We start from the raw sequence: 133406 nt of genomic DNA, 5'->3' as shown, positions 1-133406 counted from the left end.
GCCGCAATATGTATCATTTTGCGGTGATTTTCAAGTCGCCGCACACTTTTAACATCGATGCGCGATTTAAAGTCAGTGGTTCCCTAACTTTGTTATTTGCAACGATTTTGGGCATTAAAGCGGCAAATTTGTTCGCCGCAAGAAGAAAAAACATTTTGCAACGGGATATATATCGCTGGTATTGGGTCTAGGGCGCCAACACACCCCCCCCCCCCCAAACCTTACCCAGTTTGTTCCCAAGTACACCCTTCGACGTTCTTCCCCATTTTCCTTAACCTGCAAATCCACCCACCCCCACACGACTGTTTCTCTACTTTCGAATACGCCCCAAAGCCTCTAATCCACCACTTCAGCTTCCCTCCATGGAAGCTAGGGTTCTCGTTTCCTCTCCATACAAAATTTGTGCCTCCATCCTTCGTCTCGGATTGATTTGCTTTCTACGATTCTTGCTTATTGGAGGTCGAGATAGTCCAACTAATTTTCACTTGCATTTACCTTCCCTCACCACAAGTATATATCTCTGCAACTCATTTGTCTATCTCTCCCCCTTCATCCGCATGTAGAAGCTTTACAAAATTTGGGCTTTTTGTTTGTAGACTAATTTCTAAACTAATGAATCTGAAAGCATGTCCTTTTTTGCACGAGATTTTTTTGTATAACCTACATTATCTGTACATGTTGATGTGGGTGTTAGATGTTCATAATTTTTGCATGATATTTTGCATTTGCACAATAATCTTAAGGGTGTCAATGGTGATGAGGACGACGACGACGGCGATATCAGTGATGATACCCAAGAAATTGGCTTTGCTGCAAAAAGTAAGGAAGATGGTTTGTGATTCCATGCATTTTGTTGTTGCATTTGATAATTTTAAGTGGTTTCTATTTTGATAGTATCGCTGAAGCTGTTTGTTTGGATCATTTTTTGCTAAAATCACTTGAAAAAGTGCACTTATAAACAGAGAGAAGCTTGTATTGGGATGATTTAGTTTAATAAAAAGTAAAATATATTAAGTCATCATATAACTCAATAGAAATATATTCTTCTTGTTGGGTTTGACATGGATCAACATGCTTACACAACAAGTGATTGTCATTATGTATGCTAGAAATACTATGAGTTATAGCATCATATGCATCATTTTAAAATTTGGTGAATTATGGAAAATATGTGTCAGCTAATGGCTCATCAAGAATATACTTTAATCAAGTAAAGATATATTCAGGAAACCCTACAAACCATAGGGATGGGGTGGGTGGGATTGGTAAGTAATTGCACTGGTTTTTATCAGGAGTCTTTTTATGCAACGCAAGGATTCATCCCCTCCTCCATTTAATCACTATATGTTTTAATTTTGATTAGTTGGCTGGTTGTAAAATGTGATTTTTAATACTAATGGATAAAAAAACTGTACAAAACAATTCCCATTATTTTCCCAAAAATAATGTTGAATTATTTCACTAATATGATTTGATTATGTGCTAAATGTTCACTTATAAAAAGAAAAGATTATGTGCTAAATGTTTAAAACATGTTATCATCTATATATTCCTTGTGTGCTAGGGTGTTGTCTTTTTTGTAGATGGGTTTATGTGGGATGAGCTACGTGGTATGAAATTTCAATATCTTCATAATCTTGTATATAATTATCAGCTTATGTGATACTTGGATAAAAAAAAAATATGGAGATCAGTTTATCCGATACATTAAAGATTACATTTATAGCTTCATTGTTTGATATCTTTCTTGGGTGAAATAAGAGCATTTGCTTTAAGTAGAATCTTTTTTATCTTTTTCAGAAGGGGGGATGGCGTGGTTGGTGAGGGGATGCTAAATTATCTAGGGGTATGTAGTATACCTATTTGGCTGTTACATTGATAGGATTACAACTTTTATTAATTATGAATACTCTGTAGTTGCTAGGCAACAGAAATTCTTACGGGAAAAGTTTGGTGGTGTTGAGGATGACATGCATGAAGATGAGGGTGAGGATGACATGCTAGGCTACTCTTGCTGTTTATGCTATGCTTTCACAAAAAAATTATGTTTCTTCTTAGGTTTTCTTCAACTCTAGTATGCTTGATTTATGTAGTTGAGATTGTGGTTAAATGAGCGATGTTTAAGAGCATGAATGTACTAAAGCTGCTAGCTGTCCATGGTAGTGCAGAAAATTCTGCTATGCACTCTGTTTTGGGGCTTCAACCAGTCCATTTCATCCCCATTTTTCATTTGCATCTTTTGCTCAACCAAAGTTATTTGTTTGTATGAAAAACTATTGAAAACAAAGGACAAAAACCAGCGATCTTGTGAGCTTTAGCTCTTCATTTAATTTGGTTTTAACAAGTTACTAAAAAGCTGTCAAATGCCATTTTAGATTATTGCACAACGTAAGATTTATTCTTGATTACATGCTCAATTCCATGCTTCCATTGTGTTGAAATTTTCACCTTTTCAAATGACATTATTTTAATTTCTTAAATCTTGCTTGAAGGAAAATCTATATGTTTAAGCCCACTTATTTTAAGAATTGAGCATGACACAAATATTCAATGTACCTCTGAATATATATAACTATAAAACCTCTTCTTCTCAAACTGACTGGAAGCACAGATGTCAAAGTTTAGTTGCAGTTGAAAATGCATGACATGAAATTCATTTTACTTTTAGTTATTAGTGCTTACAAGTCCATATTTTCATTGATTAAAGCTATCTTTTTGTGAACCTTAGGGTTGAAAATATTAATGCCATTGATCCTTTTTCTTGTTCCTCTTTTCTCAGAAAACCAAGGCTTTGACGATAAATGACCACTCCGATGTAAATGGTGCATAGATCTCCCAACCTATCGATGTTATGAGCGATTTTTTTTTTAATTTGTCTCTTATTATGTGAGTTTACCACTGCGATGCAAGAAGTGTTTAACTTCATCCACCACCATCAGCTCAAAGGTTTGGTTTAAAATCAGCAAATAAAGTAAGATTTGTCTTCCATTTATCTTTGAGAAGATGTTATGATTTTTTTATTAATCTATTATTATGTCATCAATATTTTTCAAAAGTCAGATTTTTGTTTTTGTCACAAGTCCCTGTTTAGAAGTATCAGATTTATAACAGGTTGTCCCTCTGTTATGTGTTTTAGTTTGTTATTTTCTGGAAACATGAGAAAAAACAATAAATTGGTGACCTTTTGCTCTTTTCCTAAAGATCAAGTAATCCTCCTCTTTCCTTAGAAACCATATTTTTCCTATCAAAATCTGGTGGATTTTAGTATTCAGTAATTTGCAAACCTATGGGTCAATTTAATAGAATTGACCTAGTGCGTGGCAATAGCATTAGCCTACTTTCTGGCTGGTGATAGCTACTATGGGTGGATTTGATAAGTGAGCACTTATCTAAAGTAAAATCCAGGGAAGTGTGACTATGTGGGCTATCACATCCTAATATGATTTCACTTGTCAGAATTTGATTTCTATTTTGTTGTTGGAAAATTTCATTGGTGGACTCATGGAGCTAAACTTACAGGTATGTAGACCTTAAAATCTCTCATGTAATAAAGGACTACTTTTGTGGAATTTTTTTTTTTTTTTAAATTTGGGAAATATCTTTTCTGGCGATTAAAATTCGCCAGAAATAGTTTTTGTAAATTAAACTTATTTCCAGAGATCATATATCGCAGGAAATACTTTTTACCGGCATTTTAGGATATTTGCAGCGAATATTAGTCGCCATAAAATTTTTCCCAGCAATTTAATTAAGCCATTGGAATAGATCTCAACATTGGCGGCGATTTATTTTATTTTTCGCGATGACTGTAATTCGCTGTAATTGATTACCAACGATATTATGATCGCTGCAACTGGGTTCACAAAACCAATAACTCAATTACAGCGATTTTCAAATACCTGGTATTGATCTACACCGGCCCATTTTTATCGCCGTAATTATTATTTCAAAACCGTTTAGTCAATTGCCGCAATTTTCCCTCTTTTAGCGATAGTATTAAACCGCTGGAATTAATATTTTCCAATGGTTAACAGTTGAATTGTGTCTTGCGGCGATAAAATGAGCTATTTGCGACAAATAAAAATCGCCGGAAAAGAAAGTCTTTCTCGACGATTTTTGGCTTCTTTGGAGTAGATCAAAAGTGAGGCTTTAATACCGGCGAACCTCCAGCGATTTATAATTCGCTGAGAAATGTAATAGGCGGCGATTTTATTAGTTTTCCCAATGAAAATGAATTGTCGGGAAAGGTAATTCTCTTTGTAGTGGAATAACACATCTAATATGGTGTTTACATAATTTAATTTAATTTAGAAGATAAATTTTAAAATTTAAATATTATAAATTAAATATTACCATTTAAGTATTGATGTTGATGGAATACGTCCTCTACGCACCGAATTAAAAATAAAATAACATTTCTACCTTTTAATCTCTGCGGACACTATGCAAAGCACACACGATCTATGTTCATTGTCACTATCCCTAGCTTAATACACAAGTGATAATATATTAAAAAGTAGTTAAGTGTGGTCCATCTTTTTATAAAGATTTATATGAGATTTGTCTATTTAATACTTGTATAAATCATTTCTTTAAAAAGCTAAAGCCTTTCCGATCGAGTATTGTAAATCATTTCTCCACGTAGCATCTCTCTCTCTCTCTTTGAATTGTAAAACTTGATTCATGGGTCAAGAAGTTGTAGAAAATCTGATCATATATTTGAAAGTGAGTAATTTGAATTTGATTTTTTCTAGGCATTTGATTTTTATAAGCTAAAGCCTTTACGGGTATTGTAAGCATTTTACAGTAGTACTGGTTTATATTTGCGAATTATATATTATATATTGAGTTGCTATCGCATCTATTATAATTTCTCTCGTCCAACATTTATTTAAAATCATATATCCAATGCTTTTTTTCAGTGTGTAAGTCCATCCCAACTCATATATAAAGTCCACAGTCAACAACAAATTTCGTGTACAAATTGCATGCGCAGTACTTCATACTCCTGGGACCTAATCAGTTTGCCGGATGCACCGTTAGTCTCTCTGTTTTCTGTGACTGTTCTTTCATGCTGATTTGGATTTCCAGGTGAATATAGTTACCATGGCAAATGATGAAGTAAACGGGCAAAAGAAACTTAAACACAGAGAGAGATCTGAAAGTTTTGCGTCCAAAAATGGAGTAGGATACGATTGCCTGCAGAGCTCATTGTTTAATCTTAGCCTATCCAACTCAAGGACACATTAATATCCTATGGTGGAATTCTCCAAGCGTTTGAGGCACAAAGGAGTGGAAGTTACTCTGGTTACCACCCACTTCATCTCCATGCAGAGAACATACAAAAAGAAGGCAGCTCCATTACGATCGAGATCGGCATCTCCGATGGCTATGACGAAGGCGGAAGAGCGCAAGCAGGGAATGTCCAGTCCTATCTCAGGCAGCCCGGTTCATGACTGTATCGTTTATGATGCTTTCTTGTCTTGGGCTCTAGACGTAGCAAATTAAAAGTTTGGTTATTCGGGGCTGCGTTTTTCTCTCAATCATGTGACGTTGATATTATATACTACCATGCCCCCAAAGGAAAGCTGAAACTCCCTCTTTCAGAACCAGAAGTTGGATCTGCTTCCTTGTTTGCCATCTCTTGAACCTCAGGACATGCATGCCGTCCTTCATTTCTAATTTGGGATCCTACCCAGCTTTCTTTGACATGGCTTTCTTTGACATGGCTGTGGAACAATTCTCCAATGTTCATAAAGCTGATTGGGTCCTTTGCAACACAATTTATGAGCTGAAGCAAGAGGTAAGTATGTTAACTGGAGCTTATAAATTATTAGGTTCCTGAACTTCTGTTTTGTATTTTTCCCTTTCTTTCCGCTATCTTGTTTAATTTGCATTTTAAATGAATTTTAGGCTTGCAACAGTTGATCGGCTGCTAAACTTTGTGGAGGAGACGTCGGAGAAGGGATTATAAGTGATTCAATGGTGCCGTCAGTTGAAGGTCTTAGCACACGAGGCAGTGGGATGCTTTGTGACACAATGTGGGTGGAACTCAACGTTGGAGGCCCTGAGCTTCGGTGTTCCAATGGTGGCAATGCCGCAATGGACAGACCAAAGCACAAATGCAAAGTTTATTATGGATTTTTGGAAGATGGGGCTGAAAGCTCTTAGTTCCAGTTGACAAGAAAGGATTAATAGTCATGAGGCGAGAAGCAGCAGAGCATTGCATAGGAAGACAATGGAAGAGGAGAGAGGAGAAGAGATAAAGAAAAATGCCTTCAAATGGAGGAAATTGGCAAAAGAGGCTGTTGACAAAGGTGGAAGTTCAGACAAAAACATTGAAGAATTTGTACCTAAACTGATTGTTCGCAAGTCCTAGTCAGATCTTCGCTTCCATTAATTGCCAAGTTGCATCTATATATGTGTTTTTGGCGGCAGCTTGAGCTGTAATAATGTGTCATAATTTGGGCTTGTTACAAAGGCCATTATGTAATCATGTCCAATGCCATTTTTGGCTTGACGCAATTGCTGTCTGATAAACTTGCAATAATTTTGAGATCTGGACAGAAGATGAAAATTGCATCGAGCTTTTAGTTCTGACCATCACTAATTAATGACAAGATCTTTGGTAAAGGAATGGTAAGAACATCCCAATATATAACACAAGAAAAAAAATACAAAATACAAAATACAAAAAATCTAGAGCCAAGGACTTGGTCTCCACCCATTTCTCACGAGGGAAAGTCACCTGAAGCGGTTTGTTACAGTCCAAAATTTGGAGATGCAGTGGATTGTTTTGTGTAGTACTTTGTTGGTCCAATTTGTTTGAAGGAGAAGCCCACTTCCTCTTTTTTACAATCTTTGGTTAAAAGAAGCAAAAATATAGGAAAATAGCAAGTGATAGATGGTCCGATACGCCGGCAAACAACCGTCAATGGTTGTATAGGTGCATGAGAAACACACGCGCACCACCGTTGGAGAGAGGAGGATGGTCAGATCTGAAAGATCCAAGGACGTTGATCCTACTATTGTCGCCCGTGATAGTAGAAAACTCAAGCACATGGATCTCACAAACGGTTTAGGCCATATGTGAGACACACACGCCACTCATTTGGATGATATTGTTTCGGAAGCCGAAAGATCGGCATCTTATGAGTCTTGTGTAGTGTTTCAAATACCATACCGTACCAGCCGGTACGAACGAAATATGCTATACTGACCACTGGTCCAGTACAGGTAATGCATACATTTCATACCGGCCCAAATATCGACTAGTATCGGCTTATATTTCGGTCCGTACTGGCCGATATTTTGGCTTTTATTTTTTTTTTTCATTTTTTCAAACTACAAGCTCATTTGTTGTCCCTCAATTCAGACTAGGCTATTTAAAATTTATATATATATGTATTTATATATAATTTATTTATATATAGATTAGTATTTTGGAATATAATTTATGTATATTTATATATATAATTTATTCATATATCGATTATCCTGAAACGGTACCGGTATCGAAATATTTCGTTCCAGTACTTTGACCGGTACGGCTTCTGGTACAGTATTCAATACATTGGTCTTGTGGAGCGATGCGTGGCAGTCGTAAGTGGGCAGAAAACAATAAATCGGCATTTCTTTATACTATGGTTGGAAAACAAGAAAATAGTCGAAAAAATCTACAAGACAACTCCAAGAAAGATCAGAGAGAAAGAGGGAAGGAGGAGGTGAAGCTCCAACCCCCTCCAGATGTAAAGGGGAGGATGTTTAAGATATGTATATGGAGGTTTGGGAGACAGCTTTCGGGAGGACAGAGAGTAAATAAAGCCAAATCCACTTGGGAATGCTTTTGCTTCTCTTGAGTTTGATCTTTTCATTTTCCTTAAATTTTTGTTTTCCAGTTGATTACTAGAAGGAAAATTTAGAAGTAGATATTCTATTGAGATAGATACCTGATCATCGTCTATAAAACGGTCACCAACTATTATATTTTAAAAAAATTATTAACCTACAACTCTGAACTCTCTTGCAATATTTTACAAATTCATATTAGATTAAGAGTAATTTTGTTAAATTAAAATTCTTTTTTAATAAATATGCTAACATTAGTTGATTGCAAGATATTGTAAGAGTTGTAAAATATTTATGATAGCTAGGTATGCAAAAATACTTCCATGTAGCCAAAAAAGAGAAAAAAAAGGCACTTCCCTGTCGGTTGTCGGTATTGATAAGGACAGGCATATTTGTTTTATCATTTTCGACAAGCACTGCCACGCATTGTACGCTAAAGTCACGTATAGACATTTTTAAGAAGGGAAATGCTATATCTCCCGCTGGAGATTAGTGTATTTTTTATGTATTTATTTTTTAAATTGTTTTTTAGATAGATTTTTTTAATAATTTTAAATATTTTTAAAAAATAAAAAAATTTAAAATATTATTAAAAAATATTTTCTTAATCACGAAGTAAAATAAAAAATCATAAACAAATATTTTTTTATTTTACTTCGTGATTAAGAAAGTATATTTTAATAAATTTTTTTTACTTTCTAATTAAGGAAGTATTTTTAATGATGTTCTAAATTTATTTTATTTTTTTAAAAATATTTTTTATAATTTTTTATTTTACTTCAAGATTAAGAAAGTATTTTTTAATATATATTTTTTTACTTTCTGATTAAGAAAATATTTTCTGAATGATGTTTTAAATTTATTTTATTTTTTTAAAACATTTTAAAATAATAAAATATCTATATAAAAAATTACTTAAACAAAACACATATAAAATAACACTACACCCCCAGCGGGAGCCCCCAGCGGGGGCTGTAGCATCACCCTTTTAAGAAATACGAATAAAGAATAAATGAGAAACGTCTGATATACATTACAAGTTTTATAAATTTCTATATAAAATATAATAAATAATTTAATTTTTTTAAATCTTAAAATAAAAATTATATTATAACAATATTTTATTTAACTTTCAATTTTTATCCTATCTCATCTCATCTGTGTAACCAAACGAGACAAGTCGGCTTGATCTCCCTCAAATAATTTTCCTTCAATAGGTGTTTATCATGTAGGTCTCCCATTTCAGATTCCATATGCCTGCGTAACAGCTGATAAACGGTGTGACAAGTAGATCCCACCAACATTATTACAGCACCAACCCCCAATTCATAGATCTACACTTCCCCTCTCTCTCTCTCTCTCTCTCTCACTCACGTACAACTACCCTTTTGCCTCTCTCTGTGCTGGATCATCTCCTATAACAAATCTATACCTATATTTTACATCAAGAACAACTTCAACAATTTGATCCGACACATTTAAGGACCATGACAATAACCTAATCAAATTAAATGGGGAAAAAAGAACAGGATTTTTGAGTCGACAAAAAATAAAAATTCTGGTTTTGAAGATGATTATCATCAATCGGATTCTTTAGAATGCTCATTGCCGATGTCGGTTTCTTTCTTTACCTTCAACTTAATCCCATAATTGATGCACCGTTTGGTGAACTCTCTCAATCTAGTGGCCAAATTCGTGCTGGGCCTATAGTCGAAATCCCTGAAAGACACGGTCACATTGGCATGGGTGTAGGGAACGTCTCCATTCCTCAGCATCTTGATCATGTGATTCTTGGCCTTACTGCTCAGCAACCCCTCCAATATGGACACTAACTTTCGGACCGGCACCGATGACGTGTTCCCAAGGTTGTAGATCCTCAGCTGCGCCAGTCCCCTCTTCTTCCCGCTGCTTCCAGTGCTCTTCTTGGTTGTGTCCAACACCTCTAAATAGCCTTTCACGACTTTGTCGATGTACGTGAAGTCACGTGCCACCTCCTTCTCGCCTTGTGTCTGGTAAATGTCAATGACCTTACCGTGCAAGATGTACTTTGTGAAGAAGTAGTATGCCATGTCTAGTCTACCCCAAGGCTTGTACACAGTGAAGAACCTTAAGCCAGTGAGGGAGAGCTCGTAGATATGGTTGCAGGTGTGAGCGATTTCTTCGCCTACTTTCTTGGTGGTAGCGTAGAGACTTGCTAGCTAACGGGCAACAAAACTTTTTGGGGGAGAAAGAGCTTGGTGGGGCCGACGGCACTTGGTGTGTGCGATGGTGTTGCCCAACTGTGGCGGCGATGGACCTGGTGTTGTGCAGCAGCGGTTGGGTTCTTCCCAAAGTTCATGGTGTTGAAGTTCCAAGGAGGTGTGACTTTCTCAAAAGGAATTTACACTTCCGTTGGTTTTATTAAATGAGATCAGATTCATTCCATGTAGTGTAGAATTTCATATGTGGCTTACTTTTATTGGGAGTTGTTAAACTCTAAGGAACAGCCAGACCGTTCCAAAGAAGAACTAAATCTTTTATTATATTATACTTGTGGATTAACCGTTTAATGCCAAGTAAAAAAATGTTGAGACTATAATTATAAAAATATGATAATAAAAGTTTTCCAGTGAAACATAATTTTTTTTTAGGAAAATGCTAGAAGAACCGAGAGATTCAACCAAAATATGACATATGCCACATGTTATTTTTTTAATGGCCTGTATAAAATATTTAAAAAAGAAAAACTTCATAGATCTAACTTCTTCCCCTTTGCACGCCTCTTGCTCGACTGAAATTACTCTGTATGTTTCTCTCTTTAAGTTTTACTTCTCTATTTTAGGTTTTCTTGCAAGATTGATCTGAAGAGTTTGTGAATCTGTCTGGATTTCTATTTACTCCCTTGAACTTAGGTGAATCTGTGACCACTTGTTTCGTTAGTGAATCTGTCTGGAATTTTTGTTTTTTTTTTCTAATTTTATTTCGATCGTGACCACTTGTTTAGTTCATGAATTTGTTTGGATTTTTTTTCTAATTTTATTTCTTTCGTGGCCACTTGTTTGTTCCCTGAGAAGAACTACAAGGAAAGTAGAATTCTAGAGGAGGCCATAGGGATCAATGAAGGAATGCCTTCTTCAATGAAAGGAAATGATTTGAGAGGAGGCCACCATTTCCACCTCCACCAGTAGCACCATTTCGCTGCTGGGCTCATGATGTTAGAGGGAGGAGCCACTCTCCAATAAAGGGCATCCCGCCACCAAAAGACTATCACTGGGATATGTACATGGATAAACGATGAGGTGATCGGGGTGCCATGGGGCGAGACAAAATTGAAGATGCATATTAGCAGGGTGCCAGGGAATAAAGTTTACACGCATAATTTTGGTTCTAGTAGTCCCACTTTACGTGTTTGTTAATAGAGGAAGGATAGTCACAAATCAAGACTAAACTTGGTGAATTTCACTTATAAAAAAAAAGTATCAACTGATAGAAGTAGGACCTTTTCGAAGCATCAAGTTGCCTTTGACATTTTATTGGTTGTGTTGATTTGTATATTAATGATTCACACAGCTTGGTAAAACGCACAACTTTTCTGTTTCAGACTAGATTTAGCTTATGCATTAACTTTAAAACCCAACTATTTCCTCGTGTAAACATGATAATGTTCATGTTTTGATTTAATACGTTTTAAACCATATAGTTTCTTTTTCCTTGACTTTTCTCATTCAAATTGCTTGGAGATTTTGCTGAAGCATTCAGTACAAGACACAACTTACTTGTCAAAAAGTTATCCTGGAAATGAATAATACAAAATTTTCATTGTGGACAAAATATTGCTTCCATTTTCCTTTTGATGGATTTTGAAACAATTTGTAGTGTACAACCCCAGATTCTCAACATGCCAACTCTTTGAGCTAAGCACATGCTTCATTGGCAAGCAACTATAATTGGTCCAAATGATAGTCCCTATAGTGGCGGTGTTTTTCTTATGACAATCAAGTTCTTTCTGCAAACAGGTGCATGCACTGAAAAAAATCATCCAATACATAAAAGAACCAACTTGCAAAAATACATTCCAATGTTCAACATGTATTTCATTTCCTATACTGTCTTGAGAAGAAAACATTCACAATAAACTCCTTACTTCGTGTTTGGTTCTTTTTGCTCTTTAACAAAATTATGTACAAACACTTTTAACAAAACACAATCAGTTCTGCCTCAATTTCAACTACTAAAACACAATCAGTTGTGCCTATCATCAATTTCAACTACTAAAACTTCCACACCAAAAGGTGTAAATCATCATAGATGCCACCATCTATAAGGGTGTAATTCATCACCCTGGTCCGAGAGATGCATTTGAGAAGGTTTCACCTAAAGGAATAAAACATAGTAATAAGCCAAAATAAATTAAGACCATAAAAAAACCACCACTATTATTTAAAAGATGTTAAACCATAAGTTGGCTGGTTAGAAAATGACAAGTTTAGTGAAATCATAACAAGGCAAGCCACCACATTACCTGTAGTGAAGGAGTAGTCGGTCTTATACCCATATTAACTTAGTTATTTGTCCAAACCTGACCATGTGTATATTGTAGGCATCAATAGACGTAGTAAGACCCAACTTGATTTTTTCAATGGTAAATAAAAAAACCTAGAAAGAACCAAAATATTGTACATATTTATTAAAAAAAAACTAAGTTGAGTGAAATTATAACAAGGCTATCCACTACATTACCTGTGATGGAGGAGCAGTCGAAGGAGTAGAAAAATAATCAGGCGCATGTATCCAAAGTTGAGTTTGTTCATCCAGTCGCCATTTAGATCATACTTGTCATGATTTTCATTTTTTGTCTAGTTATATACATACATTAAACAACAATAAACAAGGGGAAGTATCCTAGGTTTGAGCAGCCTCATGTAGTGTGTCGTTGACATTGCATTCATCTACTCTAACTTCTATTGATAAGTTACTACTATGCTGTGCAGGACAATAAATATAAAAATGTATCATTAAATTGACAAAAGAATCGATGTGTTTAATGGAACTAAATTTTTTTAAATTATTAAGAAAGGAACCTCAGCTTCGCCACAGTGCAATCTCCTTTTCGTACTATGTTTCTTAAGAGCCTTTTTAACTGGGTGCACTTTTCTCTTTGACAGCGCTCTTCCTTTAATCCGAACAAAACTCTACTTGTTGTGCCTCCATGGATGTAGCTGGAACATTGCTTCTGCTAGCACATCTTGAATCCTCTTCAAGATGCTCTTGCTTCCATTGCTCTATTTGACTGATCAATTTCAAACAGTTGCTCTTGGTTTTTGTAGCAATTGAACACAGTTCATAAAATGAATTTTAGATCTTATCGTAACTTTGTCCCTCGGGTTGCTACTTACCTCATAACTACTCTTGACAAATGTGTATTTTTGCTTTATATCCTTCCTCCACCTATCCCAAATGTATTGTGGTGGTATTTCTCTCTTGCCTAACTGAATCAGGATACGAAGAGCATTTTGCATAATATACCCCTAAACTCAAAAAATTTACAATTGCATTTAACCTCCAAAGTATGTTCATCAAAGGAAATAATGTAGTTTTCACGTTTTAATAATTCATCACTCACTTGAATCTCATCGGCAACTACGTACGTATATTTTGCACCCTCACATCCAAGAAAAGAGGTAGTCAAATATAGAAATTCTCGCAATTCGTCTTGTATCTCCTAGAATTTGGCAAGTGTGTATGCTTTTTTAAACTATTTTTCAACAGGATATTAACAAATGCAAGGAATATCTGTGTTAAATGAATTGAAATTAGCAATGGCTTCATTCTTTACCTTCCTCATAAGGGCTGAATCATATTGATCAACAAATTATTTTAGAGTGGTCTTGGAGTTAACATAATCGTCAAAAAATGCATTCATGCCTTCACTCCGTTGTATGGTTAACATTCCAGCCCAAAATATGTCTCTAACATAGACTAGCACCCAAAAACACCTATCCCTATGTAGTGATTCCAACCATGCATTCTCATGAAGGTCATAAGTATCAAGGAAATTGCACCAACGTTCTTCGAACTCTTGCCCGCTTAAAGAGTCACACACACATTTCTATAGAGTACTTTTGATCTCCTCATATTGAGAATGTGATCCAAACTTCTCATGAAGTTTTTTCATGATATGCCACAAGCGGAATCGATGCCTAAATGTTGGAAACACCCTCGCAATTGCAAGTTGCATTGCCTTGTCTTGGTCTGTAATGATTGCATTTGGTGGTTAGTCATTCATACACTTTAACCATGACTCAAACAATCACTCAAACGTATGTGTGTCCTCATTGAATATCAATCCACACCCGAATAAGATTGACTGACCATAATGGTTCACACCTACAAATGGTGCAAAAGGCATCTTATAGGCATTAGTCAGGTATGTTGTGTCGAATGTAATGACATCCCTGAATGATTAATACGCATATCTACTTCGGGCGTCTGCCCAAAACACATTCTTTAAACTCAAGTCATCGTTCAATTTTTTTTTTTTTTTGCATTTGCCAAAAGTATTTACGTAGAGCTTCAGCACCTCCAACCCAGAGTTGAAGTTTTCACGCTTTGTCAATATAGTTTCGACACTCCTTCTCCCCAAATGACACATTCTCGTAACCACCCACTTCAACAAGTAGAGACTTGAATTTTTTTGTCATTCATATTCCTGCCTCGTCATTTATTTTAAGCCTCTTAGCCACACGAGCATAAATCTTCTTAAAGCATTTAAAATGTCTTGCCTTTCCTGGACTATAAATGTGTGTGCGCTCCAAGTTTATGCTAGTCAGGGTATATCCGCCTTCATCATTCAAAGTTGTATTAATCCTAGCCATATACCCTAACTTCTCTATTTGTCTTGGCATGAGAACATTGTCAGCCTTACTATTTGATGTGTCTTGACACGCACATACCAAGGTAAACCATATGACATTCTCATCTTCTCCTTGTTTAAAATTCCTTCTACGCACTCCAAATCCCTTGTGCTTGGCATACTTCATATAGTAAGACCGAACTTCATCTTCAGATGAGAATGTCACTCCGACCTTAGGTTCTTCACTAGTTTCATCGAGGAATTGCTCATTAGCAACTCCTACTTCATCATATTCATTCTCCGAGAGATTTATGTTAGAATCCATTGCAAGTCCAACATTCGAATAAATATAAAAAGATCCAACCGACTTCAAAACAAAGTCAAAGTATAGAAATGCAACATAAGGGAAAACAACATGATTTGTGTTGTATATCGACTTTTTCAATTTAGAAATATGCAACCTAAGCCATGGATAAACAGTATAGATGAGATGGTATGCTCAGTTCAATCTAGAGATGCAACCTAACTCGTGGATGGACAAAATCAACTCAATGCACTATCACCTATAGGCACCCGATGGAGTTTTTCCAAGAATTTTTTGGACATGAAACTTTTCAATAATTTGATTTTTTTTCAACCAACCCTTAGGTTCATTATCACAAATAGGTGGACTGCAATAGGATAACCTTAACATTCAGAAAAGTAGCTACTAAAATATTTCATTATTTTAACATCAAAGACAGACCACAACAATATCAAGTAATGACTGGTCTGAATGTAAGCAAAAAATGGAAGAAAACAAAACATACAGCTCGGATTCGTGTGGGAGCGAGGGAGGCAGAAGGGGAGCAGGTTAGGAACGAAGGTCTTTGCCGGAAAAAGGATCTCTACTGTGCAGATGAAAGGATGGCGTCGGACGAACTCATTGATTCTGTACAAGATGGAGGGAGCGAGATGGAGGGACGCTGGAATGGAGTATTAAAATTTAAAATGAGTTTTCCCTCTTTCTTTCTTTTTCTTTTTCTATTTTTTTTTAATATTTTAAACTATCACATGCTGCTAATTGGTCAATTATCTGTATAAAGCGTGAGATCCATAGCATTATCTTTTTTTTTTTTTTATGAAAAATGATTTATATAATATTTCTTACAATACTTTACACAATTATATTTTAAATTATGCAGGGGCGGCTCGATACAAGTTGAGGCCTAAGGCAAAATTTAAGCGTGTCATTCGTAATTATAATATAATAAAATATAAATTATTATGTGGAATATTTTTAAAATTTTCAATAAAATGAGATTTTATTTAAAATCTTTAAATACAGTTTTTGTGAATTTATATTTATAACAACATCTTAAAATGGGGCCTCAATAAAAATTTTGTGCCTCAATTTAGCAAGATCTTAAAAACATTATTTAAAATATAAATAACTTATTGTATTGCTTATTAAAAAAATCATTGTATTAAATATTAAATTTAGTATTATAGGGTCTTGCACATATTAAAAACTATAAAAATTATTTAAAATTTTATTTAATGAAATAGTTTTTAATTTTTAATTTTTTTCAAAAATTTTTTTTAAAAAAAATCACATTTTTATTTTTAGGGGCCTTATATAAGATTGGGGCCTTAGGCAACGGCCTAAATTGCCTTACCATTGAGCCGGCCCTAAAATTATGAATATTTTTATAAAATATTTTATAAAAATATCTTCATTTTATAATATTATTATATAATATATTATACAATGTATTGTATATAAATCATTAATCTTTTGAGCTATACTTTGTCTCGATCCAAGATTCCTACATATAATTATTGCAAACCCTCAAATTTTGTGTCCAAAAATGGAGGAGGAGTCGAGTGCCTGTAGAGCTCATTGTTTAATCTTAGCCTATCCAACTCAAGGACACATTAATCCTATGGTGGAATTCTCCAAGCGTTTGAAGCACAGAGGAGTAGAAGTTACACTGGTTACCACCTACTTCATCTCCAAGGACATACAAAAAGAAGTAAGCTCCATTGCGCTCGAGACCATCTCCGATGGCTATGACGAAGGAGGGATAGCGCGAGCCGAGAACGTCCAGGTTTATTTGGAGCGCTTTTCGCAAGTCGGTTCGCAAACCCTGACCGAGCTCCTCGAGAAACTTTCTATCTCAGGCTGCCCGGTTGACTGTATCGTTTATGATGCTTTCTTGCCTTGGGCTCTAGACGTAGCCAAAAAATTTGGGTTATTCGGGGCTGCGTTTTTCACTCAATCTTGTGCCGTTGATATTACATACTACCATGTTCACAAAGGAGAGCTGAAACTCCCTCTTTCAGAGCCAGAAATTTTGCAGCTTCCTGGTTTGCCACCTCTTGAACCTCAGGACCTGCCGTCCTTCATTTATAAATTAGGATCGTACCCAGGTTGCTTGGAGATGTTTGTGGGGCAATTTTCAAATGTTGAGAAAGCTGACTCGATCCTTTGCAACACCATTTATGAGCTGGAGCAAGAGGTAATTAAGCATGTTAATTAACTGGGCGGGGCTTATAAATCATCAGTCCGTGAACTGTTGTTTTTGTTTTCCTTCTTTTAATGATCTTGTTTCATTTGGATTTGAGATTATTTTTAGGCTTACAACTGTTGATCGTTTACTTGGGCTATGTGTGGATTTAAAAAATATTTTCAAAATTTGTTTGAATAAAAGTAACTTACATTGTATCAAAGTTTGTGAATAAAAATAAATGTTGTATTGGAGCTTGTGAGAGTTGATTGATAAAATTAAAAAATTATTTAAATATAATTGTTTTATATTATTTTTATTTTAGAATTTGTAAAAATTGTATTGATTTTTATATTTGATTAATAATTAAATAAAAGGTTTAAAATTTGAAACAGAAGAGTTGTTATGATTGAGTGACTGTTTGAGAATGAAGTTGTAAGCAAAGTTAGAAAAATTTTAAGAACACCTGTTGATTGCGAAATATGGCTAATTTCTACGCAGGCTGTGGATTGGATGTCCAAGATATGGCCAATGAGGACTGTGGGACCAACTATTCCATCTATGTTCTTAGACAAGCGGCTTGAAGATGACAAAGACTATGGTTTCAGCATCTTCAAACCAAACACCGATGCTTGCCTGAAATGGCTAAATGATCGTCCAAAAGGGTCGGTTGTTTATGTTTCTTTCGGGAGTTTGGCCGCTCTTGAAGCTGAGCAAATGCAAGAACTAGCTTGGGGTTTGAGGATGAGCAACAGCTATTTCTTGTGGGTGGTCAGGGCCTCAGAAGAGGCAAAGCTCCCCAAAAACTTTGTGGAGGAGACGTCGGAGAAGGGATTTGTGGTTCACTGGTGTCCTCAGTTAGAGGTCTTAGAACACGAGGCAGTGGGATGCTTTGTGACACACTGTGGGTGGAACTCTACGTTGGAGGCCCTGAGCTTAGGTGTTCCAATGGTGGCAATGCCACAATGGACAGACCAAAGCACGAATGCAAAGTTTATTATGGATTTTTGGAAGATGGGACTTAAAGCTCCGGTTGATGAGAAAGGTTTAGTTAGGCGAGAAGCAGCAGAGCATTGCATAAGGGAAATAATGGAGGGGGAGAGAGGGAAAGAGATAAAGAAAAATGCCTTCAAATGGAGGAAATTAGCAAAAGAGGCTGTTGACATAGGTGGAAGTTCTGACAAAAACATTGAAGAATTTGTAGCTATATTGGTTCGGTCCTAAGTTGCGGTCTGTTCGGACCAGTCTAAACAGGAATGTAATGTTTTTGTTGATTACATAATTGCTCAAAACCTGTCTTTAGCTGTTGTCGTGTTCAAATTATATATTCCACTTTGATGCACGCCTGTTTGTTGGTTGACAAGCTTCCATCAGCTGATATTTGGACAAATTAAAGAAGAAAATTGCATCGAGCTTTTAGTTTGTCCTTTGGAGACTGAAAGTAGACCTGTATATTCATTGGTCTTAAGAAATATCCTGAATACAGAGGCCTATTTAAAGAACAAATGAGCGCTGCACCAGGTTGGGCACACCAACAAGCAGGTGGTGTGCTTTAGTGCTTCTAGACCCAGCTAGGGATCGTTACAACAGAAAAGACTCCTTTATACAATTCACAAAAAAGGTGAAAACAGAATTACAGAGAAGCTACTCTAGAGCCTTGCGTGGAGCTGACTTGGAGGCAGTAGCAATCATCCTAAAAGTGGCTCCCCGAAGTCCCATCACTGTGAGTGAGTGAGTGAGTCACAAAAGGAATCAATGGTAAGTGGATTTGGAGGTCCATCCCAACCACTTTTGATAGCAACGCATCACTTTTGGCGTTATGCATCAAACAGGACCATTATTTTTGTGATTCCATTATGTACATCTCCTTTCTCAATGTGGAATCGCATTCACTATCCTTGTACAAGAATGAGAGTGATAAAAATCACCTTTGAATTTCTATCTTGTACCTATTCATTTATGGGTGGATTGAATTCCAACGTCCAGAATCCACGACATAAATAATTGCGTGCAGAAACATTAGGCAACGTTTGGTTTGGTCCAGACCTGTAGATTTCTCTTTCAAAAAAATAAAAATCCTTTGGATGGACTTGGGCCACCTCTCGCACAATTTCACGGCTTCTTCTCTTCCACTCATCCCGCCAAGGGACAGCAACTCATCCTGACAACTCCGTAAACGAATCTCCAGCATTGGTCATAAGGCGCATCATGAAAAAGAGATGCCCTTTTTTTCATAGAAAATACTACTATACCCATTTTATTTGACACCTCTATTTGACCGCTGGTCAATTTTCTTTTCTTTTTTTTTTTTTTTTAACTTAGTGATTAAGGAAGTGATTTTGAATGTATTGGTGTATTTTTTTTATTTTTTAAATGTATTTAAATATATTAAAAAAATGTGAGAAGAAATTGAAAAAAAAAAAAAAAAAAGTTTTTACGCTGGGCGGTATGCCCAGCGGTCAAATTGAGGCGGCAGAGTAGCCGCACCCTTTTTTCATAGGGATTATCTTCTGCAGGTACGTAGGGATTTTCGACAATATCCTTAACAGTTAATTCACAAGAGAGATGCCCTTTTTTTGTGCCCGATTGGATTTTTTTTTTTTTTTTTTACTTAGTGAAAATATTTTTTAAAAAAGAAAAAAATTCACAATATTATTAAACAATATTTTCTTAATCACTAAATCAAAAAATAAAAATAAAAAATCCAATCGAGCAAAATAAAAAGAAGCCCAAAACGGACTCCCTAGCATTTTTCAATTCACAATGGGATAACTCACACAACCATGATGCATGACAGAAGAGAGCAAGCGTAAGACCGGGCACTCGATAAGCAAGAGAAAGCGACGGAACTCTATGAATAGGAGAATCTTTTTGTCATTGTTGTCTAGTCCTATCGTCGTCGAGATTAAAGGAGGGACCTTCATCGGTAGTATTGGAATTGGACATTTAGCTCGTCAACCCGACCCAAAAATCCCAACTTGATTTAACCAATTCATAGTGGGAAAAATGGAATAATACTGCTACAGATAAGCACAAGTTTGTGCCTACCCACGAACCCCGTTGTCGTGGCATTTTGCCACATCAGCAATTAAATTAAAAAAAAAAAAGAAGAAAAGAAAGAGGAAAAAGCAACCGAGCAAAAATAAGCTTTGTTCATTCAAACTTGGAAGAAGGAGAAAATGCAGATGCAAAAGACACCATTTCATTCCGTTCATTCGAGCTTCATCCAAAGAAGAAGAAAACGCAGCGTCAGATCTCTTCCTCTCTATCAGATCTCTTAAATACTTCTCAGTTTTCTTCCTCGCCATCGTAGAGTTCTCCGTCTAGAGTCTGTCGTTGTTGATTAGTTGTAGCAACCCACGCCATCCTTGGCTGCTACCCACATTTCGGTGTCGAACCTAGTAAGAGGCTTAGAAGCTTCTTCTTTTGTTTATCTTTTCGATGACTTTGGGACTGTAGAATAATTGAATGTGCTATCATAATATTTGTGAAATTTTCTGGAAGGCAAAATGAAATTTTGGTTCCATTTGTTCTGAGTTGGGTGGCATAATATTATACATATATAATTTGTCCAATTTTGTGAAATGGGATGAGAATATAGCTTTTCAAGTGTCCTGTTTTGGTTATAAATTTTGGCATAAAATCTTAAGGTCGAGATAGTTAGTACAACGAGTATCATGACCCATATGGGTGGGGATTTTCACGGAGGAAGATGAAAAGGAAAGTCAAGAAGATGGAAAGATTCATGATACAATCTTCGGTTTCTGCTCTGTTACAATCTTCAGCTCATCCATCTGAGAAAGGTCTTGGTAAATTTGCTTTAGGTTCCCTTGGCATAAAATCTTAAAGTCGAGGTAGAATTTGCTGCCAAATTGTCTCTAAGCATGAAATTGGATACTAAGCATGGAGCTTGATTGAAAATCTTGCTAAACCTCAAACTTTAGTTTCCAATCCCAATCATTTTCTTAGTGCGTCGAATTCCGGCTGTTGGAATCAATCTTGCCTTAGATTTTCCTTTGGAAACATCTTAAGGACGATATGATCTTCTCAATATTATAAACAACTTTTTAGGTGATTCATAAAGAAATAATGACTTTTGAAAATGGATCTCATTTGGTTTGAGGAAATTAATTTAAGAAACTGAAAGCACTCTAACAAATTGTAGTTAATTTGAGAAACTGAACTTGTTAATGAGTTCCACCGAATCATTAGTTCATTTTTTTGAAGCACAGATGTTGTTTTGGTAGGCTTGATACAAAAAGTATTGGTAGGCTTGATGCATGCAATTAATTACATTGAGCAGTTCTTTATTCTAAAATTCATGCATGAATCTTTACTCATGTGTGCATGCATCTTATTTTCATTCTTGATAACCTACCCACTTGATTTCATTGTTCAGGTAGTTCTATTTGGAATTGTGTAAATGGGGAAAGAGAAAGAAGACGCATCCCGCATAACACCTCATATCACTAATCCATCAACCCAGGTATTATACATCTCTTTCAATAGTTGGTGTGTGTTTATTTTATTTATAGTCATTGCCCACTTGGGTTGATTAACATTATGTTTCTATATGTTAGGACATATCAAGACCACTTTATCCAAACTTTTCAAACTACATGTCGTATTACTACGGTCCAATGTCTCATGTGTAATTACCACTTTTTGTGCCTCCTCCAAGTGCCAACCCATATCCATGGAGCAACCAAATGATCGTTGGATGATAAAGTAGTTCATGTGCTTTAATTTTATGAACTTGAATATTTGGTCTAATTATTTATTTTTGAATTTTTTGAAAAACTGTAGCAACACCCATCGAGCTCTACTTCCGCTGCCACATGAAGTACTACTGCCCTAAGTAGTTCCGCCATACCAATGATGGGATATCCTTCAACTTCCACTGTCAGCTCTTGTGTAGCTACTAGTTCTAGTGTACAAACCAACATTAGTGTCGCTGCTAGGTCTTGTTCGGCTTTACCAGCATTTGTTCATCCGACTTCTGTCAACCCATATGCATGTGACAACGAGGTGATGTGTTGGATTTTTCACATTATGTGTCTTTTACATTATCTAGAACATATATTGTCATATAATACTTTTTTCTCTTAATTTGCAGGAAAATAAAGTGCAGCAAAGTAATTCTGTTGAATAAATTAGTGAGACCACATTAGACTCAATAGAAGTTGAAGCACAGTCTACTACCTCTTTGGGTAATATGCTTGATACCAAAGAGGCTGGCAGTTTCAGGTCAGTTCATATGGAGCGTACTGATGGGGGTGATACCACTAAGGAACCAAAACCAGGGATGCACTTTGAATCGGAGAATGAGCTAATGACTTACCATAAACATTAAGAAAAATGATGTGGTTTTGAGGTAATGACACAAAGGAGTAAAAGAGAGAAAGATAGGACTGCCAAATATGTCACTCAGGGATGTGTTCGTGGTGGCAAGGCACAGAATAGGATGTCACACTTCTCCAAGCCTCGGCCAATAAACAAGACAGGCTGCAAGGCAAGGATAAATGTGATGTTAAAGGATGAGAAGTTGTGTGTCACATCGGTCTTTAACACACACAATCATGTGCTCAATCCTAAAAAAATTCAGGTTCTTTAGATGCAATAAACAAGTTAATGAGTCTGTTAGGAGGGTGTTGGATACAAATGATCAGGTTGTCATACAGATGAATAACAGTTTTCATGTTCTTGTGACTGAGGTGAGTGGGTTTGAGAACATAACATTTGGAGAAAAAAATTGTCATAACTATATTGATAAGGCATGACACCTGCGCCTTGGTAAAGGTGGTACTCAAGTGTTGTTTGAATATTTTAGAAAAATGCAATACAATAATGATTATTTTTCAACCTCATGAAATTATATGATGATGATAGGATGAAAAATATGTTTTGGGCAGACGTCCGTAGTAAAGGGGCCTACAACTACTTTGGAGATGTGGTAACATTCAATGCCACATACCTAACAAATATGTATGAAATGCCATTTGCACTTTTCGTGGGTGTAAACCACCATGAACAGTCAATCCTTTTGGGTGCAGATTTTATTTCAAGTGAGGATACAAAATCATTTGTATGGTTATTTAAAACTTTGTTTGATTACATGGATGGAAAAGTGTCGAATACTATTATTACATATCAAGATCGCGCAATGAAAAATGCGATCTCCATTGTCTTTCCCAACATGCGACATAGATATTACTTGTGGCACATATTACGAAAGGTCCCTGAAAAGCTTAGTTCTCATAGTCAATACAAATGTGGCCTGAAAAGTAAGTTGTTATATTGTGTCTATGACTCCTTTACAATCAAGGAGTTTGAAAATTCTCGGAACACCCTCAAGGATATGTTCAACTTGCATGAAAATGCATGGTTGTAAAGCTTATATGCGGAGAGAGAGTTTTGGGTATCAGTATATTTAAATAACTCGTTTTGAGCTGGAATGAGTACAACTCAACGTAGTGAGAGTGTGAATGCTTTCTTTGACGACTATATGCATGCCAAGAAAAGCCTTAAAGAGTTAGTTGATCGGTTCGATAATGCATTGAAGAAAAAAATTGAGAACGAAAACCAAGCAAACTTTCATTAATTTAACTTCATCATTCCTTGCATATCACACTTGGTACTTGAAAAGAAGTTTCAAGAGGTGTACACAAATGTAAAATTTAGGGAGGTTCAACAAGAGATAATGGGAATGATATATTGTCATGGTCGTTTCGAGAAAATAGATGGAGTAATCGCAACTTACTCGGTCGATGATATGAAGTTAAGGCTAAAGATTTCATCAAGGAGGTTACTCATATTATTTACTTTAATGAGGTAAAGTGTGAGGCGAAGTGTATTTGTAGGTTGTTTAAGATGCAAGGGATAATATATAGACATATTATTGCCATCTTTTCAGCTAGGAAAGTTCGTGGGTTGCCATAAAATTACATATTGGACTGGTGGAGAAATGACATAAAATGCAAGTATACTATTATTTCGAGCAGTTATGACGTTGCTGATTAGAGGCTCGAAACTGTTAGGTATAAACATCTATTGAAAATTTGTTACAAGATAATAACAAATGCAGGGTCATATGATGGGCATACTGAGGAAATGGTATCAAAGTTGTATGCAATAAATGAAGTATACCGCACCTCGAAGCCCTACATCATAGATTCCAATGTTGGAGTAAGTACTATAAATGCAACCAAGGAAAGAAGTTATAAAAAGGTGCTAAATCTCCATGTTGTCAGAGATAAGGGAAGACCCATGTGTTAGATGAGGATGTCAACGATGGAGAAACAATTGAAGAAAATAAAAACTAAGGCTAGGAAAAAAAAATTAAAGGAAAAAACAGACTAGTGAGAGCATGGAATGCAAGTTATTGTCATTATTACCTGATGTTCATATTTGAGTATTTGATAATATATTATATTTCTACTTACTTGTGAACTCTAATTATTTTTTATGTTACCAGAGGCATGGATTTGACACTGAACTATTGAAAAGTAGTGAAAATCGACTCGGTCCATCGAGAATGAAGATGCAAGAAAATGTACAAACTCTCGTGATGGAGACACCATAAATGTTACAATTACCACTTTCATTCATTTATTGTATTTGTATATTTTTTATGTGGATCTTACTTTGTCAGTTATTATATTCACAGATGCAACTAGAGATGATGGAATGCAGCTAGAGACGACAGACGAAATACAGCCAAATAGCTTCTTGTAGCAAAACTTTGAGATCCATTATTTGATAACATTTATGGTATCTCCATCACGAGAGTTTGTATATTTTTTTGCATTCTCATTCCCGATGAAGAAGATTATTCCCTTATGCGAGCTAAGGCGAATGATCTCCACCCCTCCAATTTGCTGTGGGGGAAGATATTGCAATGCCTGTAATGGATTTTTTTTTTTTAAATATCTGTTGAGGGTCTATTTTCCATTTTTATTGTTTTGGGATTTGTGTGTGAAATTAATTGTGTGACAAAATGATGGATTATATATAATCTCTAAATCTAGTGCCAAAATGCTTTATCAGTCCAAAACCGAACATGAATTGGGTTGATTCGGCTTTCATTAATTAATTTTATGTACTGACCATAAGTAATTATTTCATTTGGAAATGTATTGATTCTTCAGAATTTAACATTACAGGCATATTGTGAAAGCATTTGGGGGTCCACACGTCATTACATTTACATCCCTCGTAATCATCTAAAGCTTTACAGTTTTGATGCATTGTCAGCTGATGGAAAAGTGGAATGTTATAACTTGAACACGAAAGCTAAAGACAGGTTTTGAGCCATTTAATTATGAATAATGCTACTCTCACCACTCTTGAAAGCTATATTTTTTTTAATTTTTTTAATATATATTTTTTTTTACTTAATGATTAAGTAAGTATTTTTTAATGATATTATAATTTTTTTAATTTTTTAAAAAATATTTTATAGTATTAAAAAAATATATATATAAAAAAATAAAATAAAAGAACACTACATTTTGCATTAGCGGGACCGGGAGCGGGACAGCCAGCGGGGGCTGTAGAGGCGTCCTTTAATTATCAACAAGATAAATCATTACACATCTGATTCGACAGGTCCGAACTGACAACAACTTAGGAGCAAACCAATTTAGATACAAATTCTTCAATGTTTTTGTCAGAACTTCCATCTTTGTCAGCTGCCTCTTTTGCTAATTTCCTCCATTTTAAGGCATTTTCCTTCATCTCTTTCCCTCTCTGCCCCTCCATTATTTCCCTTATGCAATGCTCTGCTGCTTCTCGCCTAACTATCCCTTTCTCATCAACTGGCGCTTTAAGTCCCATCTTCCAAAAATCCGAAATATACTTTGCATTCGTGCTTTGGTCTGTCCGTTGTGGCATTGCCACCATGGGAACACCCAAGCTCAGGGCCTCCAACGTTGAGTTCCACCCACAGTGTGTCACAAAGCATCCCACTGCCTCGTGTGCTAAGACCTCCAACTGACGACACCATTCAACCACTAATGCCTTCTCCGACGTCTCCTCCACAAAGTTTTTGGGGAGCTTTGCCTCTTCTGAGGCCTTGACCACCCACAAGAAATAGTTGTTGCTCATTCTCAAACCACAAGCTAGTTCGTGCAATTGCTCAGCTTCTAGAACGATCAAACTCCCGAAAGAAACATAAACAACAGACCCTTTTGGACGATCATTTAGCCATTTCAGGCAAGAATCGGTGTTTGGTTTGAAAATTCTGAAACCATAGTCTTCGTTACCTTCAAGCCGCTTGTCTAAGAACATTGATGGAATAGTTGGCCCCACTGTCCTCAATGACATTATCTTTGACATCCAATAATCCACCGCCTACAAAGATATTTAGAAACCGATCAAATATTGCAAGCCTAAAAATCTGTCAGATCCAAATAATAAACAATATATTTTAACTTCTATATTCCTTTCCTCTCCCAAGAAAAGAGAAAAGAAGAAATAAGAAAAAAAGAGATCATCATTGAAAGGCAAGAAAAACATAACAAATTAGAGTTCAGGAAAAATAGTGCACAAGCTCCAGTTAACATGCTTACCCCTTCCTCCAGCTCATAAAACGTGTTGCAGAGGACCCAATCAGCTTTGTGAACACTGGAGAATTGTTCCAAAACCATGTCAAAGAAAGCTGGGTAGGATCCCAAGTTATAAATGAAGGACGGCATGTCCTGAGGTTCAAGAGGTGGCAAACCAGGAAGCAAAACTTCCGGCTCAGAGAGAGGGAGTTTCAGCACTCCATTGTGGACATGGTGGTATATAATATCAACAGCACAGGATTGAGTGAAAAACGCAGCCCCAAGTAACCCGTACTTTTTGGCTATGTCTAGAGCCCAAGGCAAGAAAGCATCGTAAACAATACAGTTAACAGGGCAGCCTGAGCTAGAAAGTTTCTCGAGGAGCTGCGTCAGAGTCTGCGACCCCACTCGACGAAAGCGCTCAAAATAGGACTGGATGTTCTCTGCCAGCGCTATCCCTCCTTCGTCATAGCCGTCAGAGATGGTCTCGAGTGCAATGGGGCTGGCTTCTTTATGCATGTTCTTGGAGATGAAGTGGGTGGTAACAAGTGTAACTTTTACCGATCCTTTGTGCTCCAAACGCTTGGAGAATTCGAGCAAGGGATTAATGTGTCCTTGAGCTGGATAGGCTAAGACTAAACAATGAGCTCTGCACACACTCGTTTCCATTTTCGCAGCCACGACCGGCTTTGGAATCTCTATCTCACATGCACTCTCTCTCTCTCTCTCTCGCTGGGTGTGTTGGTGTTTATTTGCTAGTGATAAATATGCGCGTGATGTGCACAATTTTTATAGGAAATTTTGCGGTGGTTGCGAGCTCTATATCAACAATTTTTTGGAAAATGCTTACTGAATCGATGGTTTATTGATGTTTGATCGATGATTTTTTTTTTTTATTTAGTAATTGAGAAAAAAAATATTTTTTAATTTACATATTTTTTTATAAAAAAAAAAAAGTATTTAAAAATATAAAAAAAATACTTAAAAAAAATGAAAAAAAAAAAATCTCTAAAAATACACTGCATCGGTTAACTATCGGTTGGGACTATCGGTCCCAGTAGCACTATCCCCACCTCAAACAAATTAACCGTGTCCAGAGACATACTAGAATTCTTCTCTCTTTTCTCTCTCGAGAAAAAGAGGTGAAGGGGGGGTCCACAACAGATTCTAACAGAATTTGGTGAGTGGGAAAGGAGGGAGGCTGCGTCTTGCGGCGGGTACAGTAGGCAACAAACACGTTCTGAGTGGGAGGAAAAGAATTGTAAGGTGGTAGTTACTGAAAGCTACGGTGGCTAGTGGAGGAGAAAGATGAACGAACTTGAAAAAAGATGGGATAAGCTGCGTTTAACAGAGGAAGAGTCTCTTAACATAGAGGTTGATGATGACATATCGGAGGAATTGAGAATAAAAGGGGACTGTAGTGTCGTGGGAAAGGTTTGGATGGAGAGGAAACTGAGCTCAGGGGTGCTGGAAGACACCATGGGTAAAGTGTGGCGTATCAGTAAGAAAGCCAAGTTTAAAGAGGTAGGACTGAATATTTTTGTCATTGAATTTGCGAATCAAGCTGACAAACTGAAGGTAATGGGAGGTAGGCCATGGCTTTTTGACAACTACATGTTTGTCTTATTGCCATTTAATGGTTTTATACCTGCACATAAGATGGATTTTACTAGGGAAAGGATATGGGTTCAAATGTCTGAGTTACCTCTTGTCTGTATGAACAAAGAAAGGGGGGTTATGATAGGAGAAACTGCAGGGGAGGTTCTGGAGGTAGATACTCAGAACGATGGGAATGGATGGGGGGAGTTTTTAAGGGTACTGATTATTGTAGATCTCTTTAGACCTCTAGCTAGGGGTAGGTCCATCTCAGTAAAAGGGGTGCAATACTGGATCCCTTTCAAGTATGAAAAACTGCCTCATCTTTGTTTTAAATGTGGATGCATTATGCATAAAAAGAGCTCATGCGAGAATGAAGATGATACAGAAGGGGACCAATATGGTGCATGGCTTAGGGTGGGAATAAGAGGTAGGTTGAGGGAGAGGGGTGGTAAAACCTTAGAAGGGGCAGCTGGGGAAAATGAGGGTGAAGGTGAGAAAGAAGGGGTATTAAGGAAAAACATGGTTTTTAAAAGAGATGGGAATGAGAGGAATGATGGGCTTGTTAATAATGGGAAGACTACTGTGACTCAAGGTGAGAAGGAGAGGAATGTTGAGCCACCTATTGTGGGGAATGCTGAGGAGAGAGTAGAGGCAGAAAGAGTAAAAGCTGCAGGAGAGATTTCTGTGACTCCTGCTACTGAAGTCTCTGGTCCGAGGAGGGAGTCATGGAAAAGGAGAGCTAGGGGAGTGGGTCAACAGGAATCACAGAGAGAGGATTTCATCCAAATGAAAAAAAGAAAAGGGAGTCAAGGGGAGAAAGGAGAGAGGAAAAAAGCAAGAAAAAAGATGAGTGTTCTGGAAGATGAAGAAAGTGAAGCAGATTCAAATGTATGGGTGGTGGCTGTTGAACAGCCCCACCTATCACAATGAAAATGCTAAGCTGGAATTGCCAAGGGCTTGGGAACCCTTGGACAATTCAAGACCTTTACCATTTGGTGAAGGAGAAGAGGCCCAACATAGTTTTCTTAATGGAAACTAAGATGAATAAAAATAAAAGTGAAAAAATAAAAAAAAGACTGAAATGTGAGGGGTTCTTTGTAGTGGAACCAGTTGGTAGGAAGGGTGGCTTAATTATGTTCTGGGATTACACGGTGACAGCTGAGGTAGCTAATTACTCTCATAGACACATTAGCTTATGGATTACCAATGAAGGAGATTTGAACAAGTGGTTATTGACAGGGTATTATGGAGAACCTGAAGCTAGTAAGAGAGCTGCCTCTTGGAGATTTTTCTCCTCCCTCAAACCTGATATGAATATTGGGTGGGGGGTTATTGGAGATTTCAATGAAATAATTGCTCAGGATGAAAAAAAGGGTGGAAGGCAGCGACAAGAAAGTCAAATGGCAGCATTCAGAAGTGCTTTGGAGGAAGGGGGTCTTTATGATATGGGATGGAGAGGGGACAAATATATTTGGAGCAACAAACATGAAGATGAGACATTCACCAAAGAAAGGTTAGACAGGACTGTTGTGAATGAAAAATGGAAAAATATGTTTCAAGAGGGATGGGTGGATGTAATGGTAGCTAGGTGTTCTGATCATAGGCCATTATTATGGGTTATGAACCAGATGGTTGATAGGGAAAGGAGAAAGAAGAGAATATTTAGATATGAAGCTAGCTGGGGTCTCGAGGAGGAGTGTTCTGAGATATTGAGGAGGATATGGGGTAATGGAGAAATAAGGAATGAGGAGAATCCAATGAGGCTTGCCAAACTAGAAATCAGCAAACAAGCTCTATCTAGATGGAGTAAACAGAAGGGATCAGGTGTGGGAAGGGAGTTAGAAGAAAAAACAAAAGTTTTGAGGAGGTTACAAATAAGAGAAGGCAGTAGCAATGTAGAAGTTATAAAAACAATTCAAAAAGAGGTGGAGAGACTATTGGAGAAGGAAGATTTAAGGTGGAGGCAGAGAGCAAAACAAAACTAGTATCAACTAGGGGACAAAAACACAAAATTTTTCCATAGTTGTGCAAACCAGAGAAGAGCCAAGAATAAGATCAGTGAAATTAGTGATGAAAATGGTAGAATCTGGTCAAGAAAAGAAGATGTAGAAGCAGCTTTTAACGATTATTTTGGGAAATTGTTTACTTCTTCTAATCCTAGTCAAGCAGAAATTAGTAATTGTCTGCTAAAGATGGAACCTCGAGTTAGTGCTCAAATGAATGAAGGGCTGGAAAAGGTGTTTACTAGAGTAGAGATTGAAGAAGCTTTACACCAAATGGCTCCTTTAAAGTCACCTGGACCTGATGGATTCGGAGCTTGTTTTTTTCAGAAACACTGGCACATAATTGGAGAAGAAGTCAGCAAGTCTGTGCTCTCTTGGCTGAATGGTAATCCTTTCGACCCTTCTTTAAATCACACTTTAATAGCTCTAATTCCCAAAGTTAAGAGCCCCAGTAAAGTTAGTGAGTATAGGCCTATTAGTTTATGCAATGTGGCTTATAAAATCATGTCTAAGGTGCTGGCAAATAGGATGAAGAAACTCCTAGACCTCATTATATCTCCAAACCAAAGTGCTTTTATTCCAGGGAGATTAATAACCGATAACATTATGGTTGCCTATGAATTTTTGCACTCTATGAAGGCCAGAAAGAAGGGCAAGATTGGTTCCATGGCTATTAAATTAGACATGTCAAAGGCTTATGATAGAATAGAGTGGAAGTTTCTTGAATCTGTCATGGGTAGAATGGGGTTCTGTGATAAGTGGATTCACTTGATAATGAGGTGTGTTCAGACTGTTTCTTACTCAGTTTTGGTGAATGGACAGCCTGGTTCCACTTTTCACCCTTCTAGAGGATTGAGACAAGGAGATCCTCTATCTCCTTATCTTTTTATTCTCTGTGCAGAGGGCTTATCTACTCTACTCAATTTTTCTGACTCACTTGGGGATACAAGAGGGGTTAATGTGGCAAGAGGGGGTTGTAGAGTGAACCATTTATTGTTTGCAGATGACTGTGTATTATTTGGAAGGGCTAAAGTTGAGGAATGGCAGAAAATTCAAGCCATGTTGCAGGTGTACGAGATTGCCTCTGGCCAGGTGCTTAACAAAGAGAAATCTGCAATCTATTTTAGTTCAAACACAAACATTATTGATAAGAGGTTGATAAGAGAAGCTGGTGGGGCTGTGATGGTAGGGACTTATGAGAAGTACTTGGGGTTGCCACCTGTTATTGGAAGGTCCAAATACCATACCTTCAGAGGCATAAAGGAAAGGGTTTGGAGAAAAATCACAAATTGGAAAAATAATTTTCTGTCAACTGCAGGAAAGGAGGTGTTGATTAAGGCTGTCCTTCAAGCAGTCCCAACCTACACTATGAGTGTCTTCCTGCTCCCAAAAAGACTCTGTCATGAGCTTAATAGCATGTTTGCCAAATTCTGGTGGTGTAATCAGAAAACCAGTAAAGGGATTCATTGGAGTAGCTGGGAAAATTTGGGAAAACAAAAACAAAAAGGAGGGCTCGGATTTAGAAATGTGGAGTGTTTCAACTTAGCATTACTAGCCAAGCAATGATGGAGATTTTTGAATAATCCTTCGAGTTTAGTGGCTCAGATTTACAAGCAGAAATACTTTAAAGACTCATCTTTCCTAAGTGCAAAGCTGGGCAGCAGACCCTCACAAATTTGGAAAAGTGTTTGGCAGGCTTCTGATCTGATCAAGGAAGGTTTGAGGTAGAGGGTGGGAAATGGAAGAAGAATTAAAATTTGGGGGGATAAATGGCTAACATCTCCATCATCCTTTAGAGTTCAATCCCCAGTTTCAAGGTTGAATGAGGAGGCAAAGGTTGAGGAACTGATCTTGCAGGAGGAGAAGGTATGGAATGAAGCTTTGATCCGAGATATTTTTGCTGAGAATGAGGTGAACCAGATTCTTAGCTTACCTTTGAGTAGGATGGATGGTGATGACAAACTGGTATGGGGCCCTTCTAATAAAGGTCAATTCTCAGTTAGAAGTGCCTATTATCTTGAATTAGAAAGGAAGAGAAGACTTAAAGGTGAACCTTCAAAGGAGAGGGAAGATGACCAAAGATGGGTTAAGATATGGCAACTGGATGTACCAAGGAAAATCAAACAGTTTTTGTGGAGAGCTGGGAACAACTTTTTGGCAACTAGAGCTAATTTGCTGAGCAAGAAACTGGTGAAGAATTATGTATGTCAAATATGCAAGGAACAAAAGGAATCTGTCATACACGTGTTGTGGCAATGTGTTGCTACTAATGATGTCTGGTGTGAGTCTTGTTCTAAAATCCAAAAGTGGAAAACCAGTGAGGGTAACCTGCTGGAACTGCTAGAGAAACTGATGCAGAAATTAGCAAAAGAGGAAATGGAGGAAGTGGCTTGGATAATGTGGAACATATGGACAAGAAGAAACCAGTTTGTTTTTGAAAACAAATTCATATCCCCTGGCCAGATTATCAATGCAGCAAGAGAACAGATGAGAGATTTTAAAATGGCTCAATCAGAGATAGAGAATAATCTTCACAGTAGCAATATGGGGAGACCAACGAGATGGCAGAAACCTAACAGAGGACAGGTGAAAGTCAATTGGGATGCATCTATTGAAAAAAAGAAGGAAAAAATGGGAATTGGCATAGTTATAAGGGATGAAATGGGGGAAGCACTAACAGCCTGCTGTGATAAAAAAAAATACGTGCAACACCCTGCAACAGCAGAGTGTATGGCACTTTGGAAATCTATGGAGATCAGTAGAGACCTTGGTTTTCATAGAGTAATTTTCGAGGGTGATGCACAGAATAATGTGAGAGCTATCAATGAAGATAATACTGATTATCCAAGCTATGGGAGTATAATTCACGATACCAAGAAGATGCTACAACAGCAGCAAGGATGGAAGGTGCAGTATGTTCATAGGACATCAAATGAAGTGGCTCATAAATCAGCTAAGCAAGCCTTATGTCTGGAATCAGAACTTATTTGGATGGAAGTTATGCCAACTTTTATTTCTGATAGAATAGATACGGAAAAGCAATGTATTGATGACATTACACAAAGTTAATACAAAGGTTTATGATTCTTGATTCAAAAAAAAAAAGTAGCACTATCCCAATTTTTTTTACAATTATTTCGCAATTCATTTTATAATCAAATCACGGTTCTCTGTAGAGAAGTGTCTCTCTCTCTCATTTCCGCCCTTTCTCCTGGTCAAGTCAGTTCTCTCTCCTTCTGTTGCTTCTTTTTCCCGCGATAGTTGGTCTTTCTCTTCTGTCACGATAAGATAAAATAAGATAATTTTAAATAAATTAAATAAAATATTATGAAAAATAATGATAATTATATAACATATTTTATAATATATTTTATAATATATTATAAAATAATATTATTTTTATAGATAAATAATAATAATAATAATAAAGTTGTGGCCTGTGGGAGCGGGGCAGAACGAGAAACAAGAAGCAAATTAGGATGACGATAAAAACCAGTCACGCGTATTTTGGCACAGAACAATGATAGGATGCACATCAAACGTGTACTTCAAATAGAGTCATATAGGCTGCCGCCAGCAATCACAGCTGGGCGCCGCTAGCACATATATATATATATATATATATATTATTTTTTTAATAATACTGTGCATATATTTTTTTATCCAAAAAAATGCACACTAATATAGATATTTTTTTTCTAATTTTTTTTAAACGTACTTAATTATTGATTAAGAAAAAATACTTATATTAATAATTACTTTTTTAATTATTAACAAAAATATATATATATAAATGAACACATTTGATTATATTTTCGTATTATCATTTTCCTTTAACGTAAGTCCCTCTCTTATGGGCAGCAGCTTTGTATCTCATAGGAACAAGACCACCCATAAAGGAGATGAGGCTTTTTGATATATATAAGTATTGTTATACATCATACTTTTATTTTATTTTAATTATACTAAATAATATGTGACATAATCATCGTCATTAAATGATAAAAGAGTATACAATAAATGATTATTTAATGATGATAAATGTAACACATCATACTTAGTGGGATGAAAATAAAATAGTAATATGGTGTATAGAATTTTTCTATATAGATAGTTTTGTTATTCATCATTCTACACATTATACACTATTTATCGCAATTATTTTTATTTTTATTAGTTTTTGTTTTATTCTTCTTAAATTAATTGAGTTTATTTACTTATTATCTATACACTATATATTTAGTAAGAAAAAAAAAAGTTATGTGGTGCGAGAATAATGAAATCCATCGATTTATTATTATTACTTATTTAATAATTAAATAAATATTTTTTAATAAATTTATATTTTATTTTTAAAAAATAGTTAAAAGAGTTAAAAAAATATTTAAAAACAAAAACAACAAAATTATAAATTATGTTGGTGAAATTCATAATAATATAATAAAAATTACAATTAAATTAAAATTAAAACGAAATCAGTTTAGACTGAGGTACGGAAATCTTGTTCTCTTTAATGAGATTCAAGTCTTCTACAGTGTATAAAATCTCAAATTAATCGATGCAGCATAACTACTATTGACTTAATTCCTTTAAGATACAACAGCCCAACTGATCGTCGTATAACTCGAAATAATTCTTTACAAATAGATTGAGTCTAAATCTACACTCAAATAACACATTTCTATTATCTAAAAAATCTCTCAAAAAATATATACACGCTTTGTCTTTCCCTTTTTCAAAAGAAAAATACCACCCTTGTACGTACCGAAAAGAAAAAATACCACCATTGAATAACCACCACACACTGGATGCCAACTCCCTAAAAAAGGGCACAAAAACATTCATTACCAACTTAAAAAGTAAAAATAAACCGACTTGCATAAATTATTGGACCATTAATAAAGATCCGGTAAGATAAAATTTAAGAGAAAAAGTTTAAAGTTGCGTATAAATATTGAGATAAGTTAAGATAAATTGAGTTTTTTATAAATAGTAATGAGTTGAAATTGTTGAATGAATTTAGTAGGATCTATTTAAGATGAGTTTAAAATATATTTAAATATTAAGATAAATTTAAATATATTTATGAGAAGTTATAAAAAAAATAGATCTCATCATTATTTGGTTACTGTTCACATGACAGTAAAAACAGTTATCTTCCAACGTCAAACACAGCACTTGAGAGAGAGAGACAATGGGTCAATGAGTCCCACAAATTAAAGAGAAGAGTCCGTCTAGGTACAGTCCCGAATGGGTACTCCCCTTGCAAACCTGCATGATTGTCCCATGTATGAATGACCAAAATACCCCTAACTCCATCTTCGGTCAAAATAGTTGCGTCGAGCAATATTTGAAGAGTAATGTTACACATCATCTTAACTTTTATCATTCTTCTATCATCTTATAATTTGGCATTAAGTGATTAAAAATTATTGATTACATTTTATTTATAAACTTATCATTTAATACCATATTATGAGATGATGAAAAGATGATGATAATTAAAATGATGAATAGTTTCATATTTGAAATCTCGAAAGTGTAAAATAAACTTATCCCTATTTTCCAAAAGTTTTGTATAAATAAAAAAATCGTAATAGAACAAACCAAACATTTTTTTTTTTTTTCCAAAAAAAGTTTGAAAAAAAGGGATCAGTTTTCATCAATACTAGTCTTGTACAGGAAGCAAACTGAAAAGGAATGAAAACAAGGAAGGCTATAGAAAATAGAGATCTCTCAGAAAATTAGAAAATCGAAAAAAAAATAACAACAAACATAAGTTAATACTGGAGTTTGAAGATGACCTAAGAAAAAACAAATAACAAGCTATATTTGGTATGTTTTACTTTATTGGGTATAGTCTACAAAAAAATTATGGCTTGGTTTGAGGACGGCGGACCCCAGCTGAGGCAAGGGATGACGACACCAGCTCAAGAAGGGGACTTGGTCTGGACTCAAGCGGCAGAGGAAGAGGCACTCCAAGTCTCCAACTGAGGAAGGGTTTATTGATTTGGGATTGGGTAGGATGCACCGTTTTGGGATTATGAAACTCACTGTTTCATTTTCTACGTGGCTTAGGACACATCAGGCGTGCGCAAGGAGTCCTTTCACAAGGGATTGCAATTAGAATTATTCTAAAGATAAATAGAGAGAGTGTCGGGCAAATAAAGAAAAAAGAAAAAAGAGAGAGAATTAAAGAGAGAGAGAGAAATAGAGAAAAGATGCCAGTAAATCTCGTTACTTTTTTAAAGAAAAGAGTAATGAAAAAAAGAATATGGATCTCACGAAGTATAAATTAAAAATAGCTTAAAATAAAGATTAAAATATGTTTAAATATCAAAAGTACTCTAAAGATGAGATGAGTTCATCATCTAAATGAAGCAGGACGTAAAAAAGTTAACGGAATCAGAATTAGGTTGCGTTTGGATGTTGAAGTGAGTTGAGTTGAGTTGAGATAATAAAATATTGTTAGAATATTATTTATTATTATTATTATTATTTTGAGATTTGAAAAAGTTGAATTGTTTATTATATTTTATGTTAGAATTTAAAAAAGTTGTTGAAATAAGTTGAGATGAGTTGAAAAGAATTGTAGTTCCAAACAAGCCTTTTAAAGGGCCAACGTTAAGAACGAATAAAGTCTTTCAAGCCAAATTAATACCTAAAGTAACGACAACTTTATTACCAACCCCCGTTAAACACAACATAAAAGACCAAGAAGTAAAGGCGAGCAACAGTAAGAAATAAATATTATTAAAAAATACTAACATTCCCTCACTAATTTTAATAATAATAAAATATACATATGAGATAGATTCTTTCAGATAAAAAATAATTATTATGCATCACAAAAACATGCTCTGTATTAAATTTTTACTTAGTGAAATAATAACATTTACTCTAAAGTCAATAGTGATCTCAAACTTAAACTATAAATGCTTAAAGAAAATAAAGAATTATTACCTACACATAATAATCTAAGTGTTGACATAAACTTTATTAGCCAGCACATTACGACATTGTGCTAATCTCGGTTTCATAAGTGTATTTAAGAATAAATCCAAATCTCATAGAGAGCGGCAACATTCTCACACTCACATAAGTGAAATCTGTCAATGATGCTGCTATAATTTTTACACCCTACTCATAAAAGCTAATTGATTTCATTAATAGTTTCTCAAAAAACTCATCCTCCACAACATTACAGGATAAATGCATTCATATCATAAGAATGATAAATAAAAATAAATAGTGCATTTCTTACGACTATCATATAATTCGTTTTTCTCATTGAACTCAATTCTCAAGATCTCTGATTCCCAAGTTGGATATCCTTATACATGGCTCATGAATTTATGGATAATCTCATTCCACTCGATTTTTTTCAGATTATTTTTCTTGTCAAAGTTTGGTTTAATAGATTTATATTAATAATATCATTAGTAAATAAAAATCTCACAGTATTATATTTTTTTTCTAAATGATTTGGATTTATCACTATAATAATGGTATTTCTACTCTATTAATTATAATAGTACTATCACAATAAATAAACAATTCTGCTAGGGACAATCAGCCCTTACAAACGAGGGGCAGTCGGCTGATGTGGCCGTTATATTTTGTTATATAAAAAAAAAGTAAAAAATGGGGAAAAGATGAAAATCATGTTGGCTTGTTCTTCAAGTTTTTGAATGAACTATGCAGAAAACTGGAAAAACAGGAATGGGCTGATCTTCTTACTTCACATTATGCTTTGATCGTTGAAAGAAAGTGAAAAAAATGAAAAAAACGATGGTCTTCTACATTTAGTCTTCTTCTGTGTTTAGTTTTCAAGATCATCATCTGGGTTGGCTTGATAAGAAATCTCATTTGGTAAGGAGGCGTGTGCAGTCTTGTTCGGTATAAGAAAGTTGAGAAAATAAATAATAATGTGTACACTTCAGTAGTTGAAACTTAAAAAAAAAAAAAAAAAAAATTCAAATCTATGTTTTCTCATAAAACAGAGGGAAATGGCTTGTTTTTTTTTTTTTTTAATGCAAAATTTGGTTGGCTGATGCGCTTCATTTTGGAGTGTTTACCTTTCACTTTGTTGAGTTGGTTTGCACGGGTTGTTATCTGAGTTTTCTTTGCTTATGGGACGTTGTTTTTGTGTTAATTGCTCCATTTGCAAAGGTGAGGAGATTTGCAATTTTAAAATTATGTTGGGTGTGCTGGTGTTGTTATTTTGTTGTTGGATGCCTTAACTATTTTCAATCTATCGACTTTTTTCTGTAATTCATTTTATGGGTTTCTTTGTTATTTGGGTTTCTTTGTTATTTGAGATTGGTCGTCCAGAATTGAATTCGAAATATGGGTTTCTTTAGAAGTTGTCGTTGATGATCCGAGGGAGAGAAAAAAAGATATGGAGCGAACTGGTCTTCGAGGAAGAGAAATGTTGAGAAGCAAGCATCGTCTTCAACAAAATAGTGTGTTTTTATTTACGCCACGTAGGACCCGTTTGCTTTGCGTCTGCACGAGGCGACTACGGCCAGAGTTTTTCATAAATAAATACGAATGAAACTGATTTTTTCCCACTAATACGGCAGCCAACCAAATGTTAAAGCAATGAGCAATAAAATCTTAAAACGGCTTAAAGCAATAATAAAAAGTTTTCGATTATGCCACTAAGTCCAAATTAATTAATACCACATACGTTTAAAAGAAAGCTAACGGCAACGAATGATAGAGGCAGCCGACGTAAATATAAAATGATTAAAATCACTTGGAAAAATTTCCGCGCAACTTAAATGCACTGAACAAACACGAACGCACATTTAATATAAAAAAGTTAAAATATTCGGGTTTACTCCCATAAGCTCCAAAAAAAAATTAAAAAAAAAAACTTGAAGAAAACGTTAGGAGCTGAATCTGCTGGAAAAAAATATATTATCTTCTAAAAACTTAACCCCCACTAATTTTGGATTTAAAAAAAATATTATTTTCATAAAAAAAATACACCTTACTCAAAAATCACTTTATCACAATATGAAAAAAAAAAATGAACTGCTACCTTTTTATTCCATATCTAAAAAATACATAAGCATGCGTGCCAAAATATTTAAAGAATAATACGCATAAAAAGAAACATTATATGTTTTATTCTTAATATTCAATTTAAACATTCCATCACAAGCTGCTCACACAAACTCTATTTTTTATAATTACATATTGATCAGATTCTATAGTATATTTGAAGTCCGTTTTGTTGAGTAAAAAACTCGATATCAAATTATTCCTCATAGACGGTGTATGTAATACATATTTGAGTATCAATATATGTCTAGATGTGAATGTTAGCTCAACCTCACCACTCTCAATAATATTGGTTTTATTTGAATTACCAAGTATAATAGTCTTATCTTCTTCGAATGGAGTAAAATTTTTGAACCAATCTTTATCATAGCAGACATGTCTATTGGCACCAAAATCTACCCACCACCCTTTAACAAATTGAATCACATATTAATGTCTGTAATCATTTCTACAAACAACTCTTCAATTATGTTAACTTGAGGATTATTTTCTAGCTTCCGGAACTTACAAATTCGAGCAAAGTACCCAATTTTGCTATAGACAAAATAAGCTTGATTTTGTCATTGAATAAATCTTTACAACCTTCCAACACTTCACACTCCAAATTTTTTTTATTTTTTTCATTTATCAAATATTTATTATATGAATAATGTAAATTTAAATTTTTTTCACACTCCAAATGTAAATTTAATTTATGAAAATGGTAGCTTACCCAAAAGTGAAAAATGAGTTTTGCTACACAACCTCCACCACACTCCACACTCCACATTATTTTTAATTTTTTTAATTTTTAATTTTTTAATTTTTTGAATTTATTATTTTTAAATTATTTCAAATTTTCTATTCATTATTCATATAATAAATATTTGATAAATGAAAAAAATAAAAAAAAATTGGAGTGTGGAGTGTGGTGGAGGTTGTGTAGCAAAACTCATTTTTCACTTTTGGGTAAGCTACCATTTTCATAAATTAAATTTACATTTGTCATGGAATCCTCATTACCATTTTGAAACACCAAATCATCTTGGCTTCTATCTTCCTCCTCTACACAAATACGTGTAATTAAGGTCTTCAAGAATGTCTCATTTTGTTTATGGCGTATCGACTTTTGAAACTCCATCCGCGATAGATTTTCTATCAATCATTTGATATCGAAAGAAGCAATTTGACGCATATTTCTTTGCTCCGGCTTCTTCCGTATCATATTTATTTTGTAAAGTTTTCTAAATTTTCTTTGCAGATGTGTAAGTAGTATTTTAATAATTATAAAATTGATCCGCAAGATAATTTAAAAGATAACATCGATAGTTATACTCATTTTTTGTATATTTTTTAATATTTTATTCGTGAACTTTCACTTGTACTTCAGTCATGTTCTCGGTAGTCATCTTACTAAAATTCTTTGAAGTGAGAACATAAGAGACATTGAGAAGGCTTAGATAGAAGAGCACATTGCAATTTTATCTCTTGAAATGAGCTCTTTTGAAATGGAAGAGCTTGTTGAGATCTCCAATATTTTTCGTAGATTTTTCAGTTGTAGGCTCCACGATAAATCTTCTTAAAATTGTTGGTAAAATTCACAATAATATAATAAAAATTATAATTAAATTAAAATTTAAATGAAACCAGTTTGAATTGAGACAATGAAATCTCGCTCTCTTTAAGGAGAATCGAGCTCTCTACAGTGTACAGAATCTCAAATTAATCGGTATAGTATAACTCCTCTTGACTTGACTCATCCAGAATATAATAGTCTAACTGATCGTCGTATAGTCTGAACCAACTCTACACAAGTAATTGAGTCTAAAATTCCACTCAAAAAACATATTTCTATTATCTAAAGATCTCTAAAAAAATATATACACATTTCGTCTTTCTCTTTTCAAAAGAAAAATACTACTTTCGTACGTACCGAAAAGAAAAAAATACCACCATTGAATAATCACCACACACTGAATGCCAACCCCCATCCAATTTAAAAAGGAAGATAGACGTTAATAATAAGAAACGGCACAAAAATATTCATTACCAACTTAAAAAGTAAAAATAAACCGACCTGCATAAATTATTGGACCATTAATAAATATCCGGTAAGATAAAATTTAAAAGGAAAAGTTTAAACGTAAAAACGTTAACGGATTCCGAATTAAAGGGCCAACGACCAACGTTAACGATTAATAAGGTTATGTTTGGATATCAAGGTATTTTTAATATTTTTTAAATATTTTCATATTTTTAAAAATATTTTATGTACTAAATAATTTAAAATATTTTTAATAGGATTTATAAATCCAATTCAATTTCAATAGGACCCATAAACATTCTATAATACTTATTACTATTATATATAAATAAAAAATAAAATTACTATAATATTTATCACTATTAAATATAAATAAAAAAATCACTATAATATATAAATAAAAAATAAAATCGCTATAATATTTATCACTATTAAATATAAATAAAAAATAAAATAATTATAATATATAAATAAAAAATAAAATCACTATAATATTTATCACTATTAAATATAAATAAAAAATAAAATCATTATAATATATAAATAGAAAATAAAATCAGTATAATATATAAATAAAAAATATTTATCACTATTATATATAAATAAAAAATAAAATCACTATAATATATAAATAAAAAATAAAATTAATATAATATTTATCATTATTATATATAAATTAAAAATAAAATTATTATAATATTTATCATTATTATATATAAATAAAAAATAAAATCACTACATTATTTATTAATATTAAAAAATTACAATAATAAAATTATTATAATATTTATTATTAAAAATAAAATCACTATAATATTTATACGATCGATATCTTTTTTAACTATTTATCTAAAAGTCAACCACTCAACATATTTTACGCATTTAAATAATTCAAAATATTTTTAATAGAACCTATAAATTCACTCCAATCTTTACTCATAATTATTTACAAATATTTTCACTACCTAAAACGCACCCAGCCAAATTAATAATCTAAAGTAATGTCAACTTTATTACCAGCCCCCATTAAAACACAACGTAAAGTCGAGCAACAGTAAGAAATAAATATTATTAAAAAATACTAACACGTTCGACAGTCAAGATTGGTAGGCAGAATCTCTGACATGTAATAAGTGGAAGGGGAGCCCCATTTCGTAAAGTGAAACAAGTTGGTTCTCAAGCACCCAGATTGGCACAGCCTGGTAGCCGACTGTAATAAGACAAATTTTCATCCTCATCTCTATATATCATATATTATATTATTTTTTTTCTTATTAAATATATACTATATAAATATTAAATAAAAAAATCAATAAATTTAAGAAAAATAAAATTTAAAAATTTAAAAAAATAAAAAACTAAAAAAATGTAATATGTAATGTGATGAATAACAAAATTTGACTAATTAAAGATAAAATAATTCTATTTATCATCTTCATACATCACATATTTTATTTTATTTTTTTATAATAAATATGTGATGTATAGATGATAAGTAAAATAATTTAATTAATTTAATAAAAATAAAATAAATAATAAATAATTTAAAATATATAAAATATGTTATATAAGATGACGAGTTACTGCATCTCTATAAAGAACGCGCGTTTAGTTTACAAAAGCATTGGAAACAATATACAGCGGTGTAGGATAAGGGAAGAAGTCCGAATAGAATTCTCTAACCTAGAAGGATCGTGCTAGCACGAGAGATTCTCCCCCATAAAGTTATTTATTTTATATTTTTTCATATATATATTTTATATTCTTAATCATTTAAAAAAATTCACATTATTATTACAAAATATTTTTTTAATCACTAAATAAAAATCAAATCAAATCAAAAAAAATATATCGAAACCACCCCACAATCATTTTTCAACCTAAAATGTTTGAACTGGGAAATGCTACCAGTCAATTCCCATGAGGAGCAGTCATTACTCGTGAGCCAGCGACTGGACTAATGAATAAGAACAATGCTTTTTAAAATTTTAAAATTTTTTAAATTTTTTGTTAAGTTTATTGTTTTTAAATTAATTCAATTATTTTATTTATTATTTATCTATTAAATATTTGATAAAAGAAAAAAATAATAAAAATTAAAAAAAAATATAATATGTGGAGATTGTGTGAATAATAAGAAGTTGTACAGATTTTTCCAATGAGTAATATACTTTCCCGGGCTGAATTTGAAATTTCCTCAAAGATTAGCTCAGTTTATTTTTAGAATTATTCTCATCTCATCTTATTCTATTTAATTATTATAATTTTTTTAAATTTTCACACAAAATAAAATAAATAATTCAACTTTTTCAAATTTTAAAATAAAAATAAGATTAAAAAGTATATTCTAACAATATTTTTAACTTTTATTTCATTTTATCTTATTTTATCTCATCTTATATACAAAAACAAATGAGATTAAATAGATTTTATTATAAAAAAAATACTTTTATGTATTTTTAGTAAAACTCACTTTTTTATAAAAGAAATTTACACTAAACTTGTATATTTGAGACATCTTCGTCACGATACTCAAGTCTCATAGTATCATTTCCCTTATGTGGAACAGTAAATCGTGTTTTGTGGAAAATTTACATTCTTGTCCTTGAGGTTTGTGTTTGATGAGCAAGATAAACTACTTTTCTCCATGAAATTTGTGTTTAATGAGCAAAACTACCTCTTTATCCTTGAGGTTTGCGTTTGATGGGCTACTTTTTTGTCCATTCCAAAGTATTTTTTATTTGGTAGGAAAAATTATCAAGATTTTCAATTAGACCATTAGTGCCTCTTTTTCTTATTATTAATTTTGCCTTAAATTGAATTGTATTGTCTTTTAAATAAAAATACATTTTCACCCACGATATTTCTTTTGAAAAATTTTAGGCAAAATTTGCTCATCCCCTATGCTATGACATGCTTAGGATTAGGTTCATGTGCGATTGGTTTTAGAAACTATAGTATGAGTTATTTAGAAGTAAAATCATCTAATAATTTTTCCACTTATTAATATTTTTGAAAACATAGTCCAATGATCATAAGGGCTAGCGTACTAACTACTAAAGAAAGTCAAATTGACATTTTGGAAGTGGTTTGGATTCAGAGATGAGTTGAGATGTATTGAGATAGTTTGTGAAAAGTAGAATAAAAGTAGAATTATTTATTATATTTTGTGTGGAAATTTAGGAATTTTGTTTTGAAATTTGAAAAAGTTGAATTGCTTATTATATTTTGTATGAGAATTTGAGAAAGTTGTAATGATGAGATGAGATGAATTGAGGTGGGTTGAGATGAGTTACGAATACAAACGAGGCCTATTCTTGTGTCTTTCTATTTTACATTTTCATTAATTTAGTTCAAAACATTTAACTTTAAGATCATCTATATATATACAAACAATGTCGACCTAGGCATCAGCATTGCAGTAAAAGAAAACTATATGAGTTGGAAAGATCAATTTTATAAACAAAATAAATCTCATCTCTATAAAACAAATTAACTATCTTCTTGATAGCCTAATCATATGTGAAACAAATACATATCCGCAACTAACAAATATTAAACTTTACAATGGACGTATATATGCCTCTTGACTTAACTTGTTCAGAAATCATGTTTTGATTCATATATCTATCTTTGGTTTGCTACCTTTGCTACGACCGATTTAATAATTATTTTTTATACTTAACAAAACCCTAAAACACTTTTGCATTATTTAATTCATTATCGTATTAACAATTATTATTTTTTCTTAATGATTTTCAGCCTTAATGGTTAGTTTTAATTGATAAGCATTTTAAAATTTACATTGTTCTTATAAAAAAACGTAGCAACACTTTCACCCAGACATACATGCATTGCACAGTCTGACCAACACATTACGCAAGTATTTAGCTCTTGCTGATCACTGAGTAAGGCCAATCCGACCGACATATTGCTCAAAAATTTCAAGCATCGCAAGAAAATAAACTTTGTTCAAGATCACCAAGCAAGTCCTATCAGACGAGCACATTACTTTGTAATTCTGAGCATTGCAAGAAAAATAAACCTTGTTTAGGATAACCAAGCAAAACCATTCCTACTTATACATTGCTAGGTAATCCTGAATATAGCAAGAAAATAAACTTTGTTCGGATCATCGAGCAAGTCCAATCCGACGGATATACTGGTTAGTAATATCGATGCAAATACGTGTGGAGAGGTGTACGTTTGTACATACTATGTATGTATATTCTTTAGGCGGTACCACTAAGGGCCTTTCCTAGGTTTTTTGATGGATTTAGATGTCTAAATCAATACAACTTTAAAGTAACATATTCATTTATTTTGGATAGAACTTATATATATATATATACACACACATATACCATGACACCATGTAGTTAGTTTAGAATTTAGCCTTCAGACATACAGTAATTTGGTAACAAAATCATCAATCACAAACAGCAATCCTCAAAATGTCCCAGTCGCTGCCGCCGCAGCCACCATAAAAAGCACATATAAATCAAAGCCACTAGTTGCGCGCTACAACATAGACCATACATTGATAAGGCAAAAATACCAAGAAAATTCGTGAATTTAATAAATCTCCAAAGAGCATGTCCAACTAATGTAATCTCTCAATATGGAAGAACCTGTAAATCAAAATAAAGTTACAGTTAATAAGTTAAATACCATGCAAGACTAAAAAAAAATGATACAAAACACAAATTGGAAGCGTACACAAATGTATTATAGTTATTTTTTTCTATATATATATATATCTGTGTGTGTGTGTGTGTGTGTGTGTGTGTGTGTGAGAGAGAGAGAGAGAGCTGTAAATAATACATTTCAACGATATGTAGTACAAATTTTCTTTTAAACATGACCTGAAAACAGAAAATAAAATAATGATTGAGGGACATTCATCCCTATACCTCTTCCATACCTTATCATTTGTTGTCCTTAATTTACTTCGCTCGCAACAATAAGTTCATCCATGCCATCAGCATCACCAGTGTCGGAAGGCATTAGCATATCATCTTCAATTGTGAAATCGTATCGCTCGCCAATAGCTCTTAGAAGCTGGTACACTTCAAACATAGAAGGCCTCTCCTTGGGATTTGATGCTACACAATTACATGCAACCTTAAGAAACTGAAAAGTCTCACCATCCACGCCTGTCCCAACCAAGGATTTATCGATGGCATCATGAAGTTGAGAGTTGCTCGACAGCTGTGTAATCCATTCTACCAAATTTCCTTTAAAGTCCTCAGGTGCTTTCGCAACATGTGTTGGTCTCTCACCAGTTACCAACTCAAGAAGTACAGTTCCAAAGCTGTAAACATCACCCTTTGGTGTGGCCACCAGTGTTCGTGCATACTCAGGAGCGACATAACCAATATCTCCAAATTCCCCATTCACAAAAGTACTCAAATGTGTATCAATCGGATTCATGAGCCTAGCCAGGCCAAAATCAGATATTTTTGGCTCAAAATCCACATCGAGTAAGATGCATTTGGAACTTATGTTTCGGTGGAGAATACGGGGAATGCAGTTATGATGGAGCCATGCTAGTCCTCTGGCTGCCCCTATCCCAATTTTTAGCCTCAAAGGCCATGGCATAAGCTTGTCACCATCATCCACAAGATGCAGCTGATCATGAAGGGTACCGTTAGGCATGTGCTTATAAACTAAAAGCCTTTCTTTCTTAGCCAGGCAGAACCCTAGAAGAGGAAGCAAGTTTTGGTGCTTTACTCTCCCAAGAGTAGCCATTTCGGACATAAATTCTTTCTCAGAGTGTTGAGATTCCTGCAACCTCTTGACCATAAGTGAAGTGCCATCATCAAGGACTGCTTTGTACATGGTTCCTGTTCTTCCCAACCCAATGATATTATCTTTGGTAAAGTTGCTAGTAGCCTTCATGAGATCATTGAATTTCATTTTTGAAACTGACTTTTCAAACATGGATACCTGAATAAAAGCAAATTGGTTTTCATTACAAATACAATAGTGCTTGAAAGAGTAATACAGAAACACAGTGACAAATGTGAATATATCTATATACACATGCATCTTTTTATCCACAGAGAGAGAGGCGAGAAAAGAAAATAAAGATGAATAAAACTCTTTTCACCATTAAGCAATATGCATCAATAAAAGGTCCATTAAGTTAGCTTGCCTTGATGCCTTTTGCTCCCTTTAAAACCTTTGCCCATTTGTTTCCTTCGGGGTCATCTTCCTTCTTCACAGACACCCTGCGCATAAAGAAGAACATACCGATACTCACACCCAAGGCTGAAACAGTCACCCCACCAACTGCTGCTGCCACAATAAGTGCAGAGTGAGACTTCTTCGAAGCTGCTTGGCAAGGATCCAAAGGAACCCCACATAGTCCTAGATTATTTGCATAATCGGATGCTGGAAATGTAACATTATTAAATCGGGGGATTGGCCCTGTCAAGAGATTGTTCGCCACACTAAATTGTTTAATCCGAGAAAGCAGACTAAATTCTGCAGGAATCTGACCAGTGAACCTGTTATGGTCAAGTTTAAGGACATTCAAATAAGTACAGTTTGCGAGGCTCGCTGGGATATCCCCTGAGAGATTGTTAGACGAGAGATCAAGAGATGTCACAAACTCTAGAATTTTGGGCATATCTTGTGGAATATTTCCAAATAGTTTGTTGCTAGAAAGATCTAAGCCTGTTAAGCTCGAGCAATTCATAATGCCCCTAGGAAACGGTCCCTTGAGCCCCATATCTGAAAGCCGAATATTCAAAACCCTGTTCTCATCAGGGTGCCAACAATCGACCCCCGTAAATTTACAGATGGAGCCTTCAGTATTGTTGCCAAAAATCCATGAAGAGTTCAAGTAACTATAAGGATCTTCAAGTGAAGCCTTTATACTTTTTAAACAATAAATATCAGTCGCGGTGCCGTAGCTCAAACTACAACTAAGCAGCAGCCCGAGAGAAACACCGATAAGGACAGTAAGAGGTCGGCAATTCAGAACCATTTTCATCAAGATTCCCGACAAAGCAAAGAGGAGGTACAGATTGAAAAAAAAAAATGACTCGGAGATTACTTTCTAACAACCAAGTGCTCAAAATACTGAACCCGCAACACCATAGCCATCATAACATCATATCCTGAGACAAAATTCAAGACAAACAGAAGAACTAAAAACCCAATTCAGCTTTACATATTCACATAATTGTAATAAATCCAAAAACTTACTTTATCCAATTGCGTTGACTTCGCAAAGACCGCGTTCAAGAGGGAAAAAAACACAACTGAAAAATCTAAGTTAAAAGGAAAATTATTGAGATGATTCGAAACCAACCTGAGATTGGAATTTCAGAAGCCGTAACTCGGAAAGGTGGAGGAAACCCACAAAAGGGTTCTTGAAACAACAACGAAACATCATTCTCTCCTCAAGGATAAGGTTTGAATATTCAAAACCTGTATTAGAGCGTAAAATTTAAAAGAACAAAGGAAAAAAAAAAGGGATCATCCCTGAATTCGTTGAAGCTAATGTGAACTGGGCTAGTTTTGGTAAAGAAGATTGGAAGCTGAGTTTGCAGGAATAGAGGGGGTGAGGAGGGGTATAGAGGTTCGTCGGGTCAATGAAGGAAGTCCTTGGGCCACTTTGTCAAATCTCCGAGAAGACTTCTCAGTGCTTGACTCGTCGTTTGCTGACAATAAAGAAAGCACTCCAACGGCAACGAATGAGACGAAACGAAACGAAATAATTATATACAGAAAAACCCCAAAAAATAAAAAATCAAATATCTGAAAGGGCAGGGTTATTATTATTATTATTATTATTATTATTATTATTATTATTATTATTTATGGCAAAAAACTTCAAACTCTCCTTTGAATATTTTTTGTTTTAGCAGGAAAAATATTTGTTAATTTGTTCGTTGTCTTTAACTGTCTGTTCTCTTCTCGCAACCATGGATACTAGGAAACAACAAGAGTCCAAAATAACGTTTCTGCTGTGAATGGATTCAACAATTGTGTCATGTTTTGGCAATAAGAAATTTTGGGAACTTTTAAAAATACATATTATTGAGTTCCTTCAAAGTGAAAGGGAAAAAATGAGATTTTCTTTAGGTAAAATTATTATTTTTCTATGTTTTGTTTGGAAGCTGAGAAAATTAATAGTATATTTTGAAAATTAACATGCTAAATTCAACGATTCATGAGACTTGAGAGGAATCAAATGAATTAAGTACACATACAAAAAATCATAAAGGCCTCTTTTGATTACGCGATTTAGATAAATTATTTTGTTAAAAGTTAAATAAAATATTATTTTAATATAATTTTTATTTTAATATTTAAAAAGATTAAATTTTTTATTATATTTATATGTAAGTTTGAAAAAATTATAATAATTATATGAAATAAGATAATTTAATTTTATGTAATCAAATCAATCCTTATCTTTAGTGACCAAACTTTATTATTTATAAATCGACTTAGGATAAATCAATACAATTTAAAAGGACTCAATACATCAATTCAAATCTTAAAAATATGTTAAGAGAGATCAATAACTCTCACTATTTTTTAGATTCATGGATCTAAAAATATTATTTTATTAATTTATATGAAAAGATTATACATTAATAATATATAAAGTGTATCGATAAGAATGCCTGCAAATATATTTTTCTTAGACTCGATGACTGGACACATAATCTGACAGGAAAACGAGAAAGGTTCTTAATCTGATCATCGTTAAATTAGTGTATTTGGACGATGCTTATTTTTTTATCAATAAATTTATTCATTAATAATAATAAAAAAAAAAGAAATTAGTCAAAGAAAATGGCACTGTTTAAGGACTTTGCCTTTTTCTCTTTTTATATCAATTCATGATACATCATTATTTAATGAAATACTTATCATAGAGGGCCGAGACGAGGCTTCACGTGGAAGATAGTGTTAATGCTTAAAATCAGCACATTAAATTGGAATGAGAGAAAAAGTCATTCCCGACCTGCTATAACAATCTAAGCTTTAATCGGTGCGGTGCGGTACCCCCAACAGTGATCCGGTACGGCTGTACGATGTCGATGCATATATTTATGACAGTGAAAGGAAAATAAGTATAGGAAAAATAAATAGAGAAAGAAACATTTATTTACGTGGTTCGGTATTAGATCTACGTCTACGAGAGTTTGGGAAGGAAATAATCTACTATAATATGTTTGTTTTACAATCTCCTATAGTCTCTCATCCTCGCTATAAAATAGATATCAGAGCTCTATCTTTTAGTAGAGACATTGTCCCTAGAGCTCCTATCGCTAGATTGAAGAAACCTCTGTGAAAGTTGAAGTCTCCCTAGGAGAAACTTAGCCCAAAAGTCCTCCCGTAGTTGTCTAGTCGTCTTCTTTTATCTGATATCTCTTTTCGCGTGTTCCTAAGAAGTGATGAAGATTGACAACTTTTCTTTTGTGTGTCTCTTACCTTCTCTCTTCTCTCCACTTTCTTTTTTCCTTTCCCTTACTTCTCTTGACAACTTCATTTCCTTTGTTCTCTTTCCTCTCTTTTCCTCTATCTTCTAGTGATGAAACCTCCTACATTGAGCTGAGCCTAAAAAATACTATGGATTTGATATATTTTATCTCTTTCAAACAGAGTGGGACCAAGTGCGGTATAAAATTTACACTAATAAAATTGTGAAATGTGTAATTTCTGAGAATAGAAGAATGGAACCGACTTGATAATCAAATCCGAGTAATTAATATGAATGAATTTACACTAAGAGTAATCAATCCTCTTTTGTGTAGGGATGAAAGAAAAAGAAGAACATAATATGAATGTCAGACTATACACATCTCATGATGGATTGAACTGAACCCATTGCTGCCATTCTCTTAAGAAAATCATGACTCAAAACATTTAAGAAGTTTTGCATAATGCAAATTCTGGAGAGTATAAAACGATAAAGCAGGACGATGAAGCGGTGGATTGTATTCTCTCATTTGATTGGAAACACTCCTTTGTTGGTTCATTTCTTTAGTCTCACTTTTCAACAAAAAAAGAATCTAAATTTTTGTGCTTAAAAAAAGCAGTCAACTTGAGTCAACTTGTGTTTATAATTTAACTTAATATTAATGAAATTAAAGAAAAATATCTAATAATTTTGTATATACCTAAAACGACGCCGTTGCAGATCTGCGGGTCCTCCGCAAACGAATTATAAATTGCCCAATCAGATCGTGCTCTAACCCTTTTGTTTCGGCTGCTGCCGTCTCTCTCTCTCTCTCTCTCTCTCACACACACACACACAAGCGAGCTCAGTAGCTGTTTAATCTCCATGATCTGAGGCAAGTATCCCTTCATGTTGTATTTCCTTCTTTTAGTCTCTTTTTAAAATTTTTTTCTAATTGGTGCTTGGATTTACTTCGGTTTTCAGATCTTGCTTCATTTTGCCACTTAGGGTTTCTTGCCAATGAACTTGTTTGGGGCTTGTCGTCTTTAATTCTAGGGGTTTTTTAATTGGTACGTTCTTCTGCTGCATTTCGCCCTAAATTTCTCTGTTTGGTTGCTTAGAGAATTTGGGCCGAAGTCGACTCTTGTATCAATCTGTTTGGGACAGATCTGGTCTGTGGTCTCTCACGTGGTTTATTCAGACGGTTTCGGAACGCTTGGGGTTTGTGGTTTGAGTAGTCTTCACATCTAAATGAGACCGAGTTTGGGCAATTTCTCAAGAAATTTGCATGTTCCCTGTATTTCTTGAGAAATTGCCCATATTCAGTTTTATCATTAAAACTTTTCTTGCCGCTTATTTCCTTTATTTTGTATGCATATGTGCGTTTGAGTGCTTCTGTCTATATAGGACAGAGTATATATAGACCAAGTATGTTGCTATATTTTGCACCAGTAGATGTGGTCCAGATATCTTAGTGAAGCCGGCAAGCTTTTGATCCCTGGTTTTATTGGGGGTTGAAGTATTTGAAAAAATAGGTGTACTCTCCTTGAGGTTTTGGACTCAACCCATTACAGTTAAGTTTAAAATAAGTGATTTAATTGGTTTTTCATATGAAAATTTGGTAGGATCACGTGTGGAGATCTTTATATTTCTTCAAGTTAGTTAAAATAACTATTCCAAACTTGTCCATGCTCCCCCCCCCATTTCAGGTCCCATCTTCAAGTGCTTCTAACTTGAAAAATTTATAGAGGATATCTTAATGCTGTATAGACTATTGTTCATCAAGTTCGAAATATATTGTCTTTTTGATCAGGAAGTTTTGTCCTTTATGCATAATAAAATCTTATGTTCCCTTAACCCCAAGGGGTTGGCCCAAGTGGTGAAGGCCTTGGTCTTGGGGTATCACTCCCTTCAAGATCTAAGGTTCAACACATCATGGGTGCAAAAAATCAATTTAATCAGTTCTGTGTAGGGAAACTTCCGAGGGTGGGACCAGGGTTTACTCTGCAGGGGTGGGTCTGAAGGGCCCTGCCTTGGAGAGGTTCCCTGACATTAAAAAAAAAAAAAAAAAAATCTTATGTTCCCTTGTATATGTCCTGTGTACTTGGGCTATGCCTAGTTTTTATCAATAAAAACTCTTATTTACATAAAAAAAAGATAAAATCTTATGTTCCAATGATTCAGCTGTTGTATATTCAAATATTTTCCAATAACCAGCTTATAACATTTGACCCCTCGAAGACTCCTGAACATCTTTTTCTTCCAAAGGTTGGGGCAGTTTTGATACAAACAAGCAACCATTAAGACTCTTAGTGGTTGCAATCTTCCTTTATGTCAAGTTATATTTATAGCCTTATACGTTCATTTATGTGGCTTTTTGGTCAGTTTCACCTGGACACTAGTAGGTTTTTTAATAGTTCAGACTATATAAAACAGGAGATTTTACCCCTGCTGAGGGCCTATTATCGTGGAATGTAGTTTGACATTCCCCTCCACCCTTCCTTCCGTCTTGCTTTTTTATTACCTACAGATCCTCTGCCATGGAAGATACCTCGTCAGTTGCTACGTTAATTGACTCTACGACCTCAAAGATACAACAGCTCCAGAAAGCATTTGCAGAACTTGAAAGTCACCGGGCCATAACCCTTAACTTGAAATGGAAAGAACTCGAAGAACATCTTCATGGGCTTGAGAAATCCTTGAAGAGACGTTTTCATGAGTTGGAAGACCAAGAAAAGGAGTATGAGAACAAAACAATTGAAGCCCAAAAAACTTTGGAGAAGCGAGTAGCTGCAGTTGTGGCCAAGGAACAAGCTTCACTGGAGAGGCTTCAAGAGAAGAGAGATGCTGCTATAGTTGACATTGCCAATGCTCGAGAGAAGCCTGCTATTGTCCCTGGTGAGGCCCAATGTGGGGCACCAAGCATGGAAGAGAAACCATCAGATGCCATGTCTGCTGAAAGTAACTTAGAGGATATCAAAGTTTCTTCTGAAAGTGAAGGTGTAGAGGTGAAGTCCTATCCCCAGCTAATAACACTATGTGAAGAGATGGATTCAAAAGGGCTCCATAAGTTTATATCAGACAACCGTAAGAATCTTGCTGCCATAAGGGAGGAAATTCCACTAGCACTAAAGACTGCAGCTAACCCTGCACGTTTGGTTTTGGATTCTTTGGAAGGGTTTTATCGTATGGAAATGCCCAATCTGGATGGAAAGAAGGACTCAAACTTATTGGGTCTCCGTCGAACCTGTATCATGTTGATGGAGTGTCTAAGTATTTTGCTAACAAGCCAGGATCTAGTCTCTATTCAGGAAGTCATTTCAGAAGATGTCAAGAAGCAGGCAAAGGCAATTGCTGAAGAATGGAAACCTAAATTAGATGCTCTTGACATGGATGCTAGCAATGGGAACTCATTAGAGGCTCATGCATTTCTGCAACTTCTGGCAACTTTTGGTATTGCTTCTGATTTCAATGAGGAGGAATTTTCTAGGCTAATACCAATGGTTTCTCGCCGTCGCCAAACAGCTGACCTATGTCGTTCCCTTGGGTTATCTGAGAAAATGCCAGGTTTGTCTCGTTTGTACCTACAACCATGGATGAAAACCTGTTCTATGATATCTAGCAAAATGTTGACTTTATGAACTACACTGAAACATAATATCTCAAGTACGGTAAAAAAAACTGCTTTGTTTTGTTGTGCCAGGTCTGTCTTTCATATGTGCATTTTTCTTTGGATAAATTCCTGATGTAATGCTTGGCAGATATGACTGTTGTATGTATGAACATGATTCCTGTTAATGTCAAATGATTCCTCTTGGCATAAAAGGATCCATGTAGCTGAACCCAATTAGTTGAGATAAGGCTTGATTGAGTTGAGTATCATAACATGCTGGGACATGACAGGACAGTGGGAGGATCGTGCAACAGGCTAACTATGATAACCGTTAGAAGATGTAAAAACTTGCTTTGACCACACCAAATTTACTTAAATTAGACAAAGTTTAAGGTTGCTTATAAGAGCCCTGTTAAGGAGAACAAATGGCCTTGATCTCTTGGCACAGGCTTTTGTTGCATCATGTAAAAAGGTGATGCAACAGAAGTGGAATTTCCTGGTTTCTGCCGGATGATTATAGTGAGGTTCCTATGCCTTGGTTGGACCAACGGAGATAATATATGAGTTGATTAGATCAGTTATGCCCTCTTATGCCTGTCAATTATTCAGTGAGTTTTCATGTGTTTTTCCTGGATTCTACAGGTGTAATTGAAGTCTTGGTCAATAGTGGAAGGCAAATTGATGCTGTTAACTTGGCTTTTGCATTCGAACTTACTGAGCAGTTCTCTCCTGTGCCTTTACTGAAATCCTACTTGGAGGAGGCAAGAAAAGCTTCTTTACCTGTTAAAACTGGAAACTCATCTCCCACTGCACAGGTGTGTTCCTCACTTCAAAGTATATTGAACAATCTATTTTGATCATTTTCTTTTTCATAATTTGAAATGGTGGGCTAACAAGTTGATTTAAATACTTAGTTCTAGGTCCAGAACGAGTATACTTTTTATTTGTGAGCTTGTTAGTTGCATGCCAATAAGATATGTATTTTCTACAGCACTGAATGATATTGTAATCTTGGTAGAAATAGTTCTGTGGTAAGTAACACCAAGGGACAGATGCATTCCCGTGTAAGTACATTGAAGTGCTGCTATCTGAACCACAGTGGACTAGCATCTGTGGCTCTGAGCTCTGGCCACTGAGCACTTGGACATTCTTACTTTTAATTAGACCATCTGAGACAGATCTGGATAATTTTGTTGTCCCTTGCTTGGACAGTACGAGGCTTGTAATAATCTAATGTGACTCGTGAGGTTGGACGACTTGGTTCACTATAGAAAGACAAGCCTCCACAGTGTTTCGGATACCCATTACCACCTACTTCTTGCAATTGCACACCACTTTTTAATTCCTGTAGCATTCTTGGTTTCTCGCGCAGACGACACACATACATATCTTGATTGTTTATTATCAGGCAGGCAGTCTGGAGGTTTTGGTTGTGAAATTTGTGACAAACTCACTGGGGTTTTAAGATTTATTCGAGGTAGAGTAACTGTGTTTGTATGTATTTACAACTTGCATTCACATTCTGTTGCTTTAGCATCCCTCCTATAATGCTGAGTTAATTGAGGTGCTTCCATTTTTCGGCATAGGAGTAGATCCTGGAAATGGCTGTGCAGGTCACTGCATCTTTGTCGTCAGTATTTTTATGAGTAAGATCAACTCTTATTGACTAATAGGCGTAGCTCTAGTACAGACAAAGTATACAAAAGTGAACACCTACTTACAATTTAGGAGCTAGAAAATGATATAATTTTCCTCAGTTTTGACGGGGGTATTAGGTTTCTGCCAAAAATTGTGGCTAAACTACCATCTTTCTTTTTGTTGTCAGCAGATGCTTTGGTGGTTAGGCATTCCTTTCATTTTGGTTTTTAAACCGTTGACATGAAACTTTCTCCCGAGCTCCCAATCTCATCTCAAACTAGTGTACTGTTTGCCTTTTTTGCAATGTTTGGCTGTTTAATTAGATATCCGAGCAATGCTCTCTCGTTAGTGTATGCTCTTATCCAAAAAAGGAAAGGGTTGGTGTGCATTTGTGTGTGAGTTTTGTTGGGGGTCTACATATTCATTCTTTGATGGACAATCTTGGTAAAAGAGGTTTGCCTTTGAAATCCCAGCAGTATACCATGGTGTTGGGCTGTTGCTGATGGTCGATGGGGTTTGCAAGCACTAGGTTTTTATGTTGGTTGAATGTGAAGATGCCTAACAAATTTGCTCTTGTTTCAGAATGAGGTTAGCGAACGAGAGCTGGCTGCGCTTAAGGCTGTGATCAAGTCCATTGAAGAGCATAAACTTGAGCAGCAGTTTCCTGTGGATCCACTCCAAAAGCGCATCGTCCTGCTAGAAAAGGCCAAGGCAGATAAGAAACGGGCAACTGAAGCTGCAAAGCCTCAACCTAAAAGACCTCGTGCTAACGGTATCGGATATGGGCCTCGGGTCACTAATGTTGCTACTGACAAGAGTTACTACCCCCGAGTTGCCGATCGGTATCCTCAGTATGTGTATGATAGGCCTTATATTTACCAGGGACCTGCTGACAACCACTGCCCCCAGCTTCTTGGTTCTGCTACTTACAATCTGTCCCCCAGTCACGGCAACTACTTTGGAAATGGCTTCCAGTACCAAGCCCCGTATCTCCACTAAGTTAGCAAAGATGGCAACAAAAGGTGACCTATGATCCGTTCGTTTTAACTGTTAGTTTTAACCCTGGAGCTCTTTGTACGTTGTACTGTATGAATGAATTAGTACTTTCTAAAAAAAATGGCAAAAAAAGAAAAAAAAATGTCTTGTAATTTCTAGTTGTTGTACAAGAAGATATTTCGGTTCTCTAATATATGCACAACGTTTTAATTTTGTAAATAAGGATTATTGTCTCTATTTATTTTTTGTATTGTTTATATTGTTGTTCGCATCGCTATTTTTTTGGTCTTTTTTGTCTTTTAGCATGGCATATTTGTTCTGAAATGCACTGAATTAGGCATCATTTCCGTCCTTGCTAAGGGGCCAAGGGCATACGCATTCGGCTGGCAGCTCCATCATGCAGACGTTAATTCCTTTACCTCCAGAATTTAAGGGCTTTTAACTGAATATTTAAACCCATTCAAATTAAAAACCTCCGGCTCCTTCTGTATTGCCGCCCCCGCCAAGAAAAAAAAAACAAACAAACAAACAAACAAAACAAAATGAGAATCTCAGAGATGTCGTCTCCTTCTCCTCCACCTCCTGCAACTAGCAAAGACTCCCAATCCCATTCATACTCTCTTCTTCTCTCCCAAATCGAATCCTCGATCAGACAACTGGAGCATCTCTCCCCCGACGCTGAGACTGAGATTGACAAGTCATTGCTTCCCTCCATCTCCTCCGATCTCCGCCAATCCCTCGTTCAGCTCTCTCAATTTCACAGCATAAACAACGGCCTCAAACTCCACATCTGGAAGCTCAGCTTCCGCCTCTGGAATGCCTGCGTCGACCTCTCCAATGCCTCCTCCTTCCTCCTCCTCCGATCCTCTCATTCCGCCCATCACCTCGCCCACCTCCGCCATGTTTCTGCCGACCTTCTCTCCCTCGCCGGAGACGTCTCTGGCGTCCCCTCTCCCTCCATCAAGTCCGCCTCCTTCTACTACAAGACCGGCCTCATCTGGCACGATCTCCGGAATTTCGACCTCGCCTCTACCTGCTTCGTCAGAGCCACTGATCTCGTTTCCAATCTCGTTCCCGACGCGATCTCCGGTGCCGCCGAGAGAAAACTGCTCCTGGATCTCAATCTCGCGAGATCTCGCACCGCCTGGGACGTCTCTGACCGGAATCTCGCCCTGGCATTGCTGAACCGCTCCAAGAGCTTGCTTTTCGGCTCCTCTGAGCACTACCAGGCACTCGCGAGCCAGTATTTGACGTTCGGAAAGAGTTTGCTATCGAAGAATGAGACTAGTAGCCAGGCTTCGAGCGAAGCTCTGAAGTTCATGAATGAAGCGTTGGATCTGTGCGAGAAAGGATTGGGACTGGGATTCGGTGCCGTCGATCTCAGCGAATTGAGGTCGAAGACGCTGCGGTTCATCTCCGCTATCCATTTACAGAAGGGAGATTACGAGAGCGTGATCAAGTGCGTGAGGGTTCTGAGAGAGAGTGATAAGAGAGGGGACAATAACCATCCGAGTCTCCCGGTGTTGGCAGTGAAGGCCTGGTTGGGAATGGGGAGATACGGTGAGGCGGAGAAGGAGTTGAAGGGCATGGTGGTGAATCAGGACGTTCCCGAGGGCGTTTGGGTGTCGGCGGTGGAAGCATACTTTCAGGCGGTAGGGACGGCGGGGGCAGAGACGACCAAGCAGGTGTTCTTGGGGTTGTTGGGGCGGTGCCATGTCAGCGCAGGAGCGGCCGTGAGGATGGCCCACAGGGTGGTCGGGGATGGCTGTGGTGGCCCTGACCGCGAGGTTGGGACTAGTTCCAATGTGAGGGCTAAAGTGGTGGCAGAGCTGGTCTCGGATGAGAGAGTGGTTGCGCTATTTGCTGGCGACACGGCGGCTAAGGAGAGGATGGCAATGCACGCTGTTCTTTGGAATTGGTAAGTCTAGAAATGTACGTACTCAATATATTTTATTGTTTAACCAAATTGCATGGTGCGTCGGTCCAGCGGTTGAGCCAAACACTGTTTCAACTTTTCGCGGATTTGCATTGTTTTCGACGTATTTTGTTAACAAAAATGATATAAAAAAATTTATTATACAATGTTATGCAATTATTTAATAAAATCTCATTTTTTATATTTATCTGATTTTTTGGTTTTATTTTGATGTTTTAAATAAAAAAATATTTTATAAGAGTTGTACGAAAATTGTGCAATAATTGTGTTTATATCATTTTTAGCTAGAAAAAGATACACAACATTTTTCACAATCCTTAATTCTGTTTTAAATTAAGAGTATTTTTATAAAATAATTAATCAAATAATATCGTTTTATAGAAATATATTCAATTTAAAATATGATTATATAAAAAAAAGATTATACATGTACGGTTATTTTTATTAAGCTTTTTCAAGTACCAATTACCAAGTACCAAGGCCTACAATGTCCCTTCGTATCAGTTGGCAACTTTCACCGGCAATATTGACTATTGATACTTTAGCCAGGCTACGAAAAGATATTATAAAAGTAAATTTATAAATTGACGATACGATGAATTACGTTAGATTGTAATATTATTTTATTATAAAATAGTTAGCATACATCTCGTTTTACCGTGCAGATCTTCTTGACTTCTGATTTCTCGTCTCCTTCACCATATAAAACAATGTTTACTCCTGATCCAAAGTTCAAACTCACTGCTAAGACAGCCTTAATGATTTATTGTCATCGTCATTGCTTGAAGTGCATTTTCATTGGATAGTTTCACTCGTCTTCTATCTATGTGTACGTATGTGTGTGTGTATGTGTGTGAAGGCCTTCAGTTCAAGCCACGTTGTTTCTCCATCTGAGCATTTTAGTAAAAAAAAAAAAAAGGATAATGTCGCGATGAGACTTTTGACACACGACTTGGACATGCAAGGTTTATCCATTGCTCCTACCTCATAATAATTGAAAAGGAACTTGCCTGATCGAGGCACTACTTCAATTCAATTCTATTTTATTTCAACCATTTTCTTTCTTTTGCAGTGCTGCTGACTTCTTTCGATCAAAAGATTATGGGACAAGTGCAGAGATGTTTGAAAAATCAATGCTTTATATTACATACGACACAGAGAGTAAAATTCTTCGAGCCAAGGGCTTTAGAGTTTTGTGTCTCTGCCACCTTGGTCTTTGTCAGCTTGATCAAGCTGAAGAGTATATTAATGAGGCTGAAAAGGTATACTAATTAAAAGTTAAAACTGCGAGTTGCGATTCTGGTCCCCAAGATGATAAAAACTTCCAATACTTAGAACTATTTGAATGAGTAATATTTCAACCTTCCAATACCTTTCCTATTTACGCAGCTGGAGCCCAACATAGCCTGCGCGTTCCTTAAGGTGTTTACTCCCTCCCTCTCTTTCTCGCTCTTGCTCTCTCACTGGCTCAAACACACGCATACTGGCACACACGCACACGTGCTTGCATGCATCTGTGAGCAGAGATGCACATGCAACTTTGATTGGACCTGAAAAGTATTGCCCCTGTTAGGCAGAGATATAAGGTTGGTGACAAGTACACCTTTTTCATATCTCCCTTAGATTATCCAATTGATTATTTTGCCACCTCGACGTTTCTCTTTAATGCAGTTCAAGATTTACCTGCAAAAGAAAGACCAAGATGGCGCTATTACTCAAATCCAAGCCATGACAACCTGCGTTGATTTTACTACCGACTTTCTCTCCCTATCAGCTCATGAAGCTGTTGCTTGCCGTGTGCTTCCTGTTGCTGTGGCAGCGCTATTGAGTCTCCTAGACTTCTATGCCCATGGAAAATCCATGCCAACAGCAGAGGTTGTAGTTCTGCGGACTATTGTCACAATCCTCTCTCAAGAGCCAGGCAACGAGATGGAAGTTCTGAAATTTGTAAAATGTGCTCATAACCGGGCAACTGAACTTGGCCCTGATCTCTTCTTTGGAGTAGGGGAGGTTGGAAGACGGGAACGGAATTGGTTTGCTGTGACTTCATGGAATTTTGGGACTAGAACTGGGAAGGAGAACAACTATGAATTATGTGCTGAATTTTTGAGATTGGCTTCAGTGTTTTACGGTCTCCTTGTTGATGTGCAAGTGGAAGAAAATAATGTTATGGTTTGCAAATCATTAGTACTGACCATATCTGCCATGATCGCTTCAGAGAGTCAAAGAAAGGCTACATTATCAGACAGTGAAGTGAAGCAAGCGGTGGAACTGCTAGATAGAGCTGGGAAGGTATGGATTTGTTTGATTCATAAAGCACTTGATGCCTCAAATTTTCACACTCAATGGTTGATATACCTTCCTAGTTCCTTGTAATAGTTTGATACGTATATTCCCACTAAGAATGATAAAAGGCCAACTCTTTATGCTTCAATGTCCCCTTCTTATTGGTATCTCCCAACTCCCTTATAATGGCATTCTTTCATGGATGCAGATACTGAAGTCAATCTCAACTGGCCCTCGATTAAATGATGATCAAATTATTACCCTTGAGCCTGATCTGTTCTTCATATACACCTTCAGTGCCTATGATATACAAGGCAGGCTGAATGATTTAGCAGCACAGCAACTCCTTGTGAAGAGTTATGCCAGCTCAAAAGCTTGCAATCCGAAGCACCTTCTTCAGATAGGCCTTAGTGCCTCGCAGGGTCCCCGATCCAATCCCGAAGTAGCTACCTTTGCTCTAAATGAGTGCCTCTCAGCCTTCCTTTCCTCCCTCTCACCAGATTACCAGAACATTGCTGTTGTATTGAGGAAGCTTATTGCAGTAGCATGTATTCAGAAGGGTGGCGCAGATGATGATGCTGTATATGGCGTCTACAAGCAAGCTTACCAAATAATGGTGGGGTTGAAGGAAGGAGAATATCCAACTGAAGAGGGAAAATGGCTTGCCATGACTGCATGGAATCGGGCAGCAATACCAGTGCGGTTGGGGCAGAATGAAACGGCAAAGAAATGGATGAAAGTTGGTCTAGAATTTGCTAAGCGCATTCCAGGAATGGAGACTTACAGGGCATTCATGGATGATTTTGTCGATGGTTTCCAAAAGAAATTTCCATGTGCAGAATGATATAGAAAGCAGGACTCGGCTAGTAGCATGATGTGTACATCTTTGTTGTACAGGTAATTAGTGGTCATTCATTCTTTTACGGATAAACCTTTATAGGTGCATACAAAGCTTACCCCTCACTAGAATTGAAACTAGCTCCTTTTTGGTCTATAGGGTCGTCCTTCATCGGCGACCTTTTGCGTCAATAGATGATGCATCATGCATCTAGAGTTAATTTCGGACCTCTAAGATCATTATCTATCCTTAGTGATCACTTTCCCCGACGAGCCAACGTTGTATTTGAATTTTTTGCATTTGACGAAGATCCCTACAGCATGGGAGCTACCTCATTTCCAGAAATGCAGTTCTTTATCAAATATTTTACATTTTTAGTTATATTAATCATGTCACATTCTTTTTTTGATTTTTTTAAGCGATTAATTTGTAAATTTGTTTAAGATGCAACATATATGATTAAATATAAAAAGAAAATACCAAATTTAAAAAAATAAATTAATTAATTAATTGGCTCAACCCGAACTGAAACAAGCAAAGTACATAACTGCCAGCATTCCCTTCGTGTCCTTTATCCGCTCTCTCTCTCTCAAAGGTTATCATGGAGTCTCTTTCCTTGGTCCTCTCTTCTTGTCCGCCCGTCCTCCAAAGCCACCTCAAAACCCAGAAACCGTCCATCTCTTCTCTCCCAAACTCCATTCCCACCCTTTCTCATCAAAATCAAACCCAATTCCCCTCCGCCTCTCAATTCCTATTCCAGGGCCACCCTTTGCTTCTCCAAACCTCTCCCTTGTTTCAAAATATAACGAAAACCCAACTCTCCTTCACTCTATTCAACCTCCTCACTTCTCTTCCTTGCTTTGCTTCTGAAGCCGTTGTCTCCTCTGCAGACAAAGTCTCGGACAAAATTAACCTGGAGTCGGTCTTAGTTGCAATTGACGACTTTTTCAACAGGAACCCATTTTTCGTTGCTGGCTGTACGTTCATTTGGCTGGTTGTTATACCCCTTACCGAAGAGTACTTGAGAAAATTCAAGTTCATCTCTGCCATTGATGCGTTTAAGAAACTCCGGGACGACCCCAGTGCGCAGCTGTTGGATATCAGGGGCAGGAAGAGTTTGAAGTACTTGAAGTCTCCAAATTTGAAGATTCTGAATAAGGATGTTGTGAAGGTTCCTTTTTCTGAGGGAGATGAAGATGGGTTCATGAAGTTGGTCTTGGAAAGCTTTGGGGACGTGGCAAATACTGTGGTCTGCGTTCTAGACAAGTAAGTGTGAAAATTGTTTAATTTACGAGTATTAGTTCTTCATATGAGAAGATTCAAAACACTGGCTTTCTGAATTTATTCTTCACTGAAAAAGAAAAACCTAGTCCATGCAAGAATGATTAGAGATGGAATGAAAACTATTACTTTAAGATACTTCGAACCTTTATGCTAAATAGAACTTTTAAAAGTGTGTTGATGAGTACTTTAATCTCTAAAATTTGGTTAGTGACTTTGATCTTCTTTCCTCTTATCCTCTTCTATTTTTCGTTTAGTTATGAGAAATCTCGCAAATTTTAGTTGAGTAGAGATAGATCTACAAGTCATGTAAACCCAAAAGGAGAAAAGACCAGTGACCGAAAGTTCCTCAGTTGTCCAACCAAAGAACTTACAGAACCTTTGTTCAGTACACTTGTTGGTCGTATTGCAAATTTTAATTTTTAATTAACTAGGGTCTGCTACTTCCTACTGAAGTTTATACAGTTATCATAATCAGTTGATGGGGTGTAATCGGTCCAGACCGATCACCCCTAGCAGATCGGACCGGAGCGTTAGCTATTGGTCCAGACTAATTTTAAATGGGGGCCAATCATGCAAAAAAGTTTGTAATGTGTATTTTTGGCCCACTAATAAACAAATCCACAATGTTTATAATTTTGAATAATATAACTATTTAACTTTATTTTAATTTTTTTTCCCATAAAAATAGCCTTAAAAAGTTGTTCAAATTATCAAAATTGATAATTATATATTAGTTAATTAATAATTATATATTTAACATTTTATATTGTCAATGGTCATAAATTAGATAAAAATGACATAATTTACCTATATAACTACTATATAAAATAAGATATATAATTTATAAAAAAAATATTTAAAAATATATATTTGTAATTCGGTCGGTCTGGTCCGGGGTGAAAAAACCCAATCCCAAGATTGGACCGATTCCTGAAATATCCCAAACCCTAGGACCGAAATTGATTGTTGTGAATTTCAGTCTAGTCCAGCTTGGTCGGGTTTTTCGGTCCGGACCGAAATTTTTACACCACTTGACCACCTAATTAGCTGCAAAGTATGTTGTTTTACTGTTTAACTTTTATTTCTTCTAATAAATTCTTGGCAATGCATATATCCTTGCTGGGAAGAATGCGTACGGCTCCCAGACTTTCTCATTTTAGCTTCCCTTCTTTTGTATCAAACATGCCCTTAATTTCATCACTAGTTTCTCTTTTTGTAAGGTAGTTTCGATGGTAATTCCATGAAAGTGGCTGAGTTATTATTCAAGAATGGTTTCAAAGAGGCCTATGCAATCAGGGGCGGGGTCAGAGGTGAAAAAGGGTGGTTGGTATGATTCTTCATTCTTTTTCACAGTACCATTTTTCCACCTTTGAGAAATCTATATTAGTTTCGGTTCATATACCTCTCTTTTATTCTATATTTGTGGCAATAATGGTTAAATGAGGCCCGGTTAAAGGAATGCAGCACACCCGATGCCAGAAAAAAGTGCTGCAAAAATAATGTGCGTCATGGCATATCTTAGATGACATCTCTGGGCTCGATTCCTTCAGTTCAGATACAAATACAAACACATGTCTATCTAATAAATTTACCACGTTCCAATTAATGATGCTTTCCATCACCTCACCTTCAAAATTGGTAGATTTTGTTTAATCTTAGGAAAGGTATCTTTCAAACTTCCTTTGGTAGCACTGCTCAACTTTTGGCCAATCCACTTTGATTTTCTTTAAGAACCTACTTCTGACATTTGGTTAAGCTGTTTAATTTTTTTGGGTTTGTGTCTTTGTAGGCAATACAGGATTATCTTTTACCGCCATCTGTGCATATGTATCCCAAGAAGAAAGTTAAAACTTCTCAACAACCTGGGATAAATGGAGGAGTTCTTCAGAAAACTGATGATAGAAATGATGCTACCTCTCCTGATAATACTGCTATAGAAGAAAAATGGAAAACTGATGGGCATCTAAACAAGTCAACAGAATCCATACCAGACATCAAAAGTGGTTCTTGATTATCCTCTTCTACCTACGGTAATGTACGTCCGTCCATCTTCCCTTTATCTCTCCATTGCGTGTCTGAGTGTGTGATATGCTTAAAATAAACATGAAAAGTTTGAAATGTAAATCTATTAATAACTGCAAATGCAAACTTGAGGCATTTTCTTGTCTAAATGCAACCGTAATGCATCATGTGCAACTTAATCTATATTTGAACTGGCAATTTTCGAGTTTAGATCGATTGTTAACCTTTTATGAGCTTCAATATGAGCCTTTCTTTACATGTTAGAATATTACTTTGCGTGGGAAAGAGCATTTTAAGAAGCCGTAGCAGTTCTCTATGTTTTGAAGTAATGCATATTGCGACCCTCATGAGGGGAATACATTCTTGACACACTTTTTTCTTCTCTGTGGATGCAGTACCCAGACCTGAAACAACCATCTTGCCCTAATCCATCAGGTCCTCAAAATTGATGCTGTAATATCTCAAGCAGCAACTTCTGTTTGGTCGAAACTCAGTTTTCTTTCGTTTTTTGGAGGCAACTCCTGTTTGAGTCTAACCTCTCAAGCGGAATACATTCTTGGCACCCCAAGCATGTTTGTAGCAAAGAGAACCTAATATAGAGCCAAGGCCAATCGATTGTTTCTCGGGAAATCATTGCTTCAATGAATCAAGGGAACACAGAATTTTGGCTAGCAGCCTACCAAGCTCTTGGTTTATTCAGATTTGAATCTCTAAGCTCTTGCTTGAATTCTAAGGTATAGAATATAAGAGAGATAAATGCATAAAAAATATCTTATAGCATTCATCAAAACTGTTTAAAAATCTCACACAAACAACAATAAATATCGTGGAGTCTATACTTTATATGTTTCTCTTTCTTTCTTTAGGTTCTAAAAATTGGACACAACCTTAACGGAAATTTTGAGTGTTGTTAAATTTTCTTCTTATTTTTTGTGACTTGCCCTATTATAACTTCCTTACATGTCTTTGTTAATTTCCATATTCTTTTTTATTAAAAGATACAACCTTTTAAATACCATCCAAAGCAATAGGAACAGCCAAAATGCTGCCTTCCCAACAATTTTATATGACTAAACGTGCAAGTTAAGCATCTCTTTGAACCGAAAGGAGGCAAATATAAATAATTAAAACATTACATGTCCCATCACTTGAAAAATGCAATTGAAACATGCCACCCTGATCCTATCTATGATCATGAAATTTCAAGGAACACGAGGCTAGAAGAGGCAATGGACAATGTTTTCTTCTGAAGTGGTTTGGAGGAATTTCTTAAGGTTGCAATTAAGAAGATTATCAACATGTAGCCTTTTAATGACATGGCTCATTTAATAATGGCATGACCATTAAAAGTACACGTGCATAATCTTTATAATTGCCACCTCATAGTTAAGAGAATTTTCTTTAGATGGATTTGGAGGAAAATTCTGTACAAGAGAGTATTTGTCCACCAAAATCTCCAGCTTTCAGCAGCCTTACCCACTTTTTAAAACCGAGTAGATAAAATATCAATTTGCATTTCTCTCAGCTGTGCGGCTAAAGTGAACGAGAAATTCAGTATTGCCCTCGGCACCCTTCAAAGGAGACTCAATCCACCCTTTGCTGCAGAATCCAAAATTCTCTACACCCGTAATGATCTTTTCAAGAACCTGCACAACAAACACCAATCACATTTTCACTTTCAGACATAGGGCTAGGCTGCATTTCAAACCCTGAAGGCCAACTAAACAACCAAAGAGGGACTCGTGCTGCTCGTGCATACCTCTTGATGGACTGTAGGATCTCTCACTATTCCACCACTTCCTACCTGCAAAGAAGGTGAATTTTTTTAACTCAGAAATGAAGAGGTTATATATATTGTTGAACAATGATGATCATTTTCTTGGCACTAGAATACATCTGCATAAGTATCAAAGCCCTTACCATTAAACATCACTTCAATTCTTCAATCAACCAAGATGCATTAAATGCTACAGATGCAAAATCTTTTTTGATAAGTGTAAGTATATTAATAAAAGAATAGGCAAAAGCCATGTTCAGTACAAATCATGTATAATTATGGGACAACATATTGCAATCAGTTTGGTCTTTTTAAAATTATGAGTTTTTGGTGCCCTTGGGCCATGCCCTAGGCAGTAGTAGAGTGGGAAGCCATTTTATGAAGGTGAAGCACTTAAAAATAAAATGAAGGGTGTTTGCGCAAGATTCTTCACTTGAGCGTGTCAAGGATTTGCAAAGTCTCGAGCTGAAGCACTAGAAAGAGCTATTTTATCTTTGTTAAAGAGCTTGTATGCACAAATGCAAGACAGAAAAAGGGTAAATCTGTATGCTATTGCTGCAACTTTAGAGTAGAAAGATAAAGATGGCTTCCATTTCTCTGTTAATGAAGTAATGAAAAATAGCCTAAATTGGCTTCATATGACTGCAGGGAATAGAAAACTCTGTAGACGCAGTGCTATAAAGACAAATATGTAGTTCTTTTTTAACAATTAATATTCATATACTTCATAAGATAGAAGGATGAGAATAAGAGTTTCTCACTTGCGATCTTCGAGCTTCAAATTGGGGCTTAACCAGGGTAACTAAGCTAGCATCTTCCTTCATCACAGAGACTACAGCAGGCATGACCTGTGAAAAGTACATAAATAAACAAAGATCTTAATTATTCAAGGGTAAAAAGAAATGAATAAGGACCCAAAAGTAATGCACAATGGTCAATGAACAAACACAGTAACAAGAACAGTAACCATTATGTCAAGGCATAAAGGACAAGAACACTAGCAAGAACAGTCATGTGTATGCATAAAGCAAAAGAAGAATGGCTTGATCATTTGTATAACCATCAGAATATATTTTCCAAATCAGAATATCTCCTTAAGATATTACTTTCTTTTTGTAGGGCGTATAAGTAAATAGCACATATTTATTGCTCCAAGATAGACACAAGAGAACATTAGCATAGAATTGTAGCTGCTCAGTTGGCTAAAGAACGCTTCTGAAGTTTCAATCTCTGAACTGAAAAAGTCAAGGGAAAGAGGAAAAATCTTAATCACACCACTACTTGATGCTTCAAATCTTACTTATCGACAAAAGAAAAAAAAAAAAAAAAAAACTTGATCCTTCAAACCTCTCCAGCCTGGTAGATGAAGGAAAGGTTGAAAGCAACCAGCCAAAAAAATCTTTAAACAAAGCAACACCACATTTAAACAAAATAATAATACCACTCTTTGAAAACTTACCAGGAGAATTGAGATGAATGAAAGGTCCAGAGTCACCAGATCAACTTTTTGGGGGAGTCCAGAAAGGTATCTTAAATTCGTCCTTTCGATCACACAAACACGTTCATGTCGACGTATTTTTTCAGCCACCTATAGAAGTTGGCAGAGATACCAATCAAGAATAAAATATATCCAACAGCATTTGAATAAAAAAAGAAAGTGGACATGGGAGGATCACATGTAAGCTTTTTGTTGTTAAGAATGTACATAAAATCAAAATGCATCTACATTGATAAAAACATCCGGCTTAAAAATGAAGATAAATCAGAAGCTGTAGACCAACATATAGATATAATATGTTGGTCAAACTAGGAATGTCTCTTCTTTGTAAGTTTTCCCAGGTTGATTTGCTTTTTAAACTATTTATCAACCTTCTCAAAATTAGTACGCAAATATCTCAAAAAATTCAAAGGACCGAGTCTCATTTCCTTTTGCTTTGTTTATACTTTCACTCTTGAGCACCAGAACATTGAAAATTGAACATTTGGCACTGTATTTAAACTTGCTGATATTTTGAATTACTTTTTTTTTTTGATGGATAATCAAAGATATTATATTCATAGAAATAGGCAAAGCCCAGGTACACAAGAAGTATACATGAAGAACGCCTAGCTAGAGGTTACAATAGAGAAGAAGATCATGGACACTAAGTCCGTTACAAACTATGGCCCTTGCCCATAAGAACAATGACTTGAAAAAGAAAAGTTTTAGCTCATCCATTGTTCTCTCTTGATCTTCGAAACTTCTAGCATTTCTCTCCCTCCAAAAACTTTTCTTTTTGGATATTTTGAATTACAATCAACTAACTTTCGGAAAACATAAATTAAAGCTTGATAGTTGAAAGGTCTTACAAGTCATTTTTCCCATAAACAGGAATAAAGATTCGTCAGATAAGTATAAGAGTGCTATCAAATATTTCCCATAACCTCTTTAATTAGAAATAACCATTTACATTTTCTAACACTGTATTTTTTTATAAGTAAAAAGGAGGGGTGCAACAAGAGGGCTTCCCAGGAGGGCACCGTTTTCTTGTATTATATAACCATCCAAAAGAACAAAAAGAATCGGGACTCTACATCCAGATGATGTCTAGGACATATTCACCAAGCAAAAGAGATAAAAAGCTTTAGAACTTTTTAGTACCTGGCCATAACCTACATCAACTCCATAAACAAATGATGCACCATACTGAAGTAAGCAGTCAGCAAAACCACCAGTGGACAACCCTGAATCAAGTGCTACTTTACCAGAAACATCAATGCCTAGCTGTTCAATAGCAGCTTCTAACTTATATCCTGCTCTGGTATAAACAATGGAACTTCTAAATTAATATAACATTCTCAACAAAGACACTGCATCAATGATATTTTCTAAGAGTGCATGATGGGTTGCTTCAGGGGAGTAAATCACCTACATACATATTTTGGAACTTCAGCCATTATCTGCACAACAGCTTTTTCAGAGACTGGTGTTCCAGCTTTGTTCACCACCTTTCCATCAACAAACACTTTGCCTACACCTCAAATGTGTTAGAGAGAGAGAGAGAGAGAGAGGTCCAAAATTGATCATAAGACTGTAAGCTAACTTCTCATATCAAGTATGCTTATTCCCACAATGATTGAGAATGGTAGCCTCTGCATTGCATGCCACAATCTGGAATTTTTCTGCCTCAATGCCCGCACATTATAGAAGTTGTGCAAGACAGATAACCTAGTACAATGGCTAAGCAATACTGAATTGTGAGGCAAACGCACATCAGTTTAAAACAGACTTTCAAAATTTTTTCAATCACTTAAGCAATTGATAATGGTATCTTCATAACAAATCAGGGGCTACGGATATTTTGGAGACATCATATCAGTTATAATTCAAATTTTTCTCTTCTTTTTTTTTCTTGGGAACTTCCATTAGAGGATGGGCAGGGGGAGTTGAACATAAGGGGGTTGCTCTCAGTTAGGAACAGCATTTCCAAAAACACGGACTATATTGACCAGTTTGATTGGTTGGGCTTATTAGAATATAAACTAAATGATTAAATCCACCTCTTCACTCAAATTTAAGTTTTAAAAACAATGGTTTTTTTTTATAGGTAAAACAATGGATGATTTAACATGATACTATAGCAGAGGTCCTTGTACCTACCTCCACATTTCACCCTCATTTCAATTAAATGTTCCATGCGTTGGGCTCAATCATTAAAGGGGAGTTTAGTCCACATGTGAGAGGAAGTATTAGAATATAAACTTAAAAAAATTCATGTTAAAATAAGCTTTTAGAACAAGTGAAGATCTAACATAGTATTATAGACACATTCTAAGTTCGAAGCAGGACTTCACACTTTGCCTCAGTTCAATTACATATTTCACGTGTTGGGCTCACTTATTAAGAGGGGTGTGATTCACACATGAGGGAGGGTGTTAGAATATAAATTAAATGATTAAATTCACCTATTCTCATTAGCTTAAGCTTTCAAGACAATTTTCAATTCAAGTAGACCCTTTAAATTGTTTGTTTAAAACCCATCTCGGGTCATTTTGACAGTCCACAAGACTTTTGGCATGGTCTAGTTACTTTTTGAATTTAAGCTTGCAGAATCACAGGTAGTAACCCATCAACAATTTGCGGCACCCACGTTTGTCACTTTCATTGCCACACTAAGATGTTAACAACACTCAAAGCCATTTTTATCGATACAAAAGTCACTTGAATTTGAGTATATTGTTTGCCATGAAGCACTCCATATTTTAGATCGATGAACATCCAGGTCTTAAACCATCAGTTTCAAATCTTCTCCGTCCAAAAAGCAAATGAAAAAGAAACATTATAAGCCTTGATCACAAAGGAGAAGGGGTTTATCCCAAGGTGAGAGAGACCAACGAGGTATGCTCAGGACAGAATTGGAAATGCTTTCTAAGCTGGAGTGAATCTCTTGGCTCAGAAACCAAGGGATTTATGTTTGAAGAAAGGGGACAATAATTCATGTTTTTCATCGTACCATAAATACTCATCAAAGGGAAAATTTAGCTAGTGGTTTATGACTCATGACTCTTCATGTAGCAAGGAGAGTGGAGCAAAAGATAAAAACTATTGAGTTTTATAGTAACTGCCGCAGCAACTCAACTCTTTGACCAGACATTTTTAAAAGTGTAAACTTTAACGAGAAACTACCCATTGGTGCTTAAACTGTTGAGATGGTAAAATGCTCAGGATGCATTAAAAATTAAAATACGTTATATGCTATGAAAGAATATATCTTACCTTGTAAGATCCATGATTGAATAAATGTTCGGCTGTATTGCTGAAACCTTTCAAGACATATCTCATCCAGCCTCCTTTTTCTGAAAATTTTAAGAGTATAAACATAATAAAATCTAAAAGCAATTTGAGAAAAGATGAAACAATACTAGATTGCAGGTAATGTAAAGTTTTTAGCTTCCATTCAGAATCGGGCTAGACCTACAACTAATAATAAATGGTTATTCCAAATGGTCAATCACCTAATAGACAAAATCTTTCACGGAAATTTCATTGAATCCAATCCTCATAACATTAAAATGAGAAACTAGCGGTGAATAAGTGAGGTACCTAAAAACAGTAGTAACAAGAAAACATTATGATATTGGAGATAGAGATGCTTACTTCTTTGGTAGTTGAATCTTTCCTGACTTTATAACAGCATAGCTTCTCAAGGGACTTCGAATTTGGGCTTTAATCCATCTCACTGAAAAAGGACGGCGAGTCAAAATTAACAAGATTCAAGCAACAACCACCCCAACAAAGAACAAAAAGGCGAATGCATATAGACAAGAGAGTGGAGAGGATACCGGAAATCTTTCGAGAGCTGCAGTGAGATAGGAAAGACAAGCTCGGATTGCTACTAAGACAGAGTGATATGAAGTTAACAGGAAGCTTCAAAAGTTGCAGTGCCATTTTACCTATCAAAAAAATTTTCCCCCGAATTTTCTCTCTCTGTGTCTCTTCTCGGCAAAGCAGGGCGCAAAGCAGGGCAGCCAACGATGCTATCAAGGATAAAGGAGGCAGAGCAAAGCCCATGAGCCCATAGAGTCCACTTCGCAAGCCCAGGTCTCGTTTTCTACGTCGGATACATTTTATACGAATAATCAAATACAATAGGTACTATAAAATTATAAATGTCGTCTATGTCGGATTTCGATTCATCTCATCCATTTATTTTTTCGTAAGATGTATTTAATGGGAAAAAAAAAAACATTGGGTATAAGAGAAATAATCGGTCTTTAGAACCATTATCTTTATCTAATATTATTTATGATTTGTAAGGAAAAAGTTACAGAATGAACATGGTTACATATACATACATATATATATATATATGTGTTGGAAACAGTACTTATGATTAGATTTTTTTCAAAAATAATGATAGATGTAATCTTAGAATGTGCAAATCTCGAGTGCTCTATTTAAAAAAGAATGAAATTCACTATTAATAAAAAAATATTTTTTTCACGTGAATTTCAAATTTATCTATTTTTTTTAAAAGAGAATGTGTGAAACTTACACACTCTAAGACCGTAAATATCATTTATTTTTTCTTAAAATCTATGATATTTTGTAAAATTAAAGAAGAGAGACAAATTAAAAAAAAAAAAAAAGGACAGAGATATTAGAGGTGAGGGAAATGCCGATCAACATATAAGGACTATCATAAATAGCATCAAATTTGTCTAGTACAAGCTGGGAATTTAGTCATGATGGATTGAAGTATATGCGAATTAATAAAGTTTTCTCACAGTTAGCTTGAGAGATCAGGAGAATATATACCTCAATATATACAGTACTAGTAAGTAATTATGCTGGTAGTGGGAATTATTAATTAACCACGTGAAACGATTCTGAGACTCTTATAAAAGGGACATGATTAATACATTAGTTATACTTTAGTTATAAAAAGATTATATAAAAATAAATTTATAAATTAACGTGATTTGATATAGTGCACTTATTAAATTGTAAAGTTCATTTTAATGTAAAGTAAATATAATAAATCATATGAAATTATGTCAATTTTTAAATTTACTTTTATATAATCTATCTGTAGTCATAACAACTCTCTTAAGATATATATATATATATCATGTACGGATAAGTACGGCATTGATCCAAGGATCCTGATGGAATAATATTGCTCATCTTGCGAATTAAGCTCTAAAAAAATATAAATTTAAGTGGGTTAATTCTTCATATTTAATTATGATATATATTTTCTATATCATAAAATTAAGTAAGCTAGCTTATTAATATCTATTTTCTCAATATTATTAAAAAAAAACTATTTTCATTAATCTCCATTTAGGTACTTCTTTTGAACCAATTCCATATATTTTCTGTTAATTCAACCGCGCACGTACATTCACAATCTACATAAATGAAAATTAATAATTTTATCTTTTCTTACCAACAAGATGATAATTAAGCGTACAGTTAATTACAGACGGTAAGAGAAAAAAAAAATAATCACACTTAATATAAGTTAGAGAAATGCTGTGGTCCTGAATTCGGATCCAAATTTGTGTCTCGAATGATATTCTTTTTTAATTAGTAATTAAAATAGTATTTTTTAATGATATTGTAAAATTTTTATCTTTTTAAAAAATATTTATGATGATTAAAAAAATACATAAAAAAAAAAAAAAAACACTTTCCGAGACCCTTTTCGATAAATGTTGCGCTACTCTATAAGTTAAACGTTTTTGGATAATGTGCTGATGTTTATATTGAGTTGCAGATAATTAATTTATTTCAGATTATAAAAACATAAGATTAATAATATTTAATTTTATTCTCAAGTCGATACGTAAAATATACCATCATGCTCCACTAAAAGACTCAAATTACATGATTTGTATTTTAAAAGAATTAGCTAAATATATAATTAAAGTCTCATTTAAATATTATAAAGAGTAATTTTTTTATTTTATTTTAATCAATGTGAGATGAGAGATCTCATTCAAACTTGTTATTAGAATATCATAATATTTTACAATACGATCTCACAATATTATTTAAGAATGGGAGAGAAGTTATTATTTTTTATAATGTTTCAACAAAACTCTAATTACTTTTTAGAATATAAATTATATCATTTAGGGAAGAAAATTGTATTCTCGTGAGGGAATACTATTGTATTGGTGAGTCAAAAGGCAAATGAGTGGTCCTAGCTAGCTAGCTAATTACAGTAGTTAGGAGAAAGCTATATAGGAAGCTTATCTAAAACATTAATCATCATTACGAATAAGTTAAAGTGTCTAAATCTAAAGCTGGATTATGTCAACCTATAGCTAATTAGACTGGACCCACCCATGTTCTTCGTTTCCTATTTGATGGCCACCTTCAAAAAGGAATACTCCAGTACTTCAGCTAGCATGCATTTTTTTCATCACAAGTGCATTATTATACATACATTTATTCTTTGCACACCTCCCATCTGCATTCAAATAATTATCTTTATTTACTTCGACTTGAATATAATTGGAAATTAATTAATATAATTTCCATCAATTTTCAATTAATATATATATAATAAAAAAATTATTCTCATCAGTCATTATTTATTATTTTTTATTTAAATATTTTATATAAAAAATTATAATTATGAAATATGAGAGGGAATAATAGATAGTGTATAAGATTGATGGTATAATAATGTAGGTCCGTTCTTTAATATTTGATTTTCTTCAGTATTACCCAAAGGCTAGCTGGTAGGTAGCTTGCTAGGTTTTCACCCACCTTTGACCAACCCCTCCACAGCTCTTTAAAAGAAAGTGACAGTCGCGTAGTACTAACATTATAACGCGCGTGACTGGTCCCTTTCCTTCACCTCTTTCCTTTCTCTTTTCGCTAGCTAGCTTGTCCGTCATGTGCAACAACCGACGATCAAAACCCTAACTCAATTACTAGCTACCCTTGGCACCAGTATTCAGCTTTTCCTTCAACGTACGTATGAGTTTTGAGAGCCAGGACATATACATATATATATATATATATACACACATATATGATCTCAGAAAGAAGAAGAGGAGAGAAAGCGGATGCAAGTTGCTGGCTAGCTAGCTAGTTTCATTTGCGCAGCATCATGCATTTGAGAACATGCAGGAGTTCCTGGCTAACCTTGGCTCTGTCATCAAAGCAATATTGATCTATCATGAAAGTCTATATATAGGATTCAATAGGAATGCTGAGAAGATCTATTTTTAAAGCTGGGCAGAATATTTAAGCAATATATATGCCTTGTTAATTGTGGTGTTATGTCGAAGTCGATGACGGTCGAAAAAAACTAACTACCAACACAAGCAACAGTAGTATATACTATATAGTACGTACTTGACTGTTGATTTCTGTCGATGATCTTTTCAACCTGATGAACTAAAATTAAGACATAAAACGAGAAATCGTATCTAATATATGCATGAATGCTTCACCATATTATGCCTTAATATCTTTCTCTTGGCGCAGATCGATATTGTTGTTTTAATTTGCATTCATAGACCCATGCATGTGCACTCATTGTGCAGTTTGATATATATATATAAAAATATATATATATAGTCTTTAGGGAACAGGCAATAAGTACTAATGCATACTTTTTATTGAAGTGTCTCGTAGTGTACCAATCATGTCTTTACAAAGTAATTAAGCAGCAACACATGATAATTTTGATGTCAACGGATATATATATATATATATATCTATATATAATATGTGATACAACAGAAAGGTTCTTCTCCTCCCCTTACCCTAACTAGTATGTGCAGGATTCTAGGAAAAAAGAGTAAGAAAATCCCATATTTTAGGACACCACTTTAATTAAAATTGATCTTTCGTTTCATCAGTGAGTTGAGATAAAAGTTGAATAAAATATTATTAAAATATTATTTTTTTAATATTATTATTTTGATATTTGAAAAAGTTGAATTATTTGTTATATTGTATGAAAATTTAGAAAAGTTATAATAGTTAGATGAGATGAGATAAAATGAAATATTTTTACTATCTAAATGAGGCTTAACATTGCGTTTGAGTAGTGAGATACGTGATCTCATATATTCTGTGAATAGTAGTAAAAAATTAATAATAGAATATTGAATAGTAATGAATATAAGTAATGAAAAGTATATGAAAAATAATAATAAAATAATAAATAGTAGAATACTCTAATACCCAAATTACTAGCCCTAAATCTAATTGAAAAACCGATTAGTCGATTATATATATTAGTGTTACTAAATGATCAGGAGACAGCAAACATTCCCACGATCGAACATCTACTCATCACAAAAAGGTCACAATTTAATGTGGAAGTTATAAATAGATCCGTATATAGTACTCCTGTCATGCATGTCTCTTTTAAGCCTCTGATCATGATCTCAAACCTCTCACGACTTCCTCTCACTAAAACCATTCATCTTTTCCCTCCAATATGCCCACCATGCAGCTTGCTCATCATTTTGGAGATAGGGATTTCAAACTGATCCAGACCTCTATTTTGGAGGATACTATTAATTTTTAACTTTTATTTTCATGCGTTGTGATAATTATAGTAATTAGGTTTTTGTTTGAGATTTTTCACCCCGATCTCTAATATTCCATTATTTATGTTGACGTTACAAAATCAAAGAAATAAATCCCCAGTCATTTGTTAGGCCTTTCAATAAAGCTGAATTATATTAAACATTGTTGTACTACTGCGTGCACGGGGCACAGTACACGTTTGGAATAAAAGAAAGACAGCTGTTGAGTGGTTAGCATGCAATATCTGCCAAGACGCTTGCTGGGAGATCCTCCTAACAAAATGTGCCAAAAGATAGACAGCTGTTCAGCACCATGCACTACCTTGTTCTCTTCTTCTTTCTTCTTCCATCTTCTTTTTCCCCGGCCCCTAGAGTCGAGGAATTGCTCTAGCGAGCGTTTCGAGCGAAGCACAGTTTTTATGTTTGAGATTTATCTACCTTGATTACCATCATTGACAGAACCATCTTAAGAACTTAATCGTCTGTAAATATGGTGCTGCACCATTTTTTTTTAAGCTAGCCACATTCATTATCAACAAGTTCTCGCGTGCACTTCCCGGCACATTATACCATTGCCACCATGATCACCATGCCATCGACATCACAGACCAACATGAGAGCGAATCTGAAAATAATTCAAGCATAAAGAAATAAAAGCTATGGAGTTCCTAGGAAAGAGCCCTAACTAGCTAACACAACAAAGAAATGAAGAGAGAAAAAAAAAAGGGGTCCCACAGTCCAAGTTGTTAATGGAACCATGTGCGATCATATGGTGGTTGGCCCTTTGCAGACCCACAAGACTCACTTTTCACCCCTTCCAAAAGACCAAGCCGAAAACGAAAGGAGAAGAATTTCATAATAATTGAATTATTCGTAATAATTTTTATTATTTTTTAAAGCACTGGATTCCCCCAACTCTTCTACCATTTTCAATCTCTGATCTTTATCCCCCACACGTTTTTTCACTCCCATATTCCCCTACAACCACATGTCTCTCCTCTCTCACATGTAGATTTTTTGTCAGAGCTACATTCCCCTTATAGTTTTGTCTTTCTGGGTTCTGGGCAGGCGGACCCTTTTGTGTCAGAAGAAAATCTCCATCACCAACGCTGGTTTGTCCTTGGATCGGTCTCTAAAAAGGCAATCCCACAGCCCCATTAATATTGCTTGCAAGTTTTAACATATCTGCATCCATACTCAAAAATCCAAAAACCCTAATCTTCGAAGAAACATCTTCTTCCCTTGGCAACCATGAATCCAAAGCGCTTCTCTTCGAGTACCCGGCCTAGTACTACAGTAAAATCTAGGTTCGCCTGTGGTTTCCTTCGAGCCTTGTGGAGAATCAACAGGCAAAGAAGAACTAGTACTTCTGCATCTTCTAGGGAGATCTGTCGTCGATATCTCCGAGTTAAGGTTGCTGCCGATGTATCCATGGCTTCTGCCGTGGGGTCACGGAGAGCTTGGAGTCGTGCTATATTGCTTCGAAAGCTTCGAAACCAAGGACAAAACGGCACTGTTCGGGTTAGAAGAATGAGCAATATTCCCCGCATGAGGAAAAGAAATATATGTGGTAACAAGTGTACGGAGGAGGTGGCCGGAACTTGCCAAGCCGAGCAGCTACGAAAACTGGTGCCTGGTGGTGAAGAAATGGATATGTGCAACTTGTTAGGGGAGACTGCTCATTATATAGAGTGCCTCACCACCCAGGTAAACGTGATGAGAAGAATTGCTGAAATTCTCTCTACTTAAATCGAGTCTAGAACTGAAATCGAACCAAACAATATATATATTTACATGATCTGGAAAATAAATTTCCTTCCCAGGGAAGTGCATGCTGATGATGATGATCATGACCCGGAGGAATTAAGGAAAAAGAAAAGATAGCTAGTACTACAGTAGTACTCAACGATAAATATATATATATATATAGCATTTGTATGCAGGTTCCTTTAATTGCTCATGTTCTTGATTTGTTAATTAAAGGTTTTGTTTTTTTATTGCTCTTTTTCTTCTTTCTTTCTTTCTAGATGCTTCAGAAATTCGTATGCAATGAACAATAATTAATGCAGCAGGATGAGGTTCGAAGCTAGCAAGCTGACGGATTTTGTCACTTGCAGTACTACCTGGATATAATATAGCTAATTAAAATGGGATATTGATTCTCTCAATATATATAACAATATGCCTTTTTATTGCCACTTTTTATTTATGATTAATAATAATCATTTCAAATAATGAGTGAAAAACAATTTATATCCTGCCAGTATGAAACGAATTAAGTACTAATTGGGATCAAAAGAGGACCAAATTGAAGCGTATAACTAATTAATTACTTCGTCTTCCCTAAAAGCTGGTTGAAATATGTCACTACTATTTAATATTTTATAATTATTTTTTTACTATTATATATTTATAGAATACCTAAAAATATTTCACTGCTCAAACGCAAACTAAGTACGTTGGATTGATCTTATTCTTACATTAACGGCGAGTCTTCTATTCTTAAGCCTAGAAAAGGGTGAAACAGTACTGCTGCATATAATCGACGTATTTATTGAGTTCGAGAAGAATTGAAATCTAGTTGCAAATTAAGCTTTTTTATTAGTTTAGGTCTCGTTTGTATTCACAGTCCATCTCAATTCATCTCATTATTATTCAGTAATTTTAATTTACAAATCTCACTATTATTTGCAATTCATCTCACTACTATTTACAACACATCTCAACTTATCTTTAAATCTAAACGACACTTAAATTTCAACGTACGGCTTTTTTTCAAGTCTCTAGACTGATTCTGTTGCATTAACATGATCTTTTCTGGGTAATTGACAAGAGGGGCGCGCAGGCAATAACTACCTTGAACCCAATTAACCAAGGAATGGCAATGAATTTAGATTGTTGCAAAGAAAACAAGCTGTATTTGTAACGAGTTTTGCGATCGACGAGAATATTGGATGTAGTCATTTTTATAGTATATAACTAATTATATATAAATAAGCAATTCTTATATAAAATTATTGAATAATAACCTTGCATATATATATATATATATAAATTCTACTTAATAGCCTGCATAAACTACGTACGTACACATCTGTTGATGAAAAAAAAAATTCTTCTACTCAACAACCCAACAACCGTAGTGGTACTGTCCGTGGTGTAGGACTGCTAGCTGAGTTTATATACGGTATGAGATGAATAAAAGTCACAAATTATCAAATAGTCTTCCTAAATTCCGTTCGCATTTAATTCAATCTTCAAGATCAACAAGTCTCCATGTAAGCTGTGGACTTCTTCATTTTCTCCCACCGATATTCAAATTTCTGACTTTTCGAGCTCTCACGAGCTTCTGCTCAGTACTAGTTATCGCGTCATAATTACTGGTATATTTCTACAAAAGTACTAGTATAATATAGTACTGCAATAACAGTACTCCAGTTCTCCAAACATTGGACCCAGCTTTAACATTTGAAAAATGGGAAATAGCCAACCGGCCTCTTGTTTTTTCCTTTTTCTCTCTCTCTCTCTCTCTCTTTTTTTTTTTTAATCCATATTATTTTTACAATTATCCTTTACTTTTCACAAGGATATTATCAAAGCTTCAAATAAACCGTGTTCGAGAATCGAAGGGGCATGTCAAAATTAGAAACAATATTGGGAGGGAGGGAAGGGAGTAATTTGTGATGCAAAACTCAAGCCGGTTGAGTCTAGAAATTTCAACAGGCCCCCACCCCATGAAAAAGAAAAACAGAAGAAAAAATCAACGGCATGGCCACATGCATGATATGTACTAGCTAGCTAGCTAGTCGTGTGTATATATATATATTTATATATATATATATATATATAGAGAGAGAGAGAGAGAGAGAGAGTACCCGATGCTAGCTTTAACTAAAACCAAGAGTACTCTAGCTCATGACTACTCATTCCTAAAGTTGATGAGATCATAACTTAAACTTTAATTAACTTGGATGATGAAGATCACCTTTTCAAAGTCTACAGATCATCATCAAGATAACATATACGTATAGACTGATCTGATACGTACCATTACTGCCATGTGCGCATCCATTATTAATTATATATACGTACGTACGTACGCCCGGCCATTGAAACATATCTGAAGTTTTTTCCAAACAAAATTAATTTATTACTAATTCAGAGAATAATTAAACCATGCACTATATATATATTAATTCGGCTTCCAAATATTACTCAGATCGACATTCTTTTGATCAATAAATTAATTCGAATAAACTCTAATGATGAAAAGCATATACACGGGCTCCATTTCAAGAGTACTACGTACTACTAATCCATGACGTGGAACACAAGTATAATATTGAGCACTGCTAGGATTAATAGAAGATGATTGATCTAACATATATAATACTCTAAATTTTTAATTTGTCCAACACAATACTAATTTCAATGCAGGTAGAAGCAAGATCAGGATAATTAAGAAACAATATTTAATAGAAACATGCAAGAGATAAAAAAGAGGGAGTGGTATTCAGGTCGAGTGATCAAAGAGAATTTGTATAATCTGTTAATCTAGTATTTGGATTGAATGTACAAATTAGGTACTGGCGGATCGGATCATCCCATGCATGCATACTATCCAAGATGAAAATTAAATTATCCTTAATTAATTCTTTATAACAATTCTTGTTAATATATAAAATAAAAAATAAAAAAATATATCTCTTCCTATCAACTTAAGTTTTTGGGATAAGTGCTGATTTTACATGGTATCAGAGCAGATGCCTTGAGTTCGAACCCGCCTAACTCTACACTCTACCCTATTTAATTAAATATTTCACCTGTTGAGCCACCTATTGAGGGAGAATTTGGCTCACACGTGAGGATGAGTGTTAATATATAAAATAAATAATAATAAAAATCTACCACTTCCTATCAACTTGAACTTTTAGGATAAGTGATGATTTCACAATTCTAATGGACTTCGACCATAACTTTCATGCCACTAGCCTAGACTTGTTATAAGGAAGACATCAAATGAATCAGGATCACGTAGCTAGCTAGCTATATCAAATTAAGAAGTTGAGATATATATAGAAATTAAGTGAAATATATTATTATATAAATATTCGATCTGATCAGTTCTGGTACGTACTTTTGTTGCGCAGGATTTGCATGTAATACATGATCATGTTCAAAGTGGGCATACTGACCCAAACAATGTGGTCCTCCTTGCACATTAATTGGAATATGAGGTTTGAAACTTGGTCACAAAGATGCATGCACTGCGCATATATTTTTAATTTGAGTTGATCTACATGAGATCACGTTTGTTTACATATATATATATATATATATATATATATATATATATCCGAGTTCGTGTTATACGTATTCAATGCCTGCATGATCATTTCAATACATGGAGAAAGGCAATCTATACGATCGATGTATATATCATGTGTCATGATTAGTTGAGGGATCGAGGACGACGTTGTTGGATGAGAACTATTTGTTTTTTTTTTTTTTTGAGAAAAGATAAGAACTAATTAATTAAGTTGGTCTTTGAGTTTGAACTCATGTAGCTCAAGTGGATTCACATGCATGCTTAATTAACATTTATATATAACAAATGTGCGAACAGTAGTACATGATGATCAACAGCCAAGCTAGCTATATTATGTTTATGGCCGCTGGTCAATTTATAGCCGATCGACCGGAACATACAACCATTTAAAACATGCCCTACGCGGGACTAGCCATCAGCTGCATGCCCATCCATTAGACCATTAATTAATTAATGTACTTACAATTTCAGGTCTTTATATATATATATATATATATATATATAAGTGATAATTGGCATTAATTATATATAATTACATGGTGTAATTTCGAGTCAAATTTTTTAGATCTTCAAATATTTAAAGTATGTACTCCTATAACTTTTATTGAAGGGCAGCATTAAAATACTATAAGTCATATTTTTATATGTTTTTCTATTTCTCTCTGGCTCTCAAATTTATTCAAACTCGGAAGAACTCTTGAATATGATCATTTTTTTTTTGGTGCCTCCATTTTATATATACCAATCAACTGGGCGGAACTACCCTCCAAATTTTTAAAATTTGATGAAAATTAGGTTTTAGAAGGTATTTTTATAAAGTAGATTATATAAAAATTAATATTTAGCTCCCCAAAATTATTTTTTCTTAACTTATTAACCCCCCATACTAGATTTTCTGGTTCCGCCCCCGCCAATCAAAGTGTTTTACAAGTCTGACCGGCCACATTGTTTTTGTGCTTGGTATATATAAATAAGATTAAGACTAGCAATTATGAATCTTCTTTCGGTAAAGATCAATTAGCTAGAAATTCTTCTATATATTCAAGAATTCCGGCCTTTTCCTATTTTCCCCTTTTTTTCTTTAAAGAGATATAACTTAGAAGAGAGAGAAAGGGACAAAAGCCTAGAGGAAGCAATTGAAATGCATGTTGTGGACCATATATCTCGTATAGTTATTAATCTACTTAGCAGGCCTACACCACACACCTGCTGAGTAGAATAACTCTTTGATTTTTTTTTTGTTTCTCTCAACATATGTATGGTGCAGACCAGTTATTAAGTATAATTTTTCTATCTCATAATTTACTTGGTATATATAATTCTTGACAGTATATTAATTGGAGTGCTTTAATTTACAAGCCATCTTCGAATCAACTTATAATTATCAAAAATTGACTCATGACGTACATTTCAATTCAGCTAACGTGGAACTCAATTGTCACATGTTAGCTCTTTATTATTTCACACGTGTAGTAGTATTGACCACGTCACATATTGTGCGGTGTCAATTAAAGGGATTTAATTATTTAATTGCGAGTTTCTGAAGATCTAGAAACGTATTGTTTTCGCAATCATGGTCTCTAGCTATATAGGACCAAAGCCTATTTGTGTACATATAGTTATTTTCGGGTGCATCCTCTTCACTAATTTGGATGTTATTTTTAGTATTACCCGTGTAGTTGTTTTTCATTTTTGCTTGGTCTGACTTGATGGACCGTACCAAACAAACCCACAACATCATGACAACAGTACCACTCCGATCGATAAAAAAGGCTACGAATCATTTGAACCTTCAATTGATCATAGAAGCTGTAAACAGCTTCCCTCGATCTGTCTCACATCAGGATGATCATGAGCCTATAAATATATGCCTAAACCTTTCAAAAGTTTCAGTACCCTCAATTGAAATATATACAAATTCCTGCAACATTAACTCATTAGAGAGGCCGATATATATCAATCATGAAGAACTCCGGAAGATTTATCGTGTTGTTTTTGGTCCTGTTTTCATGTCTGCTATCCCTTTCTGAAGGTGCATTTATATATATGTAGTGTCGATATTGCTTGTTTTTAGGTTTTTTTCTGTCATTGATGTACATGATATATATAATATATTTGGTAAATGCAGGAAATATAAAATATTGCCCAGCAGAGATGAAGGCTCAAGGCCAATGTAGCGGCATGTTTGGAGCTGCCGATTGCTTCCATCAGATGAGGGCCATATACGGAGAAGCCCCATCTCCGCCTACAAATTGCAAATGCAATCCCATTCCCAACGATCAGCAGAATTACAAGTGCAAATGCGATGTTGCTTGTTAATGCGCGCGCACTGCAATAGCTAGCTAGGTGTGTGCATGCCGCCGTCTCATGCATGCTTACCATTAATCTGATCAATATTAATGATCGATGCATGAATTCATGCATGTATCATCGTCGATCTTAATTTGTAACTTCTTGAATATTGTCTAAACTTATTGATATGTATAACAATAATGATTGACGTCTCTTCTCACACAAATTAACATAATTGGATATTAATTGTCATCCTTTACTATATATATACACACACACACACTAATGATACACTTACAACTATTTATACAACTATATATATTTTAAATTAAGGGTAATTCTGTAAAAAATACGTTGCTTTTTCAGGTTATTTTTTAAAAATAACCCTTATTTAAAACTGAGTTGTATAAAGAATTATGAAAAAGCTTCTAATTTATCTATCATTATATATATATGTGTGTGCGCTCTTATGATTATGATATATATCATGTTCGAAGTATTATTTGTGATTGTTATTAGTTTATGGAAAGATAATATACATTCCCTATAATTTTTTAAAAAAAAATACAAAATACGCCTATTGAATTCTAGAAAATAAAAGGAAAATAATTATGTTAAAAAAATGAGTTCAAACAATACCATAACTTATGCCCGAGTGAATCCATGGAAAGTTAAAACGTTGTTAACATCCAAATTCTAAGAATGCACATAACGGTATACCTTTTCATTTGGTTTATTTTACTCAAATTACCACAAATTCTAATTAATAATTCTTCATTAATAACCGCAAAACATGATTTATATTTGTTCGGGAAAAAAATAACATCAATTATGATTTCCAACTTTAATTTAGTACTTGAAATCTCTTATCGGACATTACAACAAATTTGCCCATTTCCCACAAGTTCTTTTTCTAAGAAATAAGCAGGTGGAAAATACTTACCTGATGTTACAAACACCGTATGTGGAAAAAAAAAAATCAACATTTCACCACGAAATCACGTTCGCGCGACGACCAAAAAGTCGTCAGTAAAACTAACTTTTTGCGACTACTTCATGTCGCCGAAAATAAGTTTGTTGTATAAGACAATTAAATCACAGTATTAGCGAGAATATACTAACTTTAAGTCTACCGTATAAGACAATTAAATCACAGTATTAGCGAGAATATACTAACATTTTACGGCGACTTCAAATAAGCATTCCATATATGGCACTATATTCTGAGCATTTGCTCTCTATTGGGAGGACTTATCAACAATTGCTTATCTGAAGTTTTATTTTAATGAGCATGGATGGATTACAAATTTTTGCAGGGATATGATACTGATAAGTTAAATTTTGAATTCTTTGTTAAAAAAGGAAACAAAGTTCGAACTCTTGCTTGAATAATGATCCTACAAGTTAGTATTTCTTTGTACACTTGCAACTGATCATTATAGTTTCTTGATAATGGTATACTCACAGTTTGTTTTGAATCTCCAATATTTGTATATATATTTTTAGCTTATATTGATTATTTTTTACTCAGTCTCATCTTTTTTTGCTTTTACATTTTTTTTTTTTGAATTCTTCTAGCATTTTCTGTGAATACATCTTGCGACAAATACTATTTTTTGCTGAAAAACATTTTTTTTCCACCAAACTAATACCCACCAATACCTAGCGATGTAATTGGTCATATTCTCACAAGCAATGATGAATGTAAACGTGCTTTTGCGGCGAGCTTAGTAGGCTATTGCCGCGGGATTTTTCATGAGAATAGCCTGGTATTTTCCACGACTTTGATATTTTATATAAAATACTTTTTGCGGCGACTTATATCCCACGACTCCTCTACGAATGAAATTGGTGGGAATAGAGTTTTTCCCAAAAAAATGATGCTTTTTGCCACCAAAAGCATTCATGGAAAAACATGGTATTTCTTGTAGTGGGAAAAGTATGTGTGGTTTTTGTTTTTTCCTGTTTTCTTTTTTGTAAGTAAAATTATAAGAGTAACTGCATCCAGATGCCTATACTATTAAATTTTCTAAATTTTAGAAAAAAAATTGAACTTTTTTACAAAAATTCCTCTCCATCCAGTTGCCTATTTCAGAAAAAGGGTTTAAGATTTAAACAATGGCTCCCTAAATATGAGAGCTGCTATTCATCTTTAAATAATTTTTTATAAATATTTTATTCTAACTCATAAAACAAATTATTCTTCCAATCATCTATATTTTCTCTTATCTTCATATTTGTTATAGTTGAAATTTGAAAAAAAATGTCACCATTGAGATCATTTTTTAAAAAAGAAAACTGACCATTTATGAAAATATGATTTTTTTTTTAATATTATTGTTATGAAAGTACTGATTTTAAAAATATTATTGTTTAGAGGGATAAGAAGTTTTAAAAAAATTTGTTACAGATGAAAGATACAAAATATGGGTACAAAAAATAATTAAATAATTACGAAATTTTGAAAACAATAAGTTAAAATTTTTTTCTTCCACTCTTTCACCGAAAGAAAAAAAAAGTAGTCATAGATGTACAAATAAATGAGTAGAAAAAATAATTAAGAAAGAATAAAAAATATTGTTTTAATATAATAGAGAAAGAATAGGGAGTAGGAATGTATAAGGTTTTGGAAAGATAAGTAATATCTAGGGAAATTTTTGTTTGGACTAAAATTTGAGAAAAATTTTGTTCATTGGGATGTGAATGCTCTAAAAGGCTAAAATTGAAACAAACACAGCAACACATTAAGGCCCGTTTGGAATTTGGACTCAATTCAGTTCAGTCTAATTTTAAGCTAAATCTAAAGTTAAAATACTCAACTCTCAAATCATTAAATTCATCTCAACTCAAAACCTCTTTACACGTGAGACTCACAATTTTTTTGAATTCAACACCTTTCTACACGCAGGACTCACAACATTTTTTAACTTCTCATAAATATATATATATATATATATATAAACTCATTTTGATATCTAAATACATTTAAACTCATCTTAAATAGGTCTCATCTAAATACAGAACTGATAGGTTTTCTTCATGGGCTTCGGTACATTGGTTTGTTGGGTTTTTGTTCTGTGGAGATTGAACTCGATTCCATGCTTGTGCTTAACTGGTTGAGGAATCAGAGATGTGGCCTTTCGTACATGAAAGATTATTGGGATGAAATTCAGAGTCGTATAGTTGGTCTTAATGTTTCTATTATTCACTGCTATAGAGAATGTAACTCGGTTGCTGATGGATTTGCTAAAATGGGTGCTAAGGGTCACACTGGCACTTGGTTTTCTTTATCTGAGCTGCCTGCTCCTATTAGAGGTAATATCCGGTTGGATAGAGGGGGTCTTCCTTATCTCCGGAAAACTCGAAGACGTTGATAGTTGATTTAGAGCGTTGGTTTCTCCAGGTATGTTTCTTCCTCTGCTATCAGTTTAATTTTTTCTTACTCTATGCTTGTGCAGGTTTCCCTCGCAGGGTTTTGATCTTGTGTTATTTGCTTTAATTTTTGTTTCTTGGTGTCTTTTGTATTGTGGTTACGTTTATTTGATTTTTTTGGAGACCTGGTTTTGGTTTTTCTCTTGTAGCCTTAGGTCTCGGGTTGTAACCACGGTATTCCTCTGCCACAAGAGAGGATTTATTAATAAAATTGAGACGGGGCTGCTACGTGGGTAGTTTCCGGCTCTTCTTAAAAAAAAAAAAAAAAAGATCTCACAAAACTCATTTTATCATCTCAATTTACTATATTTATATAGGATTCAATACATCTCATTTCAGCTTAACATTCAAACGGGATAAAACAAAACCGAAAACAGATCAAGTCGGCAAGGAGAGTAAATAGAGAGTTCCTCGGCCACCAGCTTAAACATCAAAATAAAACTAAGGCCTTAAATAAATTCTCTGAAAGCCCATGTCTTATTCAAGGGCCTGGGAACTATAATTAATTCGGCCTGAATCATTATAGTTCTTTGACCCAATTGAAAGGAGTAGAAGTATTCTAGAGTTCTTTGACCCAAATCTAAAATTTAAAGTTGCGAGAGATAGATAGAGACATGACATGAATAATATAATACTTATTAAGCATTTAAGGGATGTTTGGATACATAGATTAGACATGAAGTTCTTGAGATTTCATTCATAAACATCACTCAAATTTGAAACTTTTATTTAGAGTCAAATTTTTAAGATCTTCAAATATTTTTTATAATCGGCCTACAACTTTTATTGATGGGCAGCATTAAAATACTATAAGACATATTTTTATATGTAATTTCTCTTTGGCACTCAAATTCCGATTCAAACTCGGAAGAACTCTTAGAATATGATCATTTCTTTGATCTGGCGCCTCCATTTTATATATACCAATCAAAGCGTTTTACAAGTCTGACCCGCCACATTGTTTTCGTATGTGCTTGGTATATATATATAGAGAAATTTTATTTACAGTCTTCAAGTGGAGACTGCATGTACAAGCACATCATTAAATGAGAGAAAACATAATTTTAGGAAAGATAATTTTATAATTTTAAAAAAATTTAAAGTCAAAATAACCTAAACTTACATTGCAGTCCTCAAATGAAGACTGTACCTAGCATTGCTCATATATATAGCTAGAATTTTGAGTCTTCTTTCGGTAAAAATAAATTAGCTAGAAATTCTTATATTCAATTAAAGGGATTTATTTAATTGCGAGTTTCCGCAGATCTAGAAACGTATTGCTCTTGCAATCATGGTCTCTACCTAGCTAGGACCAAAACCTAGCTATTGGAGTATTGCCCGTGCAGTTGTTTTTCATTTTTGCTTAGTCTGATTTGATGGAGCAAACAAACCCACAACGTCATGACAGCACCACTCCGATAAAAAAGGCTACGAATCATTTGAACCTCCAATTGATCATGAGCAGCTTCCTTCTGCCTTCTAGACTCTCCTCGATCTGCTCACATTAGGATCATGAGCCTATTAATATATGCCTAAACCTTTCAAAAGTTTCAGTACCCTCAATTTAAAAATATACAAATTCCTGCAACATTAATTCATTAGAGAGAATATATATCAACGTCCATGAAGAACTCCGGAAGATTTATCGTGCTGTTTTTGGTCCTGTTTTCATGTCTGCTATCCCTTTCTGAAGGTGCATATATATATGTAGTGTCGATATTGCTTTGTTTTTAGGTTTTTTTCTGTCATTGATGTACATATACATAATATGTTTGGTAAATGCAGGTATAAAATATTGCCCAGCAGAGATGAAGGCTCAAGGCCAATGTAGCGGCATGTTTGGAGTTTCCGATTGCTTCCATCAGATGAGAGCCATATACGGAGAAGCCCCATCTCCGCCTACAAATTGTAAATGCAGTCCCATTCCCAACGATCAGCAGAATTATAAGTGCAAATGCGATGTTGCTTGTTAATGCGCGCGCGCTGCAATAGCTAGCTAGGTGTGTGCATGCCGCACGCCATCTCATGCATGCCCAACATTAATATATCTGATCAATATATATTAATGATCGATGCAATAATTCATGTATCATTGTCCATCTTAATTTGTAACTTCTTGAATATTGTCTAAAATTATTGATATATAATATATATATATATATATATATAACAATAATGATTGACGTCTCTTCTCGGGCAAATTAACATAATTGGATATTAATTGTCATCCTTTACTATATATATATATATATACACACTAATGATACACTTAAAACTATTTATACAACTATATTTTAAATTAAGGATATTTTCGTAAAAAATATGTTACTTTTACAAGTTATTTTATAAAAATATCATTTATTTAAAACTAAGTTGTATGAAGCTAGGGTTGTGAAAAAGCTTATAATATATGTATAATTATATATATATGTGTGCGCGCGCGATTATATGTATGATTATGATATATAGCTTTGAAGTATTGTTTGTGATTGTTATTATTTTATGGAAAGATAATATACATTCCCTATAATTTTAAAAAAATATACAAAATACGCCGATTGAATTATAGAAAATAAAAGGAAAATAATTATGTTAAAAAAATGAGTTCAAACAATACCATAACTTTTGCCCCAATGAATCCATGGAAAGTTAAAATGTCGTAAACATCCAAATTCTAAGAATGCACATGATAACGGTATACCTTTACATTTGGTTTATTTTACTAAAATTACGGCAAAATCTAATTAATAATTAATCATTAATAAGGGCAAAACATGATTTATATTTTGTTCAGAAAAAAAAAACGTGAATTATGATATCCAACTTTAATTTAGTACTTGAAATCTCTTATTGAAAAAGTATGTGTGGTTCTTTGTTTTTTCTTGTTTTCTTTTTTTGTAAGTAAAATTATAAGAGCATCCGCATACCATCAAATTTCTTAAATTTTAGTAAAAGAAATTAACATTTTTACAAAAACAACTATCCTTCGGCCGGTTGCCTATTTTATGGAAATGGTTTACTATTTGAACAATGGCTCTCTAAATATGAAAAAAATGTCACCATTGATATCATTTTTTTTTTTAAAAAGCTGACCATTTGTGAAAATATGATTTTTTTAAAATATTATTTTTATAAAAGTAATGATTTTAAAAATATTATCGTTCAGAGATATAAACAGTTTTTTTTTTTTTAAAAAAAAAGTCATTATAGATGCAAAATAAAAAAATCTGGGTACAACAAATAACTAAATAATTACGAAAATGTGAAAAAAAAAGTTAATAAATTTTCTTTCGCTCTTTTTCCGAAAGAAAAAAAAGTAATTAAAGATGTACAAATAAATGAGTAGAAAAAATAAAAAAAAATACAAAAATATTATTTTGATAGAATAAAGAAAAAATAGGGAATGAGATGTAGAAGCTTTTGGAAAAATAAGTAAAGTCTAGGAAAAGATTTAGGAAAAGATTATTTTTAACTAAAATTTGAGAAAAATGTTGTTGATTCATATGTGAATGCTCTAAGTAAAAATTCAAACAAACATAGCAACGCATTAAAACAAAGAAAGCTTCCAGCCGGTCGGGTGAATTCTTCATTTTTACACCAGACATTAGACAATAAGGATTTGTCATGTAAGCATTGCAACAAACACAAGTTTATACTCACATGCAGTAGATTATACTTTGGGTATTTGCTTTTCAGAGTCGCTTCTAAACGGTCCGTCCGTTTTTAAAGGAATAATAGCCATCCAATAGTTAACCGTGCTAAAACTCATGCGCACAATATAAAATTGCAAAACACTGATTGAGATAGAAACCATTCATTTGTTGCCCCTGAGGAATCAAATCTTGGGTGAACTGAACGTTGAGCTTTCGTTTATTTTCAGTAAAGATCCCATCTCATTATTATAATCTTTTTAAATTTTTATATAAAATAAAATAAATAATTTAATTTTTTTAAATTTAAAAAAAAAATAATATTAAAAAATATATTTTAACAATATTTTATTCAACTTTTTCACTTTAATCTCAACTAACTCATTTCTAAAAATAAACAAGCCCTGATTTTTCTCCTCCGATCTCGTTCCTTTGGTCTCCAACAATGCCTCTCATTTTCCTTCCACCCTCCTCCCCTAATGTTCGCTCTCTGCAAGTGGGGCGCCAATCTCTCCAGTGAAGTTTGATCGAGAAATTTTGTGCCCATGTCACTCTACAAATTTGCTTAGAATTTGAGGGAAAAGAAAAATAATAAAGAAGCCTTCGAGGTTGAATGTAATTTTGGTTCCCAAAAACTTTCTCACACTTAAGGCTCATTTCGATTTGGCTACACAGCATTTTATAAATGATTCTCCGTTCAGGAACACGATTTGGGTTATGGGTTCTGTATGGTTTTTTGTTTGCAACTACGTGCTCTCTACTTTTGATTTACTTCTCAGATTTATATTCAGGTACGTTTTTGTTTCCATTCTTGTGTGTTGGATAGTTTCTCAGGCAAATTATTCGAAAAACTTTCAATAGGATGATCCAAATGGTTCAAGTGATTCTCATATTGATGGATTTAGAGAAGAAGAGATAGGTTTTAGCTTACAGATAAGTAAAAGTGGCGACAAAAGTAATGGTCTGGGTTAAGCTCCGTCGGGGGTGTCAAGTTGCCGACGGGACGAGTGTGGGGGTCGAGATCCTTTGGGAATGGGATGGACTGGAAGACGAAGAAGTAAGGCACGAGAGGCCTGTATGGGGGTTTCGTCGGGTGTAGGCAAATGCAGATTAAGTAAAATAAAATGCATACGTGTCATCCAATTATTGAAGATGGACCGGTCTGCAGGTATTCTCTTTACTTTTCTATCTCTTCCCTCTCTCTCTCCCTCCCTCCCCCACCCTGTTGCCTGCAAGCCCTCCTCTCTCTAAAATATTCTCTCTCCAAGCAAATACGCTATCCTCTGCAAAAAACAGAGACTCCGATTGTCTCCAAGCAAATACTTGCTTGGAGAGAGAGATTACCCTTTACAAAACCAAAGACCTTGACTCTAGAATAAAAACCAAATGGAAAAACAAAAATAAATCAATAACTCAATCGATCTCTTTATGTCAGACCCAACAAAATCCTCCAACATTTTTAGCACCCCGGTCCTCCCTAAACCATCGAAAGTAAACCAAGTAGACAAAAAGGGTATACATAGAGGTTTAATGGGCTTCTTTTTTTACGGGGTTGGTATACAAAAGTAAAAGAACTCAAATTATGCAGCTGTTGGATCTTTGGAGCTCGAGGGAGCGTATAAAAATGGCTGAAGAAGGTCAGGGAGGAGGGCCATATCCATTATCCTGGCAGATCATGAGGCCACTGACCTGGTTTTCGGTAGGTGTAAACCAAAATCAGAGTATTTGCTTGGAGAGAGAGAGAGAGAAAAGGGGGGAGGGAAGAGATCGAAAAGCATATACCAAAAGTCTAATCTACTGCATGTGGGTGTAAACTTGTGGTTGCTTCAATGCTTACATGGGTAGATCCTCATTAGCTGGTGTAAAAAAAAGGAGAATTCACTCGAGCGGCTGGGAGCTTAAACATCCTAATAAACAGATGCAAGTCGGTAAAGGAGAGTATTCTTCGGCCGCAAGTTTGGAAGATAGATAAAAATCTTATCTTTTGTTTTATATTTAAAATATTATATTTTAATATTATTATTATTTTAAAATTTAAAAAAAATATATTAAAATTTAAAAAAATTAAATTATTTATTATATTTTATATAAAAGAATATGAGATGAAAATTTTATATTTTATCTTGTGTCTTAATTTCCAAACACTAAAATTAAGGTCTTAAATAAATGAGTAATGCTAGATATAAATTTTAAATAGGCAAGTTTTATATAAGTTTTTTATAAAAAAAATGAGTTTCATTAATAAAAAATAATTTTTTTATATTTTTTTAAGATAAGTTTTACTTTTTTACGAGAATTTATACGAAATTTATTTATTTAAAATTTTTACAAATAATTTCTTTAAATAAATTCTCTGAAAGCCCATGATGTCTTATTCAAGGTCCTAGGAACTACAATTAATTCGGCCCGAATTATAATGAACAACTTATAGCCCAAGCACGACATGAAACCAGCACGTGGGCTATTTTTCCTAATTAACCTACTCTCATTGCAATCAGTTGCAAATGTCTAAAAATTTCATAAAAAAAAGTTTACAAATGTTTAAGTGAAGAAGCGCAAGTTGATACGCTTACAATTGAAAGGAGTACAAGTATTCTAGAGTTCTTTGACCCAAATTTAAAATTTAATGCAGTGAAAGAAATAGATAGACATATAAAATGAATCATATAATATTTCTTAAACATTGAAGGAATGTTTGGATATATAAATCAAATATGAAGTTCTTGAAATTTCATTCATAAACATCACTTAAATTTCAGAAACAATTTTAATTTTTAAATTTTAAATTTTTAAATTTTTTATCTAATTATTATCTAAATATAAAAACCAATACAATTTTTATGAACTTAAAAGAAAAAACATAAAAATCAATACAATTTTTTTAAATTTAAAAACAAGAATTATATTAAAATAATTTTTTAAATTTATAATATTTTTATTCAGTATTTTATCTCTTATTTCTCAAAATTTAATTAAATATTTTAACTTAAATTATTTCACTATTATTTATAGAATATTGAATATTGAATATGTAAGTCAAACAATCTACTTTGGGAAGCTAATTGGCATCACAAGGACCGTCTCTTACAACAAGCTTCATTACTAATCTCATTATTAATATTTTTCTTAACCATGATTTAATTTGTATGTTATTTTCTAAGCAAGGTTGTACTGAAATTAAAACGAAAGATATAAGAAGAAGTGGGGTCCACAACAAAAATTCCACCTGAATTAACAAAGAGCCAAAGAGAAAAATCTTACTTATGAACTTAGGTTTCTTGAAGAAATCAAAGAGAAATCTAAAAATATTCACTACCTTATCCTTTAGATAATTAGAAAAATACAAGAAGATATGATTGATCGGATCTTTGACGCCCGGAACTGTACCCACATTATTCCGTATACACTATACCATATTTTAAATTTTAAATACCTCTAGTAGTCTTTGTGAGTCGGTCCAAAAGAAATTTCGATTTTCTACGGCGAGACCAGGGGCATCGCTCGTAAACACGAGGAAAACAAAGGGCAAATGTTATGCCCAACAAAGTCTTATTACCCTTCCTGTCCTAATAAACGCTACAGACACAGAAGGTTCGGCTTTCCAGTTTCTATAAATTCCATACCCCACCGGCTTTCCCAACCCCACGCCATTCTCATTTTATCCAGTTCTCGTTTCTTTCTCTCTCCTAGGGCTAGGGTTTCATTCTCTCTCTCTCTATCTCTGTGAGGCTTTGGTTCTTATTTTCTGTCCCTCGGAGATTCAATGGCGCAGCAGGAGGTCCATAACGGAGTAGCCGCTAAGGGAGCTGTCACCGACGCCTTGGTTTTCACGGCGGTAAAGCCGCAGCTGCTTGTGGAGGCTCCCAAGGCGAGCGACGCCATTCAGTTCTACAAGGCTGCGTTCGGCGCTGAGGAGCTCGGCCGTACCATGCACCCCAAGCGCAAAGCCGATCAAGAGCTCCCTCTCATTCTCTCTGCTCAGATGAAGCTCGGTGGCTCCACCTTTCTGGTCTCTGACTTCAGTGATGACTCTGCTGCTCCGTAAGCCTCTTTCTCTCTCTCTCTCTCTCTCGTTCTCGCTGCGTATATACTTTTTCCGAACATTCTTGTTTGTGCGTGTAGAGTGTCACTTTCCTTTGGATCTGTAGGCCTCATAGGCAGTTTTTTGCATTTTAATGGATCTCATTCAATTTTGTGTAAGTTTTTTACGATTTTTACTACAGAATATACTTGATTTCTCTGGTTTTAGATAGTCGTTCATATGCATGGCTCCTTATTCCATACTTTTTCTCGTCTTGATCTCTACGTTTATAGTACTATAGATCTCCACCTCTGGCTGGTTGTTCTGCGTCGCTTCCTTCTTAGCTTTCTTGCCGTTATGTTTATCCAGTTTTTTTCCATTTTCGTTGCCATCAGATGCCTGTGTCCTTTCTGCTGACTTGGTCAAATATGGAATTTACTGGAGTTTTTTTTTTTTTCCGGACTCTCGCCTCTGATCTAGTTTTGGTCTCCGTTATCTTTTAAATGTTTTTGTCCCTTAGTCATGTGTGTTGTCCGTTTTCGGTCCTCAATGTATGTTTAAGTCCGTTTGCTTTCTTTCAGAATCTTTTAGACATTTTATTTTGAAGTTTTTGCTCCAGTATGGTCCATCTATGGTCTAGCTTTTGCGTGGTTTCTTCTAGTTTGTGTTTTTTTTTTAATAATCTGTTGTTTATGGCTTTTGATTTTGTTCTTGTCGCTTCTTCTTTATGTTGGAATAAGCAAAAGATATCAACCTCAGCGATCTTATTATTTTGACCTAGAGATGAAATGAAAAATGTACTTATGCAAAGTTTTGACCAGTATAAATGGGCCACCGGAGCATGAAAGAGTTGAAGAAAGTAACATTTTCCTCGTATTTGCCCTTCGATATATGGTCACAAATATGATGGAAGTGGGTTTTTGAACAGGGCCAATGCAGAGGGGGCTGGAATTGTGCTCTGCCTGGAGACCGAGGACGTCAATGCTGCCATCGTGAAGGCCGTGAGCACGGGAGCCGTAGCTGTGGGTGAGATCGAAGAGGGCGACGGCGTGTGCGGAGGTGGGCGTGTTGGAAAGGTCAAGGACCCGTATGGCATCGTTTGGCTCATCAGCTCCCCAGCCCAGAAGAGCGCCGACGTGGTTGCCTGATTCCCCGTTCGATCAAATCGTCTCACTGCTCACCACCTGTCTCTGTTTTGTTGGCTTCTCCTTAATGCAGTCGGTGTGGGACCCCCCTTTTATCAGCAAAAAGTTTCTACGATTAGATGATATTTAGCGTTTCAGGCCTAGTAGTGAATATTTCGGTCATTTTGAAAAACGGAAACTCACTGGGAACGACTTTAACCGACTGTTGTCGACTAATTTGACTATTATTGCTTCTATTTACTCTGCTGCCTTTATTTAAATACTCGGCTACTTTTATTAGTTTATCTAGCATTTTTCCATTTATCATATAGCATCCTTTCTTTTTCCTACCCTTCTACTACAGAATAATCCACATTGCCCTTCTATTTGGTGAACAACATGATGAAAGGGTAATGGCGTCGTTTTACCCATGTGGATAAGTGGATATTTTGGATGGGGGATGGACGCGGTTGGCAATATTGTCTACCGGTAGTTTATTGTTACGCCTCGTTCCCCGGTACAATCTTTCCGTTTTTTATTTCTTAAATGTGTATTATTTGTCGACAAATAAATGGAATCGATATACCGGACCTATAGACAAGGGTCGTTGGGCAGCGTTACTTGGGAGGAAGTTGGAGGGACTGGACATTGTCGCTGGTTGTGTGGTAGCCACTTGTTCGTCGACACGTGTCCATTCTGGTTCGGAGGATTCGAAAATGGGTATTGGGGAGCAGTTGTCGCTTTTACTAGGGTGGTCCCAGAACTAGTAGGTTTCGGGAGTTGCGAACGAGAGGATCGAGTGGTAAATGGATCTCGTGACTCGTGTGTGCGATTGAGTTATTGGCAGGGGATTTAATTTATATAATTTAATACCTCGAGCTTTTTCTAGAAGAGTAATAATATAATTACACATTATACAATATATTGCTTTTCAATATTATAAAATAGGATATTTTTATAAGATATTTTATAAAAATATTTTTTATTCAAAATATAGTTGCTTAAATTATTGTAAAAAATATTAGTTAATTATTTTTTTTTGCTAGAATGTTTTTATGATTTGAGATTGAGTAAAGTTAGGAGCCGGACGTCTGAGAAGGCAGATTTACACCGATGATTTTGTAGTGAATGAAATATATATATTTGTTTGCAAGTAATGAAATCCTGTACCATCAGAGGAATTAGACGCTCCCCGCATTTTTTTCTTCTTCCCCCCCTCCATCCCTTCTCTCTCTCTCGAAACTCTTTCTCATCCCTCACACGCTCTCCCTGTGTCTCCCCTCAATCGATCTCTTTTAATTTGATTTTGAATTTTAGTAATCAACTTTTGCTCAAAATATCAGCTCTTTCACTCGTAAGTTTTGGACAGAGAGATGGGTTCAAGATGAACTGTGTGCATGTTAAATTCAATAATAAAAAAATAGTTCAGGTTTCGTAGTTAATGAAATTACTAAGTAGTTGTTTATATATTCTTGATGAAATGGAAATGGCTTAAAAGCCTCAACTATTGGAAGTTTCAAAATATTTCGAAATTGGTGTTCTCCCATTGGGACTTCAATATGTTACTATTCTATGAGAACTTGTAATCATAAACTGTTCAAGTTTGATGGCAATATTAGAGTGGATCCGCTATTGGGGCATCGCTTGAGCGGTTCACAATTTTTGGATACTCTAGCTTGAAATTAGTGTCAGGAGCAATTTGTAAGCTAACCTCTATGAAAATGTTGAGGATTTATAATTGCCCCATCTTATTACGAAGATGTGGACAAGAGATGTGAGTATTGGCCTAAGATTGCTCACATTCTAGAGCGGCACTTTTATTATCTTTATCCTCAATTGGAAAACATCATCCTTGACTTATCTAGGTATTTTTCTATCAATTTTATCTTTATTCCTACATCCACATTCTTCACATTCTACTTACAAATTCTATTTGCAGACACAATTTTTTGTAAAGGAGAAACAGAGGAGAGGCTGACGGACTGAGAGTTTGTTAAACAATCTAATTCATTGCGACTTCTACAAGTAAATAACTTGGTTATGTTTACCTCGCTTTCTTTATTGTTTTATTCTTTCCTATTCAAATAAATATTACCATATGCATGATTATTCATATCTAGGAGAAACAGTAAAAAAGCAAAAGAAGAGCAAAGAGAAGAAATATAGAAGGGGTAGCAAAGTAGATCGAGGATTGAACTTCAGAGGCCACAACATTGAGGTTGTGTAATTTCTTGACAACAATTTCAATAGGGCCTGCAAGGAAATAGGTGCGGGGAGAGAGGGAGAGGAAATCGGCGCTGCACAAGAGAGGGGTGAGAGGAATTGTTGCACGAGGGAGAGGGGAGAGGGGAGAGGGGAGAGGAATTGCTGCTAATGAGTGTGAAAATGAGTTTCCTACATGCAGGTGTGGAAAGGAGTTTCCTGCAACTCCTATGTGTCAAATTGTCATTGATGGGTGTAAAAATATGAAAGCACCCGACTTGTTTTTAGCTTTTCTCTTTTAAATTTGGATGGTTTTTTTTTTTTTTTCAAAACTTGAAAAGTTATAAGGTATTATTTTCCATAAATTTAGGCTGTGTGGATGGATGGATGGGGACACCTTTAGGGAAAATGCTCGTACGACTTATTGTGTTCAGCTCTTTGAGAATTGTTATAGACATAAAATAAATTTATAAATTGATATTACATAAAAAAAATTTACAAACTGATGTGATTTCATGAAATCCGTTAGCTCTACATTATAATAAAATTAATTTTATAATTTGACGTACCATATCAAGTTATATCAATTTGTGAATTTACTTTTGTGTAATTTTTTACGACTAAAATATTTTCCATAGATAAAAGCTCATGGTGCGAGTTATTGTTAAAATTTAGACCAATATCTTAATATCACGCATAAATCCAATATCTTACGATTTTCCTTCTTCCATCGTAAGATATTTTTTGCACATAAAGCTAGTTTTTGCTCCAAAAGTTTGATTTGTTTTGTTTTTCCAATTAAACGAACGGTCACGGTCCTACAGTGTAACTAGTATATGATTAGGATCTTAAAAGTACTTGTTTGGGCTTATCTCCCGTGAGAAGATCTGTTGGGCGTCTAATTATATATTAAGGATGCCCAACCAACTTATTTATACAGTCAATTATCTCTCTCTCTCTCTCTCTATATATATATATATATATCTACTTTTATTTTAGCCATTAAATTATTAATGTAATAATAATAATATAGTAATAATACCAATGCTAACTGAAATTCTAGTATTTCTATATTAATACCATTCTTTCAATCATTTGATGACACATTAGAGGATGATGGTAAAAATAATTAGGAATAACACTTCTAATTATTATAAGGTTTATTTGAAAGTGTTTTATAATTGAGCTTTAATAATTCAAGTGTTTTTGTATTAATAAAGTACGTTATGTAATCACACTTCTCTCTAAAGAGAAATGCTAAATGATTCTTTCATTTTGCCCTCTCATTTTGACTATTTTTTTATTTTTCTCTTAATGGTTTAGAAAGTGATTACTAATGAATTTATATTTTTTAATTGTTTAAAGATGTTTAAAAAATATTTATTGAATATTTAATGTTCTTAAAAACTTTAAATAACTCTTGACTTCATATGACTATTCCTCCTCAAAATACTCTTTAATTTCGGGTAAAAAATTTAAAAAGATCTTAATCACTACGGTAACTGCGTGTTGCAATAGAAAACGAATCTCACAAATCAAGATATATAACTGAGTTATGATCAGCAAGATTCCCATATAATTGGATCCAATCAAACATTAAGGTAATTTAGCATTAATCCCCTAATTCTCAAGTAGTACCTCTAGTTTAGCTTAGGAATTAAGCTGCCAAAAAGGCGGCGGAAGCATTTATACATGAACTAGTCAATATAATTTATCTCATGTCTTTGTTAATTAATTACAAGCAGCTTCTTCTTGCCCATATATGTCATTGCAGAGCAGACAAACAATCTAAAATTAATCCATCCCTTGGCAACCTCTGATTAATTAGCCCCTTTTAATGCCATTAACCTTGCAGCAAAAGAAACATGCATGCATGATCAGACAACATGCTAGCTCCAGTCAGTACCCATTAATGATGGTATCTAAGAACTTGAATAAAGCAGCAAAAGCTGAAGCAATATTCCCAAGGGGGAAAATGCATCTTATGATCAAGGGAACAAACCGCTTTAAGCATTAGAACCTTAATAATAAATGCATATGTTTCCCATCAAAACTCCCACTACCTCTTCACTTTGCATATTTTCAGCTTATTAGGACCCACGAAATTCTTCAACCATTGATGATGTTCGATCGATCTAGCATATCTGAAAGCAATTAGCATTTGGTTCCTTAAGTGATATATTAAAGCAATAATTTATAATGGAATATGGATCAGAGTTGCATGGATCGGACATGGCAACGATGATTGCCTTTGCTTTTTAATTCCACCCTCCTACCTCCTTTATTCTTTCTTTTTCATGCATATATCACACTCTCGTTTCATTTACCAAAGAATGTATCTTCATGTATTAATATTGCTTAATTTTCTTTCAACTTTAATATCAGTTTATACAATTATATATATTTTAAATTCATATATTTAGTTTTTTTTTTTTTGTTCTAAGATCTTAATTTTAATGGCCGTTCTGTCAGTCACTTGATAAAAAGGAGATTCCTATCAATGCGTTGTACTAAATAATTAAGCTTTTTTATGCACTATAAATATAGAGGCCGTATCACCCTTCTATATTTCAGTTCATTTAGCTATATACCTCCAACTTGCCTCTCCTTCTATCCCTTTCTTTTGCTATCTTTCTTGCTTTTTGAGTGCTCTCTCCATGGCTTCTCTCCAGGTGCTGACCTTTATCTCTAGATCTCTCCCTCTCTCTCGATCGTAATCGAAATTGATAGGCGTAGGGAGGCTAGCATTAAGTTTTGCCTAGCCTAGTACATACTTGTTATTTTGTCATAACAATATCGGTCTATGTTACGCAGTGAATGCATACGTACCCTGCCTTACATATATGCTACGTACAAAGAGGAGTTTAACGTCGGCCATAATATATTTGTAGAGTTCTCATGTTAAAGCTATCTTTTCTGCATGTTTTTCTATATAGGAAGTTATAAATTTACTCATCAGTGATTGTAGTCATCACTACAATCATATATATATATATATATATTATACTGTTCTCAAATCCTCGATCTTTACTTTGGAGGAATAGCCCCCAGATCGAGAATCGAGATGGGGTTGAGCAAACAAGACAACCACGATCATCTTGCTATATATATGAGCTCAGAAAGATGTTACGTACCGATCACGCATATTCATTAATGTGGAAAGACAAAACTTGTTTAATTAAATTAACTCATTCATGTTTAGCTGTGCAGTTTATGTAAAAGTTCTTGATAAATAAGATTTCAGCTAGCGCCTCTGATTGATTATAATCTGAGCTTTGAGTATCATTAATTATTCCTAATAGACTGTGTGATCTGGTGGAGTTTTAGGCTGATATTCCTACACCAGTGAAAGAGGTGGTGACTAAGGAAACAGAAGAAACAACACATGATGATGATCAGGAGTCTGCTGCCGTCGATCAAGATCAGGATTTGGCCACTAAAGATATAGAATTCATAGCTACTGCAGAGGAGACAGATCATAAACCTAAGGAAGTGGTTTTGCCCGATGATATAGAAGAAGATAGTGAAGTAGTAGCTGATGATCATGATGAAGTGGATAAAGCACCAGTGTCACCAATTCATGAGGAGGATTCAAAATGGACAGAGAAAATAGAACATGAAGCTGAAGATCAAGATGACGAGGATGATGAAGAGTATTGGTAATGGACTAGTCAAATGTCAATGCAAGTCCAAACTTTAGCTAAATGTGAGAAAAGGCCTCTACATTGGACTAGCTAATGATCAAAAGCTTAAGACTTGATGAATAGTAAATCTTAAGTCCTCTCCAAATATGGCTAGCTACTATTCACAATGGAAAGTAATATTTAATTATTTAATCACTTCCATCTCTCTTTGAATGGTAAAACATGCATGGTAAGCACATTATTTATATTAATTGATAGAGTAGACACATTATTTCTACAAACCATAAAGATCTAAAAAATATATAAATTGTATTTGCAAAAAAAAAAAAAAAAAAAAACATAATATAATATTATTATTTTAACTTTATAATGGCTAGTCTAATGTGGACTCACCTAGTCAAAAATTGATATTATAGTTAAAAATTAAGATTCTAGCCAAATTTTAGACTTGGCAATGGCTAGACCATTACCAATGCTCTTAGAGTAGTAAAATGAAGGAAATTACTACTTTTAGGTGCAAAAAGAAATAAAAGGTTCGTTAAGTATTTCTGTTGCTAAAATAGTGGCACGTACGTACTTTAGCATCTGTGATGATGGATGCTGTGATTTGGGTTAGAGCTTTTCATTAATTTCCTGTTTGAAAGTGTCTATAAGCACTGGTAATTTGGATCTTCCAAATATCAGATCAGAGTGATTTATTTGTATTTTCAGCCGATGATCGATATATAGACACTTTCCATGTTGTTGTCTTTTGTAATGTGTGTTGTTTGATGGTGTTTTAATTAATATTTATGATAATCATTGAATTTCGTCCCTAATCCCAGCGTGCATATATCGGATTTGATCATAAGCCATTTACAAGAATAAGTTATTTCATCAAGCGTTTCGGAGATTTCTTTTTATTATTATTATTTTTATTATTTCATATATATCTAAGAAAAAAGGTCATTTATTTATTTACTGGATGTTTATCATTTACGGCTCTTTGCATAATTAAATATATAGAACTAGAGAAGGTGGCTATTTGGAGGCAATTAAACAGGCCGCGTAGATCATATATAGTGTATATTTTTGTTTTCGCTCGCCAATTTAAAGTAAAAAATAAAATGATATTTCTTATTTGAGATTTTATGATTTTTAGTGAAATAGTTTGATGACATGTTTTTAAAGTTTTTTTTCATAGTATGCATGTCATGATATATAAGCGCCCAAATTATTTGAAAAAAACACAAAATTCTCATCTCATCATTACACCTTTTTCAAATCCCCATACAAAATATAATAAACAATTCAACTTTTTAAAATTCCAATACACCTTTTTCAAATCTCAAAACAATAATAATATTAAAACTTAATATTTTAAACTTCAAAACAAAACACAAAGTTCTCATCTCACCCCCCAAACCTACCCTAATTGTTTATGGTAATTCGTTTTTTGTTTTTGAAATAATCTGTACATGGACTTGTATATATAATTTTGAAAAATACTATTTATATTTTTACAGTGTACAAGTTCTGCACACATTTTTTTTTAATGTAAATCTAAATTTATATAAAAAAATTATTTTTTTAATAATATACCTAGCTACTTGAAAAGTGGCACAGAGAAAATAGTTCTATAATAATTGTTTATGATAATTCGTTTGGAACTTGGACTGAATTGAGATCAACTCAGTTTAATTTAATTTTAAGTTGAATTTAATATTCAAACACCCAAATCTCAAATTACTAAAATCATCTCAATTTTAAATATCTTTACACGTGAGATTTATAACTTTTTTCAACTCAACACCTCTTTACAAGCGGGACCGCAATCTTTTTCAATTTCTTATAAATATATTTAAACTCACATTAATATCTAAACTCATGTTAGGTGAGCTCTATAAAACTCACTCTATTATCTGAACTTACTATTATTCATAAAGAATTTAATTCAGTTAAACATCTAAATAGAGCTTAAATATGATAGAATCTGAAGATCGATCGAGTGATCCACTAGTTGTGGAGCTTATAGCCCAACAGGAAAGTGCTTGAACTCATTCGAGCAGCTCGAAGAGCTTACAAAGTTTTGGGTTTAGACCCATATAGTCTGTGGAGCCCAAATTGATTTCTCTACGAGCCCCAATATCCACTTGCTGGTTCATGAGGGACGGCCCAGTTTCTATTCAACAGAAGAGGGCCATGTGTGATGTGTCCATAGAGATTCATCCCCAGTTTGAAAACTGTTTGTGAGACTCATCAGATGATATCTGGATCAAAACATATATTTGGTGGGCCTTTTTTTTTGGGAAGGTACACTAAATTTTGTTAATTTGTTTGGGAAGTGCTACAATCTTAAAAACAACATTACCTAATTGTTAAGTTTATCTTAGATAAGTTTATCATTATCTAATTTATACAACGAAAGCTCAACTGCAAGGAACTAAGATTATTATTATTACTTTAGAGCGAGAAAGAGATCGTATATATGGCTGCAAGGTATAATAAATAAGATCGATAATGGTCTACCAACTTTTTTATTATTATTTTATTTACTCATTCACGTCTTCTATGAGATTTAGAGTGCGTTTAGATGTTAAAATGAGTTGAGTTGAGATAATAAAATATTGTTAAAATATGATTTATTATTATTATTATTATTTTAGAATTTAAAAAAATTAAATTATTTATTATATTTTGTGTTAAAATTTGAAAAAATTATAATAATAAATTGAGATAATTAAGAAGAATTTTAGATCCAAACAAAGCCTTAAAGAATATGTACCATGAATGATAAGTATTTAAATTACAGAGCATGGGCAGCTTCCCTTTATGAAGGGTGGGAGCCAATTAGTGATCATTCCATCCATATCCTCCTTTTTTTTTTTTTTATATATTATAATTATTATATATATATATAATATGTTTGTTTAAATTAAAAAATTGAAGTCGTACATCAATAGTACTCTATATTGTTTTTATAATATGGACAGTAAAATATTTCGAGTCCGATCCTTGCTTTCGCCTGTGTTTTCGCCTGTGCAAGCGCAGCTAGCAGCCCACCGCTCTTTCTAAAATGCAAACCAAATGAAATGAAGTATTATTATAAGAAAAATGATAAAAATACAATATTTTATATAATATTTTTTTTAAAAGAATATCTTATAAAATTAACATTATTTTATAAAAATATTCTTATTTAATAATATATATTGTGAAAAATATTAAGTATTTATGACTACTCTTACTGTAATATCATACTCTTTATGCACTGCTTCCGAGGCTGCAAGTCTGTCACAAAATGGTTCGAATCTCCATGACAAGGGAGCGAATCCATTGACTTCTGCCTTGGGCTAACCCCACCCTTGCTGCTCAAAACTAGCTCAAAACGCCAAACGAGGCCAGCTCCTTAACCTACCTTCATACTTCATTCTCTTCTCCATTACATTTTCTTTCTGTATTATTAATCTTTCTTTTATTATTTAGGCTGAAAAATAGGAATTCATCGGCACGGAATTGTCAAACTGTACATCCCGAAGGCCATACCCTCTCTGCAAACCCTAGTAGCTAGCTACTTATTCATATAGTATAATCCGTACGGCACGTCGTTTTTTAACTAAAATAATTCGTTTTTCTGGGTTTTGTCCACTGCAAGTTTGAACTTGGGGCTCTCGTAGATATTACATTCACCTACTGTTGACGTTGACCTAGCAAAGCTCTACTGTGTACCGACTTGTCAATGCCGATTAAATTACTCGACTTAACTTCGGTTTTGATCGAGGAATACTGTGGCAGTACACTACTGGCTTCTGCACAGAGCACAAGGTTCAGTGAGTGTACGCGTGTAGGGCTTTTGAAAAAGCTCCGTTACGATCTAGCAAGCGATGATGCATTGAGATTGGAGAAGCAACCACTTTTTGTGGCTTTTATCATGCGTTTTGAATATACACAACTAACTGTTGAGCGACAATCAGGGCAAAGCAGTAACCCTTCGTAAAGCAAAGGATAGAATTACCCAAAGTTTGTTTTTATAATTCTTTTCTTCTTTAATTATTATAATCTTTTAAAATTTTTATATAAAATAAAATAAATATTTTAATTTTTAATTTTTAATTTTTTAAAACATATATTCAACTTCTTATCTTCTTAATTTTAAAATAATAAAAATTTAAAAATTTAAAAAAATATTTTTTTTAATTTTTAATTTTTATCTCAATTTAACTCGTTATCTCATCTATCTCCTTGCTAAACAAACGAACAAACGAGGCATTAAAGCATCCTCTCCCTCTCTCACATCTCTTTGTCCTACTCTCTACTACTATATAAGAACACTCTTATTAGATTAGTTAAAATTAAAAGACAATTTTGATAAATGTAAGAAAAATTTAACTTTTGACTAATCTATTTACATAAATCTTTACATTAAAATATTTATTTTTTTATTATATAATAATAAAATAATATAAGATGAATTTGATTTTGAATATTCACATCAAATTTCTACATTAGATTATACATTTATTCATTATATGATAATGAATAATTAATAATTTCAAAAATATTTAATTTTTTTTATTTTTAATTTATTTAATTTTATCATATTTTACTATTCTATTATATGTTAATTAATAATCATATTCTTATCAAATTAATATATCATTAAATCAAATTAATATATTAATTGTGATAAAAACATGTGATAAAAAAAATAAAGGAGAAATAATTAATAAAATATGTATTTATTATATAGACAATAACCTTTAAATTTAAAAAAAAAATTTAAAAATTATTATAGCTAAATTTTTAATATTTAAAATTTAATTAATCAAATATAAATATATTTTATTTTTAATAACTAAATACTCGTTAAATTTATCTTTCAGCTAACCAATGAAAGTGTTAAAAGTGTCAAACATCGTTTTCTGGGGGTTGCTTTCTTTTTTACCAACGAGGTCGTGTTGCTTTGGATCCCATACCCCTACCTTACCTCCTTCTCTCTCTCTCCTATCTTTCTCCTTAAATTGGTGGTAAGCCCACGCTCAACCTTGCACCAAGAACGAAAGAAAGAAATATTGCACGTCTCTCTCTTCTCTATCTTTCTTCTTAAATTGGTGGTAAGCCCACGCTCAACCTTGCACCAAGAACGAAACAAAGAAATATTGCACGTTTTAAAGAGAGGCTGATCAGGTCAATCGATCCATCTATTTTTCAAACTCTCCACGGTTTCATATATCCTGATGGAAGTGAGCCTTTTGCCAATTTTCTTGTTCTCCCTAGTTATCCAAAATTCATGGTCTTCTTTTCGTCTATATTAACAATTAACATGGTGTTTGTGGTTAATTTGTGAGTAGGAATACTACAAGAGAAGTCATGTTCCGGCTTTTGGGAGCTGGGATTGGAACGATGACCTTCCATTCACTCAGTGCTTTGAGTCAGCGAGGCAGGCCGGGTTGCTTCGTTATAGCTACTCTGAAGAGCGTGATTTGTATGTGGCTGGTGACTTGTACGAGAATAATGTCGTCACCCCTGCCATGATCGTTGTTCCTCGCCGAAGGGTAAGCTTTAAATCTGCATGCCTTTATCTTTCTCTTTGAAAGTAGTACCATATTCCTTATTTTCCTAGCTAGGAGTTCAATGTTTTGACTAGATATGCAAAACTTGCTCTCTAAAAATGAAAAGTAGTACTGCTCCTACAATTCTAGTAATTAAAAGCTGCGAATTCGCTTTGTATTTCAAGATGGATGATGAAAATCTAGTCTTGTATTGTATAAGAGCATGGGGCTACAAATGTACCATGTACGTACGTACTGGATGTGGAGTTTTACTTTTTGAAATGTTATAGTTTTTGCTTTTCTCTTTTGATCATCTTATCTTTGAGCGTGGAGGTGAATCGTACATGGTTGACCAATACGCCGGGAAAGCTATCAAATCATGAACATTGGTCTGCTTTACAAAACATGTAGAAGGCTAGTTAGGGGTGTGGAAATATTGATACGTGCAAAAACTAGCTACAATCACCCTTGTAGCTAATGGCTTGATCCTCTTTTCATGCATGCCTATTATAAAATAAGTTACCCCTCGATCGTCTCCCCAAAATAGAAGAAATAGTTCAAAAAATTAGAAATGGGACATGTGAAAGAACAGTATCGAGAGAAAAGCTTTCAAATTTTCCCATGCGACATTATGAGGGTAGGAAGGGGACATGTGAAAGAACAGTACCGATCGAGAGAGTGAGAAAAAGAAAACACCCTCTGAAATTAAAAGTGTTTTTAACTTGATTAGTGCATGATCTTGATTAGAAAAAAGGGTGCAATTATATAGCTACATTCTTTTTCCTGAGCTAGGGTAGTTACAAGGATACTGAGTATCATGATTATTGTTGGGTGTGATAATTGCAGACAAAAGTTCGTGAGCCCAAAGAAGACAAAAAGAAAAGCTGGGTCAGTGCTGACGTGGTGGAACCACCTGCAAGTCCCACTCCTTTGCCGAGGCCAACCCCGAAACCTGTGGACGAAGACTTGTACAAAATCTCACCCGAGCTCCTTTATGCAAAACCCAGAAAGGTAGATATTCCTGAACCTGAACTCATCTCAATTTATTTCAATTCATCTCAATTTATCATTATAATTTTTTTAAATTTTAATATAAAATATAATAAATAATTTAATTTTTTTAAATTCTAAAATAATAATAATATTAAAAAATAATATTTTAATAATATTTTATCATCTCAATTTAACTTACTTCAACATCCTAACACAACCGAAATCTTTCCTCCGAAAAAAATAACTAGAAAATTTGCAAGCTTTATGTCCACAAAACTCTGTAACTCGTTTGTATTCTAATATTCACACTTGTTTATGGATATTCTTTTTTGAATGCTATTTTAATCCACCTTTTGTCTTCTTTCAGCAGAAGAGAGGGTTGAGGTTGTTCTTTACAAGCTGCTGCTTGCTGCCTACTTGTGTTGCGTGAAAAGATGCCAGAAGTCAGTCTTAAAGGACTGCCTGCCTGTGTACATATCAGAGACAGAGGATTAATAGAAGATATAGTATTTTAATACTTATGGTGGTGTCTATGTATTTGAGGAATTATTATTTTGATGGATCTTGTCGGAGCTGGTGAATAGTAATTATTATTACTATGATCATTTTATAATTATGGGAAAAAGTCTTATTCCGAAATTAAGGGTCGTTTATATTTTTCTTTACGTCTACCCATCCATTGCTTGGTTTCGATTTTCAACCTTTGGTCTCGTGGGCATAGCCCCTTAGGCTTAAAGGTCGAGAATTAATTAGGGTTGGAAAAGGAGCCATTAAAGGTTAAAAAAGAAACTATATATATCTTGGATATGATCTCATCCAAATAACTTATCTGAATTTGAGAATTGCATTATATATAAACATAAACACAGAAAACAGACTTTATGCTATTTATAAATTTTTGACTGTTAAAATTTCTGAAGCATCTTAATCCGATTGATTGGTAAGAACTGATCAGAAACAAAAAAAAACAAAAAGAGAAAATAAATATTAATGGGTGGCAACAGCAAGTCAGCGACAACTTCTGAAAAGACTGAAAGGCTTATATCATCATGTTGGAACTTGAAATATGCATATATTAGAAAAAAATAAATATAAATTGAAGCTATTATTAAGAAGATAATATGATATTATTTAGAGAGAAATGCTATCCATCAGCCCCACCGGCACACACTTCACATCACTTTTTTTTTTTTTTTTACATTCAATAGGTTGACTGTGTGTTGGTGTGGGGCTGATGCAAATATTTTTCCTTATTTAGATTATATATCTTTTTAAGTGAGTGATAAAAATAATTAATTAAAAATAATCATATAGTAAGTATAAAATGTATACTTTTATAATGACTTTTTTTTTAACATTACTCATTAGGAAAACAGTAATTTTTATTTTTTGAGAGAAAGTAATAATTAGACATTATGTTAATGTCGAGAGAGAGAGAGAGAGATAACCACTCCGACTTTCGGGAAAGATTGGAGGATCTGGGTATGCGACAATATGAAAAGGTTGTTATGTGTAAGGCAAGTCTCGTAAGAAAAAAGATTTGTGTTTTTGTTTCTTTCTTGGCTGCCACTGGGACTGCGAGTACTGAAGATCGGCAAGAATATTAGGGCCAGATATATATATATATATATATATATATATATATATACACCAGTTGATATATTGGAAAAGTGGGAAGAAAAAAAGAAAAGAAAACTAATGTCATATATACATGAATTATCATTTGGTGGCATGCTTGTCTTGACAAGAAGCGTGTTCCCTAGTGTAATTATATGGCAAGCTTGTAGTAATATTTACGACGTCGTTCAAAAAGTCCATCTCCAGTTGGACAAGTAGTACTTGGTTTAAGAATCCATAATCCTCACGAGTTTTATTTCTTTCTTGAGAGCACTTTCATTGAATTAATCAAAATTAAAATATAATTTTGATAAATATAAGAAAATTTTAATTTTTGACTATTCGATTTACATAAATTTTTACATTAGAATAGTTATTTTTTTATTATATAATAATAAAATAATATAAGATGAATTTTATTTTTAATTATTCATATTAAATATCCACATCAGATTATACATTTATTCATTATATGGTAATGAATAACTAATAATTTTAAAAATATTTAATTTTTTTAATTATTAATTTATTTAATTTTATCATATTTTACTATTTTACTTATTATATATTAATTAATAATCATGTTCTTATTAACTTAATATATCATTAAGTTAAATTAATATATTAATTATAATAAAATATGTAATAAAAAGAAAGTGAGAAATAATTAATAAAATATGTATTTGATGTATGTATAATAACTTTTAAATTTAAAAATTTTTTTAAAAATTATTATAGTTAAATTATAAATATTTAAAATTTAATTAATTTAATGTGGGTATATTTTATTTTTTAATAATTAAATATTTATTAAATTTAATTTTTAATTAATCTAACGAGAACGAGAAGTACTACGTACTGGATCAGTCAGATCAAGGGTTTATTGCTATCCAGAAAATATCGGTAGGCAAACGTGTTAGCTAGGTCTCTAATTCCTTCTCCATACACGTCGACACGATAACCAGTCTCAGAAATTACCGCAAAGTATTCTTTTAGCTCCTTTTATATATATATATATTTCAGAATTTCAATTGCAATGCCATCATGATCTATTTCCCCATCAATTTCTTGACGATATTTGCCAGTACGTCCAATTCTCTGAAGTAATAACAACGCCTGCAGAGACAAAGAACCTGCACAATTCTGATCGGTACTCCAAACCCATTACTCTGATCTGTTGGTACGTACGTACGACGTTACTTTTCAAATTTTTTTTTTTTGGAGTGAACAGATGTAAATCTCAGAGAACTTATAAAGTTGATTTGAAAAACAAATCAATTACAATCGTTAATAACTTCTCAGTATACTTTCGTGACTGACATGGTCTAGTTCAGACAGTAAATCTCTAAAGATCTAAATTTTCAGAGAAAATACTCTCTTTATCCACGATAGAGATTACAAAGCCCCATACCCTGACTAAGCAGGGTAGGGTATCCCAAACCCCAACAACCCCGTCAACATGGAGGGGGAGACTAGGTTATGTTTGGCAAGTGAGAGTATTTGAGGTACTCTCACTACTATTCTTTATTTTATTATTACTTTTTACCTACTTTTCTATTATTCATTACTTTTTACTTACTTTGTACTATTATTTAATATTTTATTATTACTTTTTCATTACTTTTTCATTACTATTCACAAACATTCTCAACACTTCTCAACACCCAAACGTACTATAATATTCCATTCGGATCAACGTCCGAAGGTATTAATTTTTTTAGATTTTTATTTAACCTAGAGACTATATTACACAAAGGGTGACTCGTGAAGTATTTGTACGAGGATATCATGTGAATGCTTATGGGTCAAGCTCGCAATGAATTTGCCACTTGCTCAATCGCCTAATTAATTGTCCTTGTTTCAGGCCTCGTATATTTGAAGAGCTCAGAGATTCAGGAAGAGGAATCAGTAGTCATGGCAGCGCATGCAAAAGAAGATTGCAAAGGTTTACATTACACAAAGCAAACCGAGTGCTGGTTATAAGAAGATTTGAGCGCATTTGTGCTCCGACCACTCATGCAGGCTCATTCAAGTGCCACCTACACAGAAGTACTACTAGTGCACCACACAAATCTTCACAGCCTAATAAAGACAGCACAAACAGCAGTTGTTGGAACTTCGACTCCAAGAAGATCAATGCATGGGAAGCCCTGGCTGTTGAGGTTCGGTAGTGCCGCCTTTACTGAACGACAGACACAAACAGTGGCTTCTGTCAAGCCTTAGATGTACATGAAAACTAGTTCTCTGGAGATTTTCTTTTGATATATATTATGGGAAAAGCTCAAAATCGGTCGGGTGTAATCCTTATTTTCACACCGGCCAATAGGATTGCAACATGTATGAAATATATTTTTCTTCTAATGGATCTTACCTCACGGACTCAACTCTATCCCTCTCCTCTCTCTTCCCGATTCTCTGTTCTTCCTCTCCCCTCCCCTCCCGATTCTCCTCTCCCACAGAACAATTCTCTGTTAGTTGCATACAAAGGCAATAATATGGTTCTTGATAAGTGGAGAACCCGAAAGCTGGTGGCCCAAAATCGTGAAATTATCAAATGGGTTAGTTATATTCGTGGGGATTCGGCGTGGGTTTTGGTATATTTGTAGAGAATAGAGACAAAACGAGGTTGTGTTGCATGGCTGATTGATCTGAATCATCGAGGAGAGGAGAGGAGAGGCATGTTCTTTCTTTCCTTTTTTTCCTGCATACGGCTGTATTTTTTTTCCTAAATTACTTCAGGTTCTCCACCGATCAAAAACCATGAAGGGCAGATGCTAGTAATCAACTGGTGAGTAATTTTTTAATTAACCAGTGGGGAGATAAGTTGGAACTCCGGTTTTTGTTTTACGAAGTAGTCTATTCATTTGTTGAACAAATTGTTAGTTTGTGACTTTGAAAGTTCTCTGCAGCTCAACAATGTGAGATCAACTAATTCAAGTGCTTCAAGTTCCAACATAGCTCGACCAGAGAACATAGCTGCCATATGATTCTAAGTTCCAACACACCAGAGAACTTGTATTTGTTGCAGACTGCATTCAAGTTGTATTTGTTGCAGACTGAGTTGTATTATCAGATCTTGAACTTTCATACAAATCATGTACAACCATCCACATACAGATCGTGTGCATTTTTCAACAAAGCCTCATGATTTCTCACATTTTCTCAGCAACCAAACAAAATTTAATAGGTAATCAAATCAGAATTTAGTTTATCTTATTATCAATCACCGACTGAGTTTCTAACCTCAGATATTCTTCAATCGATGGAGGCCGATGGGGGGTGGGGGTAGGAGCTAGAAGACAATGGATGGTGGGAGCAGGCCGACGAGGGTTGAGGGGATAGTGGATAGTGAGAGCAACACTGATTGGTTTTTTCACACAGAACACAGAGAGACGAGAGGAGGCCGACGATGGGGCAAGGAGGAGAGGGGCCCAATCTTCTGGCATCACGTTTTGGGAGATGCTGTGAATATTTGATCTGATACATGTTGTTCTATTCTCAATGTAGCTGATATCTACACGTGGCAACTGTTTAATAGCTGGTGTAAATCAACATTACACACCCGACCGGCTCCAAGTGCCACTCATATATTATCTAGTTGTTGGATTTTTTTTTCTTTTCAAGAGGCCAATACCCAAATTTTATTTAAGAAGCTTGGGGAATTCTCTAGTTCTTGTTATATTCTGAATTCTTCATTAGTAACATGCCCATGTTATGCATGTACGCTTGTTTAGACGAGAACCAGAGTAACATGCATGCATTGATGGTTTTGTGGCTCTGTATAAACAAAATAAGAAGTGCAATCCTATTTGTAGAAAGAGCATATGCATAAATAACAGAACTGATTCCGAGTCTGGTTATACAATAACTGAATCTTTATATGACACTACTACACACAATAATCAAAATGTATACGTACAATGAGGATGAACTAGGAAACTTGCAAAGCTCTGACTCGGGCAGTCAGTTCCCTAACTTGGCTCCTCAAACGCTCAGGATTGCAAAAGAAATCAACGAACACCCGCCTTTGAAGTGCAACTTCCTGAGAATGGTGTTTTACAATCTGTGTGCCACAGGATGGAGACGAAAAATTCATACATTCAGTAAAAGTATTCACCTTCAGAACCTGGGAAACATACAACAAATATGCCTAGGGATATTGAATAATCGTGATTCCTAATCCTTTTTTTTTTTTTGTGATTCTTAATTATTTAAAAAGTATTAATGTATTGTTTGACTTTAGATCCAAGAATGCCAAGGAAAGAAAAGACTTTTGGTCCAAGAACGGTTATAATTTGCACATGTATGACTTCTAGCACAAGAAGGCAGCATGCTTTCTCGTAGCTAGAGGATCCTATAAGAAAAAAGACTCCAGCTAGAGGAAAGGCCAACTGTCATGAGAGAAGATACATAGTTGTAACTAAAAATTCCAATTTTCATAGGCATTGGGTTTCCTGGACGCACCTACACTATTCATATAACAGATATTTAAAGAATTTTACGAAGGAAAACTTTTTTCATAATGTTTTAAAACTACAGATTACCACAATTAAAGCATCAGACTTACTAAAACGGCTTATTGATTGAAAAGATCATTGAAATGCAGTGCTAGGAGGAGATGAATTGCCTGAACCACTTGGGGCCAAGATATTTATCTCAAGACATACATTTATAGTTATTGACAGGAACCTATCACTTTAGGAATTCACAATCCAAGAAGGAACTCATCAATAGTCAAAGAATCAAAAGATTACCTCATTTTTCTTCAAGTGCTCAAGTGTCACCTCCTCAACGGCAGCAGAGAGTTTTGCATTTATCTTTTCCATTTCATCGAGCTCTTTCATTAATGGCTGGAAAAGGCACCATATGTCACAAGACCAGATAGATAAAGAAAACTGTAGAAACACCAAAATCCAGAGACCATGGCTATAAAAGGCACAGTTAGAAGTTGAAGGAAAAAAACTATCACTCCTGCTAAATATGACTTTGACTCAGTGAGAAAATAAAAATCCATATCCATAAGCTGCCGGAAAACATAGTGCAATCACTACAGTCACCTTTTGAAGATTCTCAATTCTTAATCACTGTTAGTTTGAAGAAATTCCAAATCAAAGTGCTGGTTTCATTTTCAAGTCAGAAGTTAGTTAATATTAGATGAGATGGCATGCGAAACCATTTTTGAAAATGTGGGAAATCATTGTCACAAGTCAAAATAAATGGGATTGGTTCTGTGTTCTGCAAGCTTATAAGCTTCCACCATATTGTTTCCAAAACCAATAATTAAATAACAAAGGAAAACAAAAACAAACAGAAGGGAATAGCAAAATATAAGGTGGAACATAGACAAGAACCCATTGTAACAGATAAACAAAAATGTACCCGAGGAGTCAGTATTGGTTGTGCCGTTGTTGAAGATGCAAATAGTAATTGCTGCAGATTTTGGATCAGAATGCACCTGAAAAAAATCAACACAACAACTTGTTGCACTTAAGAATTGAAAATTTTGCTCAACATTACTTTTTTTTGTCTCAAAAAGGACGTTGCTGAAGCCAGCTGTTTATTGGAAAAAGTGGCCAAATCACTGAAAATAAACGGCTATGGAAATATGCGTCCACGATGCCAGATGCAAATAGAGAGTGGTAAAATCGATTAAGAGAATTACTAGTTGCCCCAATATTTTTTATTAATTGGGAAATTACACACGCACCCCAAGTCTTTCTTGAGCTCAAAACCACTCACCACCCTGTTCTTATTGGAGGGAGGAGGTGCCGTTTGAACTAGAGCTCATTTGAACTAACCCTAGTTCAAGCATTTGACAACTGTGACTACTATAATAATCATATTGCATCTATTACAAATGTCAAGTACATCACCTAACACAGTCGCAACAAATATCAAACTAGTTTAGAAGTGCTTGGCAGAGAAAGATTCTCTTCTATCTCGTTATGTTTACTACTACTGTGCATATAAATGAGAATTGCATTTTAAATTCAAGCACATTAGGTCGTGTAAAAGAGACGCAAGAATTTATTACATAATGCTCCTCTAATTTTCATTATCAATTAGAAGTATTTCGGAGAAACAGTAGGCCTGTAATCCAAATTTTTATCATTCAGCATGATAGAGCATTTGAGAGCATCATTGTATCCATGTATGCAATAATGTTGTAGATGCGAATGAAAATGTCCAAAGTTGATGAGCTCGATAGTAAAGAGTACACAAAATATGACTGCATCTTTTGCGATTAGGGCTATAGCATGGGCCTAGATTACTTATATACATACATGGATCCATTAATTAATATGCACACAACGATATATAGAAAAAGCATAAGGCTTATGTCGATTAAGATGATAACAACAATCATAAACATGATGTCATTAATGTGGCAGAATTACTTCGTGGAGGAGTACGATCGTCACTTCTAGTTTTTTTCTCTGATAAGCTTACAGTACTTAGTGGGAACCTAAAAAATTTGTTGTTTTAGAAGTAAATTTTTTTATTAATATCAATAGCAGACTAGGCGAAGCCCAAGTACACTGGGCGTATACAAAGAGTAAACACCTAGTTAGGTGGGAACCGAAAGAATTCATGAACATTATATTTTTGCATGGAGCTGAAAGCTAAATAGAGTGTCAGCCTGCATAATCAACCACAATTATATAGAGCAAATATTCAGTTAGAGTATCAACTTAGTATGGAAGGCTGCTTTAGTAAATATATTATAAATCTTAAACAAAATGGTATAACTCACAGCTCATTGATACATCTATTTCTGTCTTCTGGAAGAGAACTCTCTAGGTCAGATTGAAGGGTCATCAAATCTGAATGAAGACTAGATATCTGCTGAACAATGCCTGGAGCTGATACATACGTTGAAAAGCCAGCCTGAGCATCTAAGAAAATGGTAAAAGCAAGAATACAATTAATATACAGGCTGAAAAATTAAAAATCAGTCATCACTTGAATGGATAATCTGGTAATTGAAAACAGAACATTGCGGTCATTACTTGAATGGATACTTAAAAGATCTCTAACACCATGCAGAAAATTATCCTTATCATCCACTGCTCCTTGTTCTTGTACATCGGATGCAGCTTGAATCAGAGCCAGACAACGACCCTGTCATGGTCATACAACAACCTTGAATTTAAACAATCTTGAAAATCAAAAAAGGAAAGAGAAGCCTCTAAAGTGATATCATTAAGAAGGAAAGAAGAGAGGAAGGAAAATAGATAAGACATATTAGAAAGAAGTCCAGGGGAATCCGAAGCACAATCTTTCCCAGTTTTGACAAAAATCATATGCACATGTAGAATATAACAAATATTTACTTCGCAAAAAACTTGTGAGATATTTAAACAGCGACTACAGGAAGAAGAGTCGAGGGCTACCAAGAAAACCAGTCTCCATTCCTCATCTTAGGTACAGCTTCACAATTGGACATGCATGCATGGTTAGATGCCAAACATCAAAATGTCCAATTTTAGAACTACTGACTGACAGGAAGCAAACTAAAAAACACTAATCCACAACTTCTCTTGTCACATTGGTAAACTTTTTGGTAAAACATGCAGTTATCTAACAAACATGGAGGCATAAACAATTTTCAAGTGCAATCAACTAGCTATAGCATCCGTGGTTAACTGGAATAGGGTAACATTACTTGCATGCAAAAAGTTTTGCTTGTACATCAAACCCCAAGGTTTAAAGTACATTTTCAGTTAGATCTAGAGTCACACTATAGCATGGCATCCAGCACCACAAAATGAAAACTGGTATATTCCAATAGAGCGTGTTCGTGTGTGCACACGTGCATGAGTGTCTGCATGCCTGCTCATATGCCTTGCTGAAGCAATGGATGGAAGTAACATTAGAGAGAGAGAAAGAACAACAAAAAGACAAGACTAAACAAAACAAGAACTACAAACATATGTACCACTCGGCCTTTGGTTGCTGACACGTATGCCTGAAGCTCTGACTCAATAACCTTAAGCAATGAATATGCTCCAAGCATGTTTTTCTTTTCTAGTTGACAAGCTATTTTTAAGAACTGATGCCGTGCAAGCTGATTGATCAGATGATTTATGAACTGCAAAAAGAAATTAAGAATGTTATATGCCTAGGAAGAGATACATCAATATAAATAGCACGCATACTTCTGCAAAAAGAATGTAATATAAAAAATACAAAAAGAACCCCAAACTTGGCATAGTGCACACTATTCATTTGCATGTTTCATCAACATTTCTTGAAAGAGAGAAAACTGAATAATCAGAAATTTAAAAAAGAAGCTGAACATACAGCTTTCTGCCGGTTAATATAGTACTCTTGGCGCATGACCTTTAAATCATAATCACCTAAACAAAAATAACTACATTAACTTAACAGCAAGGTTTATTTGAAGCATAATACTTTTAAAAAATTTAAGCCGGAAACAAAGACTTTCTTTCTTCTAACAAATCTGAAAAAGGAAATACCCTGCAAAATGTATGTGTCCTGGAGTTGAGCAAGCTCCCAACAAAGATCCGGAATAGTCTGAAAAATAAGAACTTAGTAGAAAATAAACAACAGTAAATACAACCAAACAAAGCATATCTGGAGATTAAGAAATCATTTAAAGCACATGGGAATGCATCCAAATAAATAGGAAGTGTACAAGAGAAAACCCTGGAAAAGAGAGGGCGAGGGAGGAGAGAAAACAATGAGAATATTAGTTCCATATTTAAAGATTTGATGAACTCCAAACAGAGTACAAGAGACATGACTTGATGTGATGGACGTTCAGTTATAACAGGATGTCATAAAGGCGACCCTGAACTCAAGGAAATCAATATGTGCATGTAGGTATTGGCATATGTATTTGTAAGAATGAAAAACCAGCACATAATTAGAAAGCCCAAACTAATAAAGATCACATGGACACACATATCCAGAAGAATATGTTTAGTCGTTGCACTTGAAAACAATGCATTATTTGCAAATAGGAAATGCTACACCCAACTCAAGAAGATCAAACAGTGCATGGAGTCTAATATGTGTTTCGCTCTCCTTAAATGCATTTTCCAACATCAGAGCAGTATTATGTCAACTTGAAAGGTAGCAGATAAGTAATAACACAACCAACATTCATGGCTTCACCACAAATTATAAAAACCAAAAGAAACAATTATCTGTTTGAAATTCATACATATCTAATTGAGAGCAAAGTGCCTTGGATGTAATTGATTCCAATGTAGCAAAGCTCAAACAGGTCATACTACACTCATTTAGGTATACATGTTTGGCATTGAAGACTAATTTGCAAAATGTAGGGCATGATGCACAGATGTGGAAAATTTGGAAATACAGATAACAACCTCGGATAGCAACCTCTCTTCTTTGTGAAAAAGATTAGATAGTTCTCCCACCAACTCAGAATGCTTTCTCCTGCATGTTATGGAACATACTCAATAAAAGAATATAACATGTGCTTCGAGTAAAAATACATTTCTAGAGGAACTCATTCACTTACCATATTGATATCTTTTATTGATACCAATGTTTCATCAATAAGGAGTATACAAGTTTAAATGGGAGTCAGCGATAGTTTTATATTGAAACAAACATTGAGCAAGCACGCTTGATTCTATTCTGTGGATGTGCCTATGCTATATTTAGAAACGGGAAGGCAGACATTTTTTTATTTAGAAAGAATTTTCCGAAAATGGAACAACTGCAGCAGTGAAAGAATATGTATCGAATAACTCGTAAGATTGACTTTAAAACTTAGAATACCATGCTTGCTAATATTTTAAAAAAAAAAATCCACATTGTTTATACTTCCAATGCTTGGAATGTAATATCATTTTCATTCAAATATTTTGCTCCATTATTTTGGGTGAAAGAAGCAAGCTTAAAGTTTTCCCATACATATCACCTATGCTCTAGACATCAATCTTACAAAGGTGATACAGAACCTAAAAGTTAAAAATCCAAACATCTAAAATAGCATGATGACTTGACAAGTCAAATATGAAACATGTACCTAAGGGAATGAAGATCAACATGAATGTGAGCTTCATCTGATGATACTTGAGATTTAAGTGCAACTAGAATGGCTTGCTGCTTAGCATTCTCAACTTGGGCCTCTACCCATTGTCTTTCACTTGTTCCAAATCTGTCACAACACTCAACACCCAATGGTACTTCCAGAAGTTAGACAATCATCACAAAATCCACAGAATAGGAAAGAAACCAAACCAAGAGAGATGCAAAATTGTAAGCATGTCACATTCAAGATAGTGTTTGCGTTTCATCATCAATATGTGCAACCACCAGCCACACCCATCACACATAAAAGAGAGATGGGAGAGGTATACAAGGGAAAAGAAAGACCAGAAAACAAGAACTTTTAAAACTCCAGTCTCATATAACAGAAACATTGTAGCTTGTTTCATTCTACAAGATTAAAACACGTGATATTTCTCTTGTCCTGACAAAAAATTTGGAAACCTATTTCCATGAAATTAGAAACTCCTCCAGTATACCATTAACATTAGTCCCAATAGAAGATGATAAAATTTAACAGTGTGTGGATAAAAGGACAAAAGTAATCTAGAAAGTTATTTAGATATAAATCACATACATAGAACGAAGCCGCTGCAATTCAGATACACGTTGGTGTTGGGATTTTTCTAAATCTGCTGCATTGTTGAAACAAAGGAAGCAAGTTGCTTTAATCTACAATATATAGCAGCTTAACATATATGATGCAATGCAACTCCAGATTAAAAACTTGTATTTATGCATAGCTGTCTAGAAAAATGCGTCAAATTTAGGGAAATTGAGGTATAAGATTATGATAGTTGCTATAAAAGGCAAAGAAAATAGAAATAAAACCCAACGAATAATTAACAATAACACATTTTCAATTACAAACACATTGCCTTTGTTAAAACTATTTACACATTTTCAATTACAAACACATTGCCTTTGTTAAAACTATTTAACAAAGGGGCAAAATAGTTTTATGTTTTAGCTTCTTCTTTTCTTTTCTTTTTTCCTTGGGTTTTATTTCTATTTTCTTTGCCTTTTATAGCAACTATCATAATTGAAAATGTTAATTTTCAATCACATGTTACATGTTAAAACCCAACATGTCAATTGAAAAACCAACAAATATTACATGTAACATGTCAATTGGAAATTAACACGAGAAACACATAAGTTCGTTCAGAATCAATGGCAATGCGTTTCATATCTTCCATCACCATCTAAGCAAAGTTAGAACTTAAAATCACAATTTTATGGATGGCAAAGAGACCACATCCAATTGCAATGTGTTTCATATCTTCGATCACCATATGAGCAAAGTTAGAACTTAGAATCATTTTATGGATAGCGCACAGACCAAGTTGCAGTGTATGAACCATGTGCTTTGATCCTCAGTAATTTTAACACGTCATTGAAGACTTACAAAAAAATCAAGTGCCAATAACTTATTGTTCCATCCCAGGTGATCAATAGAATACAATGGTAGGTGATTAATACAATGCAATGCTCCCTCCCTCCTTCCCTCTCTCTACACAGAGGTGACCACCCAATGAGTCAATGACGATGATACATTTGGGCAACCAACAATATGTAGAAGAAATGCAAACAAATCCAGATGTATTGAAATCTAGGCGGGAAAAATGAAGGAAAAAAATAGCCATAGAAGCAACAGGAAAGGATACCTTGTACAAAGATATTTGAGATGTCATCAAGACTCACCCAAGAACATTTGGATTTTCCCTCAGCAACTAATCGGAAAGGACCCTAATTATAATGATACAAGAAGATCATCAATATTTACAACAGTAATCCTACAAGATGAACAAGTATGTGACATCCAAAACACTGTACTGTGCATATAAACAGGGACCATTACAACACAGGATCTAAATTTGAAATCTCACATTAAATACTTAAAACCACCCACATGTTACAACAAATAATTTGTAATTGAAAATTAACAATAACACATTGTCACAATCAAGATTAAGTTACATATATTATTTGATTTGCAAATTTTTAAACCAAAAAAAAAAAAAAGATAGGAGTTTCATGTACATACTGTGTCCAATTGCTTAGCAAACCACTGATTTAGCTCCTTTATACAAGATGTATCTCCAACCAAGTATGGATGAAAGTCAGAGTATGCTAAATACAGCCCATCCTCTGCAAGTCAAATAGTGCAATAAGCTCATAAAAAAATTATATTTTTATAAGTTCCATGAAATAAATCAGAGCCTATATTGTCACGTGAAAAAGTGCTTTTAATTCTTTTTTCCAGCTGAGAATGAATCAGCCCCATTATCTCCGATTCTACATATCGTTGACCAACCAACATCCATGAAGCTAAATATCAATCAAGTTTCATAGCAGAGAATGCATTGTTCAAGATCAAGATGTGCAGTTAAAACAACTAGGCTATGAACTGTGATAAGTTTGAAATTTCAACATCAAATTAAGATTTTCTATGAAAAAGAAGAAAAAAATCGAAAGTAATAATTGAAATGGATTTAGGTTGGTCAGGCGCAAACCAAACACAATACCAAATGCGATCAAGTGATCATATCAAAAAAGAGTCTAACAACAAATTATTTTAAAAATGAAGAATTTGATTTAAAAATACATGTTTGATGGAGAGTTAGGGAACACAACATTGAAGGTGCATTTAAAATTAGCCGATGAAAGTAAGAGTACAATAATGGAAATGAAATTAATACCATCACCAGAGTGATAATGAGCCAACTCCTGTGCAGTAGCAGCAATCCTTCCAAGAACCGCGTTCATCTAAGTAACAATTAAAGAATGCAAGAAATTTCTGAGATGTACAAGCATCAACCACATTTTCACAAGTAATTATTTCTTTAAATGAAATGAAAAAAACCCCTGATCAACCAGATAAAGCAAAAAGATTAAATCCAACTTGACATTCTTGAAAATAAGTATTTCTGTGTCATGCTACACAACAAGAGCATTGACAGTAGCATGAGAAGCTCATAATCAGGAGCAGTTAGAGGTGATACAAACCAGAACTAGAAAAAGTAAAGGAATATTACAGGAAATTGTTGTATGGGAAAAAAAAAGGTAAATAATATTTTTTTTATAGCAATAGTGAAGAGAAAGGAATATCCTTATATACACAAATCACAACAGTGACGTTAGGATTAAAAGAGGAACAATTCTACTTTGTTATAAAATCTAGCAACAAGGGCCAACCATTCCGTAATGAAGAATACTTTCCATTGGGGTTTAACAAGTTATGGCTTTTCTCTCAAGTTTCATTCTTAGGTACTACAGGACATTGTATCTGGGAAAACGCCCCGAAATTGTTAATGAACCGCATTAGCTAGCAAACAATGCTTGCAGTCATTATATACATAAGTCCACAAGATCCAATATGAAGTTTCATTAACAGTACTGGTACAAATTCATTATATCAGCTTATGTTTTAAGAGCAGAGTCATCCTATAATGCATATCATGTTAGCTTCAAGATTACAGCCGATACATATGGAAATGTATGCCATATTAAAGTGATCACTGCAAATAAATAGGAAAATTCATTTGTTCAACAATCACTGCCTGCAATATGTACAGACACCATTTTTAAATAGTATGCTTTCCAGCCATGTCAAGAAACCGACCAATCAATTTTTATTCAGGATTTATTCACTGTACATTACAAATTATCATAAGAACGGATGAGTTAAATATTTGTATTCAAATAGTTGTAGCATATATACCTGTAAATTTCTTGCCGATAGACTATCATCTAGTACAGTAAGGTGTCCATTGACAATGGATGTTGCAGAAACTCGTGCCCGTCTACCTTGGATCAAAGCCGAAGCTTGGCCACTGAGCATATCAAATTGAGACTGCAGATGCCTAAGCTCTCTCTGCAACTCTAAAGCTTCAGCTTTATATGCCAAAGTTGCATCCCTAAAGGTCAAGTTTAAAAATAATCCATCAGAATTGGAAGTTGAATTCCAAAATTCACCACCACTAACCAAAAACAAGCCTATTTTCAAAAGATACCAGGGAGTGTAGCAAACAAATTAACCTTCCTGAGCCAAAAGATAGAACATTAGTCATAAGTCACTAGAAAATGCTTATTGCCATGTGCCAATTCCACTTAAGTGGGATCCTGGGAAGGGTGGCCTCAATAAGGATTTACTCTTCATTATGTTTTTCCATAAAAAGTGGCCACATCAAAAGAATGACCTCGAAAAAATGTAAAATAAACCAAATGCAACCGAAAAGCTAATTATTGAATTCAGCATCAAATTGTAATGAAGATACCCCATTATACATCCTGATTCTAGACAAATGTCCATGGGGGGGAAAATTGCAATATGCTGCCCCTGGCATAGCATTTCAAGTGACAAGCCTCTATGCACAAAAATAAATGAAACGCTATATGACTTCGTGATGCTAAGAAATTTAAAGGTTAAAAAAATAGAATTTACATGACTTAAAGTACCCAGTTCAGGAATGAAAACGTAATGAAGGAGAAGTCATTTGGCTCAAAGAACATTGGCATATAAAAAGGGTAACATTAGAAGAAACTTGGTTACTTTAATGTTCTTAATAATGTCTCTTTGATTTCTTTTGTAGATTTTATTCACTATATTCAATAGTATACTGCCTATATACTTAGGCTTTTCTCCTTTATTGAGACGATCATATTACATATCCAAAAAAAAAAGGAAAAAATTATTAGGCGTTTTAGCAACCGTCAGCAAATTAGAAATGTCAAATTATTCCTCAAGTCATAAGCAATTAATCAAGCTTTAAGGTAAAAAAACTTGTCCATAGCCATACACAACCACAAGCCTCATGGTGGTTGGATTAGGAGGAATATCATTTGTCAGATATTTTCCCAAAGTGAGAGGTCTAACAGTTTAAAAGCCCACCTCAAATGAATTAGATACATGAAAAAGAGAAAAAATATATATATGCAGGATGCACTGCAAGGGAAACTGAGGAAAGGAAAATGATATTTTGACCCCGAGAGATGCATGAGTTCAAATATTTTATAGACTTGTCTACAAAAAAAATAATATGGGGGGGAAATAAAATTCATACATAAATTCTGCATATACAGTTATTCCTCCTGTGTAACCTCCCTCTTTACCCACGTACAACATGATAACATACAAACTAGAAGTAATCACCAACGATTTCCTATGGCACACCTTATCATCTATCTTAAGGAAACAAGAAGGATTAAACATCAATGAGCAACAAATTGAATTACCGTATATCTTTCAGTCCTTCTTCAGCACCAAAAAGTGCCTCCTGGTTGTCTCGCCTGGCAGAAAAGGCTGAAATGCTATCATAAGCAAAGTCCAAGTCCTCCCCCTATAAAGCAGTCAATGAGTAATCAATATGTGCATTGTGTAAAGAGGTACTTGACTTGTTTTAGTGCATACTTCAGATTACAACAAATGGATAAACTCTCAAAGCCTCATATTAGCAAAGTTGTTTAGCCTGTAGCCAAAACATCCCCCCTTGAACTTCAAAAAGCGTGGCCAAACTTCTGTCAACCTTTTTCTTCTCAAACTTCTTTCAACATAATTCAATCACCCTCAACACAATTTCTGAGGAGAAAAAATACCAAAAAATTAATTGAAAAGAAGACCCCTCTCAACCTTTGCTCATACTGCTGCATGGCTATTTTGTCATTTTGGATTGGAACAGGGAAAACCCAGTTTAAACTCAGTGTGTCATGCAGCAAGTAATAAAAGCTCACAAGCGAAACACCCAAGCAAACAAATGTTTATGATTTACAGGAGAGCAATTGACAGGATGGGCATGAGAAATTTACCTCCAATAGCTTGCCTTCTTGCAGAAATCGCTCATACCTGGACACCACATTTTCAAGAAGTTACTCGAGGGAAAAACAATATAACAACATCGTTTGCAATGATGTAAGATTTACGTTCACTCAAGAGTGGCTATAACTTGAAAACCTAGTAACTGAGTATGCTTTCACTTTATTTCTTACTTCATAGATCTCCCAAATTTTATGCCACAGTAATATTATCTATGAGAACTGAAAACAACAATTAGCGATGCTCCAACTCAGTTACATTAGCAAGAAACAATAAGTGTAGAAACAATCAGGAAAAAGGAGAATTGCCAGCAGAATAAATGAAGAAGAAGCTATTAATCTAAGTTGGCAATCGAGAAAAATGGCGGCACCAACTCAACTCCAAATTAATTAGTACAAAGCAGAAATTTACATATAGATACATAGAAGCATATAATTCACCAATAACAGAGGAAAAATCAAATGGCGAAGAGAGAGAAAAGGAGAGGAATGTAACTGGGAAAGTTCGGAGAGAGAGAGGACGTTGGAGGGGCGGAGACTGGAGCAGATCCAGTCGAGGATGGGGCGTGCGTCGTCGTATTGGAGGGGCCACTCGAAGCTGTCAGGGTCCAGTCCCTCTGCCCCTTGGTACCCCAATTCGCCCAACAACGCGCACAGTCTCGCTCCACTCATTCTGTGCGCCAATCTGATCGCTCCCTCAATCAGATCTTCATTTCAATTTCACAAATGTTCATCAGTTGTTTGGTCTTCGGACGGCAAGAAACGGAAGGCCAAACGTGTCTTTCAAATAAATTTTAAAGTTTAATCATGAGTTCTCTCGCGGGGCGGACCGCCCTTTAATTAATGATAGATATTACGGTGTTCACAGTTCAGTGTTTCTTTTTATTTTCTTTTCTTTTAATATAAAACAAGAAAATTTAAAGAATACTTATTTTGATTTAAACATAATTTATTCAAGGTCGGGAGATATAAAGATGGGAAATGATATTTCATCGCGGAATATAGGAAAGCCACCCATTTAAAATTTTCTTTTTACTTAATAATAAAGAAGTATTTTTTAATGTATTTATGATTTTTTTTAAATGATTCAGGGATTTAAAAAAATAAAAATAAAAATAAAAATTACACACTTGGTGACTTTTCTCGGTAATTTAGTCGGTGGGTGGTGTAGCAGCACCCTATAATATACTATAAAACATAAATCATTTTGAATTAATATCATTTTATTCTATCTCGATGTTGATGATCAAATATTAAATTTAAGCTAATAACGAGTCCATTTAACAATTGAAGGTGCCCAAAGGCCTGATTGCATAATTCACATCCTCCAAAATAGAAGTCTGAAGTTCGAAACCCCCTCCCCAAACTCTAAAAAAAAAAAATAAAAAAAAAAAAAGAAAAGGACAATTGAAGGTGTAAAATATAAACCACGCTAGTTTGAGAATACAACGTAAACAAGGTCGAATGTGAAACAAAGGCCATTTAGAGAAATGTATCTTCTTCACTTCAATAATAAACTTGGTTAGATGCCAGCTGTCACGGGTGCTTGGGAGCTAGGCCTTGAAGAGGAAGGAAGGGAATACGGGGTTGCTGTTGAGGGAGGTGGGATACTAGCATCTCAGAATGCGGGAGAAGGGAAGGCTTGGAACTGAAGGGGGTTGAGTTGCTGTTATAACTACTTTTTGAATAAAAGAGGGAAGTTAGTTACTTAAGTGAAACGGTGCACTTTGGATTAATTGGTGTAGTGTCGTTTAGTTTGCATGATTGTGTGTTTTGAGCCTTAAGTGAAACGGTGAGTTTTGCCTTAAGGGTTGTAGTCTGCGTTTTATGTGTCAGTCATGGTCGTTTAAGGCCATCTTCATGCTCTGCGGGTATAAAAACCAGTGCAGATCAGTTGTAATTGCTCATTGATTGTTCATTGGAATTTAATACAATTTGGAGGTTGGGAATTCCTCGAAAATTCCCTGTCAAGATTCAAGAATGGAATCTTGCATTTGAGCATAATTTCGTGTACGGGAGACTCATTCTTTTGTGAGGGATCTGTGCATTGGAAGATATTGATTGATGTAGTGTTCTTGTTAAGCAGATACATTACAAGTGGTATCAGTAGTAGTCGATCCTTGCAGTAGCAGCCTAATGGCGGAAGGGACGCGCGCAACACTGAAAGTTCAATTTGAGGAATCTCAAAGGCAGCAGGAAATGATGCAGCAGCAGCTAGAACAGAATCAACAAGCAATTTCTGGAATAACTGAAAGGTTAGAACAAGTTTCAGATTTGTTGAGATCTGTAGTTGATTCTGTAAATGTTATGTCTCGTAGAGATAGAGAAGTGTCTAATGATACTAGGAATCATGAGGAGCGAGGAGTTTTTCAGAGAAATATTAGGTTGGACTTTCCACACTTTAGTGGCAGTGATCCTGCAGGGTGGACCTTTAAGGCCAATCAATACTTTGATTGTTTTCAAGTACCTTTCCATCAGAAATTAATGGTGGCTTCGCACCATATGGAAGGTGAGGCATTGGTGTGGTACCAAAGTGCCTTTGAATCAGGACAGTTTAATTCATGGGAGACCTTAGTGGTAGCAATGCAAGGAAGGTTCGGACCTTCAGCATTTGATGATCCAATGGAGGCCTTAACCAGATTAAGACAAACTACTTCTGTTAGTTTATATACATCACAATTTGAGGCATTGTCCAATAGGCTCAAAGGCTTGTCTGACAAACATAAGATGAGCTGCTTTATTAGTGGACTCAAGGATGACATTCGAATACCTGTAAAAATGTTTAATCCACTAAACCTTGGAGCTGCATTTAGCTTGGCTAAGCTGCAAGAGGAACATGTGCTATCCTCAAGAAAGTCTTGGAGACAAAATAGCCATTTTGCTGAGAAATGACCTCTTAATAGTGTGGGGATGACTGATCTCGCTAATAATGGTCCAAAGAATGTGTTTCCTATGAGAATGGTGAATTCATTTCATATGGATGAAAAAAGGAAAAAAGGCCTATGTTTCCACTGTGAGGAAAAGTGGAATCCTAATCATGTATGTAAAAATCCGAGGGTTTATTTCTTGCATGGGGAACCTAGTGATATGCAAGAGGTAAATGATAATGAGGATGAAGTGGTGCCTCAGTCTCTACAGAGTTCTAAAGAACTGGTTCTGAAGGGGGTGGAGGAACTTGAAGTCTCGATTCATACCATTTCTGGTTGCATCAACAGTAATGCCATGAAGCTCCTGGGTACCATAGGCTCATTTTCTGTTGAGATCCTTGTAGACTCAGGAAGTACTCACAACTTCCTAGATCCTTTGGTGGTAGAAGCAGCAAAATTGCGAGTAATGGAAGATGGAGCCCTTCAGGTGAAAGTAGCTGATGGTACTAGCATAGTCAGCCAAGGCAAATGTGAGGAAATGATTAAGGTCCAAGGAACTAAGTTTCTAGTTCCTTTCCATGTTCTGACTCTTGGAGGCTGTGACATTGTTTTAGGGGTTCAATGGCTTAAAACATTGGGTCCTATTCAATGGGATTTTACAAATATGTCTATGCAGTTTGAGGTTGCTGGTCAGAAACTGTTTTTGCAAGGGTTGTTGTCTGAACAGGTTCAGGTTGATGCTGGGATTCGCATGCTTAAATCTTCCTTCATTGGTCAGCAATGTTGGCTTTTGCAACTTGTAGCAGTTCAGACTAAGTTGGAGCCAACACAGACTCTACCAGCAGTTGAAGAGATAGTAAACCAGTTTCAGTCTGTATTCGAGGAACCAGTTGGGTTGCCTCCTCCTCGAGCCTTTGACCATTGAATTATCTTGAAGGAAGGAACTCCTCCAATTTCTGTGAGACCTTACAGGTACCCCCATTACCAAAAAACAGAAATAGAAAAAATTGTTAAAGATTTGTTGTTAAATGGGGTGATTCGACCAAGCCAAAGTCCATTTTCTTCACCTGTTCTCTTGGTAAAGAAAGCTGATGGCACATGGAGAATGTGCATGGACTATAGAGCTCTCAATCAAGAAACTGTTAAGGACAAGTTTCCAATCCCTGTGATAGATGAGCTCTTGGATGAGTTGTATGGGGCAAGGTATTTTTCTAAACTTGATTTAAGATCAGGTTATCACCAAATACGAGTAAGGGAAGATGACATTCCTAAGACAGCCTTTAGAACTCATGAAGGCCATTATGAGTTCTTAGTAATGCCCTTTGGGCTTACTAATGCACCAGCCACCTTTCAAGGTTTAATGAATCATGTCTTTAAACCTTTCCTTCGAAAGTTTGTCTTGGTTTTCTTTGATGATATCTTGGTTTACAGCCAAGATTTATTTCAGCATTTGGAACATTTGAAAACAGTGTTATCTGTTTTACAGTAGCAGACTTTGTTTGCCAAAAAGTCTAAGTGTAAGTTTGGGGTTATGGAAGTTGACTACTTAGGCCATATAATTTCTGTAGAAGGTGTAAGAGCAGACCCTACCAAAATCTCAGCCATGATGGAGTGGCTTGTTCCTAAAACAGCTAAGGCCTTGAGAGGGTTTTTAGGCTTAACTAGTTATTATAGGAAATTTATCAAAGGTTATGGTTCAATAGCTGCCCCATTGACCATGTTATTGAAGAAGAATTCCTTTGCGTGGTGTGAAGAGGCTGAGAAGGCTTTTTTGCAACTTAAGCATGCTGTAGCTCACCCTCCAGTCTTGAAGCTGCCAGATTTCTCTCAAGCATTTCTCATTGAATGTGATGCTTCTGGAGTAGGGTTGGGAGCTGTGTTGATGCAAAACAGCCAGCCCATAGCCTATTTTAGTAAAGCTCTCAAGGGTAAAGCTCTCATCTTATCAACTTATGAAAAAGAGCTTTTAGCACTTGTAAGTGCAGTTGGGAAATGGAGGCCTTACTTGCTTGGTCAGCCATTTAAGATTAAAACTGACCAGCAAGCTTTGAAGCACTTGTTGGAGCAGAAGATAGCCACAGAAGCACAACACAAATGGATCTCTAAGCTCATGGGATATGATTTTCAAGTTGAGTACAAAAGAGGTAAAGATAACAAGGTAGCTGGTGCACTTTCAAGAAAGATGGAAGAGGATTCTGCTGTTTTAGCACTCATTTCATTCCCTACTCCTGTTTGGATTACTGAATTGAAGCAAAGTTACTCAGAATCACCCCACATTCTTCAGATCATTGCAGCTCTAGGGAAAGGGGAACAAGTTCCAAAAGCATTCTCCTTGCAACAAGGTCTTTTACTTAGAAAGGGCAGACTGATGATTGTTCCTGGTTCATCATTTCAGAAGAAAGTATTGCAATACATCCATTACAGCCCAGTGGCAGGCCATGTGGGCTACCATAAAACCTTGCACAGAGCTAGAATGGATTTTTTTTGGCCTGGCATGAAGAGGGATATCAGGAAATTAGTTAAGGAGTGTCAAGTCTATCAAGTTAACAAGTCAGAAAATGTGATGCCAGCAGGTTTACTTCAACCCTTGCCCATTCCTCAGAACCCTTGGCTTGATATTGCCATGGATTTTATTGAGGGCCTCCCAAGTTCTAATGGAAGCACTGTTATTCTTACAGTAGTGGATAGATTGACCAAGTTTGGTCATTTCTTTTCCTTATCTCATCCATACACTGCAGCTAAGGTGGCAGAGATATTTTTTTCTGGAGTTTTCAAGCTTCATGGTTTACCTAAAACAATTGTCTCCGATCGTGATGTGGTGTTCACAAGTTTGTTTTGGCAAGAACTCTTCAAGATGCAGGGCACAACCTTGACTATGAGCTCAGCTTACCATCATCAATCTGATGGTCAAGCTAAGGCTTTGAACAAGGCTGCTGAAGCTTACTTAAGGGCTTATAGTGCTTCTAAGCCCAAGAGTTGGACTACTTGGCTTCCTATGGCTGAATGGCATTACAATACCTCTGTGCATACCTCTACAGGGATTTCTCCATTTCAAGCCTTGTATGGAATGCCTCCACCAAGATTACTGTCTTATGTAGCTGGTACCACTACTAATGAAGCAGTAGATCAACACTTGAGGAATCGTGAGCAAGTCTTATCTTTGTTGAAAGAGAACTTAAGAAAAGCTCAGAATAGAATGAAGATGTATGCTGATAAGGGGAGATCCGAGAGATCTTTTGTGGAGGGTGATTGGGTGTTTCTCAAACTTCAACCTTATAGACAAAAATCAGTAGCCATGAGACATAACATGAAGCTTGCTCCTCAATATTATGGTCCCTTTCAAGTCATTCAGAAAATTGGGACAGTTGCTTACAAGTTGAGTTTGCCTCCTACATAAAAAATTCATCCAGTTTTCCATGTTTTTTGCCTTAAAAAGAAACTAGGGGATCAAATTACCCCTTTACCCACTTTGCCTCCAGTTGATGGAGAGGGTGCTGTCCAACCTGAGCCTGAACAGATTCTGAAAAGGCGTATGAAGAAGATAGCAAGTCGTGCTGTCACTGAAGTC

At 34.8% G+C, this 133406-nt stretch overlaps 13 protein-coding genes, 3 long non-coding RNA genes and 1 pseudogene across 26 annotated transcripts; 12 read left to right on the top strand and 5 right to left on the bottom strand.

The window, feature by feature from the left end:
• The first annotated feature begins 5256 nt into the window (after positions 1-5256).
• On the top strand, positions 5257-5928 carry LOC109014878 (annotated as a pseudogene).
• Positions 5929-9051: 3123 nt separating this feature from the next.
• On the bottom strand, positions 9052-10186 carry LOC109014753 (UDP-glucuronate 4-epimerase 6-like). Its single transcript, XM_018997256.2, has 2 exons — positions 10145-10186; positions 9052-10046 (listed from the first exon to the last, which is right to left on the bottom strand). The coding sequence occupies exons 1-2, from the start codon at positions 10184-10186 to the stop codon at positions 9429-9431; spliced, it is 660 nt and encodes a 219-aa protein (XP_018852801.1). The 3' UTR covers positions 9052-9428.
• A 6288-nt stretch (positions 10187-16474) lies between these two features.
• On the top strand, positions 16475-19258 carry LOC109003662 (UDP-glycosyltransferase 74E1-like). The gene is made up of 2 exons (XM_018981898.2): positions 16475-17181; positions 17671-19258. The coding sequence occupies exons 1-2, from the start codon at positions 16531-16533 to the stop codon at positions 18391-18393; spliced, it is 1374 nt and encodes a 457-aa protein (XP_018837443.1). The 5' UTR covers positions 16475-16530; the 3' UTR covers positions 18394-19258.
• A 1105-nt stretch (positions 19259-20363) lies between these two features.
• LOC109003664 lies at positions 20364-22426 on the top strand. The gene is made up of 4 exons (XR_001998161.2): positions 20364-20570; positions 21569-21655; positions 21976-22197; positions 22286-22426. It is a non-coding gene; the product is annotated as an uncharacterized LOC109003664 (long non-coding RNA).
• Positions 22427-25468: 3042 nt separating this feature from the next.
• LOC109003663 (UDP-glycosyltransferase 74F2-like) lies at positions 25469-27498 on the bottom strand. 2 transcript variants are annotated; one of them, XR_004798232.1, is made up of 3 exons: positions 26739-27498; positions 25742-26520; positions 25469-25491 (listed from the first exon to the last, which is right to left on the bottom strand). XR_004798232.1 is itself a non-coding variant. In XM_018981900.2 (2 exons), the coding sequence occupies exons 1-2, from the start codon at positions 27381-27383 to the stop codon at positions 25795-25797; spliced, it is 1371 nt and encodes a 456-aa protein (XP_018837445.2). In that variant the 5' UTR covers positions 27384-27498; the 3' UTR covers positions 25678-25794. The 2 variants fall into 2 exon arrangements, 1 of the variants encoding a protein (XP_018837445.2); XM_018981900.2 differs by lacking the exon at positions 25469-25491 and having other exon boundaries at positions 25678-26520.
• An 18292-nt stretch (positions 27499-45790) lies between these two features.
• Positions 45791-49103, bottom strand: LOC109003665 (probably inactive leucine-rich repeat receptor-like protein kinase At5g48380). 2 transcript variants are annotated; one of them, XM_018981902.2, is made up of 4 exons: positions 48733-49103; positions 47569-48568; positions 46336-47360; positions 45791-46042 (listed from the first exon to the last, which is right to left on the bottom strand). In XM_018981902.2, the coding sequence occupies exons 2-3, from the start codon at positions 48409-48411 to the stop codon at positions 46353-46355; spliced, it is 1851 nt and encodes a 616-aa protein (XP_018837447.1). In that variant the 5' UTR covers positions 48412-48568; positions 48733-49103; the 3' UTR covers positions 45791-46042; positions 46336-46352. The 2 variants fall into 2 exon arrangements, with proteins under 2 accessions (XP_018837447.1, XP_018837446.1); XM_018981901.2 differs by having other exon boundaries at positions 47569-48538.
• Positions 49104-51628: 2525 nt separating this feature from the next.
• Positions 51629-57307, top strand: LOC109003667 (FRIGIDA-like protein 3). 4 transcript variants are annotated; one of them, XM_035685173.1, is made up of 5 exons: positions 51635-51733; positions 51823-51908; positions 53369-54405; positions 55094-55266; positions 56672-57307. In XM_035685173.1, the coding sequence occupies exons 3-5, from the start codon at positions 53379-53381 to the stop codon at positions 57086-57088; spliced, it is 1617 nt and encodes a 538-aa protein (XP_035541066.1). In that variant the 5' UTR covers positions 51635-51733; positions 51823-51908; positions 53369-53378; the 3' UTR covers positions 57089-57307. The 4 variants fall into 4 exon arrangements, with proteins under 4 accessions (XP_018837450.1, XP_035541066.1, XP_035541067.1 ...); XM_035685174.1 differs by having other exon boundaries at positions 51637-51733; positions 53275-54405; XM_018981905.2 differs by lacking the exon at positions 51823-51908 and having other exon boundaries at positions 51629-51733.
• Positions 57308-57546: 239 nt separating this feature from the next.
• LOC109003666 (TPR repeat-containing protein ZIP4) lies at positions 57547-63171 on the top strand. Its single transcript, XM_018981904.2, has 6 exons — positions 57547-59003; positions 60094-60283; positions 60411-60443; positions 60693-61313; positions 61516-62204; positions 63100-63171. Exons 1-5 carry the CDS (start codon positions 57628-57630, stop codon positions 62149-62151), a joined length of 2856 nt encoding a protein of 951 aa, XP_018837449.1. The 5' UTR covers positions 57547-57627; the 3' UTR covers positions 62152-62204; positions 63100-63171.
• LOC109003668 (rhodanese-like domain-containing protein 4A, chloroplastic) lies at positions 62699-66150 on the top strand. Of its 2 annotated transcripts, none has more exons than XM_018981909.1 (4): positions 62699-63411; positions 64654-64756; positions 65219-65459; positions 65847-66150. In XM_018981909.1, exons 1-3 carry the CDS (start codon positions 62747-62749, stop codon positions 65438-65440), a joined length of 990 nt encoding a protein of 329 aa, XP_018837454.1. In that variant the 5' UTR covers positions 62699-62746; the 3' UTR covers positions 65441-65459; positions 65847-66150. The 2 variants fall into 2 exon arrangements, with proteins under 2 accessions (XP_018837454.1, XP_018837453.1); XM_018981908.1 differs by having other exon boundaries at positions 65219-65464.
• Positions 66151-66472: 322 nt separating this feature from the next.
• On the bottom strand, positions 66473-72750 carry LOC109003669 (hemolysin A-like). 2 transcript variants are annotated; one of them, XR_004798297.1, is made up of 10 exons: positions 72551-72750; positions 72366-72447; positions 71985-72064; positions 70137-70239; positions 69870-70026; positions 68688-68816; positions 67990-68076; positions 67372-67418; positions 67211-67255; positions 67046-67097 (listed from the first exon to the last, which is right to left on the bottom strand). XR_004798297.1 is itself a non-coding variant. In XM_035685172.1 (9 exons), the coding sequence occupies exons 1-9, from the start codon at positions 72654-72656 to the stop codon at positions 66957-66959; spliced, it is 930 nt and encodes a 309-aa protein (XP_035541065.1). In that variant the 5' UTR covers positions 72657-72750; the 3' UTR covers positions 66473-66956. The 2 variants fall into 2 exon arrangements, 1 of the variants encoding a protein (XP_035541065.1); XM_035685172.1 differs by lacking the exon at positions 67372-67418 and having other exon boundaries at positions 66473-67097.
• Positions 72751-78194: 5444 nt separating this feature from the next.
• Positions 78195-79269, top strand: LOC109003671 (transcription factor IBH1-like). The gene has a single exon (XM_018981913.2). It carries the CDS (start codon positions 78524-78526, stop codon positions 79019-79021), a length of 498 nt encoding a protein of 165 aa, XP_018837458.2. The 5' UTR covers positions 78195-78523; the 3' UTR covers positions 79022-79269.
• A 5107-nt stretch (positions 79270-84376) lies between these two features.
• LOC109003674 lies at positions 84377-85106 on the top strand. Its single transcript, XR_001998164.2, has 2 exons — positions 84377-84633; positions 84730-85106. It is a non-coding gene; the product is annotated as an uncharacterized LOC109003674 (long non-coding RNA).
• A 10447-nt stretch (positions 85107-95553) lies between these two features.
• LOC109003675 (uncharacterized protein At5g48480-like) lies at positions 95554-97422 on the top strand. Its single transcript, XM_018981920.2, has 2 exons — positions 95554-96016; positions 96925-97422. Exons 1-2 carry the CDS (start codon positions 95739-95741, stop codon positions 97142-97144), a joined length of 498 nt encoding a protein of 165 aa, XP_018837465.2. The 5' UTR covers positions 95554-95738; the 3' UTR covers positions 97145-97422.
• Positions 97423-101881: 4459 nt separating this feature from the next.
• Positions 101882-103718, top strand: LOC109020286 (probable DNA-directed RNA polymerase subunit delta). Of its 2 annotated transcripts, XM_019002719.2 has the most exons (3): positions 101882-101994; positions 102650-102973; positions 103445-103718. In XM_019002719.2, the coding sequence occupies exons 1-3, from the start codon at positions 101980-101982 to the stop codon at positions 103451-103453; spliced, it is 348 nt and encodes a 115-aa protein (XP_018858264.1). In that variant the 5' UTR covers positions 101882-101979; the 3' UTR covers positions 103454-103718. The 2 variants fall into 2 exon arrangements, with proteins under 2 accessions (XP_018858264.1, XP_018858262.1); XM_019002717.2 differs by lacking the exon at positions 103445-103718 and having other exon boundaries at positions 102650-103161.
• Positions 103719-107919: 4201 nt separating this feature from the next.
• LOC109020285 lies at positions 107920-110143 on the top strand. 2 transcript variants are annotated; one of them, XM_019002715.2, is made up of 4 exons: positions 107920-108188; positions 108297-108500; positions 109344-109508; positions 109858-110143. In XM_019002715.2, the coding sequence occupies exons 1-4, from the start codon at positions 108183-108185 to the stop codon at positions 109918-109920; spliced, it is 438 nt and encodes a 145-aa protein (XP_018858260.1). In that variant the 5' UTR covers positions 107920-108182; the 3' UTR covers positions 109921-110143. The 2 variants fall into 2 exon arrangements, with proteins under 2 accessions (XP_018858260.1, XP_018858261.1); XM_019002716.2 differs by having other exon boundaries at positions 107960-108188; positions 109861-110123.
• A 2762-nt stretch (positions 110144-112905) lies between these two features.
• Positions 112906-114898, top strand: LOC109020281. The gene is made up of 3 exons (XR_002000913.2): positions 112906-113895; positions 114017-114294; positions 114356-114898. It is a non-coding gene; the product is annotated as an uncharacterized LOC109020281 (long non-coding RNA).
• A 17-nt stretch (positions 114899-114915) lies between these two features.
• LOC109020280 (AUGMIN subunit 3) lies at positions 114916-127777 on the bottom strand. 2 transcript variants are annotated; one of them, XM_019002708.2, is made up of 18 exons: positions 127468-127777; positions 126966-127002; positions 126396-126499; positions 124882-125077; positions 123860-123926; positions 123205-123308; positions 122825-122906; positions 121735-121792; positions 121135-121266; positions 120467-120536; positions 119588-119645; positions 119412-119467; positions 119047-119199; positions 118118-118229; positions 117862-118003; positions 116487-116562; positions 115862-115957; positions 114916-115170 (listed from the first exon to the last, which is right to left on the bottom strand). In XM_019002708.2, exons 1-18 carry the CDS (start codon positions 127641-127643, stop codon positions 115039-115041), a joined length of 1851 nt encoding a protein of 616 aa, XP_018858253.1. In that variant the 5' UTR covers positions 127644-127777; the 3' UTR covers positions 114916-115038. The 2 variants fall into 2 exon arrangements, with proteins under 2 accessions (XP_018858253.1, XP_018858254.1); XM_019002709.2 differs by having other exon boundaries at positions 121735-121789.
• Between the last annotated feature and the right edge of the window lie 5629 nt (positions 127778-133406).

Source organism: Juglans regia, chromosome 14 (assembly GCF_001411555.2).
Source record: "Juglans regia cultivar Chandler chromosome 14, Walnut 2.0, whole genome shotgun sequence".
Classification (NCBI taxonomy): domain Eukaryota; kingdom Viridiplantae; phylum Streptophyta; class Magnoliopsida; order Fagales; family Juglandaceae; genus Juglans; species Juglans regia.
This window is presented reverse-complemented; position numbering and strand designations above follow the sequence as displayed.

Coding starts and splice junctions, on each gene's coding strand:
- LOC109014753 (XM_018997256.2), bottom strand. CDS start 10,186: ATGAACTTTGGGAAGAACCCAACCGCTGCTGCACAACACCAG. Junction 10,047..10,144: donor CCGCTGCTGCACAACACCAG/GTCCATCGCCGC, acceptor GTTGCCCGTTAG/CTAGCAAGTCTCTACGCTAC.
- LOC109003662 (XM_018981898.2), top strand. CDS start 16,531: ATGGAGGAGGAGTCGAGTGCCTGTAGAGCTCATTGTTTAATCTTAGCC. Junction 17,182..17,670: donor TTTATGAGCTGGAGCAAGAG/GTAATTAAGCAT, acceptor ATTTCTACGCAG/GCTGTGGATTGGATGTCCAA.
- LOC109003663 (XM_018981900.2), bottom strand. CDS start 27,383: ATGGAAACGAGTGTGTGCAGAGCTCATTGTTTAGTCTTAGCCTATCCA. Junction 26,521..26,738: donor TTTATGAGCTGGAGGAAGGG/GTAAGCATGTTA, acceptor ATATCTTTGTAG/GCGGTGGATTATTGGATGTC.
- LOC109003665 (XM_018981902.2), bottom strand. CDS start 48,411: ATGAAAATGGTTCTGAATTGCCGACCTCTTACTGTCCTTATCGGTGTT. Junction 47,361..47,568: donor AGGGAGCAAAAGGCATCAAG/GCAAGCTAACTT, acceptor GCTTTTATTCAG/GTATCCATGTTTGAAAAGTC.
- LOC109003667 (XM_018981905.2), top strand. CDS start 53,379: ATGGAAGATACCTCGTCAGTTGCTACGTTAATTGACTCTACGACCTCA. Junction 54,406..55,093: donor GTTATCTGAGAAAATGCCAG/GTTTGTCTCGTT, acceptor TGGATTCTACAG/GTGTAATTGAAGTCTTGGTC. Junction 55,267..56,671: donor ACTCATCTCCCACTGCACAG/GTGTGTTCCTCA, acceptor CTCTTGTTTCAG/AATGAGGTTAGCGAACGAGA.
- LOC109003666 (XM_018981904.2), top strand. CDS start 57,628: ATGAGAATCTCAGAGATGTCGTCTCCTTCTCCTCCACCTCCTGCAACT. Junction 59,004..60,093: donor CACGCTGTTCTTTGGAATTG/GTAAGTCTAGAA, acceptor TTTCTTTTGCAG/TGCTGCTGACTTCTTTCGAT. Junction 60,444..60,692: donor TAGCCTGCGCGTTCCTTAAG/GTGTTTACTCCC, acceptor TCTTTAATGCAG/TTCAAGATTTACCTGCAAAA.
- LOC109003668 (XM_018981909.1), top strand. CDS start 62,747: ATGGAGTCTCTTTCCTTGGTCCTCTCTTCTTGTCCGCCCGTCCTCCAA. Junction 63,412..64,653: donor GTGGTCTGCGTTCTAGACAA/GTAAGTGTGAAA, acceptor TTTGTAAGGTAG/TTTCGATGGTAATTCCATGA. Junction 64,757..65,218: donor GAGGTGAAAAAGGGTGGTTG/GTATGATTCTTC, acceptor GTGTCTTTGTAG/GCAATACAGGATTATCTTTT.
- LOC109003669 (XM_035685172.1), bottom strand. CDS start 72,656: ATGGCACTGCAACTTTTGAAGCTTCCTGTTAACTTCATATCACTCTGT. Junction 72,065..72,365: donor AAGATTCAACTACCAAAGAA/GTAAGCATCTCT, acceptor TAAAATTTTCAG/AAAAAGGAGGCTGGATGAGA. Junction 67,098..67,210: donor ATCCTACAGTCCATCAAGAG/GTATGCACGAGC, acceptor TTTGTTGTGCAG/GTTCTTGAAAAGATCATTAC.
- LOC109003671 (XM_018981913.2), top strand. CDS start 78,524: ATGAATCCAAAGCGCTTCTCTTCGAGTACCCGGCCTAGTACTACAGTA.
- LOC109003675 (XM_018981920.2), top strand. CDS start 95,739: ATGGCGCAGCAGGAGGTCCATAACGGAGTAGCCGCTAAGGGAGCTGTC. Junction 96,017..96,924: donor AGTGATGACTCTGCTGCTCC/GTAAGCCTCTTT, acceptor GTTTTTGAACAG/GGCCAATGCAGAGGGGGCTG.
- LOC109020285 (XM_019002715.2), top strand. Junction 108,501..109,343: donor TCGTTGTTCCTCGCCGAAGG/GTAAGCTTTAAA, acceptor TGATAATTGCAG/ACAAAAGTTCGTGAGCCCAA. Junction 109,509..109,857: donor TTTATGCAAAACCCAGAAAG/GTAGATATTCCT, acceptor GTCTTCTTTCAG/CAGAAGAGAGGGTTGAGGTT.
- LOC109020280 (XM_019002708.2), bottom strand. CDS start 127,643: ATGAGTGGAGCGAGACTGTGCGCGTTGTTGGGCGAATTGGGGTACCAA. Junction 127,003..127,467: donor TCTCTCTCCGAACTTTCCCA/GTTACATTCCTC, acceptor TGTGGTGTCCAG/GTATGAGCGATTTCTGCAAG. Junction 118,230..119,046: donor CAGCAACCAAAGGCCGAGTG/GTACATATGTTT, acceptor TGACCATGACAG/GGTCGTTGTCTGGCTCTGAT.